General features: G+C 38.8%; 3 protein-coding genes and 1 long non-coding RNA gene across 8 annotated transcripts; 1 reads left to right on the top strand and 3 right to left on the bottom strand.

The window, feature by feature from the left end:
* Window positions 1-23560: 23560 nt before the first annotated feature.
* LOC133643218 (uncharacterized) lies at window positions 23561-24091 on the bottom strand. Its single transcript, XR_009824655.1, has 3 exons — window positions 23827-24091; window positions 23680-23757; window positions 23561-23623 (listed from the first exon to the last, which is right to left on the bottom strand). It is a non-coding gene; the product is annotated as an uncharacterized LOC133643218 (long non-coding RNA).
* A 4005-nt stretch (window positions 24092-28096) lies between these two features.
* On the bottom strand, window positions 28097-104325 carry LOC133658104 (histone demethylase UTY-like). 2 transcript variants are annotated; one of them, XM_062059732.1, is made up of 30 exons: window positions 103844-104325; window positions 103657-103720; window positions 81759-81867; window positions 81601-81650; window positions 81438-81496; window positions 71785-71905; window positions 71658-71712; window positions 71011-71045; window positions 70371-70464; window positions 70169-70295; window positions 63457-63555; window positions 62952-63171; window positions 61527-61664; window positions 57828-57959; window positions 57676-57747; window positions 57501-57602; window positions 56982-57407; window positions 54759-55591; window positions 52491-52620; window positions 52294-52399; window positions 51975-52180; window positions 47872-47930; window positions 47713-47787; window positions 47479-47627; window positions 47273-47387; window positions 47006-47193; window positions 44015-44156; window positions 43797-43923; window positions 34025-34195; window positions 28097-29229 (listed from the first exon to the last, which is right to left on the bottom strand). In XM_062059732.1, the coding sequence occupies exons 1-30, from the start codon at window positions 104023-104025 to the stop codon at window positions 29200-29202; spliced, it is 4416 nt and encodes a 1471-aa protein (XP_061915716.1). In that variant the 5' UTR covers window positions 104026-104325; the 3' UTR covers window positions 28097-29199. The 2 variants fall into 2 exon arrangements, with proteins under 2 accessions (XP_061915716.1, XP_061915723.1); XM_062059739.1 differs by lacking the exon at window positions 61527-61664.
* Window positions 103561-127498, top strand: LOC133658195 (FUN14 domain-containing protein 1). Of its 4 annotated transcripts, none has more exons than XM_062059925.1 (5): window positions 103561-104096; window positions 107446-107611; window positions 114527-114602; window positions 126498-126626; window positions 126801-127492. In XM_062059925.1, the coding sequence occupies exons 1-5, from the start codon at window positions 104024-104026 to the stop codon at window positions 126876-126878; spliced, it is 522 nt and encodes a 173-aa protein (XP_061915909.1). In that variant the 5' UTR covers window positions 103561-104023; the 3' UTR covers window positions 126879-127492. The 4 variants fall into 4 exon arrangements, with proteins under 4 accessions (XP_061915909.1, XP_061915936.1, XP_061915917.1 ...); XM_062059952.1 differs by having other exon boundaries at window positions 103825-104096; window positions 126498-126632; window positions 126801-127498; XM_062059933.1 differs by lacking the exon at window positions 103561-104096 and adding an exon at window positions 104578-104716 and having other exon boundaries at window positions 126498-126632; window positions 126801-127494.
* A 1201-nt stretch (window positions 127499-128699) lies between these two features.
* LOC133658188 (centromere protein L-like) lies at window positions 128700-141586 on the bottom strand. The gene is made up of 5 exons (XM_062059910.1): window positions 141473-141586; window positions 132967-133138; window positions 132639-132890; window positions 129369-129932; window positions 128700-129300 (listed from the first exon to the last, which is right to left on the bottom strand). The coding sequence occupies exons 1-5, from the start codon at window positions 141565-141567 to the stop codon at window positions 129226-129228; spliced, it is 1158 nt and encodes a 385-aa protein (XP_061915894.1). The 5' UTR covers window positions 141568-141586; the 3' UTR covers window positions 128700-129225.
* Between the last annotated feature and the right edge of the window lie 2593 nt (window positions 141587-144179).

Here is a 144179-nt window from a genome sequence, read left to right as displayed (position 1 = left end):
TTTAGGGACAGAGGAATGATTACCAGTAACTTTAAATATGTATACCAGTAATGATATTTAAGTGAATAATGACTGGCTATACATTTTGTACGGACAGTATGTTGTGTGTGGAAGGGGTGGTGACGTTGGGTTCAGGTTTGGATAGGGGGCCCTTCAGGAGTCTTGTGTATGAGGGCCCAGAATTTGGTGCTATACGCAGGTGCGGAGGCGTACACTGCAAAAACTGAAATCTAAGTAAGATGAAATATCTCAAATAAGGGTGATATTTGCTTATTTTCTGTTTGATAAGATCATTCTTCTCACTAAGCAGATTTTATGTTAGAGTGTTTTACTTGTTTTAAGGGTTTTGGTCCTAAATTATCTCAGTAAGATATTATAGCCTGTAGCTGAGATTTTATGACCTATATTGAGTAAAACATGCTTGAAACTAGAATATCAACTGTTGCAAAGCTGTGTCATCAACACTCACAAGTATAAAACTACTTTTTTAAGGTAATAATTTCTTATTTCAAGCATGAAAAAAAAAATCATGACTTTGACACAACTTTGTCTCATAATTAAAACGGATGACAGCCAAATGGACTTTGCTGTTTTATTTTCAATGAAACAATAGAAAACACGTACTCATATAGCAGTACAATTGGCACAGTACAGCAAACTGACAGTTAATATTTAAACATTTAACATGTGACATTTCTAACAATTTTGAACAGAAATAATTCATGCACATTCAGAAAAATTCCTCAAAATTACAATTAAAAAATTTTGGGCCGGGGGCCGGGCTGTATATTTGCGCATTAATTGATTGAAAGAGCACGCATTTGGCGCGATGATGTCATGTTATCGATGGAAAAATGCATTTTTAGACATTAGGATTTGCCTGAGCGGCTAGTAGACCCCGAGAGTAACAAGTGGTTGCCTTGTTGCCTTCCATTAAGAACAATAAATTAGTTTTTAGTATAAGTTTGCTGGTTTCTAGAAATGTAATGCCGAGCGCATATCATTATCTCAAGATAATGGCACTAGCATTTAATTAATTTAAGAATATTTTTCAACATATTGAGCAAAAACTTATACATATTTTTTTCTACCAAGAAAAGTGCACTTGTTATGAGTGAGAATATACTTATTTTAAGGTATTTTTGAGTTCATTCAAGTTAGCTAATTTTACTTGTTTCGGTAAGTCTTGACAAGCCAAATTGTCTTGTTCTATTGGCAGATAATTTTGCTTAGTTCAAGTAAAATACCCCTTTAATTTTTTTTTCTTGTTTTTGAATATTGACTTCTTGCAGTGTATCTACTGGAGATGATTTGCAAAATGTAGCTTTCAGAAACTAAAGGCTGTTAAAACTAAAGCAGTGGGAATAAAACGTGAACTGTCACTCGCTTCCTCCGCCCCCTCCCCCTAATGCATTTCCGGGTGGGCCAGAGTCAAGAGAGTTCACTCGTGTTCCCGCTGGCCATGTCCTAAGTAATTACCCATAATTCCACAGTGCGTCATAACCCTGACATCTACATCTCCCACCACCAACGTTCTCTATCGGCGTGGAAGATCGGATATTTTCCACTTGTTTTGTTTGCTTTCCACGCTGTCCCCAATGCAGTCCTTCTCAAATAGTGGGGCGGGCCCCCCTAGGGGTGGGGGGCTAAGGGGGTGCGGTGAGAACATGCTTTTTTTTTTCAAACATCTTGATTTTGTGACATAAATCCCAACAAACACCCAAACCAGTGTTTCTTAACCATAGGGCCCCGAGGGCCCCCTAGAGGGCCGCCAAAAAAAAAAAGTGTTTCTCCGCTGTGGGCCGAAGCGGGACTTGGTTGTAATACACTTTTCCACCACTTGTGGCAGGAAAGACAATATCAAACAAACAGAAGAAGTCTGGAGCTAAAGTCATAGAGAAATTTCTTAAGCGCAAAAATGATGACTAAAGAATGCTAACGTAATATGCTAGCATTTTGGCCGTTTGAACATAAAAATCATGGTTTTTGATGTTTGGCGCCATCTTGGAAGTATGCAGACTCATTTTATGTTAGCATGCTAACATTAGCATGCTAATGTTTTTTTGCTAGCATTTTAGCAATTTGCTTTCGTATGAATGTAAAAATAATGGATTTTGATGCTTGACACCTCATAGAAGTATGCTAACTTCTCTTATATTAGCATGCTAATTTTACCATGGTAACGTTAGCATGCTAACATTTTATGCTGGATTTTTCTCTGCTCTTATGCGATTAAACTTAAAAATCCTGGCTTTAGATACTTGATGCCATTTTAGAAGTATGTAAACACATTTTATGTTAGCATGCTAACATTAGTATGCTAATGTTTTTTTTGCTATCATTTTAGCTTTTGTGTTCGTATGAATGTAAAAATAATGGATTTTGATGCTTGACACCTCATAGAAGTATGCTAACTTCTCTTATATTAGCATGCTAATTTTACCATGGTAACGTTAGCATGCTAACATTTTATGCTGGATTTTTCTCTGCTCTTATGCGATTAAACTTAAAAATCCTGGCTTTAGATACTTGATGCCATTTTAGAAGTATGTAAACACATTTTATGTTAGCATGCTAACATTAGTATGCTAATGTTTTTTTGCTATCATTTTAGCTATTTGTTTTCGTATGAATGTAAAAATAATGGATTTTGATGCTTGACACCTCATAGAAGTATGCTAACTTCTCTTATATTAGCATGCTAATTTTACCATGGTAACGTTAGCATGCTAACATTTTATGCTGGATTTTTCTCTGCTCTTATGCGATTAAACTTAAAAATCATGGCTTTAGATACTTGATGCCATTTTTGAAGTATGTAAACACATTTTATGTTAGCATGCTAACATTAGCATGCTAATGTATTTTTTCTAAGATCCATTATTACTTGACACCTCATAGAAGTATGCTAACTTCTCTTATATTAGCATGCTAATTTTACCATGGAAACGTTAGCATGCTAACATTTTATGCTGGATTTTGCAGGAATTCTTTTAGTTATTGAATACACATAAATCCCTCTTTAGTGCAAAATTGGCTCCGAGGTAATAAAGATGAAAAAAACCTGACCTAAACAATATTTTTACGTATCGTAAATTGTATTGTACATGTTACGGTATTAGGTGATCACATGTCCCAATTGATGACCGTGATCAATAATCAGTTAATTATTGTTGGGCCGCCAAAAAAAAAGTGTTTCTCAGCTGTGGGCCGCAGCGGGACTCGGTTGTAATACACTTTTCCACCACTTGTGGCAGGAAAGACAATATCAAACAAACAGAAGAAGTCTGGAGCTAAAGTCATAGAGAAATGTCTTAAGCGCAAAAATTATGACTAAAGCATGCTAACGTTATATGCTAGCATTTTGGCCGTTTGAACATAAAAATCATGGTTTTTGATGCTTGGCGCCATCTTGGAAGTATGCAGACTCATTTTATGTTAGCATGCTAATGTTAGCATGCTAATGTTTTTTTGCTAGCATTTTAGCTATTTGCTTTCGTATGAACATACAAATCATGGATTTTGATACTTGCCACCATCCTAGAAGTACGCTGACTTCTTTTATATTAGCATGCTAATTTTACCATGGTAACATTAGCATGCTAACATTTTATGATGGATTTTTCTCTGATCTTATGCAATTAAACCTAAAAATCATGGATTTTGATACTTGCCGCCATGCTATAAGTACGCTAACTTCTCTTATATTAGCATGCTAATTTAACCATGGTAATGTTAGCATGCTAACATTTTATGATGGATTTTTCTCTGATCTTATGCAATTAAACCTAAAAATCATGGATTTTGATACTTGCCGCCATGCTATAAGTATGCTAACTTCTCTTATATTAGCATGCTAATTTTACCATGGTAATGTTAGCATGCTAACATTTTATGATGGATTTTTCTCTGATCTTATGCAATTAAACCAAAAAATCATGGATTTTTATACTTGGCGCCTCTTAGAAGTACGCTAACTTCTCTTATATTAGCATGCTAGTTTTACCATGGTAACGTTAGCATGCTGACATTTTATGGTGGATTTTTCCTCTAATCTTATGCAATTAAACCTAAAAATCATGGATTTTGATACTTGCCGCCATGCTATAAGTACGCTAACTTCTCTTATATTAGCATGCTAATTTTACCATGGTAACGTTAGCATGCTGACATTTTATGCTGGATTTTTCCTCTAATCTTATGCAATTAAACCTAAAAATCATGGATTTTGATACTTGCCGCCATGCTATAAGTACGCTAACTTCTCTTATATTAGCATGCTAATTTTACCATGGTAACGTTAGCATGCTAACATTTTATGATGGATTTTTCTCTGATCTTATGCAATTAAACCTAAAAATCATGGATTTTGATACTTGCCGCCATGCTATAAGTACGCTAACTTCTCTTATATTAGCATGCTAATTTTACCATGGTAATGTTAGCATGCTAACATTTTATGCTGGATTTTTCTCTGATTTTATGCAGTTAAACAAGATACTTGGTGCCATTTTAGAAGTATGCAAACTTCAATCGACACCAGGCCGGAGGTTCACTGCGCAGCCAGCAGGCCCATCAACATTTCCGCAGGAATTTTCTAGTTATTGAATACGGTTAAAATCAACAGTAAGATTACTAATTAAGCGTTAACATTTGGGTGGGCCCCGGGGCCCCCTGTAGTGCAAAATTGGCCTTCGAGGTCAAAAAGATCAAGAACCCCTGACCTAAACAATATTTTTACGTATCGTAAATGTTACGGTATTAGGTGATTTGATGAACGCGATCAATATCTGTATGAGGTGGCAACTTGTCCGGGGTGTACCCCGCCTTCCGCCCGAATGCAGCTGAGATAGGCTCCAGCGCCCCCCGCGACCCCGTAAGGGACAAGCGGTAGAAAATGGATGGATGGATGGATGCTCAATAATTAGTTACTTTCGAGAACTGCAACATGAGGAACAGGTGGATAAAGCTGTTTGCTCAAGCCTGGAAAAACAACAGGTGATGCATCCGTGTGTGTGTGTGTGTGTGTGTGTGTGTGTGATTGAGTGAGCCTGCACACACACACACACACACACACACACACACACACAAATGATGCGTAGGTGTATGCAGTGGTCAAGTGATGATCCACTGTGGAGGCTGAGCACTCTGGAGGGTGCTGTGTGGGTTGGAAGCCTCCTCTCCTCCTGGTGATACACACACACACACACACACACACTCTCTACAACACACACACACACACGCACACACAGGGGTGGGGGGGTGGAGGCAGCCAAGCTCTCCTCGCTGCACGTCCATTGATCAGTGGAGTAGTTGGGAGCCTCAAAAGAGGCTGGAAGCGAAGAGAGGAGGAAGAAACCCCAAAGTGTGACGAGATGGCGGCGAGAAGGGCAGATGCGAGTGGCAGGTGGGGGTTTTTTTGGAACCCCGATGCCGCCTGGTAAGCTCTCGGTACGTCTGTGTGCCCATTTGTATGCCTCGTGTGCGTCCCTCGTGCTTGTGTGTCACTGCAGCAGCAGCAGGTGTGCGCCCATTGCAGACAGTTATCTGTTCTTTTAAAAACAGCCTCCTTGCGGCACTGCTGCTGCAGAATTTGTTCATTCAGACTGAGTGTGTGTGTGCGTGTGTGTGTGTGTGTGTGTGTGTGTGTGTGTGTGTGTGTGTGTGTGTGTGTGTGTGTGTGTGTGTGTGTGTGTGTGTGTGTGTGTGTGTGTGTGTGTGTGTGTGTGTGTGTGTGAAGGGTGGGGAAATCATGCACTATCATGGTGAAGGAGGAAGGAAATGCCAATCATTGCATGTGCATGAATGGTGTATTCTGTCAGACTGATGCAGAAGGGAGGGCGCGATTGTTTGTTGCATCACATGACCTCGCATCCCAAATAAGTCATTTCAACTTCTGTCCATGACTCTCAAAAAAAACTGCCTTTTCGACACTTAGGGAGCCACCGGTCACTTGAATTGGGACACTAATTAAGAGAGTAAAATTTGCATTTCATTTCATCATTTACTATATTCTATGGTGTTAGTAATCATCATTAAAATGACCGCCGGGATATTATAATGATGCAAAAACTGTATGGTCTAGTTTGCACCGAATGTTCCCATACATGTGAATATCATAAAAAAAAATTTTTTAAAGCTCTCAGTACAGGCGGACAACAATCACAATAATATTTATTTTTTCCAAATTTACGCTAATTCCTATTTATTTTTATAATCTCATATATAGATCTCATTGGATTATGCAAAACGTTGCGATATAGTGGTGCATTAAAGCAATGTGTATCATATATGAAAACAAAACTTTGTGTCAAAAATATTTCTATAAACAGGTGAATCTGAATAAAGTAACTCTTAATCACCAAAAATGATTCCGGGGCGCGGCCACTGCTGCTGCTCACTGCTCCCCTCACCTCCCCTGGGGGTGATCAAGGGTGATGGGTCAAATGCAGAGAATAATTTCGCCACACCTAGTGTGTGTGTGACAATCATTGGTACTTTAACTTTAACTTTATATTCTATTAATTTACCAAACATAGTTTCAGAAATGCTTTCCTTCCATTTTTTTTTTTATTATAGTTTGCGGCCCGTTGTAGAAATTACAGTCTAAACGTGTTGCAAAAATTGAGCAAAAATGCACAATGTAATTTATTTAATGTATTTCAACATTTGTTTGCCTTTTTAGAACACGAAAACATTTATATATAAAAATATCAATGCGGCCCCTATTTTCCTTTGATTATTTTTTATTAGACGGAAAAATGCAAGACATTTCTCGTTAAAAGCAACTAAAAACCCCTCATTAGTCGGAATTGCACTCCTGAAATCCAGGGGTGCCCCTCCCTCTACGCATATCATTAATCTGGGTGCCCCATTTTGAGTGAATAAGTGCAGGTAAATGTCAATCATTAATGATGACAGAGTCCTTCATAAGAGATTTTACCGCAAACATTTTCCCAGCCCCTTCCTGCTCCGTCACTGATAAGAATAAAATAGCAAATTAGATATTCCCCGAGTCGTCCCTCGTTTTTTCCCTGTTAAAGGGTTTCGTGGGCATATAATGACTTGTCCATATACAATAAATCCAATATTTGCATAGTTACAGCATAAAAAAGCCCTTTAGACATGAAATTACCTTTACACTCCTCGCATCCAATATAGCAGATATAATCATAGAAAATAAGACTTCAGGATCTAGTGACAAAATAATACCGACATGCAGTAGTGTTGGTATGTTTTGTTCACTGGCCATCTTTTTGCTTGGAAAAGCTTAATTCAGGCCAAAAATACGTAGAATATGATTTGAGATAAATTAGTGATCGAGTGAAGCCGCAAACTTCGAAGCACGATTGGTCCCAATTTTTTGGGACCAATTTTTTTGCACTAAAAATTTACCCTTTTTTCCCCCAAACAAAACATGCATCAAGTTAAATTCAAGTTTGATTGAAAACATTTTTTTTACAATTACTTTGCATAAATTAAAAAAAAAATGGTTTGTTTTTTTTGTATTTGGCTCTTAATAAAATTCTGCTGTGGGTCCCATTTGAGCCAAGGCTGATGAAATCAAATTTATTTTGCACAATATTTTCTTGTATGGCGAGGGACAACTGTATTTTGCACTAAAAATGTACCCTTTTTTCCTCAAACAAAACATGCATTAAGTTTGATTGAAAACATTTTTTTTTTTATTATTTTGGTGGCGACTTGTCCAGGTGTACACCGCCTTCCGCTCGATTGTAGCTGAGATAGGCTCCAGCGCCCCCCGCGACCCCAAAGGGAATAAGCGGTAGAAAATGGATGGATGGATATTTTGCCTGAATACATTTTAAAAGATGTTGGGGTTTTTTGTATTTGGCTCTTAATAAAATTCTGCTATGGGTCCCAGTGCACGGTATTCTCACATATGGTGAGGGACAACTGTATTTTGCACAAAAAAACGTACCCTTTTTTCCCAAACAAAACATGAATTAAGTTAAATTCAAGTTTGATTGACAAACATTTTTTACAATTATTCTGCATAAATAAATAAAACATGTTTTTTGTATTTTTTTGTATTTGGCTCTTAATAAAATTCTGCTGTGGGTCCCAATTGAGCCAAAGCTGCTGAAATAACATTTATTTTTGTACAATAATCTCACGTATGGTGAGGGACAACTGTATTTTGCACAAAAAATTGACCCTTTTTTTCCCAAACAAAACATGCATTAAGTTAAATTCAAGTTTGATTAACAACATTTTTTTTACAATTATTTTGCATAAATAAATAAAAAATGGTTTTTTTTGTATTTGGCTCTTAATAAAATTCTGCTATGGGTCCCAATTGAGCCAAGGCTGCTGACATCACATTTATTATGCGCGATGTTTTCTTGTATGGCGAGTGACAACTGTATTTTGCACAAAAATGTACCCTTTTTTCCTCAAGCAAAACATGCATTAAGTTAAATTCAGGTTTGATTGAAAAATATTTTTTACAATTATTTTGCATACCGGTAAATAAATAAAAAATGTTTTTTTTTGTATTTGGCTCTTAATAAAATTCTGCTATGGGTCCCAATGGAGCCAAGGCTGCTGAAATCACTTTTTTTTTTGCACTATATTCTCACGTATGGCAAGGGACAACTGTATTTTGCACAAAAAATTTACCCTTTTTTCCAAAACAAAACATGCATTAAGTTAAATTTAAGGTTGATTGAAAACATTTTTTTACAATTATTTTGCATAAATAAAAACAATTTTTTTTTTTTTTTTGTATTTGGCTCTTTAATAAAATTCTGCTTTGGGTCCCAATTGAGCCAGGGCTGCTGAAATCAAATGTATTTTGCACGATATTCTCACGTATGCATCTGTATGTAAGTAATAGAGTCCAGCAGTCGCACACCAGTTGTGTGAAAAACACACACACACAAACACAAAGTGTGCATGTATTGTAGAGATGTGACATTCGTGAACGAGCCAAATCTTTTGAACTGCTCCTTAAAGCGAACGAGTTGTGAGTTTGCGAGCCCATTTTCTATGCATTTATAAGTGCGGGCCTGAGTCGGAGTCAAAGGAAAGGTAGCAACATTTGGAGTCTCTTTTCTGGTTAAAGTAACCGATGACAAATTTAATCTTTTCTGATTTATAAACGTCACAATGTTGGATACTCGTGTTAAAAAACGCTAGAACGTCAAATCAGAGGGTTCATGCACAGTTTAGGATGCCTCTGCCTTTTGAAGTGTGGCTACAGCTTGTTTTCTTATTTAGACATTTAGAGTGTCAAGCTCCCCCTCAGCTTCAGGGTAGGAGAAAACACCAAAAAAAGTTAGGATAAAGTATTATTATCATCTAATCTTGGCATGTGCATAATAACATCTATGTGGAGTAACATAAATGCTGGTAAAAACATATATTTTATGCTGAGTCTGAATTTATCAAAGTGTGGAAGCGTACCTGATGTTGTGACCGGGTGAATCTAAATAATGTTTAGGTTTATTTTGGACCGCGTCTTGCAAATAAAATAGCGGTGACGACTTCAATATATGTATTTAAACAGCGCACATTTTCAACAGAGACGTTCTGATACTTTTGGAGAGGGTGGGGCGTGGTTTCATTTGCAAGTGAACATTTCGCAGACGGACTCAAACACCAGATTACGAAACCGAACATATCTAATAGGGGTGCGAATCTTTGGACACCTATTGAGTCGATCTGATTGCGATTCCTGGGGTGACGATTTGATTCAGAATCAATTCTCGGTTCGAACCGATACTCGCAATGTATTATTTGGTGTTATAGTTCTAATACAACTTTTTTCCAAAACAGGTTACAGGTTAGAAAAGCTTGTCGTGGTTGCATGGAGATGGCCTAAAAAAAAATCCAATTGATTCTTGTAATTTAAAAAAAAAAGAATACAAATATATTTGTAAACTATTTTTAGAATACACAAGACTTGCAACAGAGTCCATTTGAAAAATCTCTCCTATTTGGGACCACTCTAATTTTGATAGATTTTACCACCAGAGGTGCAAATGAGACATTCTCTATTAGATGCAATGGTTTTCCGTATCGGGACCATGATTTATGTCCTAACTTGTTCATCGGTCCTCATATGGAAGCTACTTTTCCTTGTTGATGTCTCAAGAAGGGTACAAATACAAGAACACACACACACACACGAACACAAACAGACACGCACACACACACACACACACACACACACACACACACACACACACACACACACACACACACACACACACACACACACACACACACACTCACACACACACACAGGACATGTAGCCAGCATCGTCGGTAAGTGCGACTATAGTTTTCACTCTCACACTTATTGCATGGAAAGAAAAATGTCTCTGCAGCCATGAGAAAAGTTTTAACCCCTTTTCCTTGTCTTGCTCGTCCGCATCTATGCGTCGCCCGCTTCCGTGAAGATTGCGCAACATAAACAAACAAGCTAAAAAAAAATAAAAAAATTAAAATAGGAAGAAAAACGATAACAAATCAATTTGGCACCGATACTTTCTGTCCTGTGTCGGCGTGTGCGTCTTCACTTTATGGCCCGCCGCAGACGTCAAAGAGTCGGGCACGCTTGGCTCCGACCATGCGGTGTCCACTCTCCACGGAGGACACGATCACGCCGCCGCACGTGCGCGATCACGTTTATTCTAACGACAACGTTCATCCTCACACACTTAATGACGAAATGTGTCCCGAGTGTGTTTTTTTTTTTAACGTTTTCAACACTTTACATGTTTAGCTTCTGTGTGGGCTAAATGTGTGTCTGCATGGGGTGGGGGCGAATGCGCCAAGTGTGTGGTCCCCATACCACACACACACACACGCGCGCGCACGCACGCAAGCGAAAGTCACGCACAAATCCGTGTACGACTGTCTCTTAAAAATGTTTTGTTTTTTTTTACATATACAACACTTCGGAACAACTCTTTTAAACGACAATTCCTTGCAAAAAAACTAGTACACTTCCCGTTGTCCCTTCAAAATAAGAGCAAGAAAAGGAAGTAAGAACCTGAAATATAAAAATAAAATAAAAAATATTTCCTTGAATTAAAAAAAAAAAGTAAAACAATATAAAAACAATTACATAAAAAATAGTAATTCATGAAAATGTTAGTGGACCAGCAGCACACAATCATGTGTGCTTCAAGGACTGTATCCCTTGCAGACTGTATTGTTCTATATTGTAGGAACCTGGGGCCGTACTTATCAAGCTTCTTAGAATTACTCCTAAGAAGTCTGCTAAGAGTTGACTTAAGAGTAAATAAATTCTTCGCTGAAAGCTGCACTTAAAAGTTAGTTATCAAGCGTCTTACTCACACTTTCAGCGAAGTGTAGGACTGAATCTTAAGTGTCACACTCAGAGCTGAATTACGACATTACTATGTGCCGTAAACGGAATTTTAGGTGACGTCATTTCTGTGTCCATAGAAATGACCAATCACGGAAGGGAATCCGTTGTCTAAGAATAAAGAAATATCTTGGAAATATTTAAGTGGACATTGGGAGTGTATATTTTGACAATAAACTACAAAATAATACAAAACAAACTAGTCCCCGCCGGCACTCACGCTACCGCTCCCTCTCTTCTATCGCCCACACACTCACTGACGTCACTCACCTCACGGCCACACACATACGCTACTGTCATAACATTTTCTTTCCAATTCATTAATTAGGCAACTAATTTGAAACTGGTGTGGGTGGCTCTATATATACTAGCCCACTGCAGACACATGCAGAAATCAACCAGGAATCGAAAAGTATTAAATCTGTGACAAAAATAATATCCGCTCTGTCTAAACGATACCGTTTGATCAGCTGCTCGTCATCAAAAAAAAAAAAAACATTGTTCCGTTCCCTGAACGTTCGCGCACGTCTCTCTCGCCTCAGTGCCATCCCCTGCTGGCAACTCCTAACCACTTAAGACACCTCTGAAGGTCTCTTAAATATCGTGGAGAGTAGGAGTGATTCTTAGACTTAAGAACGTTGATAAAAAGCTTTTATTCTTAAGTTTGAGAGTAGGACTAAATTTCGCAAATTCTCAGGACTTAAGTGTAAAATGGCACTCTAAGAAGCTTGATAAGTACGGCCCCAGAAATGTAATAACAGAAAGAAACAACCCTTTTGTGTGAATGAGTGTGAATGAGTGTAAATGGGGGAGGGAGGTTTTTTGGGTTGGTGTATCTTGTGTTTTTTATGTTGATTTAATTTTTTTTTTTTAAATAAAAAAAAAAAGAACCTCAAATATCGTTTAAGGCCCCGTTTACACACCCCACCTAACCTTATCCTTGTCCACACACACAACAATGCCACTGTTTAAGACCCCCGCCTCCTTTCCGTCCGCCGGCGCAACGCGACCTAGTACGCATGCGCGGAAAATGCGCACGTCATAGTCACCTCCAGTATTGCTTTGTGTGCAAGTTATTGAATTAAATGTAACTTATCTGAACAATATCCAGTGTTGTGGTATTTCAGTTAACTGGAATCCAGTGTGCTGTGGGGCCCTATTGTAGTGAATCACACCTGAGCCATCATAAATTAATCAAATCTTTAATAAACGCGTAAAAGTACACGATGTGATAAAGAACATTTTACAACAATCAATCTAGGGATTTAGCTATCTGGTCAGGACATTCCTCACTCTTTTTCCTCCACCTTCATTGTCCATTCGTTTTTGGTGACTTTATATACTCTGGACCTAGACGTTGAGTCCGCGACATACATGGCGGACAATAACTGATACAGTCTACTTTGCCAGTCCAAATGCATTTTCCGTTTTTCGTAGTCTTCCCTTGACGACCAGGTAATACAATGCACACGCTACCTTTTTTATCACATCCACTGGAGCCCGCTTTCTTGTTGTCTCTCCTTCGACAAATGGACAAAATCTTTCAATAAGTAGAATCACAGCTGATCTGGACATTGGAAAGTTCTCTTGCCGTCTGAGAAGTGTTGTATCCCAAATAGCTGCAATCGCTTTCTCTCAAGGTATTCATGTGTGATTTCCACAAGCGTCTGTACATGTAGAGGAAGGAGAAACACGGGCATGTCTGGATGACTCGCCTTCATATTTCCAGTGGTTAGCTCTGAGTTACAAAACCGCTTTATTATGAAGCTGGCTGTGGCGCGTTCTTTCTGACGTCACTTCCTGTGTGGGCCGCAGTCTTTCTGGTGTCACTTCCTCTCCGAACTCAGTTTGTAAATGATCAATGAGTCCATACAACGCTAAGAGCCGGAGATTCAAGAAATACACGGCGCACTTACCCGTGTAAAAATTATCCAAGGAGGGGGACCTTAAACGATTGTTTAGTGTGGCTGAAACGGGGCTCAGGCTAAATAATTATTAGTTTAAGGGGTTATCCGGCTTAGTGTAGACATAGCCTAAGTTATAGTAGTTCAAGTCATCCTCCAGGTAAGGGGTGTCCAAACTTTTTCCCACTTAGGATCACTTTAGTATTTTTATATTTATTTTTGCCACTTTATGCGTAGAATTTTTCAGCTTCACTTTATCGCAGATTTTTTTTTAAAGCATATTAAACATATTTTTTGGCCTAAATTAAGCATTTTCAGCAAAATGAACAAAACATTTGTTCAAAAGACTGGTTTGTTTTTTGTTTTTTAAAAAGGAAACAATAACTGTTATCAGTTATAACACAGGTGTCAAACTCAAGGCCCGGGGGCCACATCCGGCCCAACACGTCATTTAATATAGCCCGCAAAAGCCTGGGAATAATATGGATACTTCATCTTTCTTACTAAATATTTTCATTGTTTCCATTTTGACAGAAAAAAAATGTACATACATGAAATTTCATGTTTTAAACTTTGATAGATGTACAAATACTCAATTGTTATTGGTGTGAATCTTTGGGCACCTCGCCCTTTGATTCCGCTCCTTGGGGTGAGGATTTGATTCATAATCGAAACTCGATTCAACACGATACTCGATTCAAACTGATTTTCGCAATGTATTATATGGTATAACAATAACAACATCTTAACTAAACAGCTTACAGGTTACAGAACTTCCTTTTGGTTGCTGACGTGTGACACATACGTTCACCAAGTTAGCATAAAGATGGACTAAAAAAATGTTTTTTTTAAATTAATTCATCAAAAAAAATTAAATACATTTGATTTTTTTTAAATTACTAAAAAAAAACGTGATTCGAATGTGATAAAAAACGTTTTTTAGCACCCCTAATTATTATATACCGTATGATAGTTTGTAAAAATAACAATAAATATCTGCTTGTCACCATGACTTACGATTTCAAAGCAAGTTATCCCTCAATTTGTACGTGCAAAAATCAAATAACCAAATGCATAAGCAATAATATAATGAGGCGATTATACTTTTATATTCTTACATTCACTGTGACAAGCGGCCCTCTGCGGGCAGCCATGACTGCGATGTGGCCCTCCATGAAAACAAGTTCGACACCCCGGAGTTATAAGATAACATGTGGATCAGAATAATTTCAATGTACACCAACATTACTCTATTAGTGGGAATTATTTGGAAATATTTACTCAAATTTTATTTTTGTTGTGTTTTCATTGTAAACATTCAATACAATGGTGCTTGAACTACTTGAAACCAGAAAATTGAATCCAAATACTGCAACTTTTCCTGTGACTCTGACTCATTTTCTCGTCTATTCGCCAAATGTGAAGTGAAGTGAATTATATTTATATAGCGCTTTTCTCTAGTGACTCAAAGCGCTTTACATAGTTACACCCGATATCTAAGTTACATTTAAACCAGTGTGGGTGGCACTGGGAGCAGGTGGGTAAAGTGTCTTGCCCAAGGACACAACGGCAGTGACTAGGATGGCGGAAGCGGGAATCGAACATGGAGCCCTCAAGTTGCTGGCACGGCCACTCTACCAACCGAGCTATGCCGCCCCAATAAAAATAAACAACAACAAAAAGGACTCGCAACTGCGAATTATTTCTCATCGTTCACTTCGATCCGTTCAAAAGAATCGATTCGTTCGCAAACGTCACACCCCCTCTAAAAATGTCAATACTACAGTAGTATTGGCCACTAGGTGGGACCAAAACAATCAGAGTCGTGGCCACTGATTGGCTCAGCCTCGGACAGCATTACTATATTGGATTTAACAAATACAATAATGTAAAGGTGACTATGTGGGTGTTATTTCGTGTCTAGAGGGCTATTATAATGTTAAAACACATATTTGGAAGGTTGTGAATAGGTTTTTTATGCTCTAGCCTAGAAAATATTCAATTAATGACTAACAACTCCTTCAGGATGCACCGTTTTGTAGGCGGTCTTATTTACGTGCCTCCACTTCGACTGCGTCTTCTCCCCGTCAGCCATGTTTTTAGTTTTTAGCACTTCCATAGCGAGTCTACAGACAGATATGAATTAGAACTATACGTTACTTTGTATTAGAAATGGCAACAGCGGAAGATGCTTGTGCATGTGCGAGCCAGTCTGCCCCACAATAAGAAGATAGAGGAAAAAGAGAGAGATTGTTGACCACGTCGGAGTACAATGACGGACTAGCGCAAAGCTCTTTGGGTAAAACTTTACCATATATGGCAGATCTGGGCAAAGTAAGGCCCGGGGGTCTCATGCGGACCGTTAAGCTTTTCAATCTGGCCCGCCGGACATTCCCAAATAATGTTTTTAGATCTTTAAGATGGAAACTGTAGCTGCCATTATGATGTGCAGTGATGTTTTCAAATTACAGGAAGTCCTGAACTACGAAAAAGTATTTCAATGGTTGCAATCTGCACTTTGGCATGATGTACTAGTTACTATGGTCATCTAAGTGACGAGGCACCAAGCAGTGTGGGTGGGGAGCGTTTCCACAGTGTTTCCAGAGCGGCCAGCCTGAAATGCGGGTGTCAGGGACAGACGCGGGAGGAGATTTTTACAACAAAGTTCTAAAGCTTAGTGATATATCAGATTGTAGGTGGGTTTTTTTACTCTTTGCGTTCATATTTCGCTGAGTTTGTTGCATTTTTGTTGCGTTTCGATCGATTGTAAAATATGTCGATCGAGAGGGGATGTGACGTTCTTATGTTGTCAATATTCAGTGTTTTATTGTTCATAGTTAATATTGTAAATCCTACATTCTTTATTTTCATGTACATTCTGGGTGTCTTTAAGGCGGTTTGTCATAAAATTTTTAGCTTTCAATCTGACATTATTGTGAGTTTTTGTATTAGTGTTCCTAGAAATCAGATATACCAGCCCCCAGACACTTTTTTTCCTGTAAATTTGGGCCCCAAAATCAAAATAATTGCCCAGGCCAGATATATGGAGATACCCGCTGACATCACAATTGGAGAACGTCCAAAATTGGGCAAATTCCAAACGGCTCAATTAGAAGAAGTATGACAGAAGGCGAGATTGTTTTATAAATATCTCTGCCATTTAAAATTTTTGGGACTTATGGGGATCCTAAAGACACAAAAACAGGTACCAATAGTTCAGAAAAGTTGGTTTTGCATAAAAGGACCGCTTTAATATCGCTATAAGGGGCGCCCCTAGCTTAATTGGGGACTTTAGCCAATTAAGCTTTTTTTTTTATGAATGTGAAACCATGTTTATACTTTAATTGAACCTGAATTAAATTTGATGCACGTTTTTAAATAAAACTAATTCACGGGAAAGAAATTGTTCCAATAGTTATTTTTTGTGTGCAAAACAAAAACTGTAACAACTCTTAGCCTGTACTGTATCAGACACGCATATGCAGTGCATCTGGAAAGTATTCACACCGCTTCACTTTTTCCACATTTTGTTATTATGTTATTCCAAAAAGGAATTAATACATTTTTGGCCTCAAAATTCTACACACAATACCCCATAATGGCAATGTGTTGTTTTAAAAACAAGAAACTGAATAATCACATGTGCATAAGTATTCACAGCCTTTGCTCAAAACTTTGTTGACGCACTTAGGCAGCAATTATAGCTTTTTAAATATGATTCCTCGAGCTTTGCACACCTATATTTGTGCAGTTTTGCTCATTCCTCTTTGCAGCACCTCTCAAGCTGTGATGTGATTTTTTTTTTTTTAATAATAAATTTGCAAAAAATTCTAAAAAAAATTATGGGGGTATTGTGTGTAGAATTTTGAGGACCAAAAAAATGAATGTATTCCATTTGGGAATAAGGCTGTAACATATCATGTGGAAAATGTGAAGCGCTGTGAATACTTTCCGGATGTTTCTATAACAGGTTAGTTAATGCTTTTTTTGGTGTATTTTCTCTCCAAAAAGCGGAATATTTAACAACTAGTGTATTTCTGGTGAATCCATGACATCTTGACTCTTAAAGAGAGCAGCCCAGGGGAGGAGGGGGTTTATCCCATCTGGAGTAGGGCGAGGGGGGGGGTTCTTGTACCTTGGTATGCCATTACCCAGCGGAGAACCCGTGACTGTGGGTTGGGTTGCGTTTAGGATGCATTCCTTGCCTTCCTCTTTCAGTTAACGACATTACTGGCCCTGACGTTGTGTCACATGACGCGTTGGACGTGCGGAAATATGGACCTCAGCGCTGGATTAGAAAGTGTGATCTGTAAAGGGGGGACTGAATGGCAATGCATTGTGGGACGCTGAGCCGTGCACCACAAACTTGCACAAAAAATGTGGTCTTTGTTACAGTAATGCTTGGTTTTTGCCCCACACGAAAAAACCCACTTTAAAAGTTCACAAATCATTGATTGAAGGCTAATAAATATTCCGGACGACAGCTGATAACGGATATGTCAGTGGCCATTTGCATAAAAAGGGTACTCCGCATTCTCGTCAAAGCTGCAATCACCCACACTTGCGAACCACAATTACTATAATGAACTGAATGTCAGATTATGCCACCAAAATGGTTTTAGCGCACATTTGCATAATTGCGCTTAGCATATATATTTAAATATATATATATATATATATATGCACCCACCCGTGGGCCCCATTAGCCGCCGCACAGAAAGAAGTGCGGGATTGAGAAGCAGGAAATGGTGGTGCCAAGCGAGTGGGCGTCGTGATTATGTACGAGTGGAATCTGTCAGTAATTGGTGGGAATGTAGCGGGCGATTGCATCACCTTCAGTCACGCTTATGTCGGAAAATGTCCTTCATTCCCGATTTGGTTGACTTTTCCCAACGAGAGTCTTTACGGCGAGCCGGGCTGAGGTCACATGACCGACAGACGACGTTCATGCAGGTCACTCTGCGTCTTCCACCCCATCACTGCTCATGCCTTGAAAGCGGGCCAGCATCCCACACACCCACGTGCACAATTCCACGCTGCGCCATGTATTTTTTTATTTTTTTTCTCCCACCCTTCTTCCCTGAAACGCACTTTGTACTAATTGCGGGCCATTTCCATGGCAACAGGTAGCACTACTCTTTGGTGAGGCTCCCAGTACGTTCTCCGACTCATGAGGCAACTGCTCAGTTTTGTGGCGGATCCAGTGAGTCCAATTAGATGTAAAATCAAAAACAAAATATGTGATGCTATACAAATTGTAACACCGCTTCATTGAAAACAATTAGTTGTCAGCCATGATGAGTGAAGAAAACCATTGTTAGTCCTCCTTTAGATAACATTAGCAGGGAATGGGGCCTATTTTTGATACATTTTGGGCATTGAAGATGCTAAATCCAATTTAGGTCCAAAAGTCATCTGTTCCAAAAGGTCCCATGAAAACCGAATCGAACAAAAACAGAAGCAATTTTTCCCATAGAGAATAATGTAAATATATTTCATGCAACACATTTTAAAAAGAACAATTACGTATAAAACTAAAAAATATTTCTTGGAGTCAGTAGCGTTTCTCACCTTCTGTATATAAATACTGCTACTCGCAACTTTATTTGGCCCCATGCCTATTTATTTTGCAGTTGCGCTCAATAATAAAAGCATCGGGTTGGATCCACAGAGTGTTTCCAGAGCGGCCAGCCTGAAATGCGGGTGTCAGGGACAGACGCGGAAGGAGATTTTTACAACAAAGTTCTAAAGCTTTGTGTTATATCAGATTGTAGGTGGGTTTTTTTAACCCTTCGCGTTCATATTTCGCTAGGTTTGTTGCATTTTTGTTGCGTTTCGCTCGATTGTAAAATATGTAGATCGAGATGGGGTGTGACATCCATATGTTGTCAATATTCAGTGTTTTATCGTTCATAGTTAATATTGTAAATCCCACATTATTTTCATGTACATTCTGGGTGTCTCATTCAGTAAAAAAAAAAAAAAATTCCTTTCCGTTTTTTAAGGCAGTCTGTCACAACGTTTTTAGCATTCAATCAGACATTATTGTGAGGTTTTGTATTAGTGTTCCTAAAAATCAGATATACCGGCCCCCAGACACTTTTTGCTCTCTAAATTTGGCCCCCGGAGTCAAAATAATTGCCCAGGCCTGTATTATGGAGATACCCGCTGACATCACAATTGGAAAACGTCCCAAATTGGGCAAATTCCAAACGGCTCGATTAGAAGAAGTATTACGGAAGGCGAGATTGTTTTATAAATATCTGCCATTTAAAATTTTCGGGACATATGGGGATCCTAAATACACAAAAACAATATTTCAGAAAAGTTGGTTTTGCATAATAGGACCGCTTTAATATTGCTATAAGGGGCGCCACTAGCTTAATTGGGGCCTTTGGCCAAATTTTATTCAACCCGCCCAATTAAAAACATTCTCAAATTTTTTTTATGAATGTAAAACCATTTTTATACTTTAATTGAACTTGAATTAAATTTGATGCACATTTTTTAATAAAACAAATTCACGGTAAATAAATTGTTCGAATAATTATTTTTTCTGTGCAAAACAAAAATTGTAACACATATTTTCCTGACAGCTGTCCAGCCAATTGTGAAACTCAGTACTTCTGCTAACAATCGCAGCACTAACACAACGCGCCACACGGGACTTTGATAATACCCGGAAAGTTGTCATTATATTTTTATCAGTGACGCACCAAAAGGAGGCTAGGAATCTGTTTGCGGAAAAATTCCATATGAAGCGTGGATTGGATACCATTGTTTTTCTTTCCGATCCAATAACAAGTAAAATTCATGCTGGCATCGGCGATACCAATCCGATACTTTGTGCAAATATACCTAACATGTCTGCTAAACTTTTATAAGTTCTGTATTTTTAAACTAATAATTAATAATAATAATATACTTAGTCACCTATAACACAAAGTTGTGTCTTTAAATATATATAATATCTGTTTTTTAGCATTTAAAACAAAATAAATAAATATATAAATATCAAAATGACCTGGGTGGCCCTGGGTAGAAAAGGTTGAGACAACCCTGATCTAAAATAATAAAAGCTTTCAAAATATACTAACAATATGCTAATAATATACTTAAAATACAAACAAAGTTTAAGTTAGTTCATTTAAAAAAAAGACTAACTTGAATGTTAGAAGCTCTCCAAATTAAAAATAAAATATACTTAAAATATGAACAAAGTTTAGTTAGTTGGTTGATTCAAAAATAAAATAATACAAAATTATTAATTAATTTGAAAAACTAAAACAACTATAATAAGTAACTGAACATTAATATTTGTGTACAGGCAGAATTTTTGAAACACAAGTTTATGCAGTTACACAATCGTATTTTCATTATTTTATTCTATTCTTACATGGGGAAAAAACAATAGTAAAAATGTAAGAAAAAGAGCAAAAACATTCATATGTAATGAGAAAAAACTGAAATATTCTAACTATTATTAGTAACATACTTAGTCACCTTAGCACCTATAATACAAAACTGACACTATCTGTTTTTAGCTTCTTTTTTTTTAATTTCGATATGGCCCCTTAGTGGAAAAAGTTTGAACACCCCTGAACTTAAGTATCCAAAGTATCGATATATTGATTTGAGAATCGATAATACAGCATAAAAATCTGTTATTTGCGGTATCAATATTTCGGTATCGATCTGCACATAACTGATTCTTTGTTTGGGCACTCGTTTCCAGGGAATGCTGCGCGGGCAAGAGGACTAATTTGTTACGCTAAACCCTAAATTGAAAGCAGAAATTTGTTTGTTGTCTTTTTTTTTCTTTCTTCTCACTTATTTACCTTTGTTTTGGGCTTTTTGTTGTTCACAGTCTCTGCCTATGGTGGGTATATTTTTACGCGTATTATGCCATTTTTAGTACCTTTTATTTAATTTTTTTTAATGTAAATTTCTCTTGGAGATTAATAAAGTGTCTATCTATCAATTTTTGGCCGCACGGTAACAGAGATGGCAGACAAAACCTGGAAAAAATGAAATTTGCAAAAAAAGTGGTGTGTAGCAAAACCAAACTGCCGCTTTGTATGCTAAGCTATTTGAACAAAAGATCCACATTGTCACTGAGTGTAATATATAATAATACATCTCTTTACTGGGGGTGTCCCAAAGCGATACTGATGTCAGATGTCAGTTCAATATCAGCAAAAAAAAGTATATAATTATATCAGATAGCTAGCATGTAAAATCAAGCAATGATTCAATATTTGTGCATAGATGCATAGCAGATAACATCTAAATGTACTCCAATAATATTTTATTGTAATTTAGTCAAGTCTTTTACAAAAAATTTAAACATGGTAAGCTATAGGCTACTAGGTGCTAGCAGCTACACGACAGCTAAGCACACAATAGCACGCAAGCTAGACATATGAAAGAAGTGTCCTTAATTGATCAATGGATCTAAAGCACAACATTTGTCAATATGCAACACCAGCTCAGTAGCCTTGTGGTTAGAGTTTCCGCCCCGAGACTGGGGGGTCATGAGTTCAAACCCCAGCCGAGTCATACCAAAGACTACAAAAAGTGGGACACGTTGCCTCCTCATTGGCACTCAGCATCAAGGGTTGGAATTGGGGGTTAAATCACCAAATGATTCCCGGGCGCAGTGCACGCTGCTGCTCACTGCTCACTGCTCCCCTAACCTCCCAGGGGGTGAACATGGGGATGGGTCAAATGCAGAGGACAAATTTCACCACACCTAGTGTGTGCGTGACAATCGTTGTAACTTTAACTTTTAACTTTAACTTATATAAACAAGTATCAAAATATTATAGTTGCATATTACATACAAAGTCTTCAAGGCAGAAGCCTATTAAAAAAGTATCCAGTAACAAACATGTCCGCATCATTCTGCAGGTTGCTTATAATGACTGTATGAGGCTTCTCCTGGGAATTCCAAGAAGCTCCAGTGCAAGCCAGATGTTTGTTAGTGTTGGGGTGCCCACTTTTTCAGCGTTGCTACGCAACATTATGTATAAGTTTATGTGTAGGGTATCTGAGTCTGAAAATGACATAATCTCTGTGATAAAGAACTCTGGCCGCAGTTCTGTTAAGTACTCATAGAGGGGGGGGGGGGGTGTTACCCACATATGCGGTCCTCTCCAAGGTTTCTCATAGTCATTCACCGACGTCCCACTGGGGTGAGTTTTTCCTTGCCCGTATGTGGGCTCTGTACCGAGGATGTCGTTGTGGCTTGTACAGCCCTTTGAGACACTTGTGATTTAGGGCTATATAAATAAACATTGATTGATTGATTGATTGACTGTGGAATCATTGGCACACATGTTTGTATGTCAGAAACTGACATTTGGGTTTTATGTTTTTATGTTTTATTGTTTTGTTTTGTTTTTAATGTATGTTTTATTGTTTTGTTTTTAATGTATTATATTTTGTTTTTATGTTTAAATGGATCTTAAGGTCTGCAATAAAGATTGATGATGATTCAACTTAAAGGCTCGTGAGCTAGGTGACACCGGGAAAAACCATTACCACTCCGCTTGGACTTAAAGACAGCATAAGTCCATTCTCGATGGTTAATAATTACCATTGTTCTCTGTTTGACTAATTTCACTTGATAAAGCTTTTTTCTAACATTCCACCCTACAAAAGGAAAGTATGTATGATATGTGCTGATATTGGAAGAATGCTGAAGGCTCCAATATTGGCATCATATCAAAAGTGGAAAAAGTTGTATTGGGAGACCAGTTCTCTTTATTAATACATTTTATTCTCACGGAACGGTCTTAAAATTGGAAATTGCAATTAAAATAATTACCGCTAAAACACAATTCACCAATAACAATGCAAGTTCATGATTTGGTGCTCATTTGCATGAATGTACTGTAGACCGTGAAGGATGTTCTTAGAAGGAGATGTGTTGCCACAACATGACGCAGCGTTTTATGAATGGGCGGCAGGACGTGCTCCCATTGGCTGAGAGGTACAGCCAATCGGGGGGGACAGATATTTGCAACGCGGCTGGGAGAGTATGAATGGAAGAGTGAAGGGGTCAGATATTTTTGTCAGTGTGTGTTTGTCCCTACATAGTTGTGCAAACTGCAGGATTAGAATGAGCACCTGTACGCGTCTCACCTCGGCGGAAACAACGGAGCAGGCGGCGCTGAGATGGCAGGAAGGAAGGAAGGATGTAAAGGGGTAAGGAGGTCAGGGATCTCTGCTGGTTTGCTGTCCCTCACGGGGGACACAAGGAGACATTGTTAGCTGGTCAGGATTTGACGGGGGGCTGGGGGGCGTCTGGGCCAAGCAGAGTTCACATACCTCTCTGCTGGACCGCTGCCAGATCCTACAAAAGGATATAGGTGGAACATATAGGAGGAGAGCATTTAAAGGGCTACCTACCCCCTTTGTCTTCTTGACACCATTTCAGCCAGAATGTGTCCACCATCTCTAAAAGTATTTTTGTGTTTTCTAGGATTCCTGCCAAGCATCAAGCAGAAGTTCACCTGTGCACCGTTTGAAGCGACCACAACAGGAGGGTTTACTCACACAAGTTTGCGTCCATGCGGTTCTTCGATGGAACGGCGCTCCAGCAGGCCATGATTCTCCCCCCTGGACTGCGGAGTAGTGGCGGGGTTCTATCACTGGAGGCCCGGCGCTTGCTCAGTAGTCAGTGTAGATCCTGTAGGGCTGGCAGCAGCTACATCTGGCTACTGGGTCTCCGCCGGCCCACCATGTTCCTCAGGATCTGCTCAAAAAGCTTGTCCTCATTCAGTGCATGTAAACAATGAGTCCAGCGTGGACCTGGCATACAGTGTAGGACCGTGTTTGTGTCAGTCTACAGCTACATTGTCTGCTGGGTTTCAGGATGCACTCCAAGAAAGCACAGAAGACATTTGTGTTGTTATTTTGGTGTTGTTTTAAGGTCAGCGTAGGTTTTGAATCCGTGTATAGGGTGTGTTTTTCCATTTGAAACCAACACAAGTGAAACAATGTAACTTTACATTTTTAAACAAAGATTAACAACGAATTTCTCCATAGTTCAAAATAGCTAGTACAATTAAAATGGACTGAACAGATAACAAACGTTACCCACTCAATGTTTGCCAATCTGACTATACATAATAATAATATATATAATCTAGACCAGGGGTCACCAACCTTTTTGAAACCAAGAGCTACTTCTTGGGTACTGATTAATGCGAAGGGCTACCAGTTTGATACACACTTAAACAAATTGCCAGAAATAGCCAATTTGCTCAATTTACCTTTAACTCTATGTTATTATTAATAATTAATGATATTTACACTTAATTGAACGGTTTAAAAGAGGAGAAAACACGAAAAAAATGACAATTACATTTTGGAACATAGTTTATCTTCAATTTCGACACTTTAAAATTCAAAATTCAACCGAAAAAAAGAAGAGAAAAACTAGCTAATTCGAATCTTTTTGAAAAAATTAAAACATTTTTTTTATGGAACATCATTAGTAATTTTTCCTGATTAAGATTCATTTTAGAATTTTGATGACATGTTTTAAATTGGTTAAAATCCAATCTACACTTTGTTAGAATATATAACAAATTGGACCAAGCTATATTTCTAACAAAGACAAATCATTATTTCTTCTAGATTTTCCAGAACCAACATTTTAAAAGAAATTCAAAAGACTTTGAAATAAGATTTAAATTTGATTCTACAGATTTTCTGGATTTGCCAGAATAATTTTTTTGAATTTTAATCATAATAAGTTTGAAGAAATATTTCACAAATATTCTTTGTCGAAAAAACAGAAGCTAAAATGAAAAATTAAATTAAAATTTATTTATTACTCTTTACAATAAAAAAAAATAAAAATTACTTGAACATTGATTTAAATTGTCAGGAAAGAAGAGGAAGGAATATAACAGGTAAAAAGGTATATGTGTTTAAAAATCCTAAAATCATTTTTAAGGTTGTATTTTTTCTCTAAAATTGTCTTTCTGAAAGTTATAAGAAGCAAAGTAAAAAAATTAATGAACTTATTTAAACAAAAGAAGACCAAGTCTTTAAAATATTTTCTTGGATTTTGAAATTCTATTTGAGTGTTGTCTCTCTTAGAATTAAAAATGTCGGGCAAAGCGAGACCAGCTTGCTAGTAAATAAATACAATTTAAAAAATAGAGGCAGCTCACTGGGAAGTGCTGCTATTTGACCTATTTTTAGAACAGGCCAGCAGGCTACTCATCTGGTCCTTATGGGCTACCTGGTGCCCGCGGGCACCGCGTTGGTGACCCCTGATCTAGACTGACCATACGTCCTCTTTTCCCCGGACATGTCCTCTTTTGCGGGCGGAGTTTCTTAAATGCCTCAAATGTCCTTTGTCACGCAAGCCTAACTCAAAATGTCATTTTGAGTTAGGGTTGCGTGTATTTTCAATGTACATTCAGGGTTAAGAAGGGTTTAAAACAAAACAAATTGTGAAGGTGTGCGCACGCAGCAGCATTCGTGAGGGAGGGGCAGAGACAGAGAGAGCGAGAGAGTTATGATAAACGCGCATGCGTCGCCAGGCTCTGCTTTTTATCCATAGATTTATCAGATTTAATTTTTTATTATCTATAGCAGGGGTGTCAAAAGTGTGCCCCGGAGGCCATTTGCGGCCCACAGCTAATGTTTTAAAGGCCCACGGCACATTCTAAAAATACTATTAAAATAAACAAAACCATAACAAAAGTGAAATAAAAAAGCTTAAAGGTGAAATGTAATTTAAAAAAAGTTGCAATGTTGACTAATAAAACCAAGCTGTTTTTTTTTCTTTCAAACTGTCATTGCTCAACACATAATATTGAATCAAAATCAATGTTATTATGAATTATTGACTTATCCAAGGTTCCGATTACTTCACATCAATTATTCCACTTTGAGAAATATTTTTGGTGGAAGATTTTGCATATTTTGTGTTTGCCATTAAAAACATAGTTTTGTTTGACAAAAAACGGCGGAAAACAAACAAATAAAAAAACAACATAAAAAAAACTAAAACATTTTGAAATGAGGGCTAGATCTGGAGTTGATGTAGACTCCAGAGATTTAAGCATTAAATATGATTGATTGATTGATTGATTGATTGAGACTTTTATTAGTAGGTTGCACAGTGAAGTACGTATTCCGTACAATTGACCACTAAATGGTAACACCCGAATAAGTTTTTCAACTTGTTTAAGTCGGGGTCCAATTATATAAAATGTATGTATGCCCTGGCACACCATTATCATCATTTCATGACCCAAGCAAAACACTTTTTACACTTTTATACTGAAATAAATACACCTACAACTTATTAAATAAAAACATGGAAAAAACTACCAGCAGCGGTAAAGTTTAGATCCATGAAGGAAAGAAGAAAGTGAATGAATGTGTATAACTGAATACATTTACATATGTAAACAAATTTGTTTCCTTTTTTTATTTTTATTTTTTAATGAATTAAGTAACGTTTATGACAACCTTTTTCCAAAACATAATACAGAATGTGAGCTATAACAGGATAATGCATACGTTTATAAACATTTTTCGAAACGTTTACAAAAAAGTGGGACCCCATTTTGAAAATTCCTAGCGCCAACACTGCTGTCAACAGATATTTATTTAAATAAATATATTATTTATAAAGCAAGTTCGAGTATCAATGGCAAATTTTCACCTAGTCCCGGCCTTGGCACGCATATATATGTCCTCTTTTTGGGATTTCATAATATGGTCAGCCTAAAATAATCTGACTAATAGCTGCGTTCACCCGGAAGTAGTTTGTACACAGATTGGTTTGACAAATACAGTTATGGTCGGTATTGCAGCGTGAGTTGGACCACTTTTACAACCTGTAATTGTGTCAGCAAAGGTGTAATTATGTCCGCAAAAGTCCCCAAACTTGCCATTGTACGTATTTTCTAGTTCCCCGGATCGTCTTTGATCTTCTTATGTTTGTTTACCTGCAAACCCAAACTACTTCCGAGTATGGATTCGCAAACATATTGAAAATAAAATTATAATTTCTTATTTTTTGTTGTGATTTTAAATGGAAAAACACAGGAAAGAATTACATTTTATGCATTTTCTTTTCACGAATGGGAATTGTAAATTGAAACGTCGACGGGTTTATTTGAATTGAATTTTGTAATGTAAAAAAATAAAATTGTGAAACAAAGTGTTCTTCTTTTTAATGTCAATTAGCAATACTTCGATCTATAAAAACATTTGGTTTTAATTTTGTTTTTAATATGATATAACCGCACACCGGGACCGGAAGTTGCAAAAATAAGACAAGACCGCGGAGCGGATTGTTGGAAAAAAGCAGTTCAGTTGTGTTATATATTCAGCAATACCTTAATATGTTTTGATATATAAATGCAGTATAGAACACTACGCAGTTATTCCAACTTACCAAACCGTGGTCTTGTCTTTAAATATCAACTTCCAGTTGCGAAAAAATAAAAATACATTTGTTTTGAGAAGGTTGTTTTTGGTCAGTTTCTGCTGACCGGCGATTTAAACGTTTTTTTTTTAAATATGACATAAAAATCAAACCGGTTTTATATTTAGTTATTGCTATTTCAAATAGAAAAATAGCAACCCTTTCATTTCATTTTAAAAATTTCAAAATAAAATTAAAACTATCAAAATTTTCAATCCAATTCATGAAATAAAAATAAAATGACTAACACATACACTGACCTTTCAATCAATTTTAGAGAGTTGTCTTATATTTTCAAGTAAAGGCACTACTGTATAATATACATGGATGGATGTTGCAGGAAGCAGAGACTATTGCAGGTAATTTGACAACTTTGTGTTTATTGACTCATAAAACATTCTTCAAACAATAAAACAATTTTAAATGTCCGTTTCTGTACAATGCTTGCTAAGCAATTTTATTTATATATAGAAAATGTAAGAGGGGTCATGTTAAAATGACAAAACCCCTTCAAATTTAATGGCAGGTACTCTGGAAAAAATAACAGCATTCCATCAACAAACATTTTCAAGCAATAAATATGTATTTATAAATAGTGTAAATTTACATCAAGATTAGAAACACAATGAAACATAATCACAAATTAAACTTTATTTCATAAGTCTATGTGCAACCCATTTTCTTTGTGACTTGGCTAGTACATTTTTACTAGATTTTTTTTTTTTCCTTTCTCTTTTTTAAACCTAAGAAATAAAATCGTTTTTGGGGAGAAACAGGACAGAGAAAAACATAAAAGCTGTGAAGAATAAAAACAAAATCACCTTTACTCTTCACATTACACTTTTTTGTGGAGATTTTGTCGAGCGTCAAAATGACGTTTCTAGAGTAGACAGAAAGCAAGGTAGGCTAGTGCTCCTTAGGAGGACATACCCAAAAAAATTAAAACAATTGTGACAATGAGTTAAGAAAAAAAATCAATGCCAGTAAGCAGGGGAGAAGGCGAGAAAAGGGGCAGGAAGGTGGTCAAGTCAGTAGTCTTTTACAGGTGGTGTAGCCAGTTTTGAACAGTTAATATCTACAAAACATTTTATCACACATTAAAAGAGAATCTTCTCCCTCGTCCTCCTGCTCCCACACATTTTTGATTAAGTCCTCCATTGAAATGGGCTGAACCATTGTCACTAGAGAGGGAGGAACAGTCCTATGAGCGAGCTCGGTGCTACCCCCGTCCGGTGGGGGCCTGTGCGCCAAACAGGTTGCATAGACAGACGCAGCCGCCTCAGCCTCCAGCCGTCGCTATGGAGACCTGCCATGCGGGGGAGGGGGCGGTGGCGAAGGTGGTGGAGAGACGGCCTTGGCTTTCCTGAATATCAGAAAGGGGTCCGTGTACATGGATGCGTTTTCAGTTTTTTATGGTTTTTTTAAATTGGCTTCGCAATTCCACTGCAGAAGAAATGGGTCTCCTAATGTCAAGATGAAGATGAGTGAAGAGGAGGGACCTGTGGAGGGGTGATGCGAAAGGATTAGACTGGCTTAAGATAGCAAAACTAAACCAACAAGATACAGAAGTTGTGTGCACGACAAATACTGAACCCATATGAGGAATTAGTAGATTGCACCGATACATTTGATAACATTAAAAAAAAATTCAATGAGGCGAGAATACTCGTGCTGTGTTGTAGGCGGGTTAGGGAAAACAAATGAAGAACTAATTTTCTGCTACCTGCAGTCCTACGGGGGCCCTCGTCACTGTTATAAAGGAAGAATTTTGGCGTGTTATTTGCGCTAAATGTTCTGCAAACATTCCGAGGAGGGAGATCATGCACCGACACATCAAACCTTTTTAGCGCCCTGTAATGCCAGCATCGCTACAACGGTGTCTTGAAAGAACATGAAGATAAATGCAAACCGTCTGCCAGGAAAAAACGATCTGTGTTGTTAAGGAAATGATGGCGCAGGACGACTCGCCCTTTACCATCTTTGAACATACTGCCTTTTGTCAGGACAAATCTACAGTTAGTCAAATCCACCTTTGTTGGAGTATTTATTACCTGTGCACTAAATATAATTAAATCTAAATGTAAAAACATTTGTATTTATTGTTTTGTTTATAGAGTATGTCAGTCAGCTCCACATCATACATGTAGTAAATAATATACATACATATCTCCATTGAACAGTCCTGTGCTCAATGGCAATATTATTATTTCACAAAAAAGAAAAGAAAATTGAATTAAGAAATTTGAATTAAATAAAATTAAACATATCTCAAAAGGGTAGAAGTATAAACTTTTTGAATCCCCCCCTTTTTTACACAGTTACTTTAACTAATATCCAGTTTCCTCTGAACCACATTTTATCAAGCTCATCTGGATCCACATAACTCAATTTGCCCAGAACTATGTGCTTACAATTCTCAATATATCATCATAAGTAAGTCATATAAGTCATTCATACTCATATCAAAAATAAACCTAGACCTCACTATACCGAACCAACATATTAGATTTGTACAATTTCTTAAAATGCTCTATGTTTGAACAGTGTTTGAGCTCATCACTCCGCGTAAAAATAATAGGTATAAACAAGTTATCGGTATCGGCTTGAAAAAAGGTGCATCCCTAATATTTTTAGTATGAATTCTATATTTTCTAGGATATTATCTAGTCCAGTGGAACCTCAATTTACAAACCCCTCTATTTGTGAACTTCTCAATTTACAAACTTTTAGGTCGAGCCAAATATGCCTCCGCGTAAGAACCATGTCTTTGTGTACCAACGCTTCATTCATATATTCATTTTGTGCTCCACTTGCAGACAAAAACTAGGCCGCAGCATTTTTGGGTAGGAGTAGCCCTTCACCTGCTGCGCATTGCAGTATACTACTCAGTGATTCAGCATGTGTGCCTTTTTTTCTGTGTTTTTTTGCCTTTTGACAAGTTTTTTCTAATTTTACCAACTCAATATGAGTCCCAAAAACTCAACAAACCAGCGTGGAAAGGAAGAGGGAATCGCTGTGGAGTTAAAAAATATATATATATATATATACTATTTGTGACGAGTACATTAATGGGGATCACATGAATGGAAGAATTGACGAAGCAGGCTTTGTATCACAGCAAATTTTAATTGTGATGAGACCAGATTTTTCTGGAAAAAGATGCCATGTAAAATTATTTCACAGCGAAGGAAAATACACGCCTTCCCCCCCTTTCTCGCTCTGTCTACTGCTTTCTCTTCAGCTCCTCTGCCGATGTTAATGTAAGTGGATTTTACTTTTTTAAAATATTTATTATTGTAGTAATGTGGTTGTTGAAGTTAAGATTTTTTGGGGATTTCTGATCGTTTGTGAGGGCACCAAAAGGGACTTCCGTTTGTGTGTATGTGTTGGCCGAGCAGCGCATACACAGAACAGCAAGTTGTTGTTTTGCTTGTTAATAAAGAATAAGTGGACCCATCACCGCCTTGTTGTTTGTTTGTTTGATATGCAGTACTGTATAGCACAGGGATGCCCAAAGTGGGCCAAATTTGGCCTGTCGTGTCATTTGGATTGGCCTGCTAAATTTGATACGTATTTATACTGACCTCTTTCAAGCTGCACAATCATTGATGGCATGTCTGCAAGGCTACGCTATAAAAAAGGTCAGTAGATTTTATTGTAAAATCCTGGCAGCTCAGTACCCAGAAATTTACAGTAAAATCATCAGTGGCACCATTTTTCCATTTACCGTAACACACTACAAAAACTGACAACGTAGATTTTACGGTAAGAAAAGTAACTGCTCAGTTACCAGAATGTTGCAGCAAAAAAACAGTAATACCCTTTTTAAATGTAGAGTAATGCACCGCAAAAGAAAATGGCCATAGATTTTACAGTAAAAAAAAGGGCAGCTCAGTCACCAGAATTTACCACAAAACAGTGGTACGATTTTTCAATTTACAGAATTTTGGTGTAAAAAAACAGTAAATTTTACAGTAAAATTCTGGTGATTGAGCGGACAGGTTTTCTTTTACCGTAATATCTAACAATTTTTTTGTACATGCTAATGAATTGCGTCTGAATTGGAGACCGCTGCTCTACGGTAAAGTTGTGACTTTTTGACGCTCGATGGAGAAGTAAAGTTGGTCGCAATGCTTCGCCCACGTCATATAGTGAAAACCTAAACGCTTCAAAATTTAGCATCCATATATCTAATTTGTCTGGGTAAAGTTTCAAAGTAATATGAGTAAATATCTAGGGCAAACTCGTCACGGAATAACACCTACAAATGGTGGAAATCTGCAGAAAATGACCTTTTTTGAATGTTTTGAGGTTAAAAATGTACATAAAAGATGCAGAGTTGTACAAACCCCTTTTCCATGAGTTGGGAAATTGTGTTAGATGTAAATATAAACAGAAAACAATTATTTGCAAATCATTTTCAATCCATATTCAGTTGAATGCACTACAAAGACAATATATTTGATGTTCAAACTCATAAACTTTATTATTTTTTTTGCAAATAATAATTAACTTAGAATTTCATGGCTGCAACACGTGCCAAAGTAGTTGAGAAAGGGCATGTTCACCACTGTGTTACATGGCCTTTCCTTTTAACAACACTCAGTAAATGTTTGGGAACTGAGGAGACACATTTTTAAAGCTTCTCAGGTGGAATTCTTTCCCATTCTTGCTTGATGTACAGCTTAAGTTGTTCAACAGTCCGGGGGTCTCCGTTGTGGTATTTTAGGCTTCATAATGCGCCACACATTTTCAATGGGAGACAGGTCTGGAGTACAGGCAGGCCAGTCTAGTACCCGCACTCTTTTACTATGAAGCCACGTTGATGTAACACGTGGCTTGGCATTATCTTGCTGAAATAAGCAGGGGCGTCCATGGTAACGTTGCTTGGATGGCAACATATGTTGCTCCAAAACCTGTATGTACCTTTCAGCATTAATGGCGCCTTCACAGATGTGTAAGTTACCCATGTCTTGGGCACTAGTACACCCCCATACCATCACAGATGCTGGCTTTTCAACTTTGCGCCTATAACATTTCGGATGGTTCTTTTCCTCTTTGGTCCGGAGGACACGACGTCCACAGTTTCCAAAAACAATTTGAAATGTGGACTCGTCAGACCACAGAAAACTTTTCCACTTTGTATCAGTCCATCTTAGATGAGCTCAGGCCCAGCGAAGCAGACGGCGTTTCTGGGTGTTGTTGACGGTTTTCGCCTTGCATAGGAGAGTTTTAACTTGTACAGATGTAGCGACCAACTGTAGTTACTGACAGTGGGTTTCTGAAGTGTTCCTGAGCCCATGTGGTGATATCCTTTACACACTGATGTCCCTTGTTGATGCAGTACAGCCTGAGGGATCGAAGGTCACGGGCTTAGCTGCTTACGTGCAGTGATTTCTCCAGATTCTCTGAACCCTTTGATGATATTACGGACCGTAGATGGTGAAATCCTTAAATTCCTTGCAATAGCTGGTTGAGAAAGGTTTTTCTTAAACTGTTCAAGAATTTGCTCACGCATTTGTTAACAAAGTGGTGACCCTCGCCCCATCCTTGTTTGTGAATGACTGAGCATTTCATGGAATCTACTTTTATACCCAATCATGGCACCCACCTGTTCCCAATTTGTCTGTTCACCTGTGGGATGTTCCAAATAAGTGTTTGATGAGCATTCCTCAACTTTATCAGTATTTATTGCCACCTTTCCCAACTTCTTTGTCACTTGTTGCTGGTATCAAATTCTAAAGTTAATGATTATTTGCAAAAAGTTTGAACATCAAATATGTTGTCTTTGTAGCATATTCAACTGAATATGGGTTGAAAATGATTTGCAAATCATTGTATTCCGTTTATATTTACATCTAACACAATTTCCCAACTCATATGGAAACGGGGTTTGTATGTTAACTGAACCAGGCACACAATTGTGACAATGTCTAATACATTATAATTAATTATTACTCGTATGAGGCTAAATTCCTCACTTGTGGTGGTGTATGATGAAAATCTGTTTGGCTTGCGGACCAATGGCAAATTTTCACTTTGGCCCTGGGAGGCAAAACGTTTGGACACCCCGGTGTAGCACTTTATATTGCATTCAAAGTGTACAAACCTTCACTATAATATGAACTTTTGTCAAGGCTGGAATGGAACCCATTATTCATGTTTACGTTGTTTCTTATGGAAAAATCTGCCTTTAACGGCAGCCATTGTTTTTTAATGTCTGAATGAAAGCACAGGCCTGTTTCAACATTATGAGTGCCTGGATTCCATCTTGAGATCAATGTGCAGACTTACTAATGTGAACTGGTCATAGACCTGCATGAGGTCGTCCATCCTGTGCTGCTCCAACACCACAAAGTCATCCAGCGTGGCACTGCCTTTCCGGGCACAGTCCTGGCAGTGAACCACATGCTGCTTCTTGGACAGGAGTTCGCGTCGCACAAACAACAGGTTGAACACCTCCACCTGCATCAGACACACATAGGCTTCACTTAAAAACAACAACTCATTTTAAACACTGCTTGAATAATTGTGCACTCATGGTTGCCATTGATGCTCGGAATTCATTATTCATTTCAAAGCAACTTCAAAACAAAAAACGGGGAACCAAGGATCAATTTTCAGGGTTTCCCATACATTCATTTATTTGTACATGCCCGTGCTCACATTTAGACTTAGACTTCCTTTTTATTGTCATTCAAGTTTGAACTTCACAGTACAGATAAGAACGAAATGTCATTGCATTAGCTCGTTGTAGTGCAGGATAAAAGAGCAATAAGGTGCAGATATAAATAAACAGATTACTGTACATTTACATTACAGTATAATGATCAACTGAGAGGAATGAGGTGTAGTTAAAAAAACATCCAGTAGATGGCATTGTTACTTTGCACGGTCACTGAAAATAGATTGACAACACCTGCTCTTTCCAAGTTACTAATCCCCGCCTCTATGGCGGCACATTTCTTACAAGTACAGTGGTACCATGGGATACGAGCTGTCTCTCGGCTAAGTGCTATGTTTTAGGTTGCGAACAAAATGTAGAGTTACGAGCCTTCACCACGAGTTGGCATAGCGATTGCTACAGTGAACCCTGTAAAAAACGACCAAAACATCTCACTCGCTAGAATTAGCTTATAGCGAGAGATCGACATAACTTGTTTTTTCCAACCATGGGAACAAAGTGAGTGTGAAGGACAGTGCTGAGAAGAGGTGGAGGATATTCTTTGAAACAAAAAGAAATGATCAAAAATAAGCAGCTGACTTTGTGAAGCAGTTGTAGCGTAGCACTGGTAGTCTGCACCATACTGAAGCACAATGTACAATATAACGCCAGCCAGATGTCAAAATAATATCTAAACGGCACACATGAAAATATGGAGAAGCTGCTGATGGTGTGTTTGACAGAAAAGCAGCTCAAAGAAGATTTCGCAGAAGTCCAGCCCCCAAGCGAAATGCTAAATAGTAGTAGTACATTCATAAAACTGCCGTATGTTTGTGGTACATGCTATTGTATATACAGGCTGGTCTTCTTTTTAAAAGGTGTATTACATGCTAAAAGGTGTTTTGGGGGGCCAAACGCAGATTAAATGGATTTCAATTCGTCTTGCAGTACCAGTTTTTTAAGGTACAAGGTGTGTCACAGAACCAATTAAACTCGCTTTGACAATTTGATCAATTAAACTCGTATCCTGAGGTACAACTGTGTTATAAATATTATCACTGGAGGACTGAGAATGCATGTGACACACCGAGCAAGCGAGGCGAAAAGAAACCATGCTAACTGCTAAGCTAGCTTGATTGTTAAGTAGTGAAGTACTTTCAAAGGAAGTCTAGCTGGAACAGCGTTACAGCAGAGAGTAACCAGCTGTAAATGGGAAATGAGCAAGCCGCGGGCTGTTTAGTTTAAAACTACTCTTCAGTATTAACTATAATACCGAACACTTTCTAGTTTCTTCTTCACACCCAGACTAGGTCTAACACTGCGGCAAGACCGCCGCTGCCCTCTGCAGCCTACACTGGGTAAATATAGTTCACTACACAATATTCCCATCGCTACAATACTCTACAAGGATATCTCCTGCTTTTCTCTATCTACTGACTACTTTCATCCTCATTACCGCCTCACTAGTTAACCTATACCAGGGGTCGCCAACCCGTTGGTCGCGATCAACCAGTTGATCTTTGGGACCCTACCGGTCGATCACAAAAATATTACAAAAAATAAATATCGGGCACAAAAATCATTGTGCTGCAACAATGCATTAAGGCTGAATGTTGCAACAAATCGGACATTTTCTAGCATTCAACCACTCTTCCCTCAACCACGGCCATCATCGCTCGCCTGTGACGGGAAGCTAACAAGTCAAATACTAGAGTCCATGAACATTGCTCCAAAGTACAGATTTTGTGTTTATATATACAAAACTAAACATTGACATGTGCAAAGGCAGTGATATACTAAAACAAGGCGACCGCTAAAGAAGGATTTTCCCATCTATCCCCTCTTTATTACACAGGAGAAACCCGCCAGGTGAACAACGGATTTTACTACTTCCGCCGCTGATGTAAGACAACCATGTGACTTGCGTCCCATATGTGACCATTGGATGAACAAATATACTTCAGTACTAAGACTATAGTGGACATAAACAGTTAGCTTCTACAGCTGGGGTGCCCAAAGTGCAGCAGAGCAGCTATCTGTCATTGGCCATAGCCACATTACAAAAAAAACTTGGGCAAAATTGGGTACACAGCAAGAAGCACAATGAAGAAAAAAAACTGTTGACAGTAGCTAATAATAACAACAAAAAGCTTTGTATTTTAAAAACAACAACAAAAAATAAATAGTTCAGAAAGGGGTAGATCTTGCTTTGTTTTTTGGCTGAGACCAGGGATCTTGGGCTCGAAAATGTTGGTGACCACTGACCTATACCATAATGCGGTCCAAAGTCGACTTTTTTTTTAATCATTCAAAGCATTCACTCTTTGTTTTTCATCGCTTCATGCGCAGGCTAGCTGAGGCTAGGTTAGGCTCCAAAAACCTAACCACTCCAACGCTGGCATAAACGTGAGTATGGCTTCATGTAACAATTGCACACTTCTCTTACAGAGATTGTCGCTGCTAGAGGGACGTGTCCACCTGTTAGAACAGAATAATAAATTACTTTTAGACAGCGTGTATACACCATTTAGCGTAGGCTGCAGTAGGCAGTTGTGTCTAAGCAGCCAACTGGTCAGCAAGTGTAGCTCTAAGAAGCCAGCTAACCACGGTAAGCAGGAGAGTGGGAGTGTTAGCGATTTAATAAGGAAATCTTTAAAAAATATATCACATTTTGGCTAGAAAAATAGCGAAATTCAGGTAAATAGCGGACATTTGGGATGCCTGTTTAAAGTACAGTGTTGTATTTTCCTACATTCGAACACAGTATTACTGTTCAAACTGTGTGTAATGTTACAGTGGCAAAAAATATTAAATACTGTATATTGTTAAATAAAACCTCTGCCTTGTTTTTGATAAACACATAGGCCTTCTACGTTACTGTTTTTTAATGTTGGTCATTATGTTAGTACTTTGAGAGCCAAGTTTTTTCCGAGGTGGTACTCGGTGAAAAAAGTATGAGAACCACTGCGCTAACCTGTTTTGAAATGGTTCTATTATAATTTGTATGCCAAAGAATATATTGCAGTGTTAACAGTGTTCCCTCAACTATCGCGAGGGCTATGTTCTAGACCCCCATGGTAGTTAAATATCTGCAAAGTAGGGACTATTTTATGACTCATATCAGGGGTGTCAAAATAATTTTCAATGAGGGCCACATCGCAGTTACAGCAGCCCTCAGAGGGCCGTTTGTTACTAAATAATAGATGAATATAGATCTATAGATTCGCTTCTTGATATTATTACACAATTGACCATGCATTTAATTACAGTACAGTATATATTTCTTATACACTGTAAACATAAATCTGCAGATTTTGCTGACAGCTCAGTAGCCGAAATTTTATTGTAAAATTCACGGTGGTTTTTACAGCATATGCTGTAAATAGAAAAACGTACCACATTTTTTCAAGGTAAAATTCTGGCGACTGAGCTGCCAGTTTTATACTGTAAAATCTATTGTCATTTTTACAGTGTAAAATATGATGGATAACTTTCTTTAAAATCCTAATGCAACACATATGTACTGTATATATTCGTATATATGTTATATTTTATATCGCTATATTTAGTCTATTTATACCTGTACATCCTTACACTTTCCATCATTGTAACTGAGCTACTGTGTTGAACAATTTCCCTTGTGGATCATTAAAGTTTGTCTAATGTCTAAAGCAGATATGAGTATTAATTTGTATCCAAACAAAAAAAAGTTTTGTATGTATGATAATATAATATTTACATTATTAGATAATAATAACAATTGAAAGATATGCAATTGTATGCGGTACATGTATTTTTTTTTGTCAAATACTTTAACGCATATAATTTTTTAGGCTTTCGAAGGCCACTTAAAATGATGCGGTGGGGCTTGAGTTTGAGACCCTCCGTACACCCATTGCTTGTCCCTCTCAGGGTCACAGGGGTGCTGGAGCCTATCCCAGCTGCATTTGGGTGGAAGGCAGGGTACACCCTGGACAAGTCGCCAGCTCATTGCAGGGTCAACACAGATAGGCAACATTCACACTCACATTCATACACTAGGGCAATTTAGTGTTGGCAATCAGCCTATCCCCGGGTGCATGTCTTTGGAGACATCTGAAGTATATGATTATATGCATTTGCCATCTTTGCAAGCCCCCCACACAGCCTTAATTAATTCTTATACTCCTCAATCACTTCATATGCTCTAAAACTGACGTAATTTTAACATGAAACTTCAATAGGTACTCAAATTTCAATGTGCTCAATGGTGTAAAATCAGCAATGCACTTAAGGCGGGAATATACTCTAGCGTTGCGTAGCTTGGGTTAAATGTAAGTTGTGTCTTGGATCAAAGATCCTATCTACTTAGAGTTAAAGTTAAAGTGCCATTATGTTGCAGCTATTTAAAATAGTTTTGTCAATTTTTTCTGGCCTGAAATAAATTGGCCCTTTGAAACATATCTTTGTCTTTGTGTGTTGTATGTAGACCACATTGTTTGTGTGTTGTATGTAGACCACATTGCTTTCTGAGTTCAGTGATGCAAATGCATGTCAAGTTGATCAACAGATTGTATTATTCTCCAGTGCAATAACAGTACTGAAATGAAGGCTAAAAGGGCATTAATGGGAGCCTTAAAAAAAGGGGGGGAAAAAGAAGTAACTAAATAGTTACTTTTCACAGTAACGCATTACTTTTTGGTGTAAGTAACGGAGTTAGTAACTGAGTTACTTTTGAAATAAAGTAACTAGTAATTGTAACTAGTTACTGGTTTTCAGTAACTAACCCAACACTGGTAATTCCTTGCTGTGAAGAGTGACTATATACAACCACTGAACCACAACATCGACGACTTTGTCTACAGTGGAACTAACCATTCACAATAATCAGGTTACTTTTAATGGATGTTTTACTTATAAACCTTTGTGAAGATGGACTGTGCAACTTCTGAACGAGTCGCGGCAGAGGATACTATTATTTGCAACAATATTCAGCTGTTCGGGACATGGCACAAGAGAGATCCAACATGTAATTGTAAATAAACAAAACTGTTAAATAACTATGTTAACGGCATGCTGGTGTTTACCGGTATTTCTATGGTCATGTTCAGAGTTCACAAATGTTAGTAAATATACCGTGCCTGAAAGATTATTGACGTAGAATGAGAAATGCGTGTGAGAGAAAAAGATGTGTGTGCATGAGAAATAATATGTGTCGGAATTGAACTTGTTACCACAAGATTTGCAATAAAAGTTAAGTGTCGTACTTTCACACTGTGACTTCTTCTGGATGCAACAACAAGACAATAAGCTGAAAAACACACATTCAGTAATTATTTTCAGAGCACACCGAGATATAAAGTACACAATATCAATTTTCATGCAAATGTTTAATCACTGTTTTATTTCATACAATAAATTGTGCATTTCAAGAAGGGCTGGGCCATATATCGAGTTTGTACGATATATCGATATATTTTTAAACAAGATATGAATTAAGAAAATATCGTAATCCATCCATCCATCCATTTTTTACTGCTTGTCCCTTTTCGGGGTCGCTGGAGCCTATCTCAGCTGCATTCGGGCGGTAGGCGGGGTACACCCTGGACAAGTCGCCACCTCATCGCAGGGCCAACACAGATAGACAGACAACATTCACACTCACAATATCGATATAATTTATTTGTCTTTAAAATGACCAAACGCCTCTTATTTATTTGTTGTGTTCCTTGTTCTCCCCCGGCCCTCTTCCATGGGCTACTAAACCCCTCCCTTCCTCCTTCCAAGACGTGCTTGCACGTATGAGAATATCCATGATTGGTTGGTTGTTTACTATGATTAGTCACGATTGGTTGAGATTAGGCCAATCATAGGCAAAATAGGGCGGGTCATCGAACCAGGAAGGGAAATCACAACAGACATCCCAAATGACGACGAGAGAGTTGTAGAAGAGAAGAAGGAAATTTCAAGCGAGCGATTTATATATCTAAAAAAACTAGTGGAAGATGGCAGAGGGATTCTCTTCCTTAGATTTTTCTTTTGGCGATGTAGACCACGTCCAGGAAACCCACAATGCATCTACTTGGCCACATTTGGACAAATGCATGCGTCTGGATAAAACAATGGCCAACATTTTAGTTGTTTACCACGGAAGCCCAAATCAAAACTGCTCTCAACATGGAAGACGTGGAATACACATTTAAGAACACACATGATTGTGGACATGTGATGACTTTTGCTACAGTATAGCCTGTCTAAATGCTACATTTCATTTTCATTGGTGAGCTGACATTTTGTTCATTATTTCTACTCTTTATATTTAGACATGGAATAGTTGAATCATTTTGAAACAAACAACAAGATCATAGTCACACAAATAAGTCAAGTCACTGATCACAAACGTGTGTGTGGTCTAGTAGGACCACAGAACCGTACGTGTGTAACAGTCCATTACTGGGAATTACGAAGTGCCTGCCTGCAAATTTATTTTTTATCTGAGTTTGATACATTTTGTATTATTTGCACAGCTATGTTATTTATTTTATGTAGTGAAGTGAAGTGAATTATATTTATATAGCGCTTTTCTCTAGTGACTCAAAGCGCTTTACATAGTGAAAACCCAATATCTAAGTTACATTTAAACCAGTGTGGGTGGCACTGAGAGCAGGTGGGTAAAGTGTCTTGCCCAAGGACACAACGGCAGTGACTAGGATGGCGGAAGCGGGAATCGAACCTGCAACCCTCAGGTTGATGGCACGGCCACTCTACCAACCGAGCTATACCGCCCCAAAGATGTAGAAAGAATACGTTTCTATTTTATTTACACATTCTTTGTTTTTCCATTTTATTTATGCTATGTAATTCTGTGCTACTTAAACAGTTTATTTTCTGTGCTGTTAATACCCATATTGACTAACTGGGTTAATAAAAGTGCCACTGACTGTTTACAGTACATTTGTCATTTATTTCAATTTCAGTGAATCTCGCTCAAAAAATCATATCTTTATATAAATATTTTTTACAGAAAAGATATCGAGATATATATCGAATATCAAGTTTAAGTAAAAATATATTGAGTAAGGCTGAAACGACGCGTCGACGTAGTCGACGTCATCGGTTACGTAAATACGTCGACGCCGTTTTTGTGCGTCGACGCGTCGCATAATGACGTCACACTACCGTCATGGCGAAGCGCAAAGCAGACGATCAAAGAAGACGATGCGAGCGGTGCGAGCGAGGGGGGAAAAGCATGCCAAAAGTGGTCAAAAGTGTGGGAGTATTTCAATAAACGGCCTAATAATGTTGTTGTATGCACACTGTGTCGAGCGGAAATGGCCTATCATAGCAGCACAACGGCTATGAACGAACATTTGAAAAGAAAACCATCAACTAGTCAATCGTCCGCGCGAGCATACGTTGTCATCATTACACAAAAACATGAATGTGTCATTTGTATCTGCTAGGGGTGTAACGGTACGTGTTTTGTATTGAACCGTTTCGGTGCGGGGCTTTCGGTTCGGTACGGGGGTGTACCGAACGAGTTTATAAGCTAAAGCTAACTTTAGCTGCTAAAGTCTTAACAAGCTGCTTCGCTCCTCTGCCTCTGTCACAGCACGCAGCATTGTCCCACCCACACAACCATCTGATTGGTACACACGCAGCATTGTCCCACCCACACAACCATCTGATTGGTACACACGCAGCATTGTCCCACCCACACAACCATCTGATTGGTACACACGAAGCATTACCAGCCAATCAGCAGTGCGTATTCATAGCGCATGTAGTCAGCGCTTCAGCATGGAGCAGATAGGTGTTTAGCAGGTGAGCATCAGGCAGCGGACTCTCCCCAAATGATAATAAACACCTCCCAGTCAACTACTAGTAACATCACTATGAGCCCGTTGACCTTCTAGAAGTATAAACTGCAGCTCAGCTCACTCGCAGTCCTGGCTTGAGGTGAAGGCTAATTACCTCTCAGTTCCAGCCACATCGACCCCTTCTGAGCGTAGACATGCTAACCTTTCTTCATTACAACTGTTAGTCACTCACTGGAATGAGTAGAATTGGTTATTGTGTACTGTGTTGGACTGGATGTTTATTTTGCACATTTTAAAAGCAATACTTAATGTTTACACTGTTTCAGAATATTTAGATTGGCACTTTTTTGTATTGGATGTTTATCTTTATTTTTGCACATTTTAGCAAATAAGCAATACTTTCACTTTTGTTGAAATGTTTACACTGTTGTTACATAATATTTCGTTTTGCACTTTTTTGTATTGGATGTTTATCTTTATTTTTGCACATTTTAAAGCAAAATAAGCAATACTTTTACTTTTGAAATGCTTATACTATTGCAGAATATTAAGATTTGCACTGGATGTTGACTTTTATATGTGCACATTAAAAAGCAAATAAGCTACTTTTAATTTTGTTAAATGTTAAAAGTTTTAAATGTTTACATTGTTACAGAATATTTAGTCATGTTGTTGTCAATGTTGACTGAGTGGCCATACTTTTTTTTTGTAAATAAAAGCCATGCCTTTTGAAAAAACGGGCCTACATTTATTTTTTCATCTTCATTTTGAATAAAAAAATAATCGGTAAAAGGAAAAATAATCTATAGATTAATCGAAAAAATAATCTATAGATTAACCGATTAATCGAAAAAAATAATCTATAGATTAATCGATAGAAAAATAATCGTTAGCTGCAGCCTTAATATTGAGATATACTTTTTCGTCCATATCGCCCAGCCCTAATTTCAAGCACAAAGTCTGCATGCCTGTGTTCAGGGACCCTCCCGGGCAAAAACTGACCAATCACAGCTCTGCGTTGCTGGCGACGCACACTATCGGTGGTACTTTAACTTAACCTAGGATTTTTGGGAGGTTCATGTAGGCTACGCGGGAGGCTACGCAAAGGGAGGGAGGACAACGGCGCCTATGCAAGCTACGCGAAGCAAGAGTATACACCAGGCTTTGAGTGAACCGCGAAGTGGCGAGGGGATGCTGTACTGAAATATGCATTAGAGACTGTTTCGCCCATCCTTGTGGCCAATTATAAAAATTAAACAGTGCGCTGATTTTGTGGCGTCTTCAAACCTGCCGCCACCCCTGGACCCGACTTAAACAAGTTGAAAAACTTATTCGGGTGTTACCATTTAGTGGTCAATTGTACGGAATATGTACTTCACTGTGCAACCTACTAATAAAAGTCTCAATCAATCAATCAATCAAACAGTTTAACAGCAGACCTTTGGGCAAAACTGAACATGCAGTCACATATTGTAGTTGAAAAATGGCCGCTTGACCTCTCAAACTAAGCTGCCCCAGAAGGTTGGTGGTATAAAATGAGACATTGATACCAGTATCACTCGTAGGTCAGATGTTGAAGCAGAATCCACAGCGCATTACTAACCTCACAGATGGTGCAGTAGTGGGCCGGTTCGTCTCTAGTTCTGGGCTTCAGAACTGTTTCTTTGCCAGCTGTCGCCAAGGCTTCTTTCACCCACTGGCACTGCTTTAGCGTCCGCAGCAAGCAGTACCTGCGAGCAAGGTGTCAGGCGGGAATGTTCCGGTTTAGAGAAAACATACATCTGACTGGAGTGCAGTGAAACGTGTGAAAGTCTGACCCACTTGATCATCTCAAACAGCTTGTGATCCGACACCTTTATGTTGCGTGCCATATTCCAGGAGAGGTGCACCATAGGAACCATGGATTTTACACTTTGGAGTTTATTCCACTCGTAACGCTCCACGGCCAACTTGTATTGATGTGCTGAAAATCAGAGCAAACAATTTGCATTCCGCTAAAATAATATTAAAAAATTGAGGGTGTCTATTACGGTAAGTCTCAACACATTAATGACAAAATCAAGCGAATAGTCAAATCTGCGGAAATCACAAAATGAGGAGTGTATGTTTATTATCACAACTGGGTAAAATAATAAACTAGGGATCCATAACTGTATCGAATATTGGTTTAGGCTTTTGTTTACATTTTCACATGCTCGCATGCAGCATTGTCGTCAAGTGCGGCAGAAACATCAAGAACACACTTCCAGCCTTCACAATAAAATCACTGTGCCTTACATCCTGTATACCGGTACCTGCACTAACCAAATACAGAGTTTCAGAAGAATAGCTTGGATTTTCTTTCATCGTTATTTTGCATTTGCAGGAGCAAAATTTGCAGTGATGGAATGCCGAAATACACGTTCATTTGCAATTCCTTTCTTATTTTACAAAATTGTACTGTCAATACTTTTATAACTGTCAGAAGCCATTTATGGCGAAGAGAAAAAAACTACTAGGAATTACATTTGTATTTTGTAAAAGATTTTTTGCACAAAAAACATTATTATGTCAGAAAATATTTAGTTTACAGCGCTTTTAAATGTGAAGGCTGAAAGTGTGCAGTTTTGTTGTGTTTTGAAGAGAAATTAGTATGAAAGTGTTATTGTATCCAGCTCCTAGAGGAGAATCCCAAGGCATTCCCAAGCCAGTTATTTATTTTATTTTTTGAATTTAACCTTTATTTAACCAGGAAAAATTTCATTGAGATTAAAAACTTCTTTTTCAAGGGAGTCCTGGAGGCCAAGAGGCAGCAAAGTTAAACGTAAACTTATATTCACATTCCACATTAAAATGACAGGATGGACATCAAGTAAAAGTTACAAATAACAGGCTGCTTCAAATGCTCTTAAGTTTAGATTTAAAAGCATTTAAGGATAGCATTTCAGTCAGCTTCTAGTTTCTTTGTAACACATTCCAAGTACAAGGAGCTGCATAGACAAATTTTTTCCCCCCAGCTCAGTGCGAGCAAAAGGGACAGAGACCAACACTTGTCACTTGTACCCGAGAGTACAAGTGACAGTGGTGAGTCGTGGCTCTACAGTTTGGGATGAATCTCAAAGAAACATGGTAAACAGAGTCGACCATCTAAAGACAGGACCAAGTAGCATTCATATAAAAAAGATTGCCATAATCTAGTACAGATAAAAATGTGGCGGAGACAAGGCGCTTTTTTTTTTTACACCAAAAGAAACATTTGTTATTACGGAAGAGAAAACCCAATTTAAAACTTTTAGTTTCTTCACCAATTTATCAATAAAAGGTTTAAAAGTGAGGGAGTCATCAATTAAAACACCAAAGGTATTTATATTCATGCACCACTTATGTGATATTTCTTTCAAGAGTGGGCACTACCAGGGGAGTTTGAGGAACCTTCTTATGATTAGAAAACAGCCTAAGTTTTGTCTTGTCAGCGTCGAGAACCAGTTTTAAGTAAATAAGTGAATGCTGCACAGCAACAAAGGCATTCAGCAGGGAATTAACAGCCTGTTCAAGAGATGATCCAAGGCAATAAATTATTGCATTGTCAGCATAAAAATGCATATTAGCATCAGAGAAATGTTGTTTGAGATCATTGATGTACAAGATAAATAAGAGGGCACCCAAAACAGATCCCTGAGGCACTTCCAAATGAACAGTGACAAATTTCGAACAAAGGCTGTTTGGAGACATAGTCCCCCCAACGTTTCCTGGGTCTTCACAATGGACTCCTTCCGGTCGGATGTGCCCTAAACACCTATCAAAGGAAGTGTTTGGGGGCCATCCTAACCAGATGCCCGAACCACCTCATCTGGCTCTTCTCGATGTGGAGGAGCAGCGGCTTTACTCTGAGCTCTTCTCGAATGACAGAGCTTCTCACCCCCCATCTCTAAGGGAGAGCCCCGCCACCCGACGGAGGAAACTAATTTCGGCCGCTTGTACCCGTGATCTTGTACTTTCGGTCACAACTCAAAGCTCATGACCATAGGTGAAGATAGGAAATTAGATTAATCAATAAATTGAGTGCTTTTTACTGATTGTGTTAAATGCTTACGTTTTTTTAATTATATTTATTATAGTGTTATTTACTATTGTATTAATTGCTATTAATACTAGTATTATTTTCTCAATATTAAGTTTTTATTAACCTATGAATATATTATTTATATTTATGATATTTTTACATGTGTGTTGTCATATGTTTCACACCATTTTATAGATGGCCTAAATTTTAGTTACTCTCCATTGTGGACGATTCAAAGGTGTTGTTTTTCCCCCTCAATCTTCAGTGCCATGCCATGTTTCGTTATTGGGAATAGTGCTGCATGTGCGTGTGTGTGAACGCGTTTATATATATGTTTTCTTTTCTTTTTTTTTTTCTTGTATTAAACTATTTGTATTTGTCTGTATATGAAAAGTGTTGTATAAGTAAAGTTTGATTTTATTGGATATATTCACATGTACTGCATGTATTCAATGTATGAGCACTAATGGCTGCCACTCACAGCGATACCGCACACCTGCTGACTTTTGTTCAAGTTGCATTCATTAAGTGTGACAAACTAGTGCAGTTTATATGGAAATGAGTTAGTTCAGACACAAAGTGGAGCAAGAAAATAGAAGCCAATCAGCTGAAAAGTTCAATAATCAGCTGGAGAGCTCAATTAGAGGTAAGACAAATGCCATTCTAAAAGGTCACAATATTATAGAGTTTTTTTCACTCAGAAAAGTTGTGAGCTGTGCTTCTTGCTTTGTCTTAAAAAAAAGTCACTTTTCTGCTTATGTTCCACTGACCTGTGAGCGGGCCGACGTTCCAGGCGATGTTGTTGCACCAGCCGATGGCCTGTACCCAGTGGACGGTGCCCGTGTTGAGCCACACCAGGTCGCCTGGGCGCTGGATGAAGCGGTACACGGGCACGTCGGCCTCATACAGGTCTTCCAAGTTTGGCCACCACGAGCCCATTAGGAAGTTGATGTTGTTGCTGGCGGCAAGAGTGGGGAGTACAAAAAATTGAGAGGTTGAAGTGTGACAACACTCACTCCCTGAAAGCGTAGCCTTACTTTTCACAGAAGTTGCTCATCACACCCCAGTAGGCCTCTGGTACAGCGAACCATTCACAATCTCCAGGCCCAATGTTGATGTTGACAGCACAGAAGTTGTTGTGCTCCTGGTGACCTGCAGGGGTGCGAACCAAATCTTCCTAAGTGCCCAAAATATCCGTGACAACATTAAGAGAACAACTAATAATCCACTTGAGTGCACTAACCTGGTATTCGGCTCCCTGGGACCTTCATATACAGCTGAACAGTGTTCATTCCTAAGATGGTGTGGCCCACATGGCTCAGTAGGTTGCCAGCAGACACAACACGAGCGAATGCTGGCAGCTTACTAAGTTCCTGAAGTTGCTGCTTCCACCTAGTGGAGAACGATGGAACAGCCTTTTAAGGACGATCAGAGTCACCAAGGGAACAAACGAGCTGATAAAGAAAGCCACCCTTACTTCCTTTCATCCGACACGTCGATGTTAGTTCCAAACTTAATGTGCTTTAAAGGGCCTCTTCTTTTGCGTGCAACACTGTAACAAAAACAGGAAGGCATTATTAATGAGGTTGCTGCTGCTTAACAATAACATAAGTAACCCAAAATAGGTTGCTTGTACCTCTCTGCTACAGGCTCTGTGTCAGGGGGTTCCTTTAGTGCCTTCTTCTCATTTTCCTCCTGAAAACAGAATTAAACATGATCTTGGTGTTTGTGACTGAAAAACATCAATCTTTTGTAGGTGCATAGATGCCAATATTTGGTGTCTGCAATCCAGTAGCTCTACTCCCACAGAGGGCTGTACACTTTATCGAATTTTAATCCCAAATTCGATTTTGGCTTCTAGCAAATCATAAAAATATGATTTCGATTAATTGCATAGTTGAGAACGACATCAACGTAAGATTAATGTAAAACAGGACAGCAGTCACAACTTGTGAGGCGCTCTATATTTTTTCAACAGCCTCAAATAGTCTACATTCGTCAAGTTCCAGAACAGCAGTACACTTTGAACTACTATTCAACTGTCCTCGCACAAGTTCAATAGTTAAGCGTGACTTATAGAAGAAGCTCTGGATCCGCTTTGTCTCAATTCTGGCTTTAGCGGTGTCTTTGTGCTTGTCAGAGCTCATATCTTTGGTCAGAGCTTGCTTGCAAGGTTGCTACTAAGGGTGTAACAATTCGTTTTAACGGCGATTCGATTCAAATCATAATTTGAGGTTGCCGATACTATTCAGGGACGATATTATTTTACTTAGAAAGATATGATCCAAACAATTTACTCAGGGACGATATTAGTTTACTTAGAAAGATATGATCCAAAACAATTTAGTGATTTGAAATCGATTCAATAACTTTTTAGTCAAATATTCAACCAGAGTGACTGTGAAATAAATATTGGATACTGGACACTGCAGGTAAAGTGTCCTATATTACTGTTATTTCTTGTGAGGGGATAAAATATAAATAAATAATGGATACAAACAAGCAAGTAAACAACAATTAACGGCCAATGGATTCACATCGCATTTGAATAAAGTGCAAACAACACTAAGTTGAATGAACAAGAGGAAACATTTTCTGCTCTCATTATCAAGATTTAAGAAGTGTTCAATAAAAGTACAGTAACCAACAAATTCAACAGTAGATTTATCTTCTGCTTTTGTTTCTCAGCATAGAAATAATACAATATTCATTAAAAAAAAAGTACAACCAGAGTGGCCGTGCCAGCAATCGGAAGGTTGCTGGTTACTGGGGTTCAATCCCCACCTTCTACCATCCTAGTCATGTCCGTTGTGTCCTTGGGCAAGACACTTCACCCTTGCTCCTGATGGCTGCTGGTTAGCGCCTTGCATGGCAGCTCCCGCCATCAGTGTGTGAATGTGTGTGTGAATGGGTGAATGTGGAAATACTGTCAAAGCGCTTTGAGTACCTTGAAGGTAGAAAAGCGCTATACAAGTATAACCCATTTATCATTTATTTATAATATATAGTAGTAGGTTTACCTGAGAATTTAAGTGCAACCAAATCTTTTCAGGTTATATGAGCAGTGGTTTGACCTGCTACTACTCTAATTTTAATAAACAGCTCGGGGGGCTGATAAAAGTCACAACAAATGCAATCAAATGCAAACTCCACAACACAATAAGATGACGCCACAACACGACAACTTTCGGCAATAGCACGATTGCATAAGTCACAACAAATACAAACGCCAAAACACAGCAACATAAAGCCACAACATAAAGATAGACTTAGACTAAGACTTCCTTTTATTGTCATTCAAATTTGAACTTTACAGTAAAGATAAAAATGACATTTTGTTGTATTAGCTCGTTGTAGTGCAGACGGAACATAAGTGACAACGGACAAGTTTGCTGACGGATTGACTTCCTGAGGCCGAAAGTTGAAAATGGTGTAATGAACTAAGTTGCAAAAGTAAGTAAAGTGTGACCACATTTCAGTCATAAATAACATATGTTTTACTTTTTCAATAATACTAGTATACTGTGTTCATTACATCGTTTTCAACCTTCTGCCTCAGCCACTTGTTCCGTCAACGAAATTTGGTCCACTCCGACCTCTGTTGTGTCTGCCGCGTGCGTACTTTGTGGCTTAAAGGGGCCCTATCATACAAAACCAACTGTTCTTACCTACTGGTAGAATAAATACCAAAAATTTGAAATCAAACCGTGGAGGCATTGCAGATATATTTATACAACAATCTTGCCATCCTTCATACTTTCTCCAAACGATCATTTGGAATTTCCTCCTTTTGTGACGTTTTTGCCATATGTGATGTCAGCGGATTATCCATGTATGGTCGAAATTTACCCAAAGATCATTGCGCAAGTCAGCCTATTTTATTTAATTTAAATCCGGCTGTGCCACAACATGATGTCCACAATATGATGTCCACGATGAAGGAAAATGCCCTGTTTGTGTAGAGACTTTTGCTGGTTAAAGTAAACAAACTTTCAGCCTCATCTGAAGTGCCTTACTTTAAACTTTAATGACTCATGGCAATGTGCCTTCAATTGAAAACAAGTAGCTTAGAGTGTGAGCAAAGAAGAGTCCTGCCTCACCAACCACAAACCTTCACAAAAAGATGGATTTTTTTTAAAAACTACCTTTATTGGCAGAGTCGGTTACTACTATGTATGGCAATGGAGGAGACAATGAAACAGTAAGTAATAACAGTATGTTAGAACTGTGTGAATGATACGTTAGCAATGTTAGCTTGAGTTATTGTGTAGCTAGCTTAGCCTTCTATTGTAAGCCAACAGCATCCCTTCGTACAGCAAAATAAAGGATGATTTTGTTAAAAACTACTTTTAATTTCCCCTCGGGGATTAATAAAGTATTTCTGATTCTGATTTAATTGGATCAGTGTCTACTGTGTTTGGCATTGGCCAAGTTAGTAATATAGTCCGTTATAACGTTAGTGAAGTAGCTCGTAGCGTAGCTTATATAGCCGGCTTGAACTTCTGTTGTTTACAAGTGTTCAAAGCAGCATCAGTGAAAGTTATACAGAATAGAAAATCATTTTATGTTCAATATACACATGTATACATCCTGGATTTAGCATTGGAGAGAAAGACTCGGTAGAAGTTTAACCTTAGCCAGCGTATTGTACCAAAAATTTCCAACCGAGCTTCCTTACTTTGTGTCTACCGTGTCATCGTCTCCTTCTTTGAGCAGACACAAACCACGGTGAGCTACTGGTCTTGCTATATCATTTGGGATGTTGTGTTGTGGTGAAAGTCAAATAAAAATTGGATGGCTGGTGGTGATCATCAGTGTCCATATTCCATACGGTCTTAGCAAAACAAAATACACAAACAACTACCAAACATAGCTGCGGGGCGCGGACTAAAGTGTAGAAAGGTGGTAAGGAGGGGTTAATTTCCAACTAACAACTTTTTAAAGCAGACAGAAAGTGGCCTAAAGTAAGGTCTTTACAGCAAAACATACGCAAAAAAAACCCATAATTTTATGTTATGTAGACCAAAATGTAGTGTTTTAAAAATAAAAAATATATAATTCGTGCTATAGCTGAAAGTTGTGTTGTGGCTTATTGTTTAGTGGCGTTTGCATTTGTTGTGACCTTTCATTCTTGTTTTGATGACTGACGGCGATGACGCCACAGACAGGCAGACAAGACTTGAGTAATGTTTAACGGCCTTATCATTAAAAATGCTAAATATCCTACTAAGTCTGCCGTTCTTAAATCCTACGTTTTCTCTTCAAGTATCAATTGAAACGATTACCCTTTAAAACGATGATAGATCTATATATATCTTCTGGAAAACCAACGTAAGAGCACAGATTGGTGGAGTTCAATCTTAGGAATATAAATTGATCAATTGTTACACCCCTAGTTGCTACAAAGATATAGGTCGCTAGCAATTCATATGCTATATGTTAGCCAACTGTATTCCGTGCACAATTCAGCCATACACAGAGTCAGCATTTTTTTGGTCTTTTTTTTGGGCCCTCTACAATGCCGCATGATCGAGAACTTAATATAACACATTCAATATCCAATTTTTATTTTCTCGACTTGATTGACAAACTTGAGTATTTGAGATCATCACAAAAAACGTCAGAATCAGGGTGATTTTTAATTGAGCCAGGATGTCGGCAAATATGTAAGTGCAATTTCCGGAAGTCTTCTAAAGAGTTGGCAGATATGTACAGTAGGTATGTTAATGTGTCACTTACCCGTAAGGATTCCTGGAAGGAAGCAGCCTGATACTGTGCATACTTGGCGATAGTCGTGTGGGCTCGGGCACTTTCACAGCGCCACATTTTCTTAGTCCCCGTCACGTCCCAGTTCTCATCAGCGGGTTGCGAGAGCTGCGTCCACACCTCCACCAAGTGCTCCGGGTTTGCCTCAACCAACGTTTTTGTGGAGAACAGGCCCAGGTCTGCAGACACGCCAAATAAAAGCATGATGAGAATTAAAGCGGTTTAGTTTAGGATGGAACATGTAGCAGCATGGCTGTCACGCTGCGTATAAAAGAGTGGTGGCAGTCTCTACCCAGTTTGAGTGCTCCAGCCAGTCCTCTAATGACAGTGACAGGGTTGGAGGGATTTGTGCAGAATTGGTGCAATGGTGGGAAGAAAGCATCTCGCTTGTTCTCAAGCTGGTCCAAGGACAGGAAACAGATTGTCAGTAGAGTGAGTATTTATTGCCATCAGCGGAAGAGAGGGCAGAGACAGCTCTCTGCTACTCACATAGATGCTGGGGGTCGGTGGGTTGAGCTTGTCTTTGGGAAGGGCTGGCGTGGGAGGAGGGGGTAGCCTTGGCGGAGGGCACTTGTCGAGGAGGATGCTGCTGTTAGAAAGCCCATTCTTTCCTAGGTTTCTGTACACAGATTAAAATGTCATCATGTTGTAGGAAACTTGAGTAAAGTCGCTTAAAAGGTGCTTACAATTTTTCGTCTTTTCTGACTTATGGTTATGGTTAATTTATTTTTAATTAGAAATCATAAAAATGGCATATGTTCATTTCTCTTTACAACATATTCGAAAAGGATTAGGAAGAAGCAAAGCTTATTTAATCCTACCCTTTTTCCAAATTATAGCAATTACTAACACATTTGTTCACCTACTGTTCTGATCTTCTAATTGTAACAACATTTACACCAATAAATATGCCTCTGTTCGTGGGGTTCGTCTGGCTACATTATGACGTCAAATGATGCAATATGTACAGATCGACCAAAATGTTTGATTATAAGTGGTCAAGGAGGAAGATAACCCATATTTGCAACAGATAATCATTTGCAGTAAAGGTTATTAAAACATGAATAGTATACGTCAGTAAACAGTTGAACAAGGCTTTAAATTTTTATTTTTTTAGGGAAACGTAGGACCAGAAGCGACATAATGTTATAGAACATTATAAGGTTTCTTTGCGAGGAACGCTGAAATATTGCAAATATTTAAATAAAAACAATTCTATGCTCCCGACTTGTCCAGGGTGTACCCTGCCTTCCACCCAAATGCAGCTGAGATAGGCTCCAGAACCCCCCGCGACCCCGAGAGGGACAAGCGGTAGAAAATGGATGGATGGTTGGCAATTCTATGCTCCCTCACGTAGCTTATAGATGAGATATTCTTCAAGCTGGATGACATCATTTCTTTGTAGATGTTACAGAAAGTATGAGAATGTGTGAGCTGCTGCCTGCTCTTCTTTACTTATATAATACCTGTCTTATTGGTCAACATTTTCACACAAAGTTTGGATTTTTGGCATATATATATTTTCTGTTGTCTTCATGTCCATCCATCTCTGCCTCAGTATTTGATTTAAACACAGAACATGAAACTAGCGGTGCTCCTTTAATGAGTGTTGCAGACGCAGGCTTGTCAAGCAACGCAATCGCGAAAGTAGCGAAAACAACCAAACCAGGAAGACGCCAGAAAAGTAGGACAGAAACTGGATTTCCTGGCAAAAACTTAAATGTTTCGAAAGGTAAACAGAGGAGACGCACTGCCGAAGAAATACAGGAGGTGTAGCAGTGTAAAAGCAACTTTCAGACCGGAGATTTATTATCACAAGAACTCAAATAAATTCCCTGTCAGATATCAAAACATACTTTGGGAGAATTATTGGCAACAAGAGTAATTTTTATTTTTAATTAAAAAAATTTAAAAAAAGAGAACTCTTCTCATGCAAGGCAAAAGGGCCAGTGCTTAAAAAATGGGTATTACTATATCTATTCACTAATTATTTATACATTTTTAAATACTAAATACTGGTATCATATGTGTATGTATTATATCTGCTCATAATTATTTTTTTTTTCATAAGGCCAATACCGATATACGTCTAAATCCTACATATCAGCACTGACTATTGGTTTATCTAGTAAAATGGACATAGTTATTTGGCCATTATGTAAAGCTCTCAGTCAGATGTACTCTTCCCCCTCTGCTTGATCGGACAGTGTGTAGGTAGGTCTATCTAATGTTGTGACCGGGTGAATCTATGTTAATGTTTATGAAGTTTTAACCCCGTCTGGGAAAAATAGCGGTGACGACTTCAAGATATATATTTAAACTGCACATTTTTCAAAACATACATTACGACACTTTTGGAGAGGGTGGGGCATGATTTCATTTGCAATCTGGGAACGTCTGCAAAAACATAGCTTGCAGACAGACTCAAAAAACGGGTTATAAATGTGACTGTGGAGCAAAATTTACACCACGGCATATTCAATAAATATTGTCTAAACCACAAGGAAGTGTTTTAAATATAGTTTGCAATCATCATTGGTCTCCTTTAATAATTTTTTGATCAAATGGTAAATGGTCTGTATTTATGTAGCACTTTACTATACCTGGAATGACACAAACCATGTGACACAAAATATCTGCATAGCAACAACAATACAGCCTTGGACTTATGTAACCACTTCTGATGAGTCAGTTTCTCTACAATTCCACTAGAGGGAGCCATCAGAACAACAAACCACAGCTTCTCAATTGGCTCACCTGCAGGCTTTCAGCACGTCGGTGGAGCTGGGGTAGATCGATACAGAGGAGGATGATGACGAGGACGATGAAGAGGAGCCGTGGGGAGGAGTGGCCTTGAGGTCGGTGACAGCGGGCGGCTCGCCCTTCAGTGGGCTTTGAGAGTCCTCAGAGATCCCTCCCTTGCCGTTACCGTTAATGGCCAGTGCTGTTGATGTAGTGGTGACAGGACTGTGGCCGCCCGTCTGGGTGTGTTCTGAGGACTTGGGTGAGGGCGTGGCGGTGGATATGGCGGAGATAGGTGAGGAGGCAGCGGAGCTTCCCTGTGGGTGTGGGGTGGAGGGGATGTGGATGTTGTTGACTTTGCTGGGCGATGTCCTGGATACAGTCCCTTCCGTCTTTCCCTCGGAACCCACCGCCAGCATGGCAGATAAACTAGGATTGTCAGCGCTAAGGCTCTGCTTCTCACCGCCTTCCGCCACCTTGCCGATGTGATTGGCCAGGCCGCTAGACTGCGCCGCTTTGCTGTCCGCAGATGACGGCGGCGACGGCGTCTTGCCTCCTGAACTGCCGTTGCCGATGGCCGCGGCTGTCGTGACCGGGGTGGCTGCAGTGTTGCCATCTTTGGTAGCGGACACACCGGGTACTGCCCCACTTGAGGTAGAGGACGGGGGAAGGGAGGGAGGGGATGGTAGGTGGTTGTGTGCTGGCTGCGGCTGTGGCGCCGCAGCGTTGGTGGAATGTCCAACCCGATTGTTGGGGTGAAGGGGGGGAATGGAGTTGGGGGTCTGCGAGTGAGAGGTGGTTCCCTCAATATTGGAGTCCACAAGAGGAACAGGCCGCTTCTGGAGCACCTAAAGCACAGGGAGAGCAGCTGATGAACAACACGACGTGGGGGGGGGGGGGGGGGGAATATACATAAAATAAAATAGTGCAAGAATATCTAAAAACATGAACATGCAGAATTGACTGCAGTTGCAGATAACGCAAGGAACATTTTACATCTTTCTCCAAACAACTAAGACTATTCATGAGAAACTACTTGGCGCAATAGTAGTGACAACATTTTGCAACGTAGCACTGGTAGTGTAGATAACGTAGTAACTTTTCTACAGATAGCATGAGGTCATCATCACAAGTAGTGGAGTGTTAGTATTTCCACCTTCAGCTCTAACATATACTGAGACATTGCTTTATGTCTCTCCTTTCTTTTATGATGTACGCTCTTGACATGTACGCTTGCTTCCAGTTAATACCTTGTTATGGCCTCAGTTTTTGCTGTTTTTATTAACTTTTAATACTTTTTAAAATCCGGCAGACATGAGTAGGAATGTTCCAATAAGGGTTTTATACTGCCGATTTTCGATCGTTCATGAGTGAGATCGTCCGATACTAATCACATGTATTAACTGTAAATGTTTTCATTTATTTATGGGGAGTGTTACAATATCAACACAATATTTGACGAGTCCCTTATTCCATACAATTGTTTTATCAGAACAAAGTCAATAGTACGCAATAAGCAAAAAACGACTACCTACTACTTATTTAAATCCTTTGGCTTTTGCCCTCAAAAGTCTTCCTGTGTCGAAGGACTTGTTGCCCAAATTTCTCAAGTTTATTGTCAGTTTTAAGCCAAAATGCATCCATTGTCCCTCTTCTACCTCCAAATTGTTTTTGCTTGTAAGTACTCTGTGCGTGTGCGTTGTTTAACATGCACCTCTGCTCATTTTACAAGCTATGTCATGATGTGACGACGGCACGCCATGTGAATTTGTCCGATAATGATCGTTTAAAGCTTATTTACTGTTAGGGGAATATGTTCCCTCCTTTGGTCAAAATGGAATGACTTGGAAGTTACTAACTTTGGCCTTGGTTTTGCTAAAAAAAGATAAATAAAATAATCTTAGTGGGAAAGAAGGTGTGTAAACTTTCGGTTTCGATCCCCACCAGGGTGATGTAGCTAGATGGACAAAAGCAAAGAGGATAGCAACCATTTTCAGAGAGAGGCACAGACTTTTTGCACGGCTCGGTCCTCTCTCCAGCGCTGGTCTCGCTATTGTTTGTATTTACTCTTTTGTATAAACTAAATTGTAAATTTTCGATTCCAGTCACCTCTCTTTATTCAGACAGCCTTGGAATAAAATAATCTGGGAGGACTCTTCCCTGCAAAACGATACTACTAAGGAGCAAAAGCATGAAGTGACAGTTGAGTGAAACACCTGCAGAGAGGTAGGCACTTGCCTGAGAGGAGTTAAGGTGCAGGGCCGGATGTGGCGTGGCGTCCTGTGTTTGCGTGCTTGTGCAGGTGTGAGGTAGCAGTGCTGCGTCGCCGCTGCCGGCAGGTTGCAGGTAAGGCACATCTCCATTGGGTCCCATTGCCGTGGGCCCCGGTTGATTATTATTACTACTACTACTGTTGGTACTACTACTACTACTAATACTACTACTAGTACTGTTGCTTTCACTCATGGGGAGGGATTCCGAGTGTCCGTGTACCCCGGGGCCCACAGGCCCGTTCGCCAGAGATTGAGGAGGGCACAGTGGCCGATGAGGTCCCAGATGGGGCCGCATGGGATGGAGGCTAGGGTTAGGGGAAGGAAGGGAATTGGCAGTTGGGCCATTGGGTAGGGAGGGGCGCACCTGACCTCCTGACACATTCTGCCGCATCTGCAAGAGAAAAAAATTACAATCGCCGTTCAAGTTTGAAGAACACAATGATCTAATTTTGCTGCCTGTTCATACACAAGCTATCTTTTTTACCTGGTGCTGCTGCATCATGGCAAACTGAGCTTCTAGCTGCTCCAACATCTGCAGCTGTGGGGGCCTCAGACTGGCTCGATTGTTTCGCAGCTGTTCCAATAACTATAGACAACATAAAACAGTTATTGTAAAATCTGGAAGTGGCCTGAGGAAAAGTGCAGCGTCAATTTCCAACCTGTAACTTTTGTGGAGAGAGGTACCAGTTGGGGACAGGCTGCTGCACTGGATTACTGGCCCAGGAATCTCCCTGATTATAAGGAATGCGACAATACACCTTATGAAGCGCACTTTGAAAAACATGCACACTCGGTAACCGTTGGCTTTTACCTTGGCGGGGCTCAGAGCTCGCTTCCTCTTAGCCGGGCAGGACTGGTCCTCTGTTTGGCCGAGTGCGGCCACATGAGGAGGCAGCGACTGACCTGAACCACCACCCTCAGCAGTGTGGTTGGGTTTACAGGCCTGGATGAGGAAAGGGAGAAGGGCAAGCGGAGGCAAAATGAAACAAAAAGAAGGAAGAAAAGGTGGAGGTGTTAATGTGATAATAGATTTTTTTTTTTTTAGGTTAAAAATGTTTTAAAAAATCAGCGAAGCGCAGAGAGAAAGATAAGCAGAGCAAAAAGAGAATCGATAAATGCAAAATCATGATTGACAAAAAGAACAGACATTGTTGAAGTAAAGCGAGAGGAAAAGCAAAGACAAGCGGAGGAGAGTAAGACAAACAGAAAAGTACAAATCTGAGTAATGTTTGTATTTATAAACTATAATTAGAACATATTTAACTGAGGCACACTGGTTATTAAATGAACATGCTATGTTTAACTGAAGCATCACATGCCATTGCAGGTAGAAAGATTGGTTCTGCTTCCTGTCAAACACAGCAGCACACATTGTTGATGCCACTGTAATGACGGAACTCCAAAGTAATGTGTTCAACAGTTTATTAGCTACTACTGCTGGCCTACTTAAGAACACACATCTGGAAAGTGTACATTAGAGATGCTCCGATGCATCGGCCACCGATTAGTATTGGCCGTTTCCTCTAAAAAAGTATGTGATCGGTATGGGTGTTAAAAAAAGAGATACACATCTGAACGGCGATTTATTCCAATTCTAAATAGCTTAATTTTCAAGAACTCATTTTAAAAATAACTAATAGAATACCATTACACACACGCACATACATATAAACATATACAGGTATATATATATACACACATGCATATATATAAACATATATATACACACATACATATATATAAACATATATTAAAATTTAATTTAATATTTTTTTGTGCAAAATTATTTTTAAAACATACATTTTCCAACCTTTCATTGATAAACTACAATCAGGATTCAACCCAATACGTCTGCCTTACAAAACAAGGATGGGGCAATGTGGGGAAATTTGTCCTTATATTCTAATTCACAACAAAGCAGGAAGCGGCTAAGAATATGTTTGGAGTAAAATTTAATATGAAGATGAAGCACCCGGTCATTCATTAATTGACATTTTACATGCACTTTTTCCACGCTAAACAGGGCCCTAAACAAAACGCGTGTTCTGCCCATAGGACGTGGCAGCCTTGGGTATCGGAATCGTCAGCATAAAAACCGGATCAGAACATCCCTAATGTACTTGCATGCTATTTTATCAGCAGTGCTGTGGTAAAATCTTCTTCCTGCAGATTCCAAAGCATTAAAAAGAACATGAATATTTCAGGTTCATTCTTCTGAAACAACATGGTCAACATATCGACGCTTCTTTATATGTCGATCATGCAGGACCAGGCACACACCTACAACTTCCTACTGTGAACAGGCATAGATGAATAGGAGGTGATGGAACACTAGGGGGCGATAGATGAAAGCTGGCAACTGAATGCAGCACAACCTCATTGGCGGCACTGACCCGCAGTCAAAAGGCCAATAGAGTGTGAGATTTATTGTGGCTTCTGTCTGACTTTAGGAGTCGCAGGCCTTTAATCTGTTTGAAAAGTGTGTACGGATGAGAAGTTGTCAGATTTGTTAGATTTGTCAAAGTGTGTGTCTAATGCTTCGTTATAATACGGGGTGATAAGGTGAGGGGAGATTAGCGTTCAATTTGAGCCGCGAGAGATATGTGAAGCCAAGTGACAGACTGGAAAGAATGGGTGTGGGGGGCTGAGTAACACTTGGCTCGACACTCTCCTCGAGCAAATTACGGTCACTGTGGCATGCATATTTAAATAGGTTGTATTCACTTGACGTCACGTCCGGCTCATTAAATATGCGAGGCATGAAGTGGTGGGCCACCGAGCGTCTGTTGTCAGAGCGTTGTGGGCTGCATTTTGCCTTCCTCGAAGTGAAATACCCTATGCTTGCATTGTTTAAGGCTGTTGGAACGGTTCAAATCGCGAAAAGGATGAAAGTTTCTTCAGAGTTCCTCGAGAGGTAATCAAGAAGGGCGAAAAAATGTGCAAGATTTTACAAAAGAAGACGAGAAAAGTGTCACACACTCCAGTCCAAGAAGGCGCAGTCGAAGAACGCACGTTTGCAGTGATCACTTCATCAAAGGTTTGTTTGATGTATTTTAAACATTCTGTATTTCCCATTGAAGTATTATCTTGATTTGTGTTTTGTCTCGTTTCTGAGTTCTTCGCCAATGAGAAGTGCCGCAAATTAGGAGGAAAAAAATAGGATTAAAAAGCCAAATGTCCCGTTGTGGGAATACTTCAGCTTCAAATCGGGTGGGCAATATGAGCCCATCAACAGGGATGAAAGAGCAAACATGACGTGATCATGTAATGGCAAAAAACAAAAAGACAACGTCCATCCACTTTAGGATGTTCAAAATGTATTTACATAACATTTTTGCATACAGGGATGAGAGTCCATTTCATTTTTTATTTATTTCGGATAACAAAGTTATTTACCTTCCAATTACAGTATAATAGTAAACTATTCTACAATAATGAAAAATACAAGTTTATATTCTTTTAAATGTAAACTTGTATTATTATATATTATGATTATGTTACATTATAAACACTGTACAGTTTTTATTGATTATTTAGTTTAAGAGCATGATGTAGACAAAAGCGGTGCGTCTGTCATTAAAATCAATACTTTTTAAAGTAAAATATTGCATATTGATCTAATGTGTGGCACCTTGAGACAAAAATATGTTGACAGTCTAAAAGTAACATGTCTTTCTTTACTTGTTATTTTCGCAGTTTTATGCAGTTGTATGTATTTTTGAGTATAATATCGCAAATCGAATCGCGGTCACAATTTGAGAGAAAAATTCCAATTAGGTTTTGTCTCAAAATCGTGCAGCAATCATAAATGAAGCTTGCACAACATACACAACGTTGAGATCAATAGTTATTTTTTGGTAAAAAGACTACAAACATGGATGTAGACGCAAAGTTAAATTATAAAATGCAACCTTACCCGAGCAAAAACGATGCATGATTTATCCGGGAGAGTCTTTGTACCAATTTCCTTCACCTAGCCACACAAAAATAAGTTGTAGACCTCCATGCTTTTCTAACTTTTCATCTATTCTGTCATGTAGAATGACGTCAGGAGCTCCAAATACTTCAACATTTCTGGGAACACGACCAACGGATAACCCTTGAGATCACTCGACAAATCTTAATCTGATAATGTATAAGGATAGATTCAATTGCATAGGTTGCATTTTTGCCCTTATCTGCTTTTAGTGGTAAGATCTAGGCCCCTTGCGTACTCCGATAGGTCGCACTGCCATGTTGTTTTGATGGCCCACCACTTCTTTGACATTTGTTCAAACGTCACGTGTCCGAATACAACCTATATGTTATCCCAATGCGGTTTTAGAAGAAACGTCAAAACAATATGTGCGGCTCTATGTAAAGCAGCGTGGGAGGTGTACTTCAAGCACAAGTGTTACCCATCGGTGTGCCCAACAGTGCATGTGTTGACCTGCAGAAGTGTCGGCGTGTGCATTAGGATTATGTGTTTTGAGCGCCTTGGGTCAAAAAGGGGAGGGATCTGGTCTCTCACCTGCTGTGACGCACTGCTCAGGCCTCCCTGCCTGGAGGTGAGCTCAGCCGGGATTGGTAGACTCCATGCCGCCTCAATAAGAGGAAGCATTTTACTTTTACTCTGGGGGCTACTGAGCTGGGGGTTACTCAACTGAGCCTAGGGGAATGGAAAACGACGTGAAAAAACAAAAAAAAAAGGGAAAAAAAAGAAGGAAAACACAAAAGGCTTGCTTACCAAAACTAGGGATGCACGATACATTTATTTTTTCAAGCTGATACTGATAACGTCCTGCTTTTCAAGACCGATACTTTATATCTATACTGAAGTGCAGTTTGTACACACCGGGAGCTAAGAAAGATTACAACAAAGGTGAACTTAATAAACTGCCTGTAGATTTGTCTTGATTAAAGCTACATTTTCAGTGATGAAATCACAGATCGCCCTGAGGTCGTCTCTACTAGCAAACTTTTCAATCGTGCAGCGATAGGAACAAGCCCTTTCTATTCAGCTGGCTTTGGGGCAGCTCCTTCAACAGTCCAATGTCTACTTGGGCTTTCAAAACATCGTCGTAGCGATGCTGATGATGTTTGATAGGTTGAAGCGCAATGTTTTTCCCCTCCTTGCGGAATTTTTGCAGAAGTCTGTTTTAAAAGTCTTCCCTTGAAACCGTTAAGAAGTCTCACGCAATCGACGCCATGTTTGTTTACAGTGAGAGCAGGAGCAGTTTACGACAGGCCACATAAGTAAGGAAGAGTACCGCTTGATTTTCTCACCCTGACCCACCTACAGCAGGGTAGTTTCGCCTCACCAGTTATAGGAGCATTTTTTAAATATCAGATTTATTGTGAGACGCCCTAATATCAGCCTGATAACTATCGGTCTGTTTTTATCGTGCATCCCTAACAAAAACCTACAAAAAAGAAAAAACGATGACCTCAAAATAAAAAAATATCAGCAATGGTACATTTTATAGCACAAATAAACGTGGTTTGCTGAGTAAGTCTTGAAGCAGCTTGGCCATGAGTGAGCAGCGTGATTCGAACGAGGAGGTATCTGAATGACACTCAACAACAATAATCCCAAACACGGTCCTTTAGGACAAGCCACTGTTGTGGAAAAGTGACATTGCCTCATGCACATGTGAAAAGAGATGGAACTTGCTTGTGGGGGGAGTGCAGATGAGGACATGCCAGCAGGTTGCTTACTCATAAGATACCTTGACGGTAAATGGCTTAACTAATTCCCAGGGTGCTGCAGTAGAACTTGTGTTTTTTCTGGCTACTTATTACTCGTTTTTGATCAGGGTCTGTGTTCAAGTCTTTTTCTAACTCTGTTACATTGTTAAATATTACACAATAGTGACTTGACAACAGCAGCTGTGCCCAATTCAGTGTGGCAGCACCAAGCTATGTTTACCACTGCCTTACACCTTTCTCCACTCACCTGCAGGCATTTGATTCGGTGGGTCAACACAGCGGCATTGGTGCACGCCTTGCTCCGTGTGGCATTGACGTAGCACTTGATGGCGTCGTGCGGCTGGTTGCACGACTCGTAAAGTGTGCCCAAGTCCATCCAGGCGGCGGCGTGACTGTGGTCCAGCTGCACGGCACAAATGTACGCCTGCAGCGCATCCATGGGCTGGTTCTGCTGCTGGTACAACACACTGGGGAGGGGGGGATAAGGACAAGTGTGTGAAATGCAGAAAGAGGAAAACGTCGCTGTCCGATGAAAATAATGTCACTTCACTGTCACATGACGATAATGTTTAAACTCCCTCCCATGTAACTGCACCACATGACTCACGGCTTGTAATTACTCGTGCAGTTACAGTATTAGACAAACAAAAATACATATGTATGTATTCTGAAATCTGTTTTACAGTAAAAACATTCTTGCTCCTAAAAAAACAACTGTGACATTGTCTTGATTAATGCAAATTAATTGTTACCCTATTGAGCACCAGGTATCTGCGCTGGCCTCAGATTTATCGATGGACTGCCGATAGGAGATGAAGGCATCCTGGACTTTTCCAATACTTGAGTAGCACCTGCAGGAGAAATCAGTTGTAAGGATTGGAACATGCAGCTAACCAGATAATTTAAAGAGCACCAGAGCTTAAAGTGGAACTGCCCTTTTTTTTTAAAATTTTGCCTATCATTTTAAAATTTAAAAAATTTAAGTGAGACAAAATCACATATATTTTCTTTTCTTTATGCAATCGAAATCATAAAATACAGCCAGTACCAGGTGGCTAAGGCAGCTAAAGTGAGTTCACTATTCCACCCATAAAACCCTCTTAAAAAACATCCAAAAAACATTATTGATGCTTTTATTTTTTTCTGTATTGTGTAGTTATAATTATATGCTTTTACTTGTAATTGTATTGAGTTTGTGGACCCCAGGAAGACTAGTGGGTTGTTGTGGCAACCAGCTAATGGGGATCCTTAATAAAAATCAAATCAAAATCCAACAATACTTCATTTACATCTCGTGACCTGATTATTAGCCAAGTATTAGCAATAGCTTTATTTTAAGAGCTAGCCAAAACTATTTTAAGCACCGCCGTGATCACAAAGAGCTAATCAGCTAATGCTGCTATATGGACATTCTGAGCCGGTGAAAGGTAATTGTAGACTACTCTCACCTGGATGGTAGAATGTTGTGGCCATAAAACGAGAAGTTGGTCAACTTTGTCATTCAACTAAGACTCGGTGATGGCGAAAAAGACACAAAAAGACGTTCGTTTGCGGCACATTTTTTATGGTAACCCTTTGCAAGGATTAAGATTAACAATTCAAACAAACAGTAAAGATAAGAAAATCCCGTCAGTCAGCATCCCAGTGAGAGTAGACATTATACAGTAAGTGATTGTTTTATTATGTTTGATGTTTGTATATCTTGTTTAGCACTTAGAACTACTGTTGCATGATGCTTAGTGTTTTTTGTTGAAGGTAAAAACAAACACTGTGATGCATCTGTAAAAATTAATAATAAAATGAGCAAAATACTTAAGTATGGCATGTTATTAAAGCGTGTATATAAAAACGATGGAGGCTTTTGGGTATTTTTAGAGCACTTTATAAGCGGAATATAGCGACTCCTAATAGCTCATTTGTTAGCTAACTTTTGCTTCTGCTAGGGTTTATTTACTAAGTTACTATGCATAAAAAAAGAAAAACATATCTATTCTTGTCTAACAAAAGGATTGTGAATGACAGACAAAAACATGTGCAGTTGCTCTTTAAACATCTCTCACATACTATCAAGAAATGAATGGCTACAATCTAAGACCTTAGTAGCGGGGGGAAAAATCACTGTATCAATGTGTACATTGGATCAAGCAAATGTAAAAATATTAAAAATATTAGAGCTGTGCCAATCAAATTTTTTCACCTCCGATATTGGTGTTGGCTAATACAGATATTGAGTTGATAAAATATCAGCACTTCTTATATACAGTAGCACCCCAACTTAAGAGTGTTTTGAGAAAAGAGCGGTCTCTCGGCTAATTGTTATGCTTTAAGTTGAAAGCAAAAATATGAGTTACAAGCATCTCTACAGTCATGGTGAACAATGTTCCCTCTAATTTTTTATGTGTGTGAGCAAACGCATAAACTCCCGGAGCATTCAGTGAAGCACATGTGAGCAATACCAGCATCACAACTGTCCCAAACCTGACTTAACAAGTTCAATGTTTTATTATAATAATCAAATGACAGCAGTCATTTTGATTAAATTATTTAGTGATTTGGCCCACTTTAATTGAAAATAACAAAAGCAATGTACTAGTATTGTGGGTCTGTTCAGGGGTCCCACTTTGAAAATAATTTGCACACATTTCAGAGATCACATTTAGTTCCCCTTAACACATTCACATGTTGCACAATGAGATGTAAGCATGGGATATAGTGTACATTCCTGTAACTTTCTGTCGGTAGAATACATCTTTTTATTAGCATTTCTTTAATCTAGTAACAGCATATGATGGTTGATATCCATAAATGAACATTCTAATAAATGGCAGTAAAATAAGAACACACCTGACTGAGGAGTCAACGTAACGACCTGGCATTTACACTTTGTGTGGTGTTGGAAGTTGTCTGACTTTTTGTGTGGCCATAAAACGCATCAGTGGCTAATTAGTGCCATGAGTGTGTGTGTTGGCGGTGGTGCAGGTGAGAGAGCCAGGGCTGCAGTTGATGACAAAGAGTTGGTTTAAGCCCGGTTTTTATGCAGAAAATTACCAGTTTTTCTAGACAGAAGTTTTTACTAATGCTTTTGTTGTGGCTATGACCTAATACAAACAGTTTTGCTCAATAAAGTGATAGATGGAATTCCTGTCCTCTTTAAAGCTTCTCGACAAACGTTACAAAAATTTAACAGTGTTGACTGACCAACATTGTTTTATCTGTTGTGGCCGCTTGTTGTCACTTGTCACTCTGAGTTGCATTGCAAAATCCTACAGAACAAATCGTTATGTGTTTATTTTGTTCAGAATTCAGAGTGGATTTTATTATGTGCGCAGCATAGATTTACTGTGCGCAGATGGCGCATGAGCAGAACGTTGACGGTGAACCCTCTAAAATCCACCCAAAACATCTGGTCATACTTGGAAGCATTAGCTTATAGCTAGAGATCAATATAACTTTGTTTTCAAACCTTGATAAGGAATTCAGTGGTGATATTCATTGAATTAAAGAAGTAAATCATAAAAAAAACATGACCGAGCGTGTTGCCACTTGATTAGACAACACTGCTAGCCTGCACCATACTGATGCAGCCAAAAATGTTAAGATAATATCTGAACGGCATACATTTATCCATGAAAATATGGAAAAGTTGTTGATAGTGTGTTTGACGGAAAAGCAGCTGGAAGGAGATACCGTAGAAGTCCGCTATATATTACTTTATAAAACTACTATAGTTGTTGGTAGTACATTCCATTGTATTGTTTTTACACAATATTTCTTATCTAAAAGTTTGTTTTTCTTTTTAAAAGACATGTTACATGTTAAAAGTGTGCTGTTTTGGGAAGGGGCAAGCACCAATTAATTTCAATCCATTTCAATGCAACATGTTGATTTGAGATACAAGTGTTTTGAGTTAGGAGCTCCGTCACAACCAATTAAACTCAGAAGTTGAGGTACTACTGTACTTTTATTATTTTGTTAGGGGATTTTAGAAAAGGTTTGATCAAGTGAAATTACTCTAACAGAAAACAAAGGTAGGTAAAACAAACACTAACATATTTCTTATTAACCATCTGGAATGGTCGTATGTTGTCTTTAGTTAAGTGGAGTGGTAATACCATACCATACCAACTTTATTTATAAAGCCCTTTAAAAACAACCACAGTTGAAAAACAAAGGGCTGTACACCACAAAGAAATAAAGGCAAAGGACAGACTAAAAAATTAAATTTAAAACAGAAGTAAAATACACATTAAAAAAGCAAATACAAAATTACCCTAAAAACAATTTTGTTAGATAAAAAGCAGTTAAAAAAGTTAAAAGTTAAAAACAGTTTAAAGTCTCATGCTGGGTTAAAAGCCAGTGAATAAAAATGGGTTTTAAGAAGGGTCTTAAAAATAGCCAAAGAAGGGGCCTGTCTCACATGAAGTGGAAGATCATTCCAGAGTAATGGTATTTTTGGTGGCACCTAGAGGCCACAATAACCCATAAAGTTAAACTAATGACTATGGTCCGGTAAAATAATAGATTTGATTAATATATTTAACATTTTGCAATGTCAATTCCCAAGGCCTAATATATATAATCTCCCTCGACGCCTAATGTGTGTGCAGCAACAAACTTCAGCTTCCAACAACAAGCCGCCCAGGGCCAAACAAAAAAAGTGAGACTATTAGCAGCATTACCAGTATTACAGTAATAGAAGCAATCGCAACTTTAGTCTGCCAAGATTTATGCCTACATTTGCCAGCTTCAAGCAGGTCTTTCAGGTGCTTGAAGTGAACCACACTACATTATGATCATGGAACATAACCATCTGATTGAAACAGTTATTTCTATTGATATTTGTAACAGAGTCTTGTAAGATGAATGCTAATGTGGTGCACGTTCACTAGAAGAAGACAGCAACTGTAACTCGAGGGGTGCTTTTGTTGACAAATTCCCCGCATGCAGTAGTGCGGGGAAAAAACAAGCGTGCTCACTTACAGCCTTCACAATAAAATTGCTGTGTTACGTCCTGTAGGACTGCGCTAACAAAATAGGAGCTCCACCACTTGGAAAAAAACTCTACTTTGTTGCAATTTCCAGTTATGGAATGTAGTGTACACTTTTACTTGCAATTCCTTTCGGATCTCAAAATTACTCTTGAGATTTTTGAGAAACTTTTAGGTGTCAAAAATTGTTTATGGTGAAGAGAAAAAACACAGTACATTTGTTATTTTGGAACAGGTTTGAGACTTGTTCAATATTTAGGTGCAGAATGCAGATCAATTTGAATTGAGACTGATCGATATAAAACGATATAAAACAGGGGTGTCAAACTCATTTTAGCACAGGGGCTGCATGAACAATAAAAATCCATGGCATAATAACCTAAAAATACAATTACAACTCCAGATTGCTTTCTTTGTCCTACTTTGGCCCAAAATAGAACACGCACATTCTGAAAATGTACATATCACAAATAATCCACTTGACAAAACACTTCAAGTTAGTTGAAAATTCAGTGGAAAAAATTAGTGGAGTTTCAAAACACCATGAAGAACACAATGAACTTCGTCTCAGTGTATCTACAAAGCCATTAAACTTAAGTCACAGTCTGTGGGATTGAACAAAATACAAAATAAATAAAAACTATTCCAAGTATCAAAAACCTCATTTGTCATGACCACATATTAATCCTGTGCTAACTCAACAAACCATACAAACTGAGGTAGAAACTATTCAAGTGGGTTGAGTTACTCCCTGCCTTTTGGGCATCACTGTGTATTGATAGAAAAATAAAAGCTGTGCAATGTGTCAACAATTTCAACAAAGTAAACGTATAAACTTAAGAGACTGACAGTATTGCAGTAAATCACACAATGTTGACTTTCTTTAAATTTGCACAAAAGACAATAATTTTCACAGAACTATATCAATGTGCAGTGTCTCATGCAGCATTTTAAGTTGGGTCACCAATTGTATATTTTACCCGTTTGTTTTATGTTGGGTCGAGGGTGAGAAGCCGCAGCTCCGCTTTACTGTGTGCCTCTTGCTTGGTATACTTGCTCGGCCCCGGTATAAACAATTTGCTTGCCTAGCAGAATTGCTCTTGTGACATCCAGTGGACATACGGTATTTAGAATAGGAGTTTATTTTATTTAAAAATGCAGCTCAATTTTACACTTAGCAAACTCATCTCGCAGGACAGATTAAACCTGTGCGCGGGCCTGATTCGGCCCACATACCTTATGAAAATTGATTTTAAAAATTGGCCATGACACCTAGCTCTACTCGCGACCTAAGTTGTATGATACGGACAAAATTGTTAGCTTCTGCCTTGATGACTTTGTATCTGTACGTAATATGCAACTATAATTATTTGATTCTTGTTCATATTCACAAATGTGCTTTAGACTGCAAATTGTGTTGAATTAAGGACACTTAGGACATATGTCTAGCTTGTGTGCTTAGCTGTCGTGTAGCTGCTAGCTCCTAGTAGCCTATAACATACCATGTTTACGTCTTGTAAATGACTTGACTTAATTACAATAAAAGACCAACCTTTTGTGCTTATTTAGGACAATAAAATGTTAACTGGCTGTCCACTTTTGCATAAGGATGGATGGAAGGGCTTATATCGGATCTAATAAGGAGGTTATAGACGCAAGCTGCTATAAATTCAATACTTGTTTCTTTGCTGATATTGAACCGAGATCTTATCAGATCACAACATCCCAAGTTAATTTTTCAAACACTATATCAAAACCAAATATACAAATGAACAGAAGTGAACAGATAAGCTGCTACAGAAATTGTCAACATGAATGAATTGATTTCCTACCGCTTATCTTGTTGAAGATGATGAGCGAGAAGTTACATGCATTCTGGTCTCGACGCACATACAGGTGAAACTCAAAAGTTTGTTTATACCAGCAATTAGATTTACAAGGTGAAACTAATAAATGACAGAGGCTCATAAAATGCAACTCAAGATATTTCAATACTTATTTTGATATAGTTTTGATGATTATGGCTTACTGCTTTTGAAAACCTAGAATTAAAAATGTCAAAAGATTTTGGGTTTTCAAAAACTGTAAACCAGGATAAACAAAATTATGACAAATTAAAGCTTGACGTATTTCAAGTTTATATCACATTACCGTAAATTCCGGACTAAAAGCTGCTACTTTTTTCCTACATTTTGAACCCCGCGGCTCATAGTCCTGTGCGGCTAATATATGGAAAAATATTGCTGAAATAAGTGGACTTTTACAAGATATTCAAATATTTAGAGTTTCACTTGTTCTAGTTTATACAAACAACCATCCACAAACAATATAGTCTTTGTTTGTGGATTATGGGGAGAAATCTAAGTGTCTGGACCTTCTGGACGTGAGGCAGAAGTGCTGACAAGTACATGCATTTGCTTTCTTGATGAGCAACAATATGAAACATGGCAAGCATGACACAGATGGGGCATCGTACCTGCCCAGGAAGTACCAGGACTGTCCAGAGTTGGGGTCCGCCTCCAGAGATTTTTGCAGACACTGGATGGCATAGCTGTCCCTGTTGGATTTATCCCCAAGATGCTCCACCATATGATGCATCCAGCCTTTGGAGACAAAAGGTAACCACTGAAAGTCAGTCAACTGTGCAGACAAGTGTTGAATGTTGACAAGTGTCTTACCAAGCTGCTGTAGGGTAGTGGCCTTCACCTGTGCAGGAAGATCCTCTGTCTGCAGAAGGCTTTCATAAGCCTCCTTGGCAGCCCGGTATCTCTTCTGGAACAAGTACAGAAAGTGGACATCTGTCTTTGCCATTTTTCCCTTGTTCAACATGATCAACAACTCAACCGTCTTCCACTTTGCCATTATTCGTCCTGCATACAATATAAAGCCAACAGTTCTACGCAGACACGTGTTCTGACACAGCGCATTAGTGGGGAAGCTGTGCTGCCTTCAAGTGTAAGCGACATTACCTCTACTGAGAGAGAGAGACCATCAGCATACAAAAGAGGGAGAGCCAGAATTTCTTGTTTCCGTGGCAACCCCGTCGATCGGCTCGGAATAATCTCCTATCCCCCCCCCCCCCCGCATTTGCCACCCACTCACACACCACGCTCCCTGCTTTCATTTGTCAGCACTTGACTCAAAGAACAGAAAATAGGGCTTTCCCTGGGACTTGACAGCGCTACAATATAAAAGCTGTAGTAAATTAGTAATGCTGCATAAAAATTTGGCAGCTCTTCACTTGGTTTAATAAAGCACTGCAAAATACATTGACTGCGTGACAATAGGACAGGACAATAGAAAACAACAAGCACTCACCTGAATCTCATATAAATGAGCAATGTGGAACTGAACTGCAGGAGGAAAGAAAACAACCAGGTTAGAGGTTATTTGACATTGAAAAATATTAAAAAGACGTAGTCGTCTTTTTCCTCCTCCTCGTCTTTTGCACACTTTGGTCAGTGTTGTTGCATTCTCAATGAACAGAAGCCCAATGTCGGCTTACGGAAAAGTCGGGTGGTGGCGCACCCGGCAGCACCTTCCAGCGTGTGGAGCGCCGCAGTGATGATCTAAGCTGCCTGAGTGACTCTCAGCAGATAGAGCGAGGACGAGGAGAGAGAGAGAGGGGAAGAAAGACAGGGGCTGCCCTTGCCGTGTGAGTGTCTGAGACACATGAGGAGGCGAAGGCAAACAGTGAGAGGCTGGGCTAAAATGGATATTGTTGTCTCCAAGGTAACACAGCAGGTGGGCGTGATGAAGCATCTTTGTTTTTTTATATCCTAACCAGCAATCGTTTGCTCCCAGGCCAGGGAAAACAACCTTGCTGTGTGTGTGTTTGAGAGCTAAAAGTGACTAATTATACATTGTTTGATTATCTTTTGTGAAGGTCAAATTGGCACCGCTGTGGTTACAGAAAATTAAATCTGAACATTTCCAGAAAGTCTGAGTACAAAATTGGAACTTACTTTCAGCTTTGGACAAAGTGCAGGGATTGGAGTCAATCAAAGCTAGCTGAAAATGCTGTGAGGGAACATAGAGGGCAGAAATTAGAAAAGGCATCCTTAGTTTCATGATTGTTAGGAGTGTGCCTACCTTTAGACTTGACTCATAGTCTGTGTTGACCTTGAACATGAGACCCAGGCGAAGGTGGATCTCCTTGGCGCGGGAGAATCCCGGGTCAATATACAACACTTCCTGGAATGCTTTGATCGCCCTGGTGGAGGGAATAAAGAAACAATAAAGAGACTACGATTTGCTTTGACAATTTTGCCCATAGTCGATGAGCAGTCGACTGCAGTGGTACCACAACTTAGGGGGCCCCAACTCAAGAGTGTTTTGAGATAAAGCGAAGAGACAGCTCTTGAGTTGCAAGCAAAAAATTAAAGTACAAACATCCATGCCATGAGTTAGCGCAGCAAATGTCTCAGTGAATCCTGTAAGATCCAACCACGCTTGAAAACCGCACTAAAACAACACCTCCAGGCAACTTCAACCCTTGACTAACACCCTCCCCCTTCCACATCCCACCTCCCTGGATTGTAAATAACCAAATGTAAATAATCAAATGTATTTCTAATGTATATACTTGTTCTTATGCTATCTGAACTCACTATGTTCTCTGCTCGCTGTACATATCTTACCAAGTCAGACCTACACTCTTTCAATGCCCATTTCTCTGATGATCTAATTGTTGATGACTGAAGTGCTGTAATCAACAAAACCCTCCTCATCCCACACCCCTAAATAATGTAAATAATTCAATGTATATACTTTGATGATTAACTTGTGGGATGACTGTATTATGCTGATAGTATATATTTGTACCATGAATTGATTTACGTGGACCCCGACTTAAACAAGTTGAAAAACCTATTCGGGTGTTACCATTTAGTGGTCAATTGTACGGAATATGTACTGAACTGTGCAATCTACTAATAAAAGTTTCAATCAATCAATCAAAAACCAAAACCTCTGTTGGTCTTCCTCGCTAGCCTTGCCTTATACGTAGCTAGATTGACATACCTTTGTTTTTCTAACAATGAGAAGAAAGAAAGTGAGTGCTGAAAAGTGGATGACATTCATTGAATTAAATAAAGAAATAATACATGACAGAGTGTAGCTAACTTAGTGAAGCAGTTCGATCATAGCACTGCGAGTACATTGCTCTCAGCACATGATCCCTGAACGCAGTGATCCCTCTTTTCAGTCATTCAAAATCTTTGTCTCAGTGGGCTGAGAGCGAGACCGCTAGCTTACACACACAAAAAGTACAGACAGAGAGCCTTGCTACTAGCAACATGCAAGTGAGAGGTTTCGCAAAGATTAAGATAAAAATTTAAGAGGAAACAATATGATATCGATGCCAAATATTCCGTTCCGGAAATATTTCAACTTCAAAACGAATGGGCTATACAAGCCCATCAACGCGAACAAGCGACAATGCCGCGATGGCAACAAAGAAATCAAATCAAATTTTATTTATAGAACACTTTTTATACACTGGTAAGTGGCAAACAAAGTGCCGTACAAAACAAAACAAACAAAAAAAAATAACAGAAGAAAAGAAGAAAACATACACACACACGCATTCACGCAGACACACAAGAAGAGGACTATTGACAATAAAGCAAAAACAAAACATGGCATGGCACTGATGATTTGAGGAAAAAAACCCACCTTGGAGGCGTCCACATAATAACTCAAATAAACACCATTTAAAAAAATACTGTATAAAGCATATGATAATAAAAAAAATTTAATCAAAATATAAATAATAGAAATATTACATCAATAAGTTAATGTAAACATAACACAGAATAATAGTTTAAAAAAAAAAGATGACTAATATAGAAAACAACAAAATAAAATAAAAACAGATGATCAGTCAAAAGCCTGATTAATAAGGTGTGTCTTAAACTTTTTTATTTTTTTATTTCAACGCTCACTGAAGTCCTGAGGCTCTCTGGCAGGCTGTTCCACAGGTGAAGGCCATCACAGCTAAATGCCGCCTCACCATGGGTCTTTGTTCTGGTATTTGGTAAAGATAAGAGGCTAGTGCCAGAGGACCTCAGGATCCGCGAGGGTTGATACAGTAAAAGCAGGTCAGATAGATAAGTAGGCACAAGGCCATTAAGACATTTTGGAAACTAATAATAGAACTTTAAAATCGACCCTGAGGTGGACAGTGAGCCACTGCAGCGACTTTAAAAAAGTTTTCCAACTCTGAAAACAAATGCACTTTAAGATGTTCAATATTTAAGTTAAACGTTTGCTTAAAGAAAATAAGTCCATTTCATTTTTTTTGTTTGTTTATTTATTTAGGATAACTAACGGTAACAGTAAGCAGCCAGCAAGTAAGTAACCAAGAGTAAATTCCAGACTATTAACTGCTACTTTTGCCCTACGCTTTGAACCCTGCGGCCCTTAAAACAGTGCAAGTAATGTAAGGATTTTTCTTCGCTGATGGAATAGTTTCTAAAAAACATATGCAAATACATTAAAATGGTGTGTTCTTGTCTGTTCTATGGCGTCATCTTTTGGATGAGATCGCTGCTGGGTGAACGGCTACAGTGTTTCCGGCTGTTTAAAGTACCAGTAGAGTGGAAAAACAAGTTGACATTATATGCTTATTTATGTTTCATTGTATCCATTAAACCATATTTAATTGTATTTCCAATCCGCAAAGCATGGGAAAACACCATTTAAACATTACAAAATGCCACAAATTCAGTCAGCCAATTTGAATAATCCGCTCCGAAAATCTTCGGCTATTGCCGGAGATTGACGTCGCAATAGTAACCCTTCTGGACTTTGACATTATTATCAGATCAGTCATACTGGAAATTTGCGAATATTTGAAAGAGATGTGCTGTTTATCATTCACAATCCTTATGTAAGACATCAACACGTTTTTTTTTTCTTTTATGCATTCTATGTCGTAAATAAATAAATAAGTAAAAAGTCCACTAACAATAGCTGCTCTCCATTTTGCCCACAAAACTCTGTAACACTATTTATATCTTGTGACCTGAATATTAACCAATTATTATTAATGTTGTTATTATAAGTGCTAACACATAAACTATTTTTAGCATTGATAACCGTGAGCTAACTATAGTTTATGCTGCACTGACTCAAGAAGAGACTTTAATGTGTTTATAAAATGAAACTGAGGACAAGCGGTAGAAAATGGATGGATGGAAGGATGCAGTAATGCAACATACATGGATGCAAACAGCCGTAAAACTGTAAAGAAGAAGAAGAAGCTGTGCTGCTTCTGCTAGCAGTGCTCCACGTTTGGCTTGTCAAAATGATTCTAGATCATAAATCATGACTCATCTGTAAATTAGGAGGATTCAGACATGAATCTAGAAGCTGTTCATCTGTGACATTAAGTATATACCCGCAGACGGAGACAAGTACACACAACCAAAGACAGTGTGAATGTCAGCAGCAACCCTTTAACCATTCATCTAGATTAAAATTAATTCTCTGTAAGATTGATACTATTTGGATCATATCTATTCACTCGCAAACTTTGTAAGTCTTTCTGTGTCATACATATATAATAATAGCTTCAATGTAGAGGCAACTTGTTTTTCCACTCTACTGGTACTTTAAAGCTTTGAACCGTAAGTACAAGTGCTGTTCTTCCCGGGCAGCACAAGTAGCCTACTTTAGTTACCGTATTTTTCGGAGTATAAATCGCTTCAGAGTATAAGTCGCACCGGCCGAAAAGGCATAATAAAGAAGGAAAAAAACATAAGTCGCACTGCAGTATAAGTCGCATTTTTGGGGGAAATTTATTTGATAAAACCTAACACCAAGAATAAACATTTGAAAGGCAATTTTAAATAAATAAAGAATAGTGAACAACAGGCTGAATAAGTGTATGTTATATGACGCATAAATAACCAACTGAGAACGTGCCTGGTATGTTAACGTAACATATTATGGTAAGAGTCATTCAAATAACTATAACATATAGAACATGCTATACGTTTACCAAACAATCTGTCACTCCTAATCGCTAAATCCCATGAAATCTTATACGTCTAGTCTCTTACGTGAATGAGCTGAATAATATTATTTGATATTTTACGGTAATGTGTTAATAATTTCACACATAAGTCTCTCCTGAGTATAAGTCGCACTCCCCGGCCAAACTATGAAAAAAAACTGCGACTTATAGTCCGAAAAATAAGGTACGTTTTGTAGTTACGTTTTGTAGTTACGTTATAGCGTCCGCAAAAATGGAAACATTTAAAAGCAAGACTAAAGTTTATGCATGTTTTAAATAAAAGTAACGTTAACAGATTTTAAAGACCTTTCGAGATCATATTGAAAACCTTTTAGAGATTTTATGACAAATTTAGACATTTTAAGACCTTAAATTCAAATTGTTGGACTTAAGACTTTTTAAGATCCTGCGTATACCGTGGTCCTATAGTGCAGCGGTCCCCAACCACCGGTTGAAATAATTAGTTATTTCCGTTTTATTTATTATCTGAGCCCGAACGATCTTTTATTTTGAAAAAGTCTTTTATTTTGAAAAATGACCGGATTCTCTCGGTTATATCTTGGTCACTTGAGCGCCAAAATTTAACCCAGCTAGCAAAATGAGTAAAAAACAAACGTCTTTGAAAAGTTTCTTTGTGAAGGGGGGAAAAAGCACAGTGAAGAGAGAGAACAGCCTACGACTTCCAAAAAAAAGAAAGCCTTTAACAGACAATACCAGGAGTCCTACTTGAAATATGGATTTATCGTAACAGGTGATTCCCACGCACCGAGCCCGCTCTGCATAATATGCGGCGACCGGCTCTCTAATGAGGCAATGAAGCCTTCAAAACTGCTTCGCCACTTAGAGACCAATCACCCCGGATTAAAAGACAAGCCCCCGGAGTATTTTGAAAGAAAAAAACATGAACACTCAGAAGAAATTACTGAGAGCCACCACATCAGTAAATGAGAATGCACTGAGAGCATTGTACTTAGTGTCTAATCGTATTGCTAAGGCTAAAAAGCCATTCACTATTGGTGAAGAATTGATCCTTCCTGCCACTAAAGACATTTGCCGTGAACTTCTAGGAGAGGCTGCTGTTAAAAATATATCACAGGTGCCTCTGTCGGCTAGCACCGTGACTCGGCGCATTGAGGAAATAGACGAAGACATTGAGACACAATTGTTAGAGAAGATTGATGAATCACCGTGGTACGCACTCCAGGTTGACAAATCTACAGATGTTGACAACAAGGCAATACTACTTGTTTATGTGTGATATATTTGGCCCTAGTGTGTGAATGTGAGTGTGAATGTTGTCTGTCTATCTGTGTTGGCCCTGCGATGAGGTGGCGACTTGTCCAGGGTGTACCCTGCCTTCCGCCCGATTGTAGAAGAGATAGGCTCCAGCGCCCCCCGCGACCCCGAAGGGAATAAGCGGTAGAAAATGGATGGATGGATGGATATTTATCAGGAGGATGTGCATGAGGATATGTTATGTGCACTATCGTTGCCAACCAACACCACAGCCGCAGAACTGTTCAACACGCTGAATGGTTACATGTCAGCCGGTGTTCTGGATTAAAGTCATGGCAGAATACCCCGAGATCGCCACCACATCACTGAAAACCATGTTGCCATTTCCGACATCCTATCTGTGGGAAGTGGGATTTTCTGCAGTGACAGCCACCAAAACAAAACAACATCTCCCATTACCCCCAGTTGGGACCGTCTCGTTGCCGAGAAACAAGCTCAGGGCTCCCATTGATTTAGCGTTACGGTGAGTTAAAATTCTCATGCACTTTATATTCGTTTTTAATGTTGTATCTGCATCTTATTTTGAAGGCATGTAAACGTTACCATAGCAACCAAAATCAGAGAGCATTAGGGCAGTGGTCACCAACAGAGGGAGGTGAGGGAGAGGGGAGAGGGGAGAGGAGGAGAGCTTGTGAGTCTCGGCACACGAACATGCAAGAGGCTTATCTGACGGTTCAAACTGGCAACCTTATTTCAGCTGTTGAAAAATAACGTACTCATGTTATGTTGTTGGCAGAATGTGCTAATAAGGGTCCATATGAGTACACAGTGGATTCACGTTTATAATTATTTCATAACAATCAACCCCGCCCCACCTTTTTGTGGTCCCCAACAAAAAGGTTGGGGGACCACTGCTATAGTGGACCAACCAGAAACCATAATTAAATACAACTGAACATTTTTAGAGAGAAAAACACCTGTACACGTCTCCCATCCAACCTGACAGAGCTTGAGAGGTGTAGCCAAAAGGAATATGCGAAACTGTGCAAAGAAAGGTGTGCCCAGCTAATGGCATAATAGTCAAAAACATTTGTGGGTGTAATTGCTGCAGCAAAGTATTAAGCAAATGCAGTGTGTATTTATGTAAATGTGATTTCTTAGAGTTTTAGTTTTAATCACTTTGCAACCGTTGAACAAACTTTTTTTAAAGTTTTCATTATGGGGTGTTGTGTGTAACCTTGACAAAGTGCTGTAAACATTTTATTTCGTCACTTGCTCATTTTTATGAATGCTTTCCATTGTTTAAAACAATGCTATGAACAGGCAATGATTAAGGCTAGGTCCACACAGCCACTGTTATCTTAAAAAATTAACATATACCCTCTTACGGTGTACAATAAAGTTGAAGTGGAGTTTCAAAGAAATCTCTGTACATGACAGCCGGTGAAGATGTTTTCATGTAGACATTTTTTCCCATTAAAAGCAACCACAGTTAACTTGGTGGCATTTTAACACCTCTGTTCATAAATACAGTGGTATATTAGGTGTACAATGACGTGCGCATTTATTGATTACCGTATTTTTCGGTGGTGGTAGCGGGGGTGTATTTTGTAGCGTCCCGGAAGAGTTAGTGCTGCAAAGGGTTCTGGGTATTTGTTCTGTTGTGTTATGGTGCGGATGTTCTCCTGAAATGTGTTTTGTCATCCTTGTTTGGTGTGGATTAACAGTGTGGCGTATATTTCTAACAGTGTTAAAGTTTTTTATACTGGCACCCTCAGTGTAACCTGTATCGCTGTTGATGAAGTATGCGTTGCATTCGCTCGTATGTGCGTACAGAAGCCGCACATATCTTGTGACTGGGTCTGAACGATGTTAGAATGGATGAAAAGCGGACGTGACGATAGCTCGTAGAGTACGTTAAAGGTTAATTTGTTCAACCTTGGCCCGCGGCTTTGTTCAGTTTTAAATTTTGGCCCACTCTGTATTTGAATTTGACACCCCTGACATAGACCATTACACACAGCGCTCAAAAATCCGTCAAAATGTTTGAGTATGATTTGGTAAACTATGAAGCCGCATCGCTTGATGAATTGTCGGCACATTATTGCCACTGTAGTTAGACGTGATGTGCTTCAACATACATGTATTGTTATGGTGTGTGTGTGTGTGTGTGTGTGTGTGTGTGTGTGTGTGTGTGTGTGTGTGTGTGTGTGTGTGTGTGTGTGTGTGTGTGTGTGTGTATAAGAAGGTTACGTTGGTGGAGCGCTAATAAAGAGAGATGGCTCAGAAAACGACAAAGTGAAAAGATAAGAGAGGTTTTACGATCATTTAAAAGTAAAAAAACAACAACATTGTGGTGAAATGTTTGCACTGTGAAACAAAGCTGACATCTCACATTAGTACTACATCAATTATACATTACCAGAAATCCTCCTCCATTTTTAGGAGCAGCAAATAAGCAGCAATAAGATAAGTCTAATTTGGCAGTTAACACCATCTTACTGTATATGTTTGACATGCATAACATAAATGTTTTAATCAAACACATGTGAGGATACCTAAAGTCCAAGTACCCTCCTCCAATGAATACCTTTTTTAAATGGGTATATGTTAAATTGTTGAATTGTCACTTAAAGGGAAACTGTACTTTTTGTGGAACTTTGCCTATCGTTCACAATCATTATGGATAACGTGACATTTTTTTTATGCATTCTAAATATTAAACGTACATAAGAGTCCAATGGAAGCTCCATTTTTTTGCCCATAAAATCCAATAAATAACCATTCAAGAAGCACCAACAAAACTCCATTTACATTTTGTGATTTGAATATTAAACAAATATTTGTGATAGTGTTATTATAAGCGCTAACGCAGGCAACCTATTTATAGTGGCGCCGTGATCACTTCCGTGTGTTGCATCATCGAGTGGTCTGCTGTTTCCTTGCTTCCTTGCTCCCTGTAAGTTTATTTTATATCATAAATCAGTAGGTGATGTTTTAATATGTCTGTTGGCTCTTATAAAGTCTGCAGTGAGTGAGAGAGGTTTTACGATCACTTAAATGTAAAAAAACAACATTGTGGTGAAATGTTTACACTGTGAAACAAAGCTGTTGTTATACATGTGCCTGGTACTACATTACATACCGTATATACTTACATCATGTACTGTATTTTTCAGACTATAAGTCGCAGTTTTTTTTCATAGTTTGGCCGGGTATGGTATTTTTATTTATTTTTTGTCATAAAGAAATACAATCATGTGTGCTTACGGACTGTATCCCTGCAGACTGTATTGATCTATATTGATATATAATGTAGGAACCAGAAATATTAATAACAGAAAGAAAACCTTTTTGTGCGAATGAGTGTGAATGAGTGTAAATGGGGGAGGGAGGTTTTTTGGGTTGGTGCACTAATTGTAAGTGTATCTTGTGTTTTTTATGTTGACTTAATAAAAAATAAAATATATTATATTTGTTTTCATGTAAAAAAAAACAAAAAACGACAACACTTATTTTGAAGGTTTGGCTGCATTTACAGTATCTTGCTGTGACGGTGCGCCACAATTAAATACATTTAGGGGAAACTCTGCCATCCGATTTGAAGATTAATTATTCCCACAACGGGACAGTTGGCTTTGTAAACATATTTTTTTCCTCTCAAATTGTGTTACTTCACGGCAAGCTGCAGATGAGCAGACTGTTGTTACTTCCAGTGTGTGTGTAAACCTGGCACCCTACTGCACTCCCACGAGACAAGGATGGTGGATGACTGAATAGACGGCTCACTGCGTTCAGTTAATTCTACTGTTTAATGAGCTCAGGTGCTGAAAGCAATGTAAGATGTCGGATTAGCGAACATGTCTGTCACTTGAATGCCGGTGATGGCGGAGAAGAAAAAAAAAACTCCAGCTCTTGCGGTTACATCATCGCACTAATTAAAACCTCAATGTTGATTAATCGTGCAGACCTAACCCCTACTGTGCTGTAGGTGGGTTGGGGTGAGCAAATCAAACGCTCTGCAAACATTCCACCAGTAAGGAAAAACATTGTGCTTCAACACATCAAACTTTATCAGCCACCTGAAACGCCGGCATCGCTATGACGCTTGAAAACCAACAAAGAAAGCTGCTGCTTAAGAAGCTGAAAAAACCAGGCCACAAAGATAAGTGTGCCCAAAGTCCAGTGAACTCTAAATTAAAAAAAACAGTAGATATTCTGTAAATAAGTTATCAGTCTTGGTTTTGAGACTGTCAGCTTGAAAGAAAAAAAAAGGATGCATGCATAATATGTCCATTAAATTCCTTTTTTTTTTTTTTTTTAAACACATTTCCCAATAATAATTTCTGGTACTCAAGAGGGAAAAAACTCTGGGAAAAGCTCCAACAAAATAAGGCATATCAGGCTGCAAAAATCTACACAAAATTCTCTCAACCTGCTTAAATTCATAGGCGGTTCTGTCTAAATCAGCACATGTCACACTACTCACCACTGAAAGGCGTTGTAGTGGAAGTAGACCATTCCCAAACCATACAGAAAGGCAGCATTCTGAGTGGGATGAGAAGACTTGCATGAAGCTCAAAAAAAAGAAAAACTGGTCTGTCATCACTACAACATGACTTTTATTATGGAGTGTGGTTGTGCTGGCTCACCTTCCAGTAGTCTGGCTGTAAACTGTAGTACCTCTGGTATGCCGATAATGCTGTCATTGGAAGAGCACAGCATGGGGGTTAGATGAAGCAAAGGACATGTAAGGAAGCCACCACAACTACAGGGTGGTTAAGTAGGCCCGATGAAAAGGGTGACTCACCTTTTGGGTAATCCTCTAAGAGGAGGTTGAAGTGGCCTAACTGGCAGAACACCTCAGGCTCAACTTTCCCCTCCGCCTTGAGGATGAGCGAATCGTAGCAGCGGACAGCCTGAGGAGCCAAAAAACAAAAAAAACAGGCTCAGGACACCATGTACACGCACGTCATTTATGTAAAATTTACTTTTCTTTTCTTGTGAAATAATCTTGCCATTGAGCACAAGACTGTTCTCTGGAGATATGTATGTATATTATGTACAACATGTATGATATGGAACGGACTATGACATACTCAATAAACAACACATGAATACAACTCAGGTGGTGGTTAAAAAAAAAAAAGTGTCTGAAAAAGACGATAACGGGGACAAAAGCTAACTGGAAAAATAAAGTCAAGCTGAAGTTGAATTGTTTTGCCACGTGAGTCATGACACACAAATATATATTTCCGGATGATAATTTCCCCCAAACATCCAGTACAATGAAAGAGGTTGGAAGCAGCCGTGTTGGCAAGTGGAAATAGACTTGGGCCCATATCGATAGGTACATTTTTATTGAACAACAAATGAAAATGAACTCCATAACTTTGCCAGCCTTCCTAACCGCCGTGTGCATGTGTTGTAACACGCTGCAAGAACGGTCACTCTTTGTATCGGTTTCACTTTCAATGACGTGCACATAAACAGTAATAATATTAACCCCTGTAAAACTGACTTAGTTTTACCGTTTTAAATCAAAATGATCGAAAAACAGTGATTGATAATCACGCGTTGATAAAATTATGGACCGACTAAAGTTAACCTGCTAGCTCGCTTAAATGCAAACATGAAAATAAGAGCCATTAACACTATTACAATGTTAAAAGATACGAGAAATAAAGTGGAATCTCGATTCACAAAAGCCTCGATTTGCGTTCTTTTTGGTTTACAAACTTTTACATTGCGCCAAATATGCCTCTGTGTGCGGACCATGTCTTGGCAAACAGAAGTTGTATTTATTTACTCATTCATTCATTAATTTTGTGTGCTGATGGAAGCCCTATAGAGGCTGACATTTTGATGACATCACTTCCTGTAACCGCAGGCACGGCCATTTTGAAGAGGAGGGGCCCCATCGTCACAACCTGTTTACATTCTGTACACCAGTTCGAAGCGTTTCAAGGCTAATGACACTTCTGACTCATTTATTTCCACAATTGTTGCACCTCGCGCCAAAAAAGACCTGTGTCAGCCTGTCCTAAAGATCACTCTGTGTGATTAGAAACACTTTGAATGTGTCCAAACTCTTAGTCTTGCTGTATCGCTTTGGGTTAGTGGACAACCACTGAGCTAGCATTTTAGGTACGTAGTTAGCCTACGGCTTGCGGCACCTTCATTTTGAGGATTTTATCAGCGAAGGGGGATGTATTGCTTAGCAAGTCTTTAATTGTGAAGAGACCGAAAAAGATGCCACAGCGGACCTTTAATACAGCGGAGGAGAAGGCAATACCTGGATGGGCACAAGCCAATATAGAATTACCTCGTGCTGCTAGTACACACATTTGATTTATTTATTATATATACAGCACAGGCCAAAAGTTTAGACACTCCTTCTCATTCAATGCGTTTTCTTTATTTTCATGACTATTTACATTGCAGATTGTCACTGAAGGCATCAAAACTATGAATGAACACATGTGGAGTTTTGTACTTAACAAAAAAAGGTGAAATAACTGAAAACATGTTTTGGATTCTAGTTTCTTCAAAATAGCCACCCTTTGCTCGGATTACTGCTTTGCACACTCTTGGCATTCTCTCAATGAGCTTCAAGAGGTAGTCACCTGAAATGGTTTTCACTTCACAGGTGTGCTTACTTGCTTGAGAAGCGACACCTTAAGGCTCGTCTAAAGTTTGCTGCTGATCACATGGACAAAGATAAGACCTTCTGAAGGAAAGTTCTGTGGTCAGATTAAACAGAAATTGAGCTGTTTGGCCACAATACGCAGCAATATGTTTTTAGGAGAAAAGGTGAGGCCTTTAATCCCATGAACACCATTCCTACCGTCAAGCATGGTGGTGGTAGTATTATGCTCTGGACCTGTTTTGTTGCCAATTGAACTGGTGCTTTACAGAGAGTAAATACAGTGTTTCCCATAAACTGTCAAGATACCTGTGGCGGTGGGGGCGTGGCTATGGGCGTGGTCACCATGACATCAGAGTAATTTGCATAATTTACTACAATGATATGATTTTCTCTAAAAAGGCTCAAAAAATGTATACTTACTAATTAATAATAACAGTTTTGTTTTAAACGTCCATCCATCCATCCATCCATCCATCCATCCATTTTACAATATAATTACAACACTTTATGTACATATCTATATACAGATTTGAACAATAAGTTATTCACTGAAATATATTTATTAATTGTGGTTCTTACAAAAAATATATCTTATAAAATATAAAAGCTAAAATGTCTCTTAAAGCTCTGCCCCTTTAATTAGTGCATACTAAATAATTTAACTTTAGCCTACTACTACAACCATATTATTTACCAGCAACATAAAGTGAAACAGAGGCAGAGGTGTCCTGCCACAGTCAGTAACAAATAAACAGAAAACAGTAGTGGTCAAATACAAATAAGGCAACAAGAGAAGTATCCTACACATCTCTTTTGTAAAGTAAATCTGAACAGCCTATATGGGCATCTACATCAACTATATGATTTGCCTGAGAAGCTGGATCGGACAAAAAAAATAAAGTTTTTTTATTTTTATTTGTGGCGGACGTAATTCTTTCGTGGCGGGCCGCCACAAATAAATGAATGTGTGGGAAACACTGAAATGGGACAATGAAAAAGGAGGATTACCTCCAAATTCTTCAGGACAACCTAAAATCATCAGCCTGGAGGTTGGGTCTTGGGCGCAGTTGGTGTTCCAACAGGACAATGACCCCAAACACATGTCAAAAGTGGTAAAGGAATGGCTAAATCAGGTTAGAATTAAGGTTTTAAAATGGCCTTCCCAAAGTCCTGACTTAAACCCCATTGAGAACATGTGGACAATGCTGAAGAAACAAGTCCATGTCAGAAAACCAACTAATTTAGCTGAACTGCATCAATTTTGTCAAGAGGAGTGGTCAAAAATTCAACTACAAGCTTGCCAGAAGCTTGTGGATGGCTACCAAAATCGCCTTATTGCAGTGAAACTTGCCAAGGGACATGTAACCAAATATTAACATTGCTGTATGTATACTTTTGACCCAGCAGATTTGCTCACATTTTCAGTAGACCCATAATAAATTCATAAAATAACCAAACTTCATGAATGTTTTTTGTGACCAACAAGTATGTGCTCCAATCACTATCACCAAAAAAAAAGAGTTATAGAAATTACTGGAAACTCAAGACAGCCATGACATTATGTTCTATACAAGTGTATGTAAACTTTTGACCATGACTGTATATATGTACATGTTCCGCATTTTCATTTAAATACATTTTTAAGTGCTACAGTACATACCAATATTTAAAACAATAAAAGCTTAACCATTTAAACAGATAAAATACAAAGACTAAAACATTATCAGTAAAGCAAGAAACAAAACATTCAAAACGGTTGATTTTATAACAGTGTGTATTTATCTAGTGGTATTAAAAAAAAAAAAAAACTTGGCCAAAATACTTCAGTGTGTGTATAAGTACTTTTTGAATACATTCAACAATACCGCAATAATAATTAGAACCTTTACAATTGTGGTCATGATGACCAAGATATGAAATTTTCATATTGTTACATTCTTATGTACATTTTTACATTACTTCATTAAACTACTGTAGTTTGTACTACATTCTGTTGTATTTCTTACCTAAAAGTATGTTTTTCTTTTCAAAAGGCATATTACATGTTAATGGATTTCCATTCATTTCAATAGATGACAATTTGAGATACAAGTGTTTTAAGCTACTACTGTAGAATGCTTAATTTTTTTCTGCAAAGGGAAATTGTATTTACGTTCTAAATGACCTATGCCAGAGTGAACGGTGTGTTCCATGGGGACCAGTGCCACGCTCCAAAAGCAGTCAGAGGTTCAATAAAACTGTATTACGATAGAAGTAGGGCTGCAACTAACGATTAATTTGATAATCGATTAATCTGTCGATTATTACTTCGATTAATAATCGGATAAAAGAGACAAAATACATTTCTATCCTATCCAGTATTTTATTGAAAAAAAACAGCATACTGGCACCATACTTATTTTGATTATTGTTTCTCAGCTGTTTGTAAATGTTGCAGTTTATTTAAAAAAATTTAAAAAAAAATTTAATAAAAAATTATTATTTTTTAAAACCTCTGCACATGCGCATAGCATAGATCCAACGAATCGATGACTAAATTAATCGGCAACTATTTTAATAATCGATTTTAATCGATCTAATCGATTAGTTGTTGCAGCCCTAGATAGAAGTGTTTTATATCGGTCGATATCGATAATTGATATGTTTAAATGACTTATCAAATATAAAGACCAGGAGAAAAATATACTAAATGTAAACACTCATTTCAAATGTAACCTTCCTCTGATTACAACCCCCTTAGACATTAAGGCAGAATGGAAAGGAAATATCAACACAACCAATTAACAAATTAACAAACAATTAATGTAAACAAAATTATAATATCACATTTAACACCTAACATTGACCTGTCAAAATTAAGGTGCAAAAATAAGGAATGTTTAAGAAATGCTTAAAAAACTGTAACAAAATAGTCCAAAGTGTGAAAATGTAAACAGAGAAACCTGAGAAAAACTTTTTTTGCAAGTTTACGGCTGTGTAACATTTAATTTGGTCCGTTGTTCTTATTGAAGTGTGGAAATTATTTTATGTTACGCAGTAATTATTATTTAAATCATAGTGGACCAAATTACTAATATTTTAAAGTATCACGTTTGTTATATTGTGTAATTTATTCTATTCATACAGTCCTGCACTTTAGTTCCTACCTGTTGTTTCTTTAAACCTGAAAAGATAACACTTTATTTTTATCTTGAGATTTCTCCAATACTTTTTGAGTTTGAGTTTATTTCGAACATGCAAGCATACAACATGATACATCACAATTTCCAGTTTCTCTTTTCAACATGTTCGAAAAGGAGTAGGAAGAAGCAGAGCTTATTTAATCCTACCCCTTTTCTTTACATAACAGTTGCTGAAACTTTTTTTTATTCACTTCCTGTTCTCAATTTATTCACAATAAACTCCATATGTAATCACAATAAAAATAAATAAATAAATAATAGTAAGAATTTAATAATAATAATTGGTGAAGAAAGTCATATTTCATATGATGAGATAAGTAAGATTACTTTAAGAATGAATGAATGAATGGATGAAATAAATTGAAAATGTTTGTCATGGTTCTTCTTCTTTGTACTTTGTAAACACTTTAAGTTTGAAGAGTTTCTTGAAGTGGATCATATTAGTACATTGTTTGATTGCTTTGCTTAATCCATTCCATAATTTAATTCCACATACTGATATACTGAAGGTCTTAAGTGTTGTACGTGCGTACAAATGTTTTAAATTACATTTTTCTCTAAGATTATATTTCTCCTCTTTTGTTGAGAAGAATTGTTGTATATTCTTGGGTAGCAGGTTATAGTTTGCTTTGTGCATAATTTTAGCTGTTTGCAAATTCACTATGTCGTGGAATTTCAGTATCTTTGATTCAATAAATAAAGGATTTGTATGTTCTCTATATCCAACATTATGTATTATTCTAACTGATCTTTTTTGTAACACCGTTAATGAATGAAGTGTACTTTTGTAATTATTTCCCCATATTTCTACACAGTAGCTCAGATATGGTAACACTAGTGAGCAGTATAGACTATGAAGTGATTTTTTGTCTAGAACATGTTTTGCTTTATTCATTATTGACGTGTTTCTTGCTACTTTATGTTGTATATTTTTTACGTGAGATTTCCAGTTCAATTTATCATCAATCATTATACCTAGAAATTTGGTTTCATTTACTCTTTCAATTTCTATTCCGTCTATTTGTATTTGTGTTTGACTTTCTCTTCTACTATTACCAAATAGCATTATTTTAGTTTTACTAAGATTCAACGATAGTCTGTTTTTGTCAAACCATCTTTTTAATTTGTTAATTTCTTCTGTTATTATTTGTATTATCTCCTGTGTGTTCTCTCCTGAACAAAACGCTGTTGTATCATCCGCAAATAATACTAACTTTAAATCTTTTGTAACTTTACAAATGTCATTTATATAGAGATTGAATAATTTAGGTCCTAATATTGATCCCTGAGGTACACCACAGGATATATTTAGCGTTGTAGACATGTGTTCGCCTAGCTTAACGTATTGTTTCCTGTTCGTTAGATAACTTCTTATCCAGTTTAAGACTAACCCTCTGATGCCATATCGTTCTAGTTTTTTGATTAAAATATTGGTCTCTCTCTCTCTTTATTAAAAACAACCGGCAACGAATATAGCATCTATTTCTGGTGTTATTGTAGACTGTACTAAGGTTTAGAGACTCTTTATTTCTGTCGCTTCATGTCTGCAACGAAAAACCAGCTGCAGAGAGCATGACATCCCACTTGCGTCACACTGGTGGGAGTCTTTCTGTCCTTAAAAAAATCTTATATTCATCATCTTCAGATGCATTATTGCGAAAATGCTGCCTTTCATCCAGACAACCCCGTGCATATGGCTTACGTCAACACAAAAATACAATTTTGGCAGCGCTGTTCCGATGATCAAAGTATGTCGCTTTTTGGCGCATCGCTAGTTAACAGTGCATAAATAATAAACTATATATATATGTATCGAGTCATATACTAACTACCTGTTGGTGTCAATGTGTATGTTAGTGTGTTATGATGTTCATTATTCACATGGTCTGTTAACACACCGTTTTGATGGAGAATGAGGACGTGTTGTGTGTCGAGGAGTGAAACACGGAGACAGACCTGTGTGCACCAGAGGTGTGGACTCGAGTCACATGACTTGGACTCGAGTCAGACTCGAGTCATGAATTTGATGACTTTAGACTCGACTTGACAAAATGTAAAGAGACTTGCAACTCGACTTAGACTTTAACATCAATGACTTGTGACTTCACTTGGACTTGAGCCTTTTGACTTGACATGACTTGCTACTTTCCCCAAAATCTAAAGTTTAAAAAGTTATTTGGGAGCGCTCCGTAGCTTTCATTTTGTACGTGTCTGTCTATCAGTGTGTGTGCTGCGTGTCAGCGTGTGTGCTCTCAGTACAACAGCCAATCAAATTAGATCTACATTGTTTTCATCACACAGCATTCAGCCAATCAAATTGCAGGACAACCAATGAACAAGAGTTGTCAAACTAACGCGCCAGTGAGAAAGATTTATACCAAAGTTGGTTTCGTTCGGGTATAAAAACTACGACTTGGTCAACAAAAAACGAATTGCCGTATGCAAATCACGCAGTTTGAATATTACAGACGGAGACGCAACAACTTCCAACTTCGTTCGACATTTGAAGTTGCACAAAGAAGGGTAAGTTTTGAATGTAAGCTAACGTTTATTGGCTAAGTAACATGACTTTTATTTGCTGTGTAGTTAAATCAGTGAGGCTGTAAACTCACTGCTAACGTCATAACCATAGACATCTTATAAGTAGACGCAGCATCGAGCGCTACTGCTTACTGGCGCAGACGAGACGCGGGGCCGCCATCTTGGAGTGGTGATCCGCTCCACTCAGTGCAATTCATTTGGCAGGAGCAATGAACTGTCAGCGCATTTAATTCATTTTACCTCACTGAATACCACTCATTTTCACGCGCTTTTTTGTCATACGTGTAGCTATGATAACGGACACATGTTTTATTATTCATAGTTTGCTTAACAGTAATAGAATATTCTTATATGCTATAAGTGACCAGACGTCCGAGATCAAAACTGGGAATATAAGCCCAGAGAAGGGGGAAAAAACGGTCAGCTATTTTTAAGTTGAAGAAACAATATAATTACGTTATATATACATGCGTATATCCTACATAAACAATGTATGAATACATTAGATATCTATATATCTTATAGACCGTATCTCTGTTGCTGCAGCAGCAGAGAGTTTATTCTGTCTTGACACTTTGTATTGATATTTTGTATTACATTCTTCCCTTAAATGATAATGTTTACAGTGATTGTTATATATGTATTTTTTATGTATGTCGCTTTGGATAAAAGCGTCTGCCAAATACTTAAACATATATAAACACCTGAAAGTCTTTATATCAGCTAAAACCACCAATCTGTTTCACTGGATTCAGAATAAAACCAAATGCTGTCTTACCCAACAATGTTAGTATTTGAATATTGTTACTTGAAGACTTATTCATGGTTACAATTATACTGTTAAGAAAGTATTGTCTTATATTTTGCCTAAAATGAGAATGCATCATAATCAGTGGCGGCTGGTGAATTTAGTTTTAGGTGGGGCTGAAAGTTTGTAAACCAAACCCCTGTAGGGGCGTCATCCTCCCCCAGAAGATTTGTTTGTGATTTTCACATACAAATATTAAAGATCTTTGCTCCTTCTCAACTCTGTGGTAATGTTATTTTAATAAAATACAACCAAAAGTACATTAATGTTAAATCTTACTTGTGAAAAGTAATCCCCCGATTCCTATTTTCAACAGTCCGCTCATTTGAGCAGGAAAACGCTGAACACCAGCCCGGCATCTTTGTTTTCTACCTGTCAACTGTCAGTTTAGGCTGCTCGCCGGCTCCTCATCACCACTTCAAGATGCAATTTGCTCGCGTCACAGCAACCAATACTGCGTCTACTTATAAGATGTCTATGGTTATAACATCATTTCAAACACAGCAATATGTTGCGTCCACTGCAGTTTGCTTCCTTATTCATACTTTTTGTCAAGTGATTTTTTTAAGCAGGGTTGCATGAGGTACCTATACTTAACGTTACGTTAGTCATTGTATCACACACAGTAACATAACGTTAGACGGCGGTCAGCAGCACCGCATATTTTAGCCACCTACAAAAAGACAAACGTAGTCAAATAAAGGTCAGTTAAAATGTATACTATATTAAGAATATGTGTACATATTGCATAGGGCCCTGACATCTAAAAAGTACAACTCTGTTCATTGTTATGTTCATGTATTTGTTATGTTTTTCATGTGTACGCACACATAAACACACATACAGTATGAGATGAGATCAATGAGATAAGGTAAGAACAGAATAGAAACTGCTGTGGAACTAGTTACAATGCAATATGCCATGGAAATACAATGTTAACACTTTTGTACAAATAAGTACAGTTGCACTTGTTTTTGCAAATGTGTTTATTCTGTAAATGAATGAGTTAAATGTTTAAAATTGTTTAAACTATTAAAATGACTGGTTAATAGTGCTATTATGAATTGCAATGTCAGTACTATTTTTTTTCCTGCTATTTCAAATGCACTTGTTTTAATAAATAAATACAGCGGTTTAAAAGCATACACAATCTGTGTAAAAATATTAGTCTGTGGTTAAAAGGACTCGAAACTCAAAATGCAGGACTTGTGACTTGACTTGAGACTTTCCAGTCTTGACTTTGGACTTGACTCGGGACTTGCCTGTCTTGACTCGGGACTTGACTCGAGACTTGAGGGCAAAGACTTGAGACTTACTTGTGACTTGCAAAGCAATGACTTGGTCCCACCTCTGGTGTGCACAGAGAAAATACTTGCTGCAATTGAGCAAAAGATTGGCAATAAAAGGTAAACAGAGTATCAGATTTGGTGTGTCTTCTTCTGGACGCTACAATTCATCATAATACTTTATTTTGTTTTTTTAATTTAAAAAAAACAACCTTATTTTAAGGTGTGGCGGATAATATTTTGCCGTGGCGCACTGCCACAATCAAATAGATTAAGGGGAAATCCTGATTATGGTGTATGTATGAGGACTACAAAATAGCACATATTAGTAGACATTATCTGGTGTTTAGTTTCGACCCATTATAGAAAACCAACTTTTCTTACCTATTGGTTCCTGCTGTTGTGTATTTGGAATCTGCATAATTCACGGAAATTTGCGCACATCTGCCATAGCAGCCCGTGCTGTAGTAAAAAAGCTCCTTCTTTTTATCCGTCCTCTTATTATGGGGCAATCATCCTTCGCTGTAGCCATTTCTAAGATAAAGTAGCGTACAGTTCTAACATTTGTCAATAGACTCGCTATGGAATAGCTAAAAACTACCGGTACAACAAAGATAACGGACGCTGTCAAAAAGGAGCCACGTAAATAAGACCCGTACACAAAATGGCGCATCCTGAAGAGACAGTCAAAGTATCTTGAACATAAAGGATTATGCCATTATAGCGCTTTTCGACCTTCAAGGTACCCAAAGCCGTTTTGACACTATTTCCACATTTACCCATTCACACACTGATGGCGGGAGCTGCCATGCAAAGCGCCAACTACAACCCATTAGGAGCAAGGGTAAAGTGCCTTGCTCAAGGACACAACGAACACGACGAAGATGGCGGAAGCTAGAATCGAACCTGCAACAATCAAGTTGCGAACATGACTGCTCTACCACCCAAGCCACGACATCCCCTTTGTAACCTGTATGTTACTCTGATAAAGCACTGTACAAGTACTAAGTAAAACAGTGAATGATATGTCTGGGCTAGATCAGAAGAAACTAAACTCGGCTCTAAGAACGGAGAGTAATGGAGACTGAACACAGGATTTAAGTTTAAGTGGTACCAAATTATACTAAAGAACAACAGGAAAAATAAACAAACAAACAAACATGTAAATTCGAATGGCCATTCACATATTCAACAATTCACAGAACGTTCAGTATTTACAATATACTTGATTCAGTCCTTGTTTTCTACCAACGATGGTATAAGCGCAACACGATTTCAGAGTTCATTAAACGGGCCCCGCAAAGTCCACATTGTGGTGGCAGTGTCCAGAGGGGTTTTAGTGAAGGGACGGGGGAAAGTGAATGTTCAGGAGGACCGCAATGAACACGTTGCGTTTTGGTAAAAATAAAGGAAAAACAAAGGGCGGCTGCTGAGGAGCCTCCTACCAGCCCGGGGCTCAGTTGGGTGGATTCAGTTCAGTTCAGGTGGTTCGGTTCCATGCATAAAGCTTCAGACTCTAGTTCAGGGCTCTAAGCTCGCCATCCAACCTGGCCAATTCCGCAGATAATTCACACTCAAACACTCTCGCGCGACGACCCACGGCTCCGGTAGTCGGCTCCTGCAGCGTGTCCCTCTCGCTCTTACCGGTAGCAGCCCACTACCGGGTATTATGCTAGTCTGATAGCCGCGTTAGGTCACATGACCGCGTGACGTAATGACGCACGCAAGGACAGCTAAGACGACGAAAATAAATAGAAAGGATATTTAATGGGGTTTTGTTATCCGGGTTACATCTTGGTCTGTCAAACATAATCAATGAAACATTTTGACTCGAGAACCACCATTATATGTTATGTAGACCACAATAAAGTGGTTTAAATGTAATAATAATAATAATAATAATAATAATAATAATAATAATAACAATAACAATAACAATAACTATAACAATAACAATAATAATAATAATATGACCCCTTTACTGCACCTTACAATTCGACGCGCCTTTTGTATAAAAATAAACCTGAATTGACCCGCTCAATCGGCAGAGCGCCTGATAATCCGGTGCGCTCTATAGTCACAAAATACGGTACATTTCTTGCAATTGGGTGCATTTATACACTATATTTTACCTTTGGATTTATTCTCATCCAGTAACCTCTCTTGGCTGTCTTTTTGACAGTCACATGTTTCATGTAATGTACCACAGAATTGTTAGTAGACAATTTACTAATATTATTATCATCATTGAAAATTTATTGTAAAACTCTATAACATGCATGCAAAAAAGTTTCCCATTTGGCAACTCTATTCTGTAGCCACGCCCTCGGGTTGTATACTTCCGGTTTTGTGACTTCTGTTTATAATCCCTCACATCAAAAATATACCTTCTCTCTGGCTCCTAATGAATTCACTAAAACTACAACTGGCCCGGAACTAAAAGTGTTCGGGTTGTAATCATCCAACATGATTAGCAGCAAAGTAGACAGCCGTCAACATTTTGGCTCGGGGAGCAAACGAAGGCGACAACAAGTAAGCTAACTAGCGAGCTTGTTTCGGCGCTCCTGATGGTGTTTTTGTCCTGTAACTCAATTCGGAGTTTAGGCAAGGGAAACAGCAAGTACCAGCGGATGAGGCGAACATTCATCAAATTTTGTTTATTGATATTTCAGTAAAAACATGCGTAAGTGATATTTTGACCGGAAAATTTATGTTTTCTAACCCCGGATTTTGTTGTTTTGCGGATATTTCACATGCCTGATCAATCAATCAATCAATCAATGTTTATTTACATAGCCCTAAATCACAAGTGTCTCAAAGGGCTGTACAAGCCACAACGACATCCTCGGTACAGAGCCCACATACGGGCAAGGAAAACTCACCCCAGTGGGACGTCAATGTGAATGACTATGAGAAACCTTGGAGAGGACCGCATATGTGGGTAACCCCCCCCCCTCTAGGGGCGACCGAAAGCAATGGATGTCGAGTGGGTCTGACATAACATTGTGAAAGTCCAGTCCACAGCGGATCCAACACATCAGCGAAAGTCCAGTCCATAGTGGGGCCAGCAGGAACCATCCCGAGTCGGTTATAAATCAATGTTGCGGTTGACGCACTTTTTGTGTCTTTTTACGCATTGAAATCAGAGAGGAGGCGCATTTCTGCACGTCCCCGGGATGCAGTTTTTTTTTTTTTAACCGAGCCTGCCTCAAAACTCCGGTTTGCTTGTTTTTTTTATTTGATTATCGCTTTACGCCGGTGTTGTGCCAAAATGTGATTGCCTGCCAAAAATGTATTTCCTTTGCGGGAGCACGCACAGCTCGCTAAACCTGCATTGCTTGGCTTTGTCTGTCCACAGCGGATTACTAGGTGTAAGACAAACACTTTATCTTCGTGGTTATTGTAACGCTACGTGTTTGACATTTAAGCCTTTATCGTGTCCGGAAAATGCCAGTTTGCCTTTTCTGTGGTTTTAATGAGATTTAAAGGACTGTTAGTCCGATGTTGATGTGATAAAAGCTCTTTCTTGTTTGGAAGATACGTACAATTATAACTCTTATTTCTTGGTGCACATAATAAATATTTATAAAGTGTTTGGATGTATGTAAAACGTTCATTAAATGCAATACCCTTATGAGCATTACGTATATCAAAATCAAGTACCTACTGTACTGTTTACTTGTTGAAATACCCTTTACAAAGCTAAAATCTACCCAAACGACCACTTTTCTGCTGCTAAACATTTATTTCAAGTAATATTTTGATACTGACACATCTTAACTCTGCATATTTTACTAGAATACCCATATGGGCATTACATATATCAAAACCAAATACCTACTGTACCGTTTACTTGTTAAAATTCCTCTCACAAAGCTAAAATCTACCCAAACGACCACTTTGCTGCTGCCAAAAGGTGAGATAGGCTCCAGCACCCCCACGACCCCGAACGGGACAAGCGGTAGAAAATGAATGAATGGATAATATTTTGATACTGACACATCTTAACTCTGCATATTTTACTAAAATAACCTTATGGGCATTACATATACCAAAATCAAGTACCTACTGTACCGTTTACTTGGTGAAATACCCTTCAAATCAATTTCTGGCAGAAGCAAAGTGGTCGTTTGGGTAGATATTTGCTCTAAAAAGGGTATTTCAACAAGTAAACAGTACAGTAGGTACTTGATTTTGATATATGTAATGCTCATAAGGGTATTCTAGTAAATAATGCAGAGATGACATGTGTCAGCGGTCCTCGTCAGCCAGGGAACTTTAATTTTGGGGCGGCAGCGGTAAAGTTTAGATACATGAAGGAAAGAAGAAAGTGAATGAATGTTTATAACTGAATACATTTACGTATGCATAAAACAATTTTTTATTTTGTATTATTTTATTTTCTATGAATTAAGTAACGTTTATGACAACCTTTTCCCAAAACAATATAGAATGTGAGATATGACAGGATAATGCATACATTTATCATTTGTTTTCAAAACGTTTACAAAAAAGTGGGACCCCAAACATTTACTGTGGGACACTATTTTCATGACTTGATGGGGTCCTGGACCCAATTTTGAAAATTCTTAGCGCCAACATTGTAAACAACATGCGCTACAGCTGATAAATCATAGTTTAATGTAAATACGGGATTTTTAAATTAATTAAGTAATGTTTATGACAACCTTTTTCCAAAACAATATAGAATGTGAGCTATAACAGGATAATGCATACATGTATAATTTGTTTTCAAACGGTTACAAAAAAGTGGGACCGCATTTTGAAAATTCCTAGCGCCAACACTGTAAACAACACGCGCTACAGCTGAAAAATCATAGTTTAATGTAAATAAGGGGACTTTTGCACCAGCTTGTGCACTGACCACCCTGTCCCATTGACAGTTATCAAGCATTGTAGGTCAGTGGCGACACGAAGGAAGCCGATGGACCAGGAAGGTTACAGTTTGAACCTTTCTGCAGATGCACTGCGTTGGCCACACTTTTGTATTTTTAATGAATTAAGTAATTATTATGACAACCTTTTTAAAAAACAATATAGAATGTGAGATATAACAGGATAAGGCATACGTTTATAATTTGCTTTCAAAACGGTTACCAAAAAGTGGGACCCCATTTTTATGACTTGATGGGGTCCCTGGGACCCCATTTTGAACATTCCTAGCGCAAACACTGTAAACAACAAGCGCTACAGCTGATGAATCATAGTTTAATGTAAACAAGGGGACTTTTGCGCTGATCACCCTGTCCCGTTGACAGTTATCAAGCATTGTAGATCAGTGGCGACACAAAGAATGCCGATGGACCAGAAGGTTACTGGTTCCAGTTTTAACCTTTCTGCAGATGCACTGTGTGTTGACCACACAGTCCACGTACATTTACACTAGTCTGACACGTGTCTTGTCATTCTTGTCAGAAAACCTGACAACAGAAGCTGAGCATTGCACAATGGTATGCCACGATTCCATAATTTCATGCTGCGGCTGACAACTAGGGCTGGGCAATATATCGAATATACTCAATATATCGTGGGTGTGTCTCTGTGCGATGTAGAAAATTACTATTTCGTGAGTATTCGAGTATACGTTCTCACGCAGTTGCTTTTAGCTGCGGGCATTACACTACAGGCGTTTCTCACTCTTTCTTGTCTCTCCTTCTCAAAGAGACATAAAACAAGCATCAACATACGTCACACATGCAACGTCGCCGAGCATAGAGGTAGCGGCATGGGTAAAGTTAGCTGTGAAGGTGGTGCAAGCGGAGCGGTGCGAGTGGTAATGCGAGAGAGAGAAGGTGCGAATCTGGTAACAAATGGAGGAGGAAGAATTCATTCCCAAGAAAAACAGCACGGGGTCCATCGTCTGGCGGTGGTTTGGCTTCAAGCAGGAAGATGTTGAACAGACAACCCGTAATATGTCAAGTATGCGGAAAAAGCGTTGCTACAAAAAGTAGCAGCACTACTAATTTGTAGCATCATTTGAAAAGTCACCCGCTAGAGAAAGGAGTGCTTCAAACTCTGCATGCAGGCATCTCCGGCCGGTGCCACACCCAACAAAATGCCGAAGCAACCAGCACTGACCCAATTGAGCCTGCAGTCTTCCATTTCCACATCAACACCGTATGAAAAAAATAGTCAACAACAGAAGGAGATAACGTCCGCAGTAACCTACCACATAGCGAAGGACATACACAATGTGATTTCCTATTTATTATGCAGCAATTTTTTTATTTTACAGTTTTTGAAATATCTTGTGTGACATCATGCACAAAAGTGCACTTTATTTGTTTTAAAATATTGTAGTGGCGTTCTGTACAAAAAGTGCATTTTAATTTAGTGTTGTTATATGTCATCTTAGTGACATCATGCACAAAAGCGCACTAATAGCTTGTTTTAAAATGACTCACAATTTTGCACTTTCTGTTTTGGAAATTAGATGAATGTTTGTGCCACTGCTTAATAACTGTTTAATAAATACAGTGTTGGTCAATTGACTTAGTTGTGAATGAAAGTTTAAAATTAGCATATATTAATGCAGTATGAACAAGAATGTTTTAATGTAGACACATGGAATCATCATACTGCTGTGATTATATGCATCAAGTGTTAATTCAAGGCTAAGGCAAAATATCGAGATATACCGTATTTTTCTGACTTTAAGTCGCAGTTTTTTTAATAGTTTGGCCGTGGGTGCGATGTATACTCCTGAGCGACTTATGTGGGAAATTATTAACACATTACCGTAAAATATCAAATAATATTATTTATCTCATTCGCGTGAGCGACGAAGCAAATGGCAGCCATCGTCACACACACGTCAGCAATCGTCACTCACACGTCAACCAATAAGAATTCGGCAGGGGCGGGTCATGGCAGAAGTGTATTGTGGGTCATAGGATGCTAAATGCTATACGCTACTGCCGTAGCTATTAAAATGGATCACATCAACATTGGCGGTAACTTATAAAAACTGAGAAGGACTGAACAAAAATGGCACCGAAAGGGAAATCATTTACTGCAGATTACAAGCTGGACGTAGTGAAATATGCAGCAGAGAACGGCAATCGAGCAGCAGAAAGAAAGTACGCTAGCGGGGCGCATACCAGAGGCGACACCGGGGAGGAAGATTTCATTGGATTTAGCGATCGGGAGTAACATATTGTTTGGTAAACGTATAGCATGTTCTATATGTTATAGTTATTTGAATGACTCTTACCATAATATGTTACGTTAACATACCAGACACGTTCTCAGTTGGTTATTTATGCGTCATATAACGTACACTTATTCAGCCTGTTCCCTATTCTTTATTTATTTTGAATTGCCTTTCAAATGTCTATTCTTGGTGTTGGATTTTATCAAATAAATTTCCCCCAAAAATGCGACTTATACTGCAGTGCGACTTATGTTTTTTTCCTTCTTTATTATGCCTTTTCGGCCGGTGCGACTTATACTCCGAAGCGACTTATAGTCCGAAAAATACGGTATATCGCGTATCGTGATATGGCCTAAAAATATTGAGATATTAATAAAAGGCCATATCGCCCAGCCCTACGGACAACACATGCCATAGCTGATAAATCACATTGTTTAATGTAAATAAGGTAACTTTTGCACCAGGTCCTGCAAATATCGAGATATATATCGTGTATCGTGATATGGCCTAAAAATATAGAGATATTAATAAAAGGCCATATCGCCCAGCCCTACGGACAACACATGCCAGAGCTGATAAATCACGTTGTTTAATGTAAATAAGGTAACTTTTGCACCAGGTCCTGCAAATATCGAGATATATATATCGTGTATCGTGATATGGCCTAAAAATATCGAGATATTAATAAAAGGCCATATCGCCCAGCCCTACGGACAACACATGCCAGAGCTGATAAATCACGTTGTTTAATGTAAATAAGGTAACATTTGCACCAGGTCCTGCAAATATCGAGATATATATCGTGTATCGTGATATGGCCTAAAAATATTGAGATATTAATAAAAGGCAATATCGCCCAGCCCTACGAACAACACATGCCAGAGCTGATAAATCACGTTGTTTAATGTAAATAAGGTAACTTTTGCACCAGGTCCTGCAAATATCGAGATATATATCGTGTATCGTGATATGGCCTAAAAATATTGAGATATTAATAAAAGGCCATATCGCCCAGCCCTACGGACAACACATGCCAGAGCTGATAAATCACGTTGTTTAATGTAAATAAGGTAACTTTTGCACCAGGTCCTGCAAATATCGAGATATATATCGTGTATCGTGATATGGCCTAAAAATGTTGAGATATTAATAAAAGGCCATATCGCCCAGCCCTACAGACAACACATGCCAGAGCTGATAAATCACATTGTTTAATGTAAATAAGGTAACTTTTGCACCAGGTCCTGCAAATATCGAGATATATATCGTGTATCGTGATATGGCCTAAAAATGTTGAGATATTAATAAAAGGCCATATCGCCCAGCCCTACAGACAACACATGCCAGAGCTGATAAATCACGTTGTTTAATGTAAATAAGGTAACTTTTGCACCAGGTCCTGCAAATATCGAGATATATATCGTGTATCGTGATATGGCCTAAAAATATTGAGATATTAATAAAAGGCAATATCGCCCAGCCCTACGAACAACACATGCCAGAGCTGATAAATCACGTTGTTTAATGTAAATAAGGTAACTTTTGCACCATGTCCTGCAAATATCGAGATATACACTACCGTTCAAAAGTTTGGGGTCACCCAAACAATTTTGTGGAATAGCCTTCATTTCTAAGAACAAGAATAGACTGTCGACTTTCAGATGAAAGTTATCTTTTTCTGGCCATTTTGAGCGTTTAATTGACCCCACAAATGTGATGCTCCAGAAACTCAATCTGCTCAAAGGAAGGTCAGTTTTGTAGCTTCTGTAACAAGCTAAACTGTTTTCAGATGTGTGAACATGATTGCACAAGGGTTTTCTAATCATCAATTAGCCTTCTGAGCCAATGAGCAAACATATTGTACCATTAGAACACTGGAGTGATAGTTGCTGGAAATGGGCCTCTATACTCCTATGTAGATATTGCACCGAAAACCAGACATTTGCAGCTAGAATAGTCATTTACCACATTAGCAATGTATAGACGGCGTGGCGAAGTTGGTAGAGTGGCCGTGCCAGCAATCGGAGGGTTGCTGGATACTGGGGTTCAATCCCCACCTTCTACCATCCTAGTCACGTCCGTTGTGTCCTTGGGCAAGACACTTCACCTTTGCTCCTGATGGCTGCTGGTTAGCGCCTTGCATGGCAGCTCCCGCCATCAGTGTGTGAATGTGTGTGTGAATGGGTGAATGTGGAAATACTGCCAAAGCGCTTTGAGTACCTTGAAGGTAGAAAAGCGCTATACAAGTATAACCCATTTATCATTTATATTTATAGAGTGTATTTCTTTAAAGTTAAGACTAGCTTAAAGTTATCTTCATTGAAAAGTACAGTGCTTTTCCTTAAAAAATAAGGACATTTCAATGTGACCCCAGACTTTTGAACGGTAGTGTATATCGTGTATCGTGATATGGCCTAAAAATATTAAGATATTAATAAAAGGCCATATCGCCCAGCCCTACGGACAACACATGCCAGAGCTGATAAATCACGTTGTTTAATGTAAATAAGGTAACATTTGCACCAGGTCCTGCAAATATCGAGATATATATCGTGTATCGTAATATGGCCTAAAAATATTGAGATATTAATAAAAGGCAATATCGCCCAGCCCTACGGACAACACATGCCAGAGCTGATAAATCACGTTGTTTAATGTAAATAAGGTAACTTTTGCACCAGGTCCTGCAAATATCGAGATATATATCGTGTATCGCGATATGGCCTAAAAATGTCGAGATATTAATAAAAGGCCATATCGCCCAGCCCTACAGACAACACATGCCAGAGCTGATAAATCACGTTGTTTAGTGTAAATAAGGTAACTTTTGCACCAGGTCCTGCAAATATCGAGATATATATCATGTATTGTGATATGGCCTAAAAATATAGAGATATTAATAAAAGGCCATATCGCCCAGCCCTACGGACAACACATGCCAGAGCTGATAAATCACGTTGTTTAATGTAAATAAGGTAACTTTTGCACCAGGTCCTGCAAATATCGAGATATACACTACCGTTCAAAAGTTTGGGGTCACCCAAACAATTTTGTGGAATAGCCTTCATTTCTAAGAACAAGAATAGACTGTCGACTTTCAGATGAAAGTTATCTTTTTCTGGCCATTTTGAGCGTTTAATTGACCCCACAAATGTGATGCTCCAGAAACTCAATCTGCTCAAAGGAAGGTCAGTTTTGTAGCTTCTGTAACAAGCTAAACTGTTTTCAGATGTGTGAACATGATTGCACAAGGGTTTTCTAATCATCAATTAGCCTTCTGAGCCAATGAGCATACACATTGTACCATTAGAACACTGGAGTGATAGTTGCTGGAAATGGGCCTCTATACTCCTATGTAGATATTGCACCGAAAACCAGACATTTGCAGCGAGAATAGTCATTTAACACATTAGCAATGTATAGAGTGTATTTCTTTAAAGTTAAGACTAGTTTAAAGTTATCTTCATTGAAAAGTACAGTGCTTTTCCTAAGAAATAAGGACATTTCAATGTGACCCCAAACTTTTGAACGGTAGTGTATATATCGTGTATCGTGATATGGCCTAAAAATATTGAGATATTAATAAAAGGCCATATCGCCCAGCCCTACGGACAACACATGCCAGAGCTGATAAATCACGTTGTTTAATGTAAATAAGGTAACTTTTGCACCAGGTCCTGCAAATATTGAGATATATATTGTGTATCGTGATATGGCCTAAAAATATTGAGATATTAATAAAAGGCCATATCGCCCAGCCCTACTGACAACACATGCCAGAGCTGATAAATCACATTGTTTAATGTAAATAAGGTAACTTTTGCACCAGGTCCAGCAAATATCGAGATATATATCGTGTATCGTGACATGGCCTAAAAATATTGAGATATTAAAAAAAGGCCATATCACCCAGCCCTAATGTAGGCACATAGAATCATCATACTGGTGTGATTATATGCATCAAGTGTTAATTCAAGGCTAAGGCAAAATATTGAGATATATATCGTGTATCGTGATATGGCCTAAAAATATCGAGATATTAATAAAAGGCCATATCGCCCAGCCCTACTGACGACACATGCCAGAGCTGATAAATTACGTTGTTTAATGTAAATACGGTAACTTTAGCACCCGGTCCTGCACTGATCACCCTGTTCTGTTGATAGTTAATTTGACAAGCTTCTCTGGAGGCCCATGAGCAGCGACATGAGCCATAGCACATCCTTGGTATCCTACACCACCTAGCGAGCACATTCATTGATAGCTCCTTTAAAGTGAGCATCACCTTTGCACACAAAAATTACACCAAAAAAATTGCGTTTGCGCTTTGTTAGAGCAACACATTGCTGGGTGTGAATATGTCTTAACTACAGCGAATGCAGACAGGGAAATACGCGGACAATAGGGCCCTAAAAACGAAGTAAAGCCCAAAAAAACACAGCAAAAATGATGCGATACAACACATCAAACGGATGTTAGTCCGCCATCTTGGACAGCCATTATTAAACGTTATTTGCAAGCGTTTGTCAACGTCGAACACGTCGTCGCTGCAATGTGTTGTTTTGGCAGCAAACACGGCAAAAAGTAACGCTCCTTACTATGCAGGCAGCCAATGTTGTTTTTTTTACGCGGACGTTATCAGACGAATAGCGTACAACGTTGCGGTGTTTTGTGTTTATAATTCACCAGAGAAACCTCCATAGGAGAGACATGCAACTTTCCTGTAATGGTAGAAAGGGGCGAATGTTACTGCCACAAAAACCGTGACGACGTTGTGTCGTGGAGGTCCGTATGGACGTATTTTTTCCAAGTGGTTCAAAACATAGAAAACAAGTGGCAAGGCAGACCACCTTTAGGACACTTCTGAGCGGGACGAGGGTGCAGGTGCAAGGGCGCTGAGCACCGGATGAAGGGAGCTAGCAAGCTAGCATTGGAGCTAGCTGGCCTTCTTTGAGAGAGGGCCGCTCGAATGCAAGCTGGCTAGCCGCTTTTGGGAGACGATTCCCCGCCGTGCGAATATGCTTGATACCGAGCATGGAGTCGTCAATGGCGACTAAGTTGACTATACCTTCATCAACAAGGCCTTCGTTCTGGCGCCATCTTCATGGAGCTTCTGAAATCCAAACATTGAGCTACAAGCAAAAAAAAAAAAAAGACAACATAGGAGGCTCGGTGTTAGTTAGCTGGTTTTAAAAACAAAAAAAAACACTTTACAAGGAATTAACACGATGTGATTTCGGGACAATGCCCCCCACCTGTCAACCCCGGCCAGGCTGTCCCTCTCCTGGGCTGTCAGTGTCGGAAAGTCCTCCTCTGTTTCACTCGCTTTTCCCGCCGCCATTTTCTTTTCCTCATCACCACCAGCAGAAGCCGAGCCGAGACTCCGAGCAGCAGCAGCGCAGGCAGCGACGGCGACAGACACGCTGCACGATTGCATGGAAGGGAAAAAAACCACCACGCAGAGACGACCGCTTCGCTCCACCGAATCGAACCCGAGCGAAGCAAAAGGTCAAAAAACTTTTTTTCCCCCAGCCTGAAAAAGATGCGATTCGACGTAGTAAATCCTTTTTCTGGGGGGGTGGGGGGGGCTCCACGGGCTGATCCTCAAGCGTCACATTTTCCTCCCTGAAGTGAGAGCATGCCGTAGCTCAAAACACACCATCGGATAAGTGAGTATTCCACAATAAACGCTTTTTAGTCCGAGAAGATACAAAGTTGTTTTAATTGTGTCACCGAAGCGAACCCACGCGCCGCTCTAGCCACGCCCTCACATTGCGTTCAACCAATCAAATGGCGCGCATCCCCACCATATGACTCCCCTTGCCATAGCGCCCCTAACAATATACACTTTTTTTTTTTTTGCAAACCAATCATGTCAACTATCCAGACAGAAATACCCCTAAATATTCTCCCAGAGGAACGTTTGTGCCACGTCCTCTAAGATAACATGGAATTCTGGTAGATAAATACATCACACCGTCCATGTCTTGTCTCGTTCAGCGATACAGAAAGCGTTTTTTTGACTGACGTGGCAGAGCGTCATCAATGTGGGCGTGGCTTCGCATTGTCAACATCCTGTTAGCATAACCCCTCCCCCTCCAAAATGGCGACTGTGGACCACAGGGAAGGTTAGGATTGTTGTTTATCTGAGTTACGGATGGAATTGCGCCGAATAAACGGACACATTCATATTATTTCCTACATGTGATAATATATATCAGACTGGTTTGAGAAATAATTATATGTTTGCCTGTAGCTAATTGCCGATGCCTTGCTTGCTTTTGATGTACTGTCGTTATACAACTGATTTTCGATTCCGATTCAAATTTAGGCTGGTGTCCGATACCGATACGTTCACGTTGTGCAAATACACCCTAATTTGTCTGGTCTGGTCAGGTCAATTTGAAAAAGTAGTATATTTCAAGTCTTGCTGCTCTTGGGAAACCCATCTTCAAACGATATAAACTCACAGGGCGAAACAAATAATGACGTTATTCTGCAATGAATGCGTTATCTTACTTCTATTCAACTCTGTATGTAGTGTTCTCCAAATAATCTACAACAGGGGTGTCAAACTCATTTTAGATGGGGGGCCACATGGAGAAAAATCTACTCCCAAGTGGGCCGCACTGGTAAAATCACGGCACGATAACTTAGAAATAAAGACAACTTCAGATTGTTTTCTTTGGTTAAAAATAGAACAAGCACATTCTGAAATTGTACAAATCATAATGTTGTTGTTTTTTTACACTTACATGTTGCGGTTAATAATATTCTATCTTTATTTGTCGTTATTTATATTTTCTGAATAAATTATGTGATAATGTTCAACAGTCAACTCATTGGTGTTCATTTTCAATCTATCAAGATTAAAAAAAATAATATCAAAATCAAAATACAGGATGTTATTTATGTAGTTTGATGCTGTGGAAGGCGGCTGCATCTCCAGTGGGGCTGCAACTAACAACTAATTTGATAATCGATTAATCTGTCGATTATTACTTTGATTAATCGATTAATAATCGGATAAAAGAGACAAACTACATTTCTATGCTTTCCAGTATTTTATTGAAAAAAATACAGCATACTGGCACCATACTTATTTTGATTATTGTTTCTCAGCTGTTTGTAAATGTTGCAGTTTATAAATAAAGGTTTATTTAAATAAAGCCTCTGCGCATGCGCATAGCATAGATCCAACGAATCGATGACTAAATTAATCGCCAACTATTTTTATAATCAATTTTAATCTATTTAATCGATTAGTTTTTGAACCCTAATATCCAGTAGCTCTGTAGTTCTAGATTTTTTAAACTTATCTTTTATCATTTATCATCCATTTTATCTTTATCTTTTATTATTATTATTTTTTAGATCTTTTAAACTTATCTTTTATCATTTTTATGTTTTCCATGAAGACATAGTGAATCCCTGTACATATCCAACGGATACTTTTGGCAGTTTTAAAAGACCAGGAGCCAGCTTTCTTTCTTATTCGAGAGAGGAGCTGCTCACTTTGAAAACAACAGGGCGTGCTGGCGTACGACACTCCATTCCAGCTGAGCTGAGGAGGAATCCTCGGGGGCTGCAAAGCGGGGGCTAAGCGAGAGGCATTCCTTCCGTAATCATGGGGAATGTGAACTCGCTGCCGAACAAGATCGATGAGCTCCAGGGACTAAAAAACCAGCGTGCGTATCCACGGAGACTTGGCTAAACCACCTCGTACTAACGTGGACCTGCAGGGATTCACCGCAGTGAGAGCTGACTGTGACACTAAAGCATGTGGGAAAAGCAAAAGTGGGGGGCTCGTCACATACGTTTACAACCGCTGGGCAGATGCAGCCAATGCATGTGAGATGATCCACTCCATCACATCAAGGCTACAGACAAAACATCCTGAGGATTTTTTCATCATTTCTATCCATCTATCTATATCTATCTGATCATTTTCCTCAACTGATGTACTAAAACATCATGAGGTTTATTTTGTACATATGTGGCATAATCTACAAAGATACAAAGAATTGCTATTGCGACATCTAGTGGACACATTTAGAACAGCTGTTTCTTTCATTAAAAAAATTCTGGTTGATTTTTATACTTAGCAAACTCGTCGCGCGGGCCTGATCCGGCCCTCTGGCTGTACGTTTGACACCCCTGGTCTACAATAAAAGGATACATACACTTAATGTTTTAAAATACAGAGTGACCCGTTTTAAATGCCAATAATAATCTTAAACAATCTAATTACTGCCCACAGCACAGTTTGCTGCTTTGCTTGCCCCTTACTTACTTACCTTGGCGAGATAAAAAGTTGTTCCCACCAATCAAGACAATCAGACATCTCAATGATTGTGTTCCTCTTAATAATATACATTATCTAAAAAAACTCAAGTATCAATATTTTAATTTGAGTAAAGATACTAAACATAAAAATCTGGTAATAGCAGTATCGATCCTCACATAGCTATCGCCTATATCAGTAGTTCTCAAACTGTTTTAACCAAATACCGCCTCAGAAAAAACTTGTCTATCCAAGTACCACCATAACAACCAACAAGCAAATACAGTAGCGTAGTAGGGCTACGTAGTCATTAAAAACAAGGCAGAGGTTTTATTTAACAAGTGTATTTAATATATTTGGCCCTGGTAGAATTACACAATTTGAACAGTAACACTGTGTTTGAATATATGAACATAAAACACTGTACTTTAATAAAGCGGTTCTTTGGCGTACCACCGTTTGAGAATCGCTGGCCTTAATGTTTTGGGCTTATTTTTTTTTTTTAATTTAGTGTCTGCCCATATCAAATTGCACTGCCCACTGTTTGACATTTATTCCAATTTGCCTCCACAGGCCAAGAGGAGCCAGACAGTGAAGAGGAGGTGTACGAAGTGGTTGACCTGACAGAATATGCTCGGAGGCACCAATGGTGGAGCAGGGTGTTTGGGAACAACTCAGGCCCGTTAACGGAGAAGTACTCTGTGGCAACCCAGCTCATGATGGGAGGCCTGACAGGGTGGTCAGTATCTTAGAACAAGTTCAACACATAATCTCCATTTTGAACAGCACCAGACCGTGTCATACCATAGAGCAGCTGAGGTAGGCTCCATCTTACTCATGGGCCCAAATAGTTTAGGTCACAGGTGTCAAACTCAAGGCCCGGGGGCCAAATCTGGCCCACCCCTTTTATGTGGCTCGCGAAAGCCTATAAATAATATGCGTTAATAAAATGCCTAATCTTTTATTACTAAATATATGTATTTCCCTTTTGACAGTAAAAATCATGTACTGCATGTAATTGCATCCATCCATCCATTTTCTACCGCTTGTCCCTTTCGGGGTCGCGGGGGGTGCATATCTTTTAAAATTCAATATTATCAAAATCAAAATATTATATTATCATGTATTCCAAAAATATTTTTTGTTAAATACTTACTTAAATATCTGCTTGACTTATGATTTCCAAACAAATGATCCATCAAATTGTAGACTGTAAAATTGACAATAGATTTTACAGATAAAATCCGCGGCCTGAGTTTTTTTTAACTGTAAAATCAACTTTGGTACTGGTTTTTTTCCATATACAGTAAGACACTAAAACATAGAAAACTTACAAAAAAAACATTGAAACAACAAGATTTTACAGTAATAAAATCTGGCGTTAATTTTACAGCTAAAAGCAGTGGTATTGTTTTACTGTTCCATTCCATTTATTAAATTGTTATATGCTGTAAAAAAAAATAATAGATCAATCAATCAATCAATGTTTATTTATATAGCCCTAAATCACAAGTGTCTCAAAGGGCTGTACAAGCCACAACGACATCCTCGGTACAGAGCCCACATACGGGCAAGGAAAACTCACCCCAGTGGGACGTCAATGTGAATGACTATGAGAAACCTTGGAGAGGACCGCATATGTGGGTAACCCCCCCCCCCTCTAGGGGCGACCGAAAGCAATGGATGTCGAGTGGGTCTGACATAATATTGTGAAAGTCCAACACATCAGCGAAAGTCCAGTCCATAGTGGGGCCAGCAGGAACCATCCCGAGTGGAGACGGGTCAGCAGCGTAGAGATGTCCCCATCTGATGGACAGGCTAGCGTTCCACCCCGGGTTGGGAGCAGAGTAGAAAAGAAAAGAAAAGAAACGGCAGATCATCTGGTCTAAAAAGGGAGTCTATTTAAAGGCTAGAGTATACAAATGAGTTTTAAGATTAGACTTAAATGCTTCTACTGAGGTAGCATCTCTAACTTTTACCGGGAGGGCATTCCATAGTATTGGAGCCCGAATAGTAAACGCTCTAAAGCCCGCAGACTTTTTTTGGGCTCTGGGAATCACTAATAAGCCGGAGTTCTTTGAACGCAGATTTCTTGCCGGGACATATGGTACAATACAATCGTCAAGATAGGCAGGAGCTTGACCGTGTAGTATTTTATACGTAAGTAGTAAAACCTTAAAGTCGCATCTTAGGTGCACAGGAAGCCAGTGCAAGTGAGCCAGTATAGGCGTAATATGATCAAACTTTCTTGTTTTTGTCAAAAGTCTAGCAGCCGCATTTTGTACCATCTGTAATCTTTTAATGCTAGACATAGGGAGGCCCGAAAATAATACGTTACAGTAATCGAGACGAGATTTAACGAACGCATGGATAATGATCTCAGCATCGCTTGTGGACAAAATGGAACGAATTTTAGCGATATTACGGAGATGAAAGAAGGCCGTTTTAGTAACACTCTTAATGTGTGACTCAAACGAGAGAGTTGGGTCGAAGATAATACCCAGATTCTTTACCGAGTCGCCTTTTTTAATTGTTTGGTTGTCAAATGTTAAGGTGGTATTATTAAATAGATGTCGGTGTTGAGCAGGACCGATAATCAGCATTTCCGTTTTCTTAGCGTTGAGTTGCAAAAAGTTAGCGGACATCCATTGTTTAATTTCATTAAGACACGCCTCCAGCTGACTACAATCCGGCGTGTTGGTCAGCTTTAGGGGCATGTAGAGTTGAGTGTCATCAGCATAACAGTGAAAGCTAACACCGTATTTGCGTATGATGTCACCTAGCGGCAGCATGTAAATACTAAAGAGTGCAGGGCCAAGAACCGAACCCTGGGGAACTCCGCACGTTACCTTAACATAGTCCGAGGTCACATTGTTATGGGAGACACACTGCATCCTGTCAGTAAGATAAGAGTTAAACCAAGACAAGGCAAAGTCTGTCATCCCAATACGCGTTTTGATACGCTGTAATAAAATATTATGATCAACAGTATCGAAAGCGGCGCTAAGATCAAGAAGAAGCAACATAGATGAAGCATCAGAATCCATTGTTAGCAATAGATCATTAGTCATTTTTGCGATGGATGGAAAAAAACCTCACTGCTTTTACTGTAAAACTCTGGTGACTGAGCTGCCATTTTTTAAAGTAAAATGCAAATATTTTTTTTGCAGCTCATGTAAAAAAAAAAAGTATTGTTAATGTATTATATAATATACATGTATATTCATATATTACTCATTGTTAAATGCGGCTCTCTGAGGGCAACCATAACTGCGATGTGGCCCTCAATGAAAACAAGTTTGACACCCCTGGTCGAGGTCAGTTTGTTTGTTTCAGATATAATTAACAAGTTACATGAAGGGAACATCATATTTTTACACACGCACAATTCAACATGTCCCAAAGGGAGTCCGAAGAAGCAGGGTTTATTCAATGTCACCTTTCTTGGTGTATATTGTTGATACAGTCGTACCTCAATTTACAAGCTTAATTGGTTCTGTGAAAGAGTTCTTCACTCAAAACACTTTTATCTCAAATCAACATCACTCAACAAAATGAATTGAATTTGGTGCTTGGCCCCCTAAAACAGCACACATTTACATGTAACATGCCTTTAAAAAAATAGATAAAAAGATAAGAAATATTGATTAAAAAACAATGCAATACAATTTTGTACATACAGCTACTAAAGGTCTTATAAGGTTATGTGTTCTTTCACTATTCCATGTTTTTATTTATATTTTCCCCGATCACATCCTTAAATAGTGTACAGCAGGTGTGTCAAACTTGTTTTTATCGTGGGCCTCATAGGGCAGGGAATATACAGTACAGGCCAAAAGTTTGAACACACCTTCTCATTTCAATGCGTTTTCTTTATTTTCATGACTATTTACATTGTAGATTGTCACTGAAAGCATCAAAACTATGACACCTGTGAAGTGAAAACCCTTTCAGGTGTCTACCTGAAAGAGTTCTAACAAAGACCAAAAAATGTGAGCACATTACACCAATTCTTAAATCCTTACATCTTACATCAGAGAATTGATTTCAAAATCCTCCTGCTCACATATAAATCACTACATGGTCTAGGGCCGAAGTATATTACTGATATGCTCCCACTATATAAGCCCTATAGATCACTAAGATCTTCTGAGACCAATCTGTTAGCGGTTCCAAGAGTAAACTCAAATCAAGGGAGCGCATCATTCAGTCACTATGCAACAAATAGCTGGAATAAACTTCCTGAAGATGTCAGACTTTCCCCAACTCTGACTACTTTTAAAACTAGACTGAAGACTTTTATGTTCACCTTAGCTTTCAGCTAAATCTTTTAATCTTTTAACTTTTAACGTCTGCACTGTTTTTATTTTTATTGTCTGCATTTTAATTTTGCTTTTATTTTCTTTCATTTCACTTTGTTGTCTGTGAAGCACTTTGAGTCTGCCTTGTGTATGAAAAGCGCTATACAAATAAAGTTGTCTTGCCTTGCCTTGCCTACCTCTTGAAGCTCATCTAGAGAATGCCAAGAGTGTGCAAAGCAGTAATCAGAGCAAAGGGTGGCTATTTTGAAGAAACTAGAATATAGTTTCAGTTATTTCACCTTTTTTTGTTAAGTACACAATTCATTCATAGTTTTGATGCCTTCAGTTTTTGATTGATTGAGACTTTTATTAGTAGGTTGCACAGTGAAGTACATATTCCGTACAATTGACCACTAAATGGTAACACCCGAATAAGTTTTTCAACTTGTTTAAGTCGGGGTCCACTACAATCTACAATGTAAATAGTCATGAAAATAAAGAACACGATTTGAATGAGAAGGTGTGTCCAAACTTTTGGCCTCTACTGTATATGAATATAAATGTAAAATGGCCTTGTTACACAATTTGCTTAAGAAAATCATTTGATTACCGTACTATGATTTCTACTAACACATTGATGGATAACTTGCTTTGCTTGTTGCAGAATCAAATAATATTAAAATGAACAACATACACAATTGAATGCAGTCCATTTTTCTGTCAAAATTTAAAGAACAATACTTGCGTTGAGTCAGAAAGTGCTTTATTGTTTTTGGCAGACCACGTAAAATAAAGCAACATATCACGTAAAACTAGAATATGCGATTCCGGCAGGAATTGCATGTGAATGCCGTATGTGCGCAAGCCGTAAATACGCGCAAGCTGCCACTACGTCATCATCATCATCAATCTTTATTGCGGACCTTAAGATCCATTAAACATATAAAAACACAATACAAAACATTAAAAACAAAACAATAAAAACATAAAGCCCAAATGTCAGTTGCTGACATACAAACATGTGTGCCAATGGTTCCACAGTCCAGATGAGTACCTAACAGAACTGCGGCCAGGGTTCGTTATCACAGTGTTTATGTCATTTCAGACTCAGATACCCTACACATAAACGTATACATGAGGTTGCGTAGCAACGCTGAGAAAGTGGGCACCCTAACACTAACAAACATCTGGCTTGCACTGGAGCTTCTTGGAATTCCCAGGAGAAGCCTCATACAATCATTATAAACAACCTGCAGCTTCTGTATGCTTTTCTGCTTATACTTTACCCACAGGGGGGGCAGTATACAGAGGAGTGCAATAGGCTCTGAATAAGTTTATCTTTACATCATTTATACAATAATAACAACGCATGAGTGAAACTGAAGTATTTGAGTGGCCAGGATGAGTGGAGTGTGTAGATGTTTGAATCGCACGAGAAATGTGGGATATGAAGAGGTTTGTATATTGCCCGTTCATTTTCAATTTGGGAAAATTCCTGGTAATTCCAGGTAATCTAGGAATTTTCGGAACTGGGAAACATGCTCTCTTGAATGTCCTTGGTGAGTGGAGTGGTGGAACAGTTCAAATCGGATGAAAAATATGGAATATGCAGAAGTTTGTATATTGCCCATTCAGTTTCAATGGGGAGAATTTTTTGGACATTTTGGGAATTTGGAAACATGTTTTTGCCTTCAATATCCAGGGTGAGTAGAGTGTGTGGATGGTTGAATGGTTTTAATCGGGTATAAAATGGCGCAAAAATGTGACAATTACGGGAGTTGTAGAACTTAGAAAATGTCCAGTAACTTCAATGGATATTTCCTGGAAATATGGGAATTTTGAGAAAACACATTTAAAAAAATATACATATCACAGTTGGCCTTGATGATATGAATGGTTTGGTGTTGGAATTTTTTGAATCGGTTGATGTTGACGTGGTATTAGTCTTTTAGAATTTCCGGAATTTTGGGAAAACCGAGAATTTGTACCAAAAACAAATAGTAACTTTTTATGTCCCAACTAAGAGGAATGTTTTGATGATGGAATTGTTAGAATTGGTTGGAATTAAGTGGAGAGTGAAACCAAAAAAAAAAAGGCTTTGGAAAACTGGGAATTACTGGAATTTTTTTATAATTTGGAAAATGGTAATTTGAATGTCCAGGAGAAGTGGAAGGTGTTTAAAGTGGAACGGTTTGAAATTAATCGCTGAGAAATGTGGGAATTGCGCCAGTTTGAAAAATTGGCCCATTAATTTTCAATGGGGAAAATGTCCCAGAAAACTGGGAATTCTGGGTAATCAGGGATATTTGGTAAGTACAACATATGGTTGCGCATGATTCCCAGCCGAGCCGCACGTTTTGATACTTGAAAACTGTGGGCGCTGGAAGGCGCCAAACTATGACGGAATAAGAAGAATACAAATACATTTATGAATTTTTGGTATAGAATAGTATGTGACAATGACGTGGAGAGGCCTGTCACATAAAATGATGCAGCGGACCACGTAAAATAACGCAGCAGGACTACATTTGGCCCCAGGGCCTTGAGTTTGACACCTGTGGTGCACAGTATTTACAATGGAGAGTAGATTTCTATGGTATCTCATTCGAGCTGCTTCAACATAAAACACCGCATCAGCAAAAAAAACACTATTTGAATATTATTTTAACGTCCTTGGCTGACGTTAGCGTCTTATTCTCTTTCAGTGTTAAACTCCAACTGCTTCACAGAGTTGGCTAAACTCTAGTCATGTTTTTTGATTATTTCTTTCTTTAATTCAATGAATATCATCCGCTTCATTTTCTCATCACTGTCCTTTACGCTCACATTGTCCTTCCTATGCTTGGAACAACAAAGTCAACTTAAAGCATAACAATTAGCGAAAAGACAGCTTTTATCTCAAAGCACTCTTAACATGAGGTACGGCTGTATTTCATTCACATTGTGAGTTTAACACTTACGATAATTCACAAGTTTATATTTTGTCCAGTTTTTTTTTCACTTCCCATGTTAGGGTGTTAGCTTTTTATAATTAGTAGAGAACATAATAGATCGGCGGCTTGTGCAGTGATACAATTAAGTAAATAAAGGGAAAACAAAATGAATTGGAGTAGAAAAAACTGATAGCTTTGTGGTGATAATGGAAACATTAATATTAAAATGTGTTTAAAAAAAGACAGCAAAAATAGTCACATTAATAAGTGTAAACAAATGACAAGTTTGAATTACTATTTATATATTTATTACTAATTCAAATCATTATTGTACGGTGACAAATGTATAGCACTGACCATCTAAAAAACCCTGGCGTAGAGTAGCATTTCACATTTTTCTGTGCCTCTCAATGTGTGCAGGTGTGCTGGTTATGTCTTCCAGAGAGTTGGGAAGGTAGCAGCAACTGCGGTCGGTGGAGGGTTTCTACTTCTACAGGCAAGACACACTCACAAGCTATGTCTGCTCCTATGGCCAACTGCTATGGCTACCAAATAGAAACACTAAACTGGTCTAACAGTATCTGCCTCTAATGTCTAATTTGCATGTTGTAGCTCTCAAAATGATTTTCTAAAGAAGTTTTCAAAGCTAAATTTGATTAAACACATATTGAACTACCCTATTTTCCGGACGGTAGAGCTATATAAGCCGCACCCACTACATTTTAGGGGAAACAATATGTTTCCATATATTAGCCGCACCAGTCTATAAGCCGCAGATATATACATAGCAAAATGAGTTATTTACACACATTAATTGTTTCCAAACTGTGTCTGTAACATGGCAGTAAAACGGCTGACCAAACAAAACAGAAGTCATTGTCATGGACCCACCAGCTGCAGAGGCTAACTCTCCAATAAGCTAAACAGACTCAATAACGCCACAGTGACAACTTGGTGCATTTACTGAGGGATTTGTAAAACTGAAACAATACAAAAATAATGCTGTTTTAAGTTAACAATACTAACACAGACACTCGTAAACGTGTTAGCTTATTAACTAATGCTAACGCTGCTAGGTTAATTACAATTGCATGTAGAAATGAATTGATTTACGTGGACCCCGACTTAAACAAGTTGAAAAATTTATTTGGGTGTTACCATTTAGTGGTCAATTGTACGGAATATGTACTGTACTGTGCAATCTACTGATAAGTTTCAATCAATCAATCAATCAATCAAAATATGCCCCAACAGACATCATCCCATACCAACTTCATTCATCACACATGGCACAGTTTAGTAAGTATAAAAAGTTTTAAGTTATATTGTAAAACTTACAAACGTTCCTTGGAGTGATTAATGGAGAGTCCATACGAGTAGGAACGCTATGGACGGCCAGAAGACTGAAACAGTACTTCCTGTTGAAAGCACCAAATAGAAGCACACTGCAGTACCTGTACTAAGCGAAAACATCCACAAGATGGCGCCATAGCACAAACAATAACACACCGTATCAGTGTGTTGGCTTGTTTCTAAAAAAAAAACAACCTTATGCCCATCAGCAAAGAAAAACCGACAAATTGCAGCACCGATTTATAAGCCGCGAGGTTCAAAACATAGGAAAAAGGTAGCGGCTTATAGTCCGGAGTCTAAGGTACTCAAAATGTGTATTAGTCCATATCAGGCTACTTCAATAATTGCTATTTTTTGAAAATATTCTTCAGTCCATGAATACTCATGTGAGTAACAGGACTAAGTGTCCCGATACAACTTTTTCCACTTCTGTTATGATACCGATATCGGAGCTTTGAGTATTGACCGACTCCAATGTTGATCTGATACAATATCAGCACAAAATATCAGCACAAATCATGCATACTTTTATTATTCAGTAGTCTGGAATTAGAAAAGGCTTGATTAAGTGAAATAACTCAAACCAGAGAACAATGGTAGGATGTAGGGTTGTCCCAATACCAAAATTTAATACCAGTACCAAAATGTATATCGATACTTTTCAATGCAAATATGTCATTATTAGCTACATTTTAACAGAAAATATTACGATATATTAAACATGTGTTTTCTATTGCACCCAAAGAACAATTTTAGAAGATTGAAGAACAAATGAAAAGGCATTACACTGGGCTTTTATTATTGTACTCAAAGAAGAATTTACAATGTTACACATTACATATAGCCTGCCATAATCTAGGATTAGGTTAGACTAGAATAGAAAGCTTTATTGACCTTATATTAAATGCTTCATGATTTATGGAAGCCACTGTTGGTCTGCGCTTTAAGCGATATACAGCAATTATCATAAATAATAAAAACGATACTATAGCTAAAACTACACAGGTAAGACATGTAGCAGATGTATTTTAAGACTAAACACAAATGAAATTGTGGGAATTTGTTGCAAAATTCAGTCATTTCTTTTACATTAGTTTACGCTATACTTGGGCGGTTTTGACTGCGCTAATATTTGGCAACAAGCCGTCTACGTATCTATATGTGCACAGCAGGGGAGCTCGTTGTCTACATTCTTACCTGTCAGTATTCAAACTCCTTGTGTAGGTCTGAATGCTTATTTAAATTTTACCTTAGTTGGAAGTATCACCACCTAGGCGAGGCATGTTTTAAAGTAGCGCTTGCAGCGTCACCATTATCGTTAGTTTTTAAGCCCAAATACCTCCATATTGCGCTTCACGTACCCTCTCTTTATTAATCCAGTAGAACTGACGTTTTTCTGCCATCTTCCTCTCCACACTGTATCTGCTAGTGTATGCGCTCCAGTGTGTGTGCGCACTGACCCACTCAACATGCGTCTCGGCTCTGTACGTTACCGCCGCACAGCAGCATTTGGGTGGAAAATCAATGTTTCAATCAATCAATGTTTATTTATATAGCCCTAAATCACGAGTGTCTCAAAGGGCTACACAAGCCACAACGACATCCTCGGTTCAGATCCCACATCAGGGCAAGGAAAAACTCAACCCAATGGGACAATGAGAAACCTTGGAGAGGACCGCAGATCGGTGGTTGGCGACCGGTGCAATGGACGTCGAGTGGATCTAGCATAATATTGTGAGAGTCCAGTCCATAGTGGATCTAACATAATAGTGAGAGTCCAGTCCATAGTGGGGCCAGCAGGAGACCATCCCGAGCGGAGACGTCCCCAACCGATGCAAGTAACATTTTCTAACAGTATAGTACCATTTTTAATTCATTAGTACCGCAGTACTTTGCTAGTTCCGGTATACCGTACAACCCTAATAGGAAGGAAAAAAACCCTAACCTATTTAAATGTCTTTAAAATGACGTGGAGTGGTTATTGTCTTTCTGGCGATACCTGGAGGTCACATTAATTCATTCAGCTCATGAGGCAGCAAGTTGAATCAATAAATCACATTTTATTTATATAGCCCTTGATCACAAATGCCTCAAAGGGCTGCACAAACCACAACGACATCTGGGCAAGAAAAAAACTCAAACCAATGGGAATAATGAGAAAACCTTGGAGAAACCAGTACAGAAGCTGCCAAATGATGCGGACATGTTTGTTACTGGATACTTCCTAATACACTTCTGCCTTGGAGACTTTGTATCTGTAAGTAATATGCAGCTATTACTTTTTGATACTTGTTTTAGAATGTAATATTGTTCAATTAAAGACATTTATTACATATGCCTAGCTTGTGTGCCATTGCGTGCTTAGCTGTTAATGTCGCTTCGTCACTACAGGCGCCTGAGGATGGACCTCAGATGCGCTGTAGCTGGCCGTGAAAGGCGAATGAGCTCACCCAAAGAGGTTGCGACATTGTGATGGTAACGGGAGGTTTCAACGGCGGGACATCTGAGCCACAGATGCTTAGAGCAGTGTTTTTCAACCACTAGTGTGCATTGGGAGATTATCTATTTTCACCTATTTGGGTTCAAAATGTTTTTTGCAAACCAGTAATTATAGTCTGCAAATTATGTGTTGTTGAGTGTCGGTGCTGTCTAGAGCTCGGCAAAGTAACCATGTAATACTCTTCCATATCAGTAGGTGGCAGCAGTTAGCTAATTGCTTTGTAGATGTCGGAAACAGTGTGCAGGTAAAAAGGTATCTAATGCTTAAACCAAAAATAAACAAAAAGTGAGTGCCCCTAAGAAAAGGCATTGAAGTTTAGGGAAGGCTATGCAGAACGAAACTAGAACTGAACTGGCTACAAAGTAAACAAAAACAGAATGCCGGACGACAGCAACGACTTACTGTGGAGCAAAGACGGCGTCCACAAAGTACATCCGAACATGACATGACAATCAACAATGTCCCCACAAAGAAGGATAAAAACAACTGAAATATTCTTGATCGCTAAAACAAAGTAGATGTGGGAAATATCGCTCAAAGGAAGACATGAAACTGCTACAGGAAAATACCAAAAAAAGAGAAAAAGCCACTAAAATAGGAGCGCAAGACAAGAACTAAAACACTACACACAGGAAAGCAGCAAACAACTCAAAATAAGTCACGGCATGATGTGACAGGTCGTGACAGTACACCTACTTTGAGACAAGAGCTATATTGAGGCATGGTTGGTTATGGTTTAAAGTCATATCCAACAATTGCGACAACGACTTTTTACTGTCAACGGAGTTTCGTTTTTTAATGATTTCTGCTGGTGGTGTGCCTCTGGATTTTTTCAACGCAAAAAATGTGCCTTGGCTCAAAAAAGGTTGAAAAACACTGGCTTAGAGGATTCGGTCTCCTTCCCACAGAGCCGACAGAGATCGGATTGCTGACCTCCCTGTGAGGTGCAGCCATTGGCAGAGAGCTGGGACTGAATCAAACGAGATCAGCGAGGTCCACCTTCGTTAGAGCACTCTCTTCAGCGATGATGCGTTTGCAGGTGTAGAAAGGTTGGAATCGAAGGTGTTCGTAAGGGAGTACTTGTCTTCTCTTCGGAGAGCCGCCTCCCTTTGTTGAAGGATCAGGGATCCTCTCGAGAAAGAGACCCACCTTTGGCCTCTTCATCTGCCATCTCGTTGCCACAAAGGTTACAGAGCCCGGGAACTCAGACGATCTGCAGTCTTCTTGTTGAGGCGAGTTGAGCGACAGTTTTCAGGAGTGAGACAATGGCGAGGTCCTGTTGGAACGGGTTGCCGACGGCTTCGACGAGTGATTTGCAATCACAAGCGATAGTCGTGGACGTACAGTTGTCTGAACTCATCGGCCAACTTAATAGCAGCTTCAAGTGCCACTTTCTCTGCAGAGAACAATCTACTGCGAGTTCCTGTCGGGGTGTGCTATCTGCGGAGGACATCTTGTCCTCTGCAATGTTCCGTCTAATTTTTCATGTGTGTGAGCAAACGGAAAAAATACCTGAACATTAAGTGGCGCACGTGTGTGGCCGTACCAGCATCACATTTGTCCCAAACCTGACTAAATAGAAAATATATATTTTTAATTATGATTATCAAATGACAGCAGTCATTTTCATGAGATTATTTTCTAGTATTAGTGATTCAGCCCACTTAAAATAACTTAGAAAATCTTGTTTTTCATGAGCTATGTACTGGTATTGTATGTCTAGGTGGAGGTCCTGCTTGTCTACCCCTTTCAGAGATCACTTTTAGTTCCCCTTAAAACATTCACTTGTTGCACAATGAGATGTAAGCATAAGATAAAGTGTACATTCCTGTAAATGTAAAATATAAATTTTTATTAGCATTTCTTTAATCTAGAAACAGTATTTCATGATTAATATCCATAAATTTACATTCTTAATAAATCGCAGTAGATTAAGCACACATCTGATCAAGGAGTCATAGTGTAACGACTTGGCATATACACTTTATGTGGTGTCGGAGTTGTGACTTTTTGTGGCTATAAACGCATCAGTGGCTAAGTGCCATGAGTGTGTGTGTTGGTGCAGGTGAGCGAGAGCGAGAGCGGCTGCTGTTGATATGACAGATGACAAAGAGTTAGTTTTGGCTTGTTTGTGTTTGAGAAGGTTCAGTACGATATTGTCAGGGCCAGCAGCTGCTCTGTCCTGCTGAAGGGCTATTTCTAGCTCTTCAAAGCACAACGCCTGCTTGATTGCAGACTGCATGTCGTGGCCGTGTTGTTTGACTCCTTGCCTACTATACTTTTCCTGCTGCTCACATTGTCATAGCCCTGGATAAAAAGCATCGGCCTTGGCTTGGTCGCTGAGATAGTGACGGTCTTTGTATTTCAGCGCCATGCCAGTCTGCTTGTGTTTTTGGTCTGAGGCCTCTGGCGGTTCGCCAAGCCTCATTCACATTTTCTTCCGCGCTGATTTTCTCCAGATGGTCGTGCAAGGCCTTTAGGACTTTTTACCTGTTCTGCCACCCCATTGCACTTTTCCAGGCATGCCGCGGGGTTGTTGGCCATATCTCAATGGAGTTGGTTGCGCTCTTTGGTGAGGCGTTGGATCTCGTCGTTCATGTAAGGAGTCCCTTTCGTTCTAAGGACTCTGAGCGGTCTAGCGATTGATGCTGCTTTCCTCAGAACTTAAGTGAAGAGAGTTTCTTTGCCGGAACCTCTCCAGCGGTCAGCCTTGGCAGGGACTCCATTAAAATTTATTGGAACTGGCCCCAGTTTGTTTTGCAGTAGTTGGGACGGATCTTTGGCTGTTGTCGCTCGTAACAGACTTTCTGGTTCCACTTGACTGGCAATTCAGTTTGTTCATAGTTAACCAGTCAAACCGCTCCGCTGCATCTGCCAGGGTGACATCTGGGGAACTGAAGCCGGCGACTCTTGTTAGGGAACCATCGTTGAGGACGGGTTTTACCAACCAGCGTGGCTCGGTTGGTGGAGCGGCCGTGCCAGCAACTTAAAAGGTTACTGATTCGATCCCTAGCTTCTGCCATCTTAGTCACGTCCGTTCTGCCATTGCTCCTGATGGGTCGTGGTTAGGGTCTTGCATGGCAGCTCTCGCCATCAGTGTGTGAATGGTTGAAGTGGAAATAGTGTCAAAGCGCTTTGAGTACCTTGAAGGTAGAAAATCGCTATACAAGTACCGTAATTTCCGGACTATAAGCCGCACCTGACTATAAGCCGCACCAGCTAAATTTAGGGGAAAATACAGATTGCTCCATATATAAGCCGCACCCGACTATAAGCCGCGGGGTTTTGATGTGTAATTACCGTAGTATATAGGGGTTCCTGCTACCATGGAGGGGATTGTCGGGACAGAGATGACTGTTTGGGAACGCAAAGCGTCCCATTTATTAACAATAAATCTTTCAATCATTCAATCAAACTTTCACATCTTTGACATGGCGAACAGCATTCGTGCAGAGTACAAATAATACAACGGTGCAAAGTAATACAAAGTGCTCGCCTGTACGTTATCAAAATAACCAGCCTACCGGTATATGAAAAGTCAGTCTTTAATCATTGTGTCATCGTCTTCCTCCTGCGTACTAAAACCACCGAAATCCTCTTCGTCGGTGTCAGAGAAGAACAGGCCGTATATAAGCCGCACCCTTGTATAAGCCGCAGGGACCAGAACGAGGGGAAAAAGTAGCGGCTTATAGTCCGGAAATTACGGTATTTGCTAGAGATGTCCGATAATGGCCTTTTTGTCGATATCCGATATTTCGATATTGTCCAACTCTTAATTACCGATTCCAATATCAACCGATACCAATATATACAGTCGTGGAATTAACACATTATTATGCCTAATTTTGTTGTGATGCCCCGCTGGATGCATTAAACAATGTAACTTTACCATGAATTAATTAACGTGGACCCTGACTTAAACAAGTTGAAAAACTTATTCAGGTGTTACCATTTAGTGGTCAATTGTACGGAATATGTACTGTACTGTGCAATCTACTAAAACAAGTTTCAATCAATCAAAAACAAGGTTTTCCAAAATAAAAGAACAACTTCAACTCCAGTTATGGAAAAAAGTGCCAACATGGCACTGCCATATTTATTATTGAAGTCACAAAGTGCATTATTTTTTTTAACATGCCTCAAAACAGCAGCTTGGAATTTGGGACATGCTCTCCCTGAGATAATCCTGATACCCACTACAACTATGGGAAATACTATACTTTGACTTTTACAAAGTGCATTATTTTTTATTTTGTTTTAAACATGCCTCAAAACAACAGCTACAAAAACAATGAAGGCACACAGCTTCAGTCCAGAGTATACTAGAGCATACTTGCCAACCTTGAGACCTCCGAATTCGGGAGATGGGGGGCGGGGGGGGGGGGGGGTGTTTGGTGGTAGCAGGTGATGTATAATGTAGCGTCCCGGAAGAGTTATTGCTGCAAGGGGTTCTGGGTATTTGTTCTGTTTATATCATGTCACGGTGCGGATGTTCTCCCGAAATGTGTTTGTCATTCTTGTTTGGTGTGGGTTCACAGTGTGGCGCATATTTGTAACAGTGTTAAAGTTGTTTATACGGTCACCCTCAGTGTGACCTGTATGGCTGTTGATCAAGTATGCTTTTCATTCACTTATGTATGTGTAAAAGCCGCATACATTATGTGACTGGGCCGGCACGCTGTTTGTATGGAGGAAAAGCGGACGTGACGATAGGTTGTAGAGCAGGGGTGGGCAATTAATTTTTACCGGGGGCCGCATGAGCAACCCGAGCACTGCTTGAGGGCCACATCGACAATATTTCAATTAAATTTTGCTCAATATTATTTTTGATATATACCGTAAGATAAATAATAATAATAATTAATAATAATAGTAATACTTCAACATAGTGTGTGTAACAGCATTCCATGACTAATATAAATAAATTAACATTAATAATAAATGACAGTAAAATAAGCACACGTATGACTGAGGAGTCATAGTGTAACTTTGTGTGGTGTTTGAGTTGTCCGACTTTTTGTGTGGCCATAAACGCACCAGTGGCTTAGTGGTATGCGTGTTGGTGACAGATGACAAGTTGCTTTTGGCCTGGTTTGTACGGCAGAAAATGACTAGTTTTTCCAGATAGAAGTGTTTTATTCATGTTTTTGGTGTGGTTATGGCCGAATATAAACAGTTTTGCTCAATAAAGTGATCGATATAATTCCTGTCCTCGAAGCATCTCGATAGACGTTACAATAATTGAACGGTGTTCAATTGAACGGTGTTGACGAACACCGTTAGGACCGCTTGTTGTCACTGTCTCTCAAAGTTGCATTGCAAAATTACATAGAATAAATATGTTTATTTTGTTTAGAATTCAGATGGGATTTGATTTGGTGCGCGGCATATATTTGCTGCGCGCAGCGGACGCTTGAGCAGTGCGCAATTGCGCAGGCGCGCACCTTAGAGGGAACGTTGCTTGGCAGTCCATGTCTTGTTGGAAACACGTCATTCTTCATCAACTTTTCTCTTTTTAGCGTCTCGGGTGTAAAGCGTGCATCACTTGTCGCTGCATGTGCACCTTCACTCGCAGGTTACACACGGACACATGCCCATAAATAATACTTTTCAAAATAAAAGCAGCACAGTTGTATTGCGCGCACGACATAGATGTTTTTTCAACTTTATTTTGTAATTTGCGATTGCAGCTGTTCACATTCGCTCACAATCACGCATACGTCCACACGGAAGTAATACAAATAACGATTTTCAAAACAAAAGCAGCACCGTTGTATTGGACACTCGACATAGATACTTTTTAAAATTTATTTTGTAATTTATAATTGGCCTCACGCGGGGCGGACAGGGACGCACAAAGGGCCGGATGTGGCCCGCGGGCCGCAGAATGCCCAGGTCTGTTGTAGAGGACGCTAAAGGCAGTGCCTTTAAGGCACGCCCCCAATAATGTTGTCCGGGTGGAAATCGGGAGAAATTCGGGAGAATGGTTGCCCCGGGAGATTTTCGGGAGGCGCACTGAAATTCGGGAGTCTCGGAGGTTGAAACCGATACTGATAATTTTCTATATTATCGGACATCTCTAGTATTTACCATACTGCCCAGTTTTGTAGCTTGGCTCTGGGGGCATCACTGCAGGCGTAGTTGACAGGGTGGTGAGCATTGAAGATCAAACCCTGTGCTGTCGGTAGGTAGTCAGACAGTGTTGAGATGGTGGGGGGACGTTAGTGATCGTAATCTAACATCGGGAGGAGAATGCGCTGTTGTTCTAGGGGGCTGTGCGGTACCGTGTCCTGGAGGCCTTTTCTGATGTAGGTGATGAGGCCGCGCTGTCCTTTCTGATGGCATCAAAGCCTGTAGCTAGTGTGCTTGTTGGAGGACATTTAGATGTTAACTGGCTCTCCAGCTTTTCACAAGTAAAACGTGTGCAGGACTGCTTGTATCAGATATTGTGGATGCAAAGCATTATAACCTATACTTGTTTTGTTTGCAGATATCGGACCAATATAATTATTGGATCGGGACAACCCTAAAGAGGACTAAAAAGTAACAAGTCATATTTTAATATAGAATTAGCATATAAACAAAATATGGCCACATGGCATTTATGCTAATAGCAAACTGGCACTACAGTAAGTACTAAGTCCAGTGATTCAAAACAAAATAATCATTTTGAAGATAACATCAAAAAATAATGTAGGTGCTAGGACTTTGCCCCCCTCCCCCCCCTCCCAAGTACATCATCAAATATACATAAAAATAAATTAGTGAACATACTTCTGGCCTTCCCATTACCGACTCGAGAGGTGAATGATGTAACTTTCTGTGGGCTATCTGAATGTTTTAATGTCTAATGTGGAGCGGCCGTGCCAGCAACTTGAGGGTTCCAGGTTCGATCCCCGCTTCCGCCATCCTAGTCACTGCTGTTGTGTCCTTGGGCAAGATACTTCACCCACCTGCTCCCAGTGCCACCCACACATGTTTTAAATGCAACTTAGATAATGGGTTTCACTATGTAAAGCGCTTTGAGTCACTAGAGAAAAGCGCTATATAAATGTAATTGCAATGACTAAATTGAGAATTTTAACTAAATAGTTTTTTTGTAAAGACATTCTATTTTTCTTAAGTGAATTCAGGGTCAATACGTTCATTCATGTTTTAAGTTGTATTTATTGCATGTGCAATCAGATCAGTGTGTATTTTTACTGTAAATCTATCATGAATTTATATATTTTATTTTCTGGTGGAATGGCCTATCTTTAGTAATGATATATCAATGATGGTGTTTATATATGACACAAATGGTGGGTCAGAGCCACTCTGACAGGAAAACCAGAGCGCTTTTTAAAATCTCTCTCCACACCAGTTAGAGATGTCCGATAATATCGGACTGCCGATATTATCAGCCGATAAATGCTTTAAAATGTAATATCGGAAATTATTGGTATCGGTTTCAAAATTACCGGTTTCAGTTTAAAAAAAAAGTCACATTTATGGCTTTTTAAAACGCCGCTGTGTACATGGACGTAGGGAGCGGCACTGCCTTTGCGTGCCGGTCCTGTCGCATAATATCTACGGCTTTTCACACACACAAGTGAATGCAACGCATACTTGGTCAACAGCCATACAGGTCACACTGAGGGTGACCGTATAAACAACTTTAACACTGTTACAAATATGCGCCACACTGTGAACCCACACCAAACAAGAATGACAAACACATTTCGGGAGAACATCCGCACCGTAACACAACATAAACACAACAGAACAAATACCCAGAACCCCTTGCAGCACTAACACTTCCGGGAAGCTATAATATACACCCCCGCTACCCTCTACCCCAACCTCCTCGTGCTCTCTCAGGGAGAGCATGTCCCAAATTCTAAGCTGCTGTTTTGAGGCATGTTAAAAAAAAATAATGCACTTTGTGACTTCAATAATAAATATGGCAGTGCCAGGTTGGCATTTTTTTCCATAACTTGAGTTGATTTATTTTGGAAAACCTTGTTACATTGTTTAATGCATCCAGCAGGGCATCACAACAAAATTAGGCATAATAATGTGTTAATTCCACGACTGTATATATCGGTTGATTTCGGTATCGGTAACTAAGAGTTGGACAAAATCGGAATATCGGATATCATCAAAAAAGCCATTATCGGACATCTCTAACACCAGTTATTTCTACTTCATGGATAAATTTACTTTGGCATCCAACATAATTCACACTTCATTGTGAAATTTAACAACTGAAATAAAAGTGTAGCTATTTAGCAGACAACAACATGGATCACTCATTTGCAAGGGGAAAAATAGTTGTTGGAGAGACGCTCGTATTGTTTTCTTGACCACTGTTAAGTTTCCCAAAATTTCTCAGGGCCACAGCATACTTGAGCTTCTGTGGCTTCGTAGTTGTGAAATATACATCATGGAAAAGGGGAAACTTTAGTGGATTTGTTGGTGCACTGCCTCCTACCTCTAACGGGAGCGCTGCTTTGATCAAGATCTGTCTTGTTTTTTTTGTCTGCTTCAATCCGTCAGATTGCCAACCACAGCGGCTACGTGCAGGTGGACTGGAAGAAAGTGGAGAAGGATGTGAACAAAGCAAAGAAACACCTGAAGAAGAAAGCCAACAAAGCAGCACCTGAATTAAACACATTTATTGAGGAGGTAAAGGTATCAGTAAAAAAAAACCAATTGGAATTACTACTTCCTGTTTATCTGCTAGAAAACACTGCAACCTGGTGGACTAATGCATGCAGTGCATCCTCTATCTAAATCATACAACATTCTGTTTAGTTTAGTTCTGCTAATTTGTCACCCACTCTCTCCCTAATCATGCAGGCCACCGATTTCATCAAGAGGAACATCGTCTTGTCCAGTGGCTTTGTGGGAGGATTCTTCCTGGGTTTGGCCTCGTAAAAACTACTGAATTCAATCACGACATAGATGGCTTTCATCCACCATCAGTTACCTAGGGTGTTATTTCGAATATCAAATTGTGGTCCATGGTTAGTTGTGTCAGTTGCTGTTATTTCCCATGTACATTTGTGGATTACCTCACCAATCTTTAGTTGTTTCATGGGCAAAATGCTGGTTTGTAACAACTAAAATGGACAGCACTGATGGTTGAATGAAAACAAGTTTTAAGCTGCACTGGAGTTCGTATTGCCATGAAACATGATCAGAATTGTTATTTGTAATAGTTTGAACTGTGCCAACCGTATTACATGTATTTATTGCTTTATCCTTCAAATATCTCCATGCAGTGATGGCAGAATGGGAATCTGGCCAGGCTCCCTCATGCATTCAGTAATGTGCACACCAGCGCTGGTCACTTTGCGAACATCTCTTTTTTTTTTTTTTTGCCTTATTACATTATGTTGTACCATATTATGTTGTTTATTGCTTCTGCTGGGTTACTTACGTATTTTGTGATATGTGAATTTTGTTTTTTTACTTTGCCAAGTTGTCTGGATTCAAGCAAAAATCATGTTCACTTTTGTAAACGGCAATGAATACAAGGAAATAAATTCTGTTGACAAGGAGTAAAAATACTCTACGTGTGTTTATTACAAAACAACAAACAATACAGAATAACAAACAAATGACTTTACAGTTCTGTACAAAACAAGTCTTAGGCCAAAAAACAAAAAAGTGAATATTACTGGAGGATCCTAGATCCTAGTTTGGGAACAGGCTACTTCGGTTCATGGAGGAAGTTGAACAGAGAGACAGCATTACAGTTGTGGTTGGTGGGCAGCTCCAATGGCAGTTGCGAGGGATGTGAATCTTAATACTCAAAACAATTCCCATTCTTGGGATGGAGTTTTTCGATTGTGAGAGGGAATGGTCACTCCAAGACATGAATGGTTTGATGCTAAAATCGAGAATACTGGTTGGTGGCTGCTTTTTTCGAAATGGTCTAATTCAAGGGGGTCCAAAGTGCGGCCTGGGGGGCCAATTGTGGTTCTTAGCCAATTGTTTAATGGCCCCTGGCACATTGATAGCATTGTAATAGTAGCTTTTTTTGTTGCTAATTTTGCAGGTAAACACCTCAGTGTCAAATATTGTGTTACTTGAAAAATGATAGCTGTTTATTTTAATTTTTTTTAGCTAATTTTGAAGGTAGACACCTTGATGCATGTTAGCGTTAGCAGGCTAACAAACACATTTTTAGGTACACACCTCAGAGTTATATATTTAGGTACTTAACATATGTTACAGTCAGCATTTTAACATGCCAACATTTGCATGCTAGATTTACCAGCTAATTTAGATGGTATACACCTCAGTGTCATATCTTGGTATTTCACAAATGCTAACTGTAAACATGCTGGCATTTTTTTTTAGCTCATTTGCTCATGTTTTTTGTGACTTGAAGCTATCTGTCTCGTGCGCTAACTGTTAACCTTTCAGTTCAACTTTGGCTCCTCAGCCTTCACACGAAATTTCTATCGAAATGGTCCTTTCTATTTTTTTGGGGAAAAAAAATATTGTACTGGTTTTAAAGGTTAAACTTACCCAAAACGGTCCCTGCATCTTTTGATGTGTCAGTCAGTGGGAAAGGTTAGGGCACCTCTGGTCTAATCATTAGACCATCATATCAGACACTTATATGTCGGAAGTTGTGCAAGATGAAGTCGATTGAATTTTTTAAACATGTTTTCAATCAAATCAAGAATGAATTATAATTGCTCTGTTTATTGCATTATTGTGGTATTGTTGTGTATTGTTTTGATGGATTGATTAATAAATTCTTAAAAAAAATAAAATAAAAAAAGAATTATAATAACTTTTTTAAAAACAGGTTAAGTATACGCGCAGCCAGTCAGCATGGAGATGGCCTAAAAACATCTCTGAAACTGATTCTTAAAAAGAAAAATATATATATTTTATAAAAATGATTAATCTATTTAGAATCAGAATAAATAAGAATCCCTATTCGGGTGAGAATCGATTTTATTGAACAACCTGAGTCACTATGCCAGAAAAGTAGTTCCTCTGTGTTAGCTCTTACAATTAGAATGTTGCTGTAGCTTGGATAATATGCAGGTCACGGCATGTAAAGGAGCGTTGTTGCCGTTTTTTAAGCGCTTTATAGGCGGAGTAGATTAATCTTATTACCAGTGTCGTTAGCTGCCTTGTACTAGCAGTTTTTCACTGCTTATAATTTGTGTTTTCTTATCATAAGGATTGTGGATGATGGACAAAATTCCAGTTCCCCTTCAACATAAGACCTGATTTATTTTACCATCTGCAGGTTTCTTCAAATTGGCATCTTGAGGAGGGCGCACTCGGTCAGCAACGTCAGCATGGCGGTCATGTAGTTGCTGTTTAAAAACTGAAACCAAAGCACACATTAACAATACAAAGAGATGTATTTTACATCCGGTCTCAAGATGACGGTACCTTAATCTTCCCGCTACATTTGGCTCCTCCCAGTGCCGTGGACACCTGACTCAAGGTCCCAGCCGACAGGTCCACCCTGAAGTGTCGGTAGAAGTGGCACATGAGTCCCTTCATGAGCCTCATCACCTCCTCGATGTCAATAATGTCATGTTCGGTCATCCTTTCCTGCGGATCTCGCCTCACACTGCACCACAGCTGCCAGGCGTCCGCCGGGTCGACAGCGTAGGTGACCTGCAGCGCCGGCACGACCGGGAGAGTCCACACCATTTGGAGTTGCCGGGTATTGGGCTCTGCGTGGCAGTTGGTCCACAGCGCCACCAGCCACTGCAGGATCGTGTGGCTGATCTCCAACGGGGCGAAGAAACAGTCAAAGCTCTTCTGGAACCAGGATTTGACGGAAGCGGTGAGCGCCTCGGTCTTGCTGCTGCCAAATAGTGGCAGGCAGGTCAAGTCTTTTGGAAGTGAGTTGATGTAGTCATGGCTGCCGTTGATGCATGTGAGCCAGCCTTTCCACACTTCCTTCGGGGGCTCATCCTGCCTGCCAAACAAGGGCTTGCAGTAAATCTGCGGAGGAATGGAAAAGATGACTTTGCCAACGTCCTTGAAATTTGTCTGAGCATCTCCTATAAAAAGTAAAGATGTTACGATATCAGGGTTTTATGTTGCCAATGCCCACCACCCGTGAGATTGGCTGATACCAATACCAACCACATGTAGCAACTGTACTTTTTTTTTTTTTTAACTTACGGTATTTATGGTGAGTGCTGTTGGCAGTTAAACGTTAACATAATATTTTAAACTACAGAACTTCCTTATTCTCTTTTAGTACGTACAAAACTACCATCCACTACTCAATTAAATCATTTGTTTTTTGTCCTCAAAGTCCTCCTGTATCCAGGGAACTACTGCGAGTTTGTAAACGTGATCAAAAACAAACAAAGAAAAGATTTTGAGAAGACAAAGGTATCGATCACAGACTGATACGACCAGTTGAATCGGCACTAGTGATGTGCGATACCACTATTGTCGTTTTCGATCCGATACCAAGTAAAATTCAGGCTGGTATCGGCGATACCGATCTTATACCTTGTGTACCTAACGTGTCTGCTTAAATTTGAAAAAGTGTGTATTTTCAAATAATTACATATGTTGTTACTCCGGAGCGATTTATACTCCGAAAAATACGGTAAATCATTGTTTTGTTCCTGAAATAATCATTCAACTTGGAGCGTGGGTTACCTGTACCGTTGAACCTGTAGTAAGCACACTTATTTATATGAACAAAATGACAGTTGTCAGCTGTTAACGTATATTACCTCGATCAAACATGGCGGAAATGTCCGTTACAAGATGATGCACTAGTCAACAGTATGGATGCAACGACACTCGCCATAATCCTGCATGGGACAATCTGACTTTAATAAAAAAATAATAATCGTGATATTGAGATCGGATGATATGAAAAAAATTGTGAAATTTTTTTGCCATATGGCCTAGTTCTAGATACTAAATACTACTTGGCTTACATTAAAGTGCTCTAGCCCGTGGTTGGCTTATCCTCCTACGGTGTGTCGTGTAGCATGTTTAGCTATTTCCTTGTCCTCCATTGATGATATGAGGGATGTAAGAAATATTGTTTAATTGACGCGAGAATTACCGACTTTTAAGTGGTTTTGCACATTGGAAGGACATTAGCCGCTAACAAAGATGCAATTAGGGGTGCAAACACACACAAAAAATCGGTTCACATCCAAATCGCGATTCTAATTGACCCCGATTCCTAATCAATACAACATTTTTAAAACTCAATTTTAAAAAACTATATATATACTGTATATATATAGTATATATTAGGGCTGCAACAACTAATCGATTAAATAGATTAAAATCGATTATTAAAATAGTTGCCGATTAATTTAGTCATCGATTCGTTGGATCTATGCTATGCGCATGAGCAGAGTTTTTATTTTATTTTTTTATAATTTTTTTTTTATAAACCTTTATTTATAAACTGCAACATTTACAAACAGCTGAGAAACAATAATGAAAATAAATATGGTGCCAGTATGCTGTTTTTTTTTCAATAAAATACTGGATAGGATAGAAATGTAGTTTGTCTATTTTATCCGATTATTAATCGATTAATCTAAGTAATAATCCACAGATTAATCGATTATCAAATTAATCGTTAGTTGCAGCCCTAATATATATATATATATATATATATATATATATATATATATATATATATATATATATATATAGGGGACGGCGTGGCTGGCAGAGTGGCCGTGCCAGCAACCTGAGGGTTCCTGGTTCAATCCCCACCTTCTACCAACTTCGTCACGTCCGTTGTGTCCTTGAGCAAGACGCTTCACATTTGTTCCTGATGGGTCGTGGTTAGGGCCTTGCATGGCAGCTCCCGCCATCAGTGTGTGAATGTGTGTGTGAATGGGTGAATGTGGAAATAGTGTCAAAGCGCTTTGAGTACCTTGAAGGTATAAAAGCGCTATACAAGTATAACCCATTTACCATATATATAAACTTTTTTTTTTTTTTTTTAATAATACTTTTTTTTTTTTTTTTTTTTTAAATACTTATTGCTCCATGCAACCAGAGGTAACTTATCTTAACTGTAACCTATTTTGGGGAAGTTTCAATATAAATGTTACGCCAAATAATACATTGCAAAAATTGGTTTGAATCAAGAGTCGCGTTGAATCGAGTATCGTTTCTGAATCAAATCGTTACCCCAGGAATGGGATCAAATATTTAGATGCCCAAAAGATTCACACCACTAGATGCAACATTGCAGTCAAAACGGTTAGTTTGCTTGTCACTGTCAAATTTGCTAGAATGTGTTATTGACATGCATTATCTTGATATAATGATAGTATTAAAAGCTCTGTTGGCCAAATTTATATAATTCATTTTTATATAATTTATATCGTCTATATTGCGCAACCCAAGCTCTATGTGTGGAACATGTTTAGTCTTGCCCTCCAGTGATAATGCAACATAAGATATTGAGAAATATAGTTTTTCTTCCATAAAGGAAATGATTATCAGCTTCGGGGAGCGGCAAAAAGCTGCTAGCCGCTTGTCAGCCGGGGAACTACAAAATAAATACAGTGTCCGCCAGAGGGGATTGGTTGTTTGTGATCGCCATCAATCAGCAATGGGGATCACATACTTTCTCACAAGAATCGCCCAGTACTGATCGGTGACCGATCGATCAGCGCACCCCAAATAAAAAAGTGCCATGTTCACCTGTATTAAGACGGTCTCGGCATCAACTTCAGTTTGGGTCATCCCGTGAACCACGGAGAAGGTGACTCTGTAGCTCAGGCTGACATCCACCCCCACCGCCAGGCCTTGCTGTTTCTCTGCAGTCAGATATGCAGAGAGCTGCCTGGCATAGCTCTTCAGTTGGGTGTAGCGGAACTGGTAGAGGGGCGTGACGTAGGACAGCTGCCATTCCGTTCTCATCAGTAAGGCCAGCTGCTGGGCGTCCACCCTCTCCTGTGACGAGCGCAGAGGAGGGTTATGAGGACCGATCTCGTCGAGCAAGACGCGGCAAGGGCTCGATATGGCTCACAGCGATGTTGAGCAACTCCGGCGCTTTTCTGTTGGTGTTGAGGCGCCGTGACGTCATCGCCGGGGTCAAACACAGACGTGACGCCGCACCTAAGCAGCTGCGGTATGACTGCCGGTAGCTCCTGCTTTTACTCCTCCTCTGGCCAGCACTGTTCAGGGGTGTCTTTGCCGCGCTAAAAATCACACACGTTCACAATTTCACTTTAAACTATAAGAAATGTAGACATGATCAAGTGCTCACACTTGCATTGTCAACAGGCACATGCACAGATTGGTGGATTGCTGCAGAGATGGATGTGTTTCTTCTCTGATCTTTTATTTTGAATACGTTTGCAAAAATCACAAACAAACAAAAATCACATTGTCATTATGGGGCATTGTGTGTAGAATTTGGAGGACAAAAATGAATGTATTACATTTTCGGAATAAGGCTGTAACATAACAAAATGTGGAAAAAGTGAAGCGCTGTAAGTGCCCTTTCTGCTGGAGCCCTGTTTTTTTCTATTAATTTAAGAATAAAAATGATTCTGTCATCAATTCCCCCTAATTGTTTAAATATGGAAGTATTTTTGTAGCAAAACAATTTCCTATTGCGTATCTCAATCTAACCGATACACATGTCTGTTTTCCAATTTGTGTGTCTGTGTATGGACAGACACCAATAGAAAAAAATCGCAACACTACAACATTAGCGCAGCCATTGCTCCGAACATTTCCTAAATGTGTACAGCTCTGGTAATGGGTACATTCGCACCCACCTGCACAAATGTACTTCAAAATGTAACAATCAAAATAAATATGACTTTTTTTTTTTGTTTACTAGGGCATGCATATATAATATGCATTAGTTTGACCATTTAAAATCAACGATAATGAAAAGGAAATGCTTGGAAATAGCATAAAAATGCCCCAAAAACTTGGAAAAACGCGATTCATAGCGTTTCTTTTTGGTGTAACCATCATGAGCGTTCTGTTCAGGTATATTTATTTTATATTTTGATAAATCATCATATTTGTGTATTACTAAATTTAAATAGGTATTGATCAATCTTTAAGCTGTGTGTATTTGATTTCAGTTTGCTTTTGACATCTTATTTAGAATTGTAGTTGAAACTTTTACAACCTTGTGTTGCGCTCATGATGGCGTAACCAAACTAGATTTCATTTAATGATCTTATTTTGAATATTTATTCCCTTTTTTACATTTAGTATATTTAAATATTAATTTATAAACATTGAATACATTTCAAATATCAATAAAATGCAATTGCCTTCATCTTATAGGGTAATGTTTAGTTACACCAAGTCATGAGAGTAACACTAAGCTTCATCACTTTGACTTGTAATATCTCTAATTCTGGTGGTGTTTTATGCTTTTTTCTTTTTGGAACATGTACTATACATATAATACAATAAAGACCTATATACAATTATGTTTCTAGCAATACTTTAATTTTGCCTTTGAAAGTAACACTCCAATGTCCATTAGTGGAGTTGTACACAAATAGAATAGCAGCCGTTTACTGACATTTGTCATGTTTAGTGCAGGTAAAGAGGGTATACGTATTAACATTTGCATTTCACATCTGCGGTCCCCTCCAAGGTTTCTAATTGTATCCCATTGGGTTGAGTTGTTTCTTATTTATCGTTTTAACGATTCGATTCGGAATTTGTGATAGCGATACGATTCAGGCACGGTATCATTATTTTAGAATTATAGGATCCAAAACGATTCAGTGTGTTGAAAATGATTCAGTAACTTTTTAGGCAAATTTATCAACCAGTGTGACTAAAATAAATTCTGGATACTGGGCACTGCATGTGAAATGTCCTATATTTCTGTTATTTCTTGTAAGGGAATCAGATAAAGGGCTGTCAAAGTAACTATGTGTGCCCTTTTTGACCATCGGACCATTGTGTAGCGTCGGAAAATGTGGCTTCGTTCACTGGTCACAGTTGAGCCACAAGAGGAAAAATAACGAGTAGAAATGGACAAAGAGAAGGGTACAATATGGAAATGCCATGGCCAAAGCTATCGCAAGTCGTTCTCCCGACAAGAAAAGACACATTTTCGCCGTGAGTTGTCTTCACTGGAGCAAATGCCTGCTGAAAGTTGGTTGGAGCTTCACTTCCATGTTTCGATTACAGTTAGCATTAATAACATAAAATGTAGATTGTTACTGTAACTGCTTTAGTAAAATGGCATAAAAGCTCAGCAGAAATGAACGACGGGGGTCCCCACCCACATCTGCGGTTCCCTCCAAGGTTACTCATTGTATCCCATTCGGTTGAGTTTTGTCTTGCCCAATGTGGTATCTGAGGATGTCGTTGTGGCTTGTGCAGCCCTTTGAGACACTTGTGATTAAGGGCTATATAAATAAACTTTGACTGATTGATTGATAATGCAGACGGTTCTAAAATTTGGCTGACCACAGCGAGCCACCTCACCTAGTGATTCGACCAGCTCCTTTATTTTCGACACTTATGTTTCAGTTTTGAACACATTTCCATTCATTTAATACATGGAATGGGAATTAATTCAACTGCTTTTGTTACAAATGCGCTGTTTTGAAACATTGCTAGTAGGGCTGGGCGATATATCGAGTTTGTAAGATATATCAATATATTTTTAAACAGGATATGAATTAAGAAAATATTGTAATATCGATATAATTTATTTCACCTTAAAATGACCAAACGCTACTTATTTGTTGTGTTCCTTGCCCCCCTCCATGGGCTACTAAACCCCTCCCCTTCCTCCTTCCAAGACGTGCTTGCACTATACGAACATCCATGATAGGTTGGTTGTTTACTATTATGATTCCCGATTGGTTAGGGACAGGCCAATCAGAGGCAAGATAGGGCGGGTCACAGTGCCTGCCTGCAAATGTATTTTTTTATCCGAATTTGATACATTTTGTATTAATTTGCACAGCTATGTTATTTATTTTACGAAGAGAAAAAAAACTTTTCTATTTTATTTATGTTATTTAATTCTGTACTACTTAAACAGTTTATTTTATGTGCTGTTAAAACCCATCTTAACTAACTGGGTTAATAAAAGTGCCACTGACTGTTTACAGTACAGTTGTCATTCACTTCAATTTCACTGAATATGAATGAATGAAATTAGTTTATTTTGGTCATATAATCAACCATTTTGTGTGATCAATTTAACAGCACAGATTATACATATTAACAATCATACACATACACACACAAAAAGAAAAAGAATGACCGAAAAAGGAATAAACTGAAGCCAAGGCTTGTATTTGCCTATCCTACACATTCACTGAAAATTTGATTGCTTACATCAACGTTCAAAAAATCACTGGGAGGCAAGTAATCGTAGCTATATTTGATAATTTTCCATTATTTCACCTTTCAAGGCTTTCTTAAACCTCAAAGAACTACATGTCTTCAACTCATTACTGAGCTTGTTCCCCCATTTAACTCCTAAAACTGAAATACATTTGTATTTTATATTCGTTCTTACTTTACACATTTCAAAAATCAATATCCCCCGTAAATTATAGTTTCCTCCTCTTAATTTAAATAACCTAAAAATTAGGAGTGTAACGGTACACAAAAATTTCGGTTCGGTACGTACCTCGGTTTAGAGGTCACGGTTCGGTTCATTTTCGTTACAGTAAGAAAACAACAAAATATACATTTTTTTGGTTATTTATTTACCAAATTTGTAAACAATGGCTTTATCCTTTTAACATTGGGAACACTATAGTAATTCTGCCCACGTTAATCAACATTAAACTGCCTCAAGTTGTTGCTCAAATTAAATAAAATGACAAAACTTTTCTTCTACATATAAAAAGTGCAACATTAAACAGTTAATGTCCTTTTTTGCTGCGTCAACACAGCTCAATCAACACAGAAAAAGGTAAAGTGAAATACAGACAGGGCTTTGCTGTCCGTAACACACATACCGCAAAATGAGCTAACGTTACGCTAAAAGCTAATTAGCCTTCACCTCAAGCCAGGACTGCGAGCGGGCTGAGCTGCAGTTTAAAGTTTCTAGATTGTCAACGGGCTCATAGTGATGTTACTATGAGTTGACTGGGAGGTGTTTATTATAATTTGGGAGAGTCCGCTGCCTGATGCTTACTTGCTAAACACCTACCTGCTCGACGCTGAAGCATTGACTACATGCGCTCTGAATACGCAATGCTGATTGGCTGTTACCGCTTTGAATATGCACTACTGATTGGCTGTTACCGCTTTGTGTGTAACCAATCAGATGGTTGTGTGGGTGGGAAAATGCTGGGTGATGAGACAGAGGCAGTAGAAGCAAAGCAGCTTGTTAAGACTTTAGCTTAGAAACTCGTTCGGTACACCCCTGTACCGAACCGAAACCCCCGTAACCGAAACGGTTCAATACAAATACACGTACCGTTACACCCCTACTAAGAATACAAGCTGGAAGGCTGTTGTTCTTTACTCGAAACATAATTTCCATTATTCTGAAAATGTTAACACATTAGAACTTTTGAATAATGGATGGTAGGTTCATAGTAGCACGCTTTGTGTATTATTCTAGTTGTAATATTCTAATATCTCTCAAAAATTAATATCTTTATATGTGTACTTTCACCGGAAAATATATCGAGATATACATCAAATATCGAGTTTAAGTAAAAATATATCGAGATATACTTTTTCATCAATATCGCCCAGCCTTAATTGCTAGTGATGAATGCTTAAAAAATTGTAAAACTGCATTAATGTACATAAATTAAAGATGCATCGATAATACATTTTTAATCAAATCAAATCGAACAATTTTCGCGAGAGGTGCAATTTTTTTTGGGCTTGAGCCCCTGGCCCTCAAAATTTCTGTGCATGTGCCTGATTGTCAAAACACAAATGCAACAACAATGTTCCACACCAGACATTCTCGACTCGTTCGCAACACAAATGATGTAAAATGCAACTCGTTCAACAACAAAAACATCAGCTCAGAGCAAACTGTCTGGAACTGTCAATCGAGGAGAAACGAGTTACCATTTCTGGCCCCTGATGGCATCTCAAGTCCTACTCAAAAGACAAAAATGGTCGACAGAGATAAAGCACTGCTGTAAGCCAGTAATTTTCAACCTTTTCTGAGCCAAGGCACATTTTTTACATTGAAAAAATTCTGAGGCACACCACCAACAGAAAACATAAAAAAATTAAACTCAGTAGCCGATCTGACAATACTGACAATAAAAAGTTGTTCTCGCAATTGTTGGACATGAATTCAAACCATAACCAAGCATGCATCACTATAGCTCTGGGGCCGTACTTATCAATCTTCTTAGAGTGCCATTTTACACTTAAGTCCTGAGAATTTGCGAAATTTAGTCCTACTCTCAAACTTAAGAATAAAAGCTTTTTATCAACGTTCTTAAGTCTAAGAATCACTCCTACTCTCCACGATATTTAAGAGACCTTCAGAGGTGTCTTAAGTGGTTAGGAGTTGCCAGCAGGGGATGGCACTGAGGCGAGAGAGACGTGCGCGAACGCTCAGGGAACGGAACAATGTTTTGTTTTGATGACGAGCAGCTGATCAAACGGTATCGTTTAGACAGAGCGGATATTATTTTTGTCACAGATTTAATACTTTTCGATTCCTTGTTGATTTCTGCATGTGTCTGCAGTGGGCTAGTATATATAGAGCCACCCACACCAGTTTCAAATTAGTTGCCTAATTAATGAATTGGAAAGAAAATGTTATGACAGTAGCGTATGTGTGTGGCCGTGAGGTGAGTGACGTCAGTGAGTGTGTGGGCGATAGAAGAGAGGGAGCGGTAGCGTGAGTGCCGGCGGGGACTAGTTTGTTTTGTATTATTTTGTAGTTTATTGTCAAAATATACACTCCCATTGTCCACTTAAATATTTCCAAGATATTTCTTTATTCTTAGACAACGGATTCCCTTCCGTGATTGGTCATTTCTATGGACCCAGAAATTACGTCACCTAAAATTCCGTTTACGGCACATAGTAATGTCGTAATTCAGCTCTGAGTGTGACACTTAAGATTCAGTCCTACACTTCGCTGAAAGTGTGAGTAAGACGCTTGATAACTAACTTTTAAGTGCAGCTTTCAGCGAATAATTTATTTACTCTTAAGTCAACTCTTAGCAGACTTCTTAGGAGTAATTCTAAGAAGCTTGATAAGTACGGCCCCTGGTCTCAAAGTAGGTGTACTGTCACATAACGCCGTAACTTATTTGGAGTTTTTTTTGTGTTTTCCTGCGTGTAGTGTTTTAGTTCTTGTCTTGCACTCCTATTTTGGTGGCTTTTCCTCTGTTGTTGGTATTTTCCTGTAGCAGTTTCATTTCTTCCTTGAACGCTATTCCCGCACCTGCTTGGTTTTGCAATCAAGACTATTTAAGTTGTGTGGACGCAATCCTTTGTGGGGACATTGTTGATTGTCATGTCATGTACGGATGTACTTTGTGGACGCCGTCTGCTCCACACGCTGTAAGTCTTTGCTGTCGTCCAGCATTCTGTTTTTGTTTTCTTAGCAGCCAGTTCAGTTTTAGTTTCGTTTTGCTTCAATGCATTTTCTTAGCTGCACTCGCCTTTTGTTTTTTTGTGGTTTAAGAGCTAGATACCTTTTTACCGCCCGCAAATTGTGATCACGACAAACCATGTTCCCGACATCTACAATGCAATTAGCTACCTGCTGCCACCTACTGATATGGAAAAGTATTACACGGTTACTCTGCCGAGCTCTAGACCAGTGTTTTTCAACTACTGTGCCGAGGCACACTAGTGTGCCGTGAGATACAGTCTGGTGTGACGTGGGAGATTATCTAATTTCACCTATTTGGGTTAAAAATATTGTTTGCAAACCAGTAATTATAGTCTGCAAATGATGTGTTGTTGATGAGTGTCGGTGCTGTCTAGAGCTTGGCAGAGTAACCGTGTAATACTCTTCCATATCAGTAGGTGGCAGCCGGTAGCTAATTGCTTTGTAGATGTCGGAAACAGCGGGAGGCAGCGTGCCGGTAAAAAGGTGTCTAATGCTTAAACCAAAAATAAACAAAAGGCGAGTGCCCCTAAGAAAAGGCATTGAAGCTTAGGGAGGGCTATGCAGAGCGAAACTAAAACTGAAGTGGCTACAAAGTAAACAAAAACAGAATGCTGGACGACAGCAAAGACTTACTGTGGAGCAAAGACGGCGTCCACAATGTACATCCGAACATGACAATCAACAATGTCCCCACAAAGAAGGATAAAAACAACTGAAATATTTTTGATTGCTAAAACAAAGTAGATGCAGGAAATACAGTTCAAAGGAAAACATGAAACTGCTACAGGAAAATATCAAAAAAAGAGAAAAAGCCACCAAAATAGGAGCGCAAGACAAGAACTCAAACACTACACACAGGAAAACAGCAAAAAACTCAAAATAAGTCACGGCATGATGTGACAGGTCGTGACAGTACACCTACTTTGAGACAAGAGCTATAGTGACGCATGCTTGGTTATGGTTTAAAGTCACATCCAACAATTGCAACGACTTTTTACTGTCAACTGAGTTTCGTTTTTTTAATGATTTCTGCTGGTGGTGTGCCTCTGGATTTTTTTAACGCAAAAGATGTGCCTTGGCTCAAAAAAGGTTGAAAAACACTGCACTAGACAGCACAGATACTCAACAACGGCACATTTGCGGATTTTAATTACCGGTTTGCAAAAAATACTTTTAACGCAATTAGGTGAAATGACATCATCTCCCAGGCAGCACGTTGGAACATGTGCATGTGCCTCACAATACTAAGGTCCTAAGTAGTCCTGAGTTAAATCCCGGGCTTGGGATCTTTCTGTGTGGAGTTTGCATGTTCTCCCCGTGACTGTGTGGGTTCCCTCCGGGTACTCCGGCTTCCTCCCACCTCCAAAACCATGCACCTGGTGATAGGTTGATTGGCAACACTAAAATTGGCCCTAGCGTGTGAATGTGAGTGTGAATGTTGTCTGTCTATCTGTGTTGGCCATGCGATGAGGTGGCGACTTGTCCAGGGTGTATCCCGCCTTCCGCCCGAATGCAGCTGAAATAGGCTCCAGCACCCCCCGCAACCCCAAAAGGGGCAAGCGGTAGAAAATGGATGGATGGACAGCATCTCCCACGGCACACCAGACAACATCTCACGGTACACTAGTGTGCCGCGACACAGTGGTTGAAAAACACCGCTGAAAACAATAACAAATATGCAAAGATGTGCTGACACAAAACGTAATTTTCGTCTACACAATTTACAACTCGAAACACTTGTGTGCTAATTTAGCCATGGTGGTGAAATATATAGGTAGGGAAAACAGTCAATCGTTAATAATACAGATAGAGACGCCCTGGCTGGACGTCGATAAAAAAAAAACTGGCACGTGACAAACAAACATTTAACGCCGTACTTGATGTAACCAGTAAAGGCACGAAACATCATCTATTATGTTGAAGACGCTGTGCAAACAAACGTATTCATTTATATTTAGAAACATTAGACTACCTGATCCGGTTGGGCTCCATGTTTTTCATGTCGAACGAAACGGAACAGAACAAACCGGAAACAGATTTGAACGGGGCGCTTTCCCATGATTCCATGCGCTGAAATGCACCAATCACACGATCGCACCAATTTTAACCGGAAGTTGTTAGGTTTTATTTTTAATTTTTTTTATTTTATAAACCTTTATTTATCATTTGCAACATATACATACAATCAAGAAATGATTATAATAATTTTAAAAAGTACAGAAATAGTAAAAAAAAAAAATAAAAAAAAAAAACAGTACAAAACAGCGCCAGGGGGTTGTAAACTCAATAAAGCAACTAAAATAGAATTAAAAAAAAAATTAAAAAAAATAAAATATATATATATATATATATATATATATATATATATATATATATATATATATATATATATATATATATATATATATATATATATATATATATATGTAAAAGAAAGGGCATCTCTATCCTCCTTCAAAACCGCACTAAAAGAACACCTCCAGGCAACTTCAACCCTAAACTAACACCCTCCCCCTTCCACATCTCACCTCCCCGGATTGTAAATAATCAAATGTAAATAATCAAATGTAGATACTTATTCTTATGCTTTCTGATCGCTCTCTCTCTATGTCCACTACTTGCTGTACATATCCTACCAAGTCAGTCCTACACTGTTTCAATGTCCATTTCTTTGATGCAATTGTTGATGACTGAAGTGTTGATACCAACCAAACCTACCACCACCCCCCCCCCTCCCCCTCCCACACCCCGGATTGTAAATAATGTAAATAATTCAATTAGGGCTGCAACTAACGATTAATTTGATCGTCGATTAATCTGTCGATTAATCGTTTAAGAATCGGAACCCCCCCCCCATGTTACCATTTAGTGGTCAATTGTACGGAATATGTACTGTACTGTGCATTCTACTAATAAAAGTTTCAATCAATCAATCAATCAAACAAACTGTAAAGCCTATAGGCTCACACAAGTTCTGTAAATAATCCAAATGTTCACAGCTTTTTGGTTGTTAGAGGTAGAAAGTGTTTTAAAGTACCATGAATTGATTAATGTGGACCCCGACTTAAACAAGTTGAAAAACTTATTCGGGTGTTACCATTTAGTGGTCTATTGTGCGGAATATGTACTGTACTATGCAATCTACTAATAAAAGTTTCAATCAATCAATCAAATAGTTCTAATTCTTTTTTAAAGGCACAAAAAACAAGAAACTCACATTTATGAATATAAAACTTAGCCAATAGTATAATGAGGTTGCAAAGGTAAAATTCCTTTACACATTTTTTTTCAACCAGTGTAAATCCAAATAGCACATCTTTAAAACAAAGCACAATTTTGTCATGAATATTGTCCAGGATGAAATGACAGATGCCCTGCCATAGTGATGGAGTGCTTTCACAGGTCCAAAACAGGTGCTAAACAGTCTCTGGATGCATGTTGCATAAGGTGCAGGTAACATCAATGTCCTTCTTGTATCTAAAAATCGCAGTCTTTACATGGTAATAACCATGAATGATTTTGAAATGAATCTCTTTGACTTTGTAAGTAGATGTCATTCACAACATTATTCCAGAGCGCAATTACATAGGAGACAGACGCACAATCATTTTGGAATAAGCTGCGGATTTTTCTGTTATTTTTTTTCTGATTAAAACAAAGTTTTCCTACAGGAGTGTCAGTGGATCATTCACAGTTGTTACAGCAGAAAGAGGAAATGAGTAAGCCCTGTACAACATAACAAGACTTGTTGGAATGGCATCAAATACAATAGCAATTTGTTTGGTAGTCACAGGAATCTTAAAATGGTTTAAAAAATGTTTTGTAATTAAAAAGTTGACCTTCTTATTGAAAAGCTGACTCACTAAAATAATACCATTCTTGAACCAATTGTTGAGGAAAATAAATTTCCTTTTGTAACATATGTCTACTAAAATGGGACCCATTACCTCCCTGCTTGACACTCAGCATCAAGGGTTGGAATTGGGGGTTAAATCACCAAAAATGATTCCCGGGCGCGGCCACCGCTGCTGCTCACTGCTCCCCTCACCTCCCAGGGGGTGATGAAGGGTGATGGGTCAAATGCAGAGAATATTTTCGCCACACCTCATGTGTGTGTGACAATCATTTGTAATTTAACTTGAACTTTATTGTTCCAAATGACGTATTTCATAGGTGAGAAATTGTACTTGTATATAAGAGACCATGCCAGAAGGGCTTGGAATAAGCAACAGGAATCCTATCAATGTTGTAGGAAGTTGTGTTTTTTATTGAACAGTGAACATACATATACACTGCTAATGTACAAACACATTCAGGCACTTCCAATAAAATACCCATCAGTATTTTGTTCCAATATTTTACATCGGGTTGAGCCATTTAAATCACATTAAACAATTCTCATACAATCAAAACCTGTCAAAGAAAGTAAAAATAATTATGGGTGAGGGCCGACATCCGGGCAACTGAGCTACATACGGGTTCTTCGAGCCATAGCAACAAGACTGGCGTTGAAAACAAACCGTTGCCATTACTCTTTAACCTGTCGACCTACGCTGGCTAAACCCGTCATTCTGCCTCCAAAATGCCGAAAAACTGTGTTGTTTTTGGTTGTGCTAACCACAACTGGAAACAGGGAAAACAAAGGTTGTATTTTGTTCTGCCAAAGCGCGATAAAAGCC

The sequence above is a fragment of the Entelurus aequoreus genome, linkage group LG01 (genome assembly GCF_033978785.1).
Source record: "Entelurus aequoreus isolate RoL-2023_Sb linkage group LG01, RoL_Eaeq_v1.1, whole genome shotgun sequence".
Taxonomy (NCBI): domain Eukaryota; kingdom Metazoa; phylum Chordata; class Actinopteri; order Syngnathiformes; family Syngnathidae; genus Entelurus; species Entelurus aequoreus.
This window is presented reverse-complemented; position numbering and strand designations above follow the sequence as displayed.

What these genes read in the sequence shown, in the direction of transcription:
- LOC133658188 (XM_062059910.1), bottom strand. Translation starts at nt 141,567, where the DNA reads ATGGAATCATGGGAAAGCGCCCCGTTCAAATCTGTTTCCGGTTTGTTC. An exon ending in ATGGAGCCCAACCGGATCAG is followed by an intron (nt 133,139 to 141,472) that starts GTAGTCTAATGT and finishes TGTGATTTTTAG; the next exon opens with CGCGGCAAAGACACCCCTGA. An exon ending in CCGAGACCGTCTTAATACAG is followed by an intron (nt 129,933 to 132,638) that starts GTGAACATGGCA and finishes ATTCCTCCGCAG; the next exon opens with ATTTACTGCAAGCCCTTGTT.
- LOC133658104 (XM_062059732.1), bottom strand. Translation starts at nt 104,025, where the DNA reads ATGCAATCGTGCAGCGTGTCTGTCGCCGTCGCTGCCTGCGCTGCTGCT. An exon ending in CACCGACCCCCAGCATCTAT is followed by an intron (nt 52,400 to 52,490) that starts GTGAGTAGCAGA and finishes TCCTTGGACCAG; the next exon opens with CTTGAGAACAAGCGAGATGC. An exon ending in AAGCTGTTTGAGATGATCAA is followed by an intron (nt 43,924 to 44,014) that starts GTGGGTCAGACT and finishes CCTTGCTCGCAG; the next exon opens with GTACTGCTTGCTGCGGACGC.
- LOC133658195 (XM_062059952.1), top strand. Translation starts at nt 104,024, where the DNA reads ATGGAAGGGAAAAAAACCACCACGCAGAGACGACCGCTTCGCTCCACC. An exon ending in GAGGGTTTCTACTTCTACAG is followed by an intron (nt 114,603 to 126,497) that starts GCAAGACACACT and finishes TCAATCCGTCAG; the next exon opens with ATTGCCAACCACAGCGGCTA. An exon ending in CATTTATTGAGGAGGTAAAG is followed by an intron (nt 126,633 to 126,800) that starts GTATCAGTAAAA and finishes CTAATCATGCAG; the next exon opens with GCCACCGATTTCATCAAGAG.